The following is a 119444-nucleotide window of genomic DNA, read 5'->3' as shown; positions in this document are numbered from 1 at the left end:
CAACATGCACTCAGCACCTGTACATTGTGTCCCCCCCCCCCCCACCTACTGCATTTTGCATCCTACATTTTGTATTTAGTATAGTTATTTATAATATTTAAGTATTTAGAATAGTTAAGTTATGAATGCACAGTTTGAGACACCACCTGCCGGAAACAAATTCCTTGTCTGCTTTTTACAAACGATGGCCAATAAAGCTGATTCTGATTCTGATTCTGATTCTGATTCTGATTCTGAAATGGAGTAGGAGTTATCTTGAAGGAGGAGTTTGTTAGGAATGTCCTGGAGGTAAAAAGAGTGTAAATAGAGTGATGAGTCTGAAGCTAGAAATAGAAGGTGTGATGTCCAATGTTGTTAGTGGGTATGCTCCACAGGTAGGATGTGAGCTGGAGGAGAAGGAGTAATTCTGGTCGGACTTTGATGAAGTGATGCAGAGCATGCCTAGAAGTGAGAGAGTTGTCATTGGAGCAGACTTCAATGGACATGTTGGTGCAGGAAACAGAGGTGATGAGGAAGTGATGGGCAGGTTTGGTATCCAGGAGAGGAACGCAGAAGGACAGATGGTAGTTGACTTTGCAAAAAGGATAGAAATGGCTGTAGTGAATACTTTCTTCCAGAAGAGGCAGGAACATAGAGTGACCTATAAGAGTGGTGGTAGGAGCAAACAGGTAGACTACATCTTGTGTAGACGGTGTAACCTGAAAGAGATCAGTGACTGCAAAGTAGTGGTAGGTGAGAGTGTAGCCAAACAGTATAGGATGGTGGTGTGTAGGATGACTCTGGTGGTGAGAAAGATAAAGAGGGCAAAGGCAGAGCAGAAGACGAAATGGTGGAAGCTGAAAAAGGAAGAGTGTTGCATGACTTTTAGGAAGGAGTTAAGACAGGCTCTGGGTGGTCAGGAGGTGCTTCCAGATGACTGGACAACTACAGCTAATGTGATCAGGGAGACAGGTAGGAGAGTACTTGGTGTGTCAACTGGAACGAAAGTAGAAAAGGAGACTTGGTGGTGGAATGAGGAGGTACAGGAGTGTATACGGAGAAAGGGGTCAGCTAAGAGGAAGTGGGACACTGAGGAGAGTAGACAGGAGTACAGGGAGATGCAGCGTAAGGTGAAGGTAGAGGTAGCAAAGGCCAAACAAGGGGCTTATGATGGCTTGTATGCTAGGTTGGACAGTAAAGAGGGAGAGACTGATCTATACCGGTTGGCAAGACAGAGATAGAGATGGGAAGGACGTGCAGCAGGTTAGGGTGATTAAAGATAGGGATGGAAGTCTATTGACAGGTGCCAGTAGTGTGATGGGAAGATGGAAAGAGTACTCTGAAGAGTTGATGAACGTGGAAAATGAGAGAGAACAAAGACTAGAAGAGGTAACTGTTGTGGACCAGGAAGTAGCAAAGATTAGTCAGGATGAAGTGAGGAGGGCATTGAAGAGGATGAAGAGTGGAAAGGCAGTCGGTCCTGATGATATACCTGTAGAGGTATGGAAGTGTCTAGGAGAGGTGGCAGTAGAGTTTCTGACTGTGCTGTTCAACAGGATCTTAGATAGTGAGAAGATGCCTGAGGAATGGAGGAGAAGTGTGCTGGTGCCCATTTTTAAGAACAAGGGAGACGTGCAGAGTTGTGGCAACTACAGAGGAATAAAGCTGATGAGCCACACAATGAAGTTATGGGAAAGAGTAGTGGACGCTAGACGAAGGGCAGAAGTGAACATTTGTGAGCAGCAGTATGGTTTCATGCCAAAACAGAGTACTACAGATGCAGTATTTGCTTTGAGGATGTTGATAGAGAAGTACAGAGAAGGCCAAATGGAGCTGCATTGTGTTTTTGTAGATCTAGAGAAAGCTGATGACAGGGTGCCCAGAGAGGAACTGTGGTATTGTATGAGGAAGTCTGGAGTGGCAGAGAAGTATTTTAGAGCGGTGCAGGACATGTATGAGGACTGTAAGACAGTGGTGAGGTGTGCTGTAGGTGTATATTCCAACAGTCAGACTGACTGTTGGAGTATATAGGAAACCAACACACACAGAGTAGTAATTACATCCTGTTTCAAAGCGGTGATGTATTGTAATTGTCAGTGTTCGTCCTTTCGTCCATCTGTTCGTTAGTCCACCAAATATCTTCGCAACCGTTGCAGATAGAAAGGTGACACAAAAGCACATTACTTGGGTGGCAAAGGGGATGAAAATGAGATGATGACCTTGACCTTGAGAAAAGTAGGTCAAGGTCAAATTTCAACTTTTGTACACTCAGGAATCGGATAAGATATTAAGACGAGGGAGGGGGCCAATGTGAGTAAGACCATACATCAAAGTTAGTGCTTTGATCTATCTATGCTTTGGCTTTGATCTATGGTCAAAGCTAGTGCATAGCTGAAAGGTAAAAAGCTATGCACTTGTCAAGTACTACTTTCAGGGTACCATGATCTACCCTTCGCAGGATGTTGGAGTCTCTGACTGCCTTGGTTCCTTGGTTAAATTTTAAATTTTAAATTTAGCCAATTCATCAGAACAGGATTCATCAGTCTTCCTTTATCTTTCAAGATACCAATATTCAGATTTTAGACAGGGAGGAGAGATGGTTTGAGAGAGGAGTGAAAGAAGCCATCCATCAGAGTAGAGAAGCCATCTCTGAATAGTGGGGGGTCTGCGAGATCAGCTTTCACCTATTTACAATCAGGTCATTTCGAAACTCCCTAAAAGAACGACAAGCAGATTAACCCAGGTGAAGTGTCTCATGCTAATGACACCCATTAGTAAACAAAGGCTTGGTGAAACTCGCATTTCCACGACCCCCATTGATACCCCCTGTTACCCCCATTGACCATTGTTGAGGAGCTGCTCCTCTGCTCGACCGAGCAGAACATCCCTTGAAATACTGGGGGATACATCAAACTGTGGATCCAAACTTTTTTAAGTTGGATAAAAATGATGTTGTGACCCCAGCCTCTTCCTTTCCCTGTGAAAGGGTGTTTTTTTTAAGAATGGCAAAGCCTTTTTAGAAAAAATTTAAAAAAAAGAAATCGCCTGAGCTCTTCTTTTGTGCAAAAATTGCTGTTCCTCAATAAAACACCTGAGTTACGCAATCAGTACACTAAGAATACTGTCATGTGTTAAATACTAAGCACAATCCCAAAGAAAATATGACCAACAAACATTTTAAGCTTTATTTTCTTTTTTAAATTTTTTGCTACATAAGTGGAATTTTTACGATAGGATGAAACACAACAAACTCATAAAACACTGTTGCATCACCAAGTCATTTCACTAATTGCCACATTAGAAATTGCTATGTTAATAAGTATCATTATCAGTGGCGGGCCGTGCATTTCAACCGTAGGCCTTCGGTGACGTCATATTTGTTCCTACCCAAAATGCGCATCCTAATATCAGTATAACATCAGTATGACACCAGGGTTTGAGAATCCACACATATACAGTACATTACCTCACACTAATTTCAGGAGCATTTAAAATCAATTATTTTTAGTATTTTTGACATTTAACTTTGTTAAACATGACAAAAACCTTTGAGAATATAAATAATTTTTTTACACTCACCAACCTGGATCCACACAGTGCCTCTTTATTTAAAAGTGAAATCCATCCTTCTTCATTTCTTCAAAAAAAACTTCCATGGCTGTATCGAACAATTTGTCGTTGTGTTTCAGATTCATCAGCAAGTCTTTCTCTATGGAAATGGAGGCTAATGCTGAAAGCCGCGTCTGTCCGGTCTTATTTCTGGCATACATTTTTTGACGCTTCAGTGCCGTGAATGAACATTAAGCAGTAGTAGAGGACACAGGGATGGTTACAGTCAGAGGCCAATGCGTTAATTGCCCCATACTCTCAGTCAGATTTTTGATCCGAAGAAAATCAAGAATATCAGACAGTCAAACAGAAAATCAAACAGTATTCCATGGCTCTGCATTAAGCTGGGATAGGCTGCTTTTTTCCCTGTAAGTGTCAAAAGTGCTGGGGGTTGAGGAGGGAGAGAAACATCAACATGCTATTGTCCTGAAATCGATTTCGTATCTTGTCTAGAATGCTGTCGTAGAGTTTTTGGTAATGTTCGCGCAGATGTTCTTGCACCCCCAGCCTCTGAGCACAGCTGGAACACCTGAGACACACACCGTTTCTTCATATGTGTCATTGAATTTTCTCTTTGCTTGCTCAACTGACTGACAAAACTCATTCACCCTTGTCAAGCAGAATTGTACATCCAACACTTTTGTCTGCAGTATTGCAAAAAGCACAATCATCATGTTCAAAAGTCCCATTGAATGTGTTGAGCAAAAAACAAAACTCAAAATCCTCCAGACGTGCTTTAAATCCCTCTGCAGAAAGTACAGTGTCCTCATTAAACTCGTCGTGATGTTCTAAAATATGACCAGATCTACCTCTTTTCCTCCTTCAGCCATCGTGGGTAGAGGCGAATGTCCTGGTTCAGGTTCGCAGAATGACAACTGAAACCTAACCTAGCAGTTAGTATGTTTTAGGCCAACAGAGAAGGCTTTGCTGGCCCTGACGGCCCGCCACTGTGTGTGCCACTTGTGTATAATGATTCATTATACACAAGAGGTGCGTCACATTTGCAGGGGTTCATTTGGATGATGAATCCAACAGATGAACAATGAGTAGGTGACATCCAAGAGAAGTGAATGAAGCTTTGGGTAGTGAACCACTTTGAAAAAGGTTCAGTTCCTCAGAAAGCCTCATGTCGCCATCACTACGTGTGACAAAAGAATCTATGAGAACATACAATACACATATTTTTAACATATAAAAAAAAGAGCACAACTTACAGCAGCACATGCAACAACTCCTGAGCCAGAAAGGACGCATAGTGACAGCTTATACCAATTCCTGGCTGATTGGTGGGAAGAGCTGACTGCTACCAAACTGGGGGCTCAGGAGCGACATTCCCTACTAGTCACACCTGCAAGAATCAATAATCATAAATCAATTTCCTATAATGTATGGATACGACAGGACGAGCAAGGATTAACACGTTATATTAAGTTTTATTTAGAAAATGTGTATAATACAGGAAACCTCAAAGCGCTGCTTTCTGGAGTCATCGACCATCGTGTGGCTGCAGTACAGCCACACTGCCAGCAGAGGACGCCCACGTTCTCAATGAATGAAGCTTTGAGTAATGAACCATTTTTCAACACAATTGTCCAGAAGGGTTCAAAGCCTCATGAAGCCTCATTTGGACACCTGGTGCCACCACGCTGTTGTACTCCAAAGTCACTGCTTACCACCACATCAGTGAGCTGTAGACAGCCCATCCTAATGCTCTTCTGATCATGGCTGGGGACTTCAACCATCCAGATCCAAGACTGTGTTTCCCAAAATGCACCAACATATAGACTTTCCAACCCAGGTAAGAAACATACTGGATGTTGTTTATACTATCCAGAGAAGAGCCTTTCCCCTGAGACATCTTGGTCGCGAGACTTCGACATCACCCTGGACACGGAGCCCCCACAAAATTGCGTGCTGAGACCCCTACTCTTCACCCTGATGACCCACAACTGCATACCGGCGCACAGCTTCAATCTGTTCATAAAGTTTGTGGCCGACACCACTGTAGTGGGCTTCATCAGTGTCAAGGATGAGACACATTACAGGAGTAATGCAGGTGGTGCAGCACCAACCACCCTTCTCTGAATGTGGAGAAGACCAAAGAGCTAATTGTTGACTTCAAGAGAGAACACACCCACCATGTTCCTCACAACATTAATAAGGAGGAGGTGAGCAGCACCAAGTTCCTGGGGGTGTACAGGTCAGAGGATCTCTTCTGGACCAGAAACACATCACTGGTCATGGAGGCACAACTTCTATACAAATTCAATGTTCACTCGTGCGCTGTTTTGCCCTACAATACTCAGTTCCTATAACAATAGCCTCCTTTGTGCTCTATGTAGATTAGGGCTGCTGTTGTAAATTTGTTTTTTTTCTCTCTCAGGTTTGATTGCATGTAAATTTCTTGTTTAGTATTATTATTAATGGGTTTGAGAAAAATGCAATTTCAGTTTTGTACAGTACAAATGGAGCGGAACCGACAATAAAGTTGACTTTGAACTTCATATTCACTCCTTTTGAGCCATCCAGACTTAGACTTTAGGTTCTTACATAGCGATCGTTATTTACTGCATACCACTGCTGTGCTTTATCTCAAACTCACAGACTGAGGACCGAAACTGACATTCAGTTTTTTGTAGTATAAAGCATCCCCACACAAATCTCCCAAAGATCTGGGGAGTTTTCATGGTTTTATTATCTCCACAGTTGACTGTCAATTAGCTTCGTGTGAGTTTAGTCTTCACTTCATCCTGATGTAGTTCAAAATGCAGGGGCTTGACTTTTAATTTGAAAGAGTCTGATCGATCCAGACATATTGTAAGGTCGATCACGTCTGGGGAGGTTGACCGTTGTTTTGCATTTGTAGATGATCCTTCTGTTTTGTCACAAAGCTTTGGAAACAGCTACAACCCTCCACCGACTGATGTTTTCCTCAGCTCTTCTGAGGATTTTGTCAGTGTCTTTGAGACGCAGTCACCAACTTCAAGCTTCTGAAAATGGAGGACTTTCACACACCACATCATGAAATCAAGAACTTTTTATTTTGCATTGCCTTTTTACAAATGTATCAGTGAAGTAATTTTTTCTTTTTTTCTTTTAAGAGGCTGGTTCTCCAAAACAACTCACACAAAGTTCAAATAAAAGTTATAGGGGTGTTTCATCACAAAAACATTTTAAATGTTTTTTGGTAAATTAAAAGAAGTAGCAAAATGCTGAAACATTGAAAAAGAATTGGCTGTATGTAGTTTAGTAAGGGTTTATACCTGGCAAATACTGAGAAAACAATTTAAAAATATTCATAAATTGGGCTGAAAGGCCACTAAAACAATGACACAAAATGAGAAAGAAAAATGGGCATTTACTGTGGTATATGTGGATAAACACCACCAATTTCAGCCTTTGTCCATAAAGGCATATGTGAGTGTCTGGGTTTGTCAGTCATGGTCCATCATGTTAAAATGGTGTCATCTATCTCTTCATTGGAATCTGGCAGGCTGGTGATTTTCTTCAAGGACCGGCGGTGACATTCTGACAGCAGATCATTACTGGCAGAGTCCAGAATGGCAGTAACACTCTGAAAGGTAGGGGAAAAAAACAAAACTCAGAAAACAGTTCTTTTCCTTTTTGTCCCACACCCATTTGCAAATCATTGAACAGTTGGTGCGGTCAGACCTGCATGATTTCCTCTCCCTGGCGGAGTTTCAGCAAGTTGACAATGGTGTGTTCACTCTGAGCTCTGACACTGGTGTTCTTGTCTTTGGTGTTGTCCAGCAGACTCTTCAGCAGCGGTTTGACTAAACTGATTTCCATAGAGCGAGTTTCTCGGTCTTTGAACACCCACCAGATCACCCGCTCTGACACCAGTCTGATGTCGCTGGACTGGTTCTGAAGACACTGGAAGGACATATAGACAAATACTGAAAGCAAGCACTTCTATAAATGTACTTCTCTAAATGCCTGGCCAAAAAAAAAAGAAAAAAGTCGCTACCTCTGTCTAACCAAACAAACAGGTACGAGCCAACTGGTGCAATGAGTTGCTTCTCATTTCTTACATAACCATGTGTTAAGAAAACCACAACTATATTTCTTAAACAACCATGTTGTTTAAGAAATGTAATCAGGGTTGTGGAAAAGATGTTAGGGTCAAATTAATGGCATGCAACAAGCAGTGAAAACATTTAACTTTCAAACACATTATTAAAAACTGGAACGATAGCGTGGACTCATTGTCTTTGAGAAAGAATTGTGGCTGGAAAAAAAACCTGAATGGTCGTGATTTGCGATCATTTAGACGTTTGTTGAAATCCAATCCAAGAAAAACAACAGTAGAACTCACAGCTATGTTTAATAGTGAAAGTAAGAGCATTTCCACATCAGGGTAAGACGAGAGTCAGACATAATGAAGCACACATCATGCCTAATGCCTACTGTGCAAGCCCGTGGAGGTAGTGTTATGATCTGGGGTTGCTGATCTAGAATGAAGCTGACTGACTATCTGAATCTACTGAATGACCAGGTTATTCCATCGATGGATTTATTCCCTGATGTTATGGGCATATTCCAAGATGACAATACCAGGATTGATTGGGATGAAATTGTGAAAGAGTGGTTTGCGGAGCATGAGACATCACTTTCATACATGAATTGGCCGCCACAGAGTCCAGACCTTAACCTCATTGAGAATCTTTGGGATGTGCTGGAGATGGATTTGCCCAGCGGTCAGACTCCACCATCATCAATGCAAGATTTTTGTGAAAAATTAATGCAATACCAGATGGAAATATATCTTGTGATATTGTAGAAGTTTATCAACGAAATGCCACAGCAAATATGTGCTGTAATCAAAGCTAAAGGTGATCCAACACAATTCTAGAGTGTGTGACCTTTGGTTTGGTGGCGATTTTTTTTTGGTCAGGCAGTGTAAACGGTACTTTTATTAAACTAAATCCTAAAGTATAGCTTCTTGTTAATTGATATCTGCGAGCAAGTTAAATACTGTGTAATATTAAGTTTACACTTTTATTTGATTTAGGTTCCAAAAGCAAAAGTCAATGCCGAGGTGTTATCAGGTGTACAGGATGATTCCTGCTTTACCTTTACAAACTGTGTGACGATGCGCTGGGAAACACGGTCTCCTTCAGTTCTGAGCTGATGCCTCATCAGGTACCCCATTGCCCTGATGCCACTAGTAGCAATAGGAATCTGGAAGAACAGCACCATCACAATCTGTAGCCACACACTTGAGAGCAACAGGAACAGATGCACAATGTAAGGAAATGTGAGAGGACACAGGATGAAGGCCATGCTGATCGTGACATATTTGTTTATATAGTTATAAATCAATGAATTCCTTTTAACTAACAAAGTAAAAATGACAAAATATTTATTGCTTTCATTTTCAAGATATCAAATCAATTTATCTTCTAAATTTCAAATTGAATAGTTTTAAAATCTATAATGTCAGCTTGAAAAATATTCAAGGAAAGCCAGTGTTCATACTGCTCTTTTGGATTTAGATTTGCAGCCCATTCCTTTGAGATCCCATGAACAATGGCCAGAATATGAAGGTAGCCCCAAAAACGAAGGTAGCAGCAGCCAACCAATACCAACTGTTATGCACTTTGTTGTTTGCTTTAGAGCTGTTTGCTTGTAGCTGTAGCTAATGTTAGCCATGGAGTAAATCCCCTGGATAGGGCACGGGCCACTGGATCAGTGGGGGAGCAATAGGGTCCATAACCTCTCAGTAAACAGACCTCGACACCAGACTATGAATAGAAACACACTCTGAGACACAAAAGCCTTCTTAATGACAGGACTCAAGAAACAAACACAATTTGAGAACACGGAACATTTGTTTTCTTACATTTTGTTAATTAATTTTCTCTTTCTCATTAAAGACAAAGTTAATTTAATTTTATATACTTTAACAACCCCCAAAGGGAAATTAGAAGCTGACTCAGTTAGAATTCTCCCAATTAGAACCCTGGATGGCAGTCAGAGTATTGCCTCTAGAGGTATAGAGTGGTATTACAAGACAGGGCTTCCAACATAATGCCTGTACATACTGTATATCTCTTTAACAACAACGGTACCAGCATGCCTTGCCTCTACTTACTTTTTTTGTTTCATTCACACTACTGCTGTAGTACCCCCCTCACTGTTGGTGGTTGCTATTGCAACACCCCACAAACATACAGTAACACCATTTCCAAAAGGACACAAACAGGCCCAGTGCCTCTAAACAAAGAAGACATCCTGTATTCTAAATAACCAACAACACTGTAACATCGCATGGCAGTCAGGGAAAGTACTTCTGGATTGCCAGACTGGGGTGGCGGTACCCCTTTGGAGGGTGTGCTACAACTATGGGGGGTCACCCCCCTCAGCCTCCCGGGGAAAGTCTGTTCCAGGGTACTGCAGAGGAGGATTAGACTGATAGTCAACCCTCGGATTTGAGAACAATAATGCGGTTTTCGTCCCGGTTGCGGAACACTGGACCAGTACTACACTCTCCGTTGCGTGCTCAAGGGTTGGTTGGAGTTTGTTCAACCAGTCCAACCAAAAGCAATATTTGCTTTGTGGATCTGGAGAAGGCGTGACTTGTAGTATCTTTTGGGGGGGTTCAGGGCCTTTTTGCTAAGGTCTGTACGAATCCCGTACGACCAAAGCTAGAGCTTGGTTCGCATTGCTGGCAGTAAGTTAGACCTGTTCCAGGTGCATGTTGGACTTCGGTAGGGCTGCCCTTTCTCACCGGTTCTATTCATAATCTTTATGGACAGAATTTGTAGGTGTAGCCAGGGGCTGGACGGAGTCCGGTTTAGGGACCAGAGGATTTCATCTCTGCTTTTTGCAGATGATGCTGCCCTGGGGTCTTGGGGTCTTGTTAACGAGTTGAGGTTAACAAGTGAGATTGAGTGATGGGTCTGTGTAGATGACGCAGTCATGCAATCGTAGGATTTACTGGTCAATCTATGCTCCTACTCTCACCTATGGTCATTAGAGTTGGGCGATGACCAAAAGAACAAGATTCCGGATACGAGCAGTTGAAATGATTTTCCTCTGTAGAGTGGCTGGGCACACCCTTAGAGAGACATCTACAGCCTACATCTTCAGACTCATCACATTTGCCATAATTACCAAGTATTTCTGGTTACTTATACAACACAGTCATGTGTATCAGGTCATGGTCAAAGTTCAAACAGTGTGCCACACAAAACGTCTTCTCACCCTGTCAGCGGTGGCATTGGTCAAGATGGTCTCTGTGACTGTCTCGCAGTACTCCTTCCCACACAGCTTCTCTGGAGCAGCCTTGACAGCTATGGCCAAGGCCAAACTACGACCATGACGCACCATCCAGTCAACGCCAGACATGTCCGCTGGAAAGAGGAACAAAATAATTAGCACTTGACACAGTTGTAGGCAGAATGAAAGTTAGTAAACTATTTACTATCTAGTGACCTACATAGTACAGTTAGTCAGATCGGAATAATACGGTTACCGCAGGATGAAATAGGATTAATCAACTTTAATTAATAACATTGTGAAGATGAAAACAGTCAATCCAGCATAATACTTATGATATGATACAAACCTAAGATGTGCTGCTGCAGTATACTCCTCAGCTCCTCCTCTGACAGGAAAGCACAGAGCTCACCAACACAGCCAGCAGATGCCATACGTGTTGCATCCTATGCATGTGCATGCACACACACAGACACACACAGACACACACACAGGTTGAGTCTTACTCTCACATAGAGGCTCTAAACCACATCCTATCTTTCTGACTGCCATTTGTTGTCCTGTGATCAGACATGAGGCACACCACTGCTCTGAAGACCTTCATGTGTGTATGTGCTGTGTCTCATGTATTTTTCCACTACAGAAGGGGTACACAAAAGTAAGGACCTGGCTCTTCTCGTTGCTGGAATCTGCCCCCTGACATACCTCATCATGTCCCAGCATGCCGAGTAATGTTGTGATGATGTTCTTGCGAATGGCTGGGTCCACCTTTGACCCGGCACCCTGAATGACAAACCTTAAGGCTTGGAGCATTGTCTCTCTGTAAAAGAGGTAAAGAAATCAACACCAGCATGACAACCAGGAGGGCATACAGCAAAAATAGAATCTTGCACACAATATTTTTTAATTACTACCATACCAAGAGCCAAGCCCCGAAACCTAGTATCTGTTTTCTCTGTCTGATAAAAGTCCATACTTTTTGTCTGGCATAACTAAACTATTAAATTATATTAAACTACTATTTAACTGTCATTTCTTGCTACTGTAATTAACTTAAATCCAACTAAGATTAATCTTGGACCCAACTGGGGGTTCGGATCATAAGATCTGGAACTGCTTTGTCAGATCACTGATTGTGACATGTGGGTCAAAATGGTTCTAGGATCCAAGCAACCTGACAATCTTGTTTTATTAAATGGCAGTTTAATATAATTTAATAGTTATGCCAGTATAGAGTTTTATCTGGGGGTCTGCAATATAAGTAGTACAATAGTTTAATTAGAGCATGTGCTGACAAGGTACCCTGTTTAAAGTGTCTCCTTAATAAGGATATCAGCCTTAGTTCCTCTATGCGTGCTCACCTGACTCCAGAGTCCTCAGCATTGCGGATGGAGGAGAGCTGCTCACTAAAGAGTGGATCCACCTTGGCGTGAATGGAAACCAGCTGGCCCAGAGCCTCAGCTGCTCTCAGCCTCACTGCACGGCTGGAGTCCTGCAGGGCCTTCAGAAAGGTGGTCTGCAGCTGAGGCAGGAATGGCTTCAGGGCAATCCCCACCTGGAGTGAGGCAGCCCACAGGTTAGAGCCTCTCAACTAACAAGTATTTTAACCATTTCTATGACCTCTGTGGAGAAGCAGGTACAGACCTTTGCCAGCAGCAGGGCGAGGGTCTCCAACAGAGCGGTCTTTACTGTCCAGGCAAAACGGTCTCCTAAGATACGAATGAGCGGTCCAGTGATGTTGATCACAGAGGGCCGAAGGGCCTCGGGGGACGTCAGCTTGATGACCCCTCCTAAAGCTTTCGCCGCCTCTTCCTTCTGCTCAGGGCTGCCAGTGAGAACCCCTTCTCTCAGGACAGGCAAGATGCAGGTCACCCCCTGTGGATGAGTTCCAAAAAAAGTTTAAAGGCCCCATAGTTTGCTTTTTTAAATTCATGTCATTCAGCTGCCAGTTGTTCAACTACACTGCCCCAAACTGATCCGTGGTCCTCAATGATTGAATATTGATAGTCACTTTCGCCTCGAAACACTTAGTGTTAATGGGCATGCCTCTGAGGTCTCTCTCTCAACACCCCCCTTCCCCCTCAGGTTCACATGCATTTTGTTTACCTGCACCACGTGAACGTCACCTACCATAGTCTGGAACTTAAACTGTCAGTAGGTTTGCTACTACGTATTTTGCTCTTATTTTTCCCATGTTTCTTCAACTCGTTTCCCATGATATAACTGGTAATATTTCTTGGCTAAGTGTGGATCTGCTTTCTCAGTCAGTTAAACGACACTCGTGTAAACACGAGATGGCTGATCGAACTGAGACTGGCTGCTAAACATCGCAGAGTATTTGTGCAGTAAAACCACAGTGTTTGCAAATGGGACCGAAATCAGTGGAGACAACAGATGATTACGGACAGGAGGTAATTAAAGCTGTTCCCAACAATTGTCACAGACAATTATCACGGACTCAGCTCCCCGGTGCTGTCATGTGATAATTATTTTGTTGCTCAAATTGACTGTAAAAGAGAGAAATACCAGAACAAATCTACCTTGACCTGCCACAAAGATAATAGGAGTCTTCTTACCTTCTTGGGCAGGCAGAACCCAGGCAGGTGCTGACCCTTAACGTCTGCGGTGACTGATCTAATGTCTCGATGCAGGTCATCAATCAGAGCCAGCTGGCTGCTAGCATCCAGTTTCTACAAATGAAAATCAATCAATCCATCAAAAACTGAATCAATAATCCATGTGCTTTCACTGCATTCATTTAATGTATCCAATAAAACTACCGTTTCATTGACTCTGACACAGTTCCACACACCTTGGTAATTGAGTTGATGGTGTCCCAACTCTGAGACAAGACCTCTGTGTTGGAGTCATTGAGGAGACGGATAAGGCCTGACAGCAGAGTGCGAGTGTGTGCACTGTAGTCCAGACGGGTGCGGGCAAAATATGCGTTGAGGATGGTGGCAGCAGCCTGTCGGAGGCCGGGGTCGGCTCCTCTCGTGGCCTCCAGCAGGTCCTCGATGATGATCCTCTGACCCACTTCATCCTCCACTGAAAGAATCACCGTCTGACAGCTGCATAGCTCCTGAGGTAAAGATGACATATGAAGGTTCAGCTCAGTTCTTACGAGCATTAAAACATAAAACACTTGTAAACATCAGATCACGTGAACAATAACTACTGGTACCTGTGCTTGATCCTCTGTTCCCAGCTTTCCTTTGAGGGACGCGAGCAGGGCAGGCAGAATGACCCCTAGGTGGCGTGTCAGAGCATCCCCAGCCACTGCAGATAGGAAGGCCAGCACACGGGTGTTGACTGGAGGGGCCGTCAGCTAGTAAGATCAGAGAGGACCCAGCTTTAGTTTGACACAGTTGATTACACTTAACCAGGCCTGAAGAAAGGAAACATGACTAGGACACTTTACCTTGGGAACTAAGTAAGGCAGAACAGAGCGACTCTTCACTGCCATGACCTGCTTCAGTCCGTCTAAAGCAAAGTCAGCTGTCTCCTCATCATCCTGAGAAGAGAGTTCATTGAAAGACAGACTTTAAAATCTAAATACTGTTTGACTCCTGTTTGTGTCCAGGATGCCTTACCAGCTGTTTGAGCAAGGTGGGCAGGATGTCATCCAGTGCCTGGTGACCAATGGTCGCATGAAGCTGTTCGAAAGTTTTAGCTGCAGCCTCCCGGACCTCCTCCAGAGGGTCACATAGAGCTTTCCTCACTGTGGGGAGCAGGGACTCAGAAAAGACGAGCACCTACAATAAAAAACAGGTTATACATGACTCAAAAGGTCTTTTTTTTTTGTTTGTACATGTGTTGGACAGCAAAAGGAAAGAATGTGCGGAATACCACCACTGTGTATTTTATCAGATTTACAAATTGGCAATTCTAAATGCACAAATTTAACTAAAAGAACCAACAAGAGAGGTGTACACTTCACCCCCTTCAGAAAACTTGTAATTTACAATGCATGGGACGCTTTATGTCTAAAATAACCCCAAACATTGGGGTTTGTTTTGAATATTGAAAATCATATTTATAATTTATATTATATGATTTATGATTACAATTTTATCATTTCTAATAAACAATTTGTTATTATTATATTATATAATTAAGTATGTTCCTTTTTAAATTATATTTGCCAACACAGTGACTTTTCATCTGTCACTGGTTGCCATGATCGTTCTGTCCATGGTGTTCTGAATAAGGCCATATAGCAGACACGTGCAAAGTTTGGCTGTAATGTCATCTCCGTCAGAGGGGGTGCACTTTGCATGTTTAAAGGACAAGGCTGTTTTCAAATATTTGCATCTTAATGTCTCCAAAATTGTTTGTCTAAATTAATGGTGAAACACAACTTAAGTTTACTATAAATGCTTGTCACATACATGAACCCATAGGCTCAGCTTCTGGAAAATAAGTCTGTAAAACACAACAAGAAACTTTGTCTGAATCCTGACAGCTCTGTTTTATAATATATAATTATTAGCGTCTCTCCTGCTGTGGTCATCTACAGTCTTGATATGTCTTGGCTTCAGTCACTGCGATGCTCCGTGCCTGCTGGGGTATCTGCGTGACTCACCGCATCTTTGCTGGTGGACTTCATGATCTCGCTGAGGCCGATACAGACTCCCTGCCTTTCGTCGCTTTTGTCAGAGCGCAGACCCTCCTCCAGGATGGGAATAATCTCTGGGAGAATCTTCTCTCCCAGTTTCCTCACCAGATCACCCAGGGTCCGAGCTGCAATCTGAAACCAATCAGACACACAGCACAAATAAGCTCTGAGGGGATACTTCCATGGCAACAGAAAAATATGTACAGCTGATGGTCCTCATCCAGGGGGACTAAAAACAGAGTGGTGCTTTCAGAGCTTAAGGAGCAATACCGTTCTCTTGTCAGGGCAGGTGGAAGCCAAAAATCCCAGCAGCAGAGTAAACAGTGTTGGGAGGATCTCTCGAAGAGTTCTGGGGGTGTTGGACACCACGATTTTCCACACATGGAGAGACGCCTGTCGAACTACCAACTGAGTGTCTGAACGGCCCATGTAAAGGCCAGAAAGGACGCGGTTGCGTCGCTCAGCGCCAAGAGCACCAATGATTGCCTGGGGGGGGGGGAGAAGATCCAAATGTCAACTATCCTTTACACAGATGCAGAAGCACATATGGGAAACACCCCAAAAATGTCGGATGAGAAGTAACAATCGAAGGAAAAGAACAAATTAACATCTTTGATCAATATGTGTATTTTTAAAGACATTTTTTTCATACCTTATTCGATGCAGCTGTTCCAAAGTTATCATCCTCTGAAGCGGTCTCTGTGGTCATCTTTCCCGTCACTCCAGAGATATGGAACAGCAGATCTCCAAGGAGTTGCACAGAGCTGAACCTGAAAAACAACATGGACACTCCGCCCGTCAATATAAGGCAGACATTTATTCAGTCGTTGATTAGACCAGGTTTATATCTCAGACCGTATTCTCCACAGGTCATCAAACAAGCCCTGCTCCAGCTCAGGAAGCAGCAGTGCAATGGCGGTCTCGGCATACATGCTGATGACTCGCTGGCCGGCTCGCAGTGCAGTGTCTCTCACATACTCGTTCTCATCAGCCAGAGCCTGGAAGACAACACAGAGTAAGAGCCGAGGTGAAAAGGAACTCCGCTATTTCTTGCCAAACTCTTGTTCCCTGTCCTGCTTCTTTAACCTCAAACTTCTTGGTATCATCTACAATACATCAAACTCAATTTTGATTATATTCTGAAAAAGGTAGTTCTCCTATTTTAAAATCTTGAAGTAAGAAGCAGAGAAATATGAATGACAGCAAAAACAATAAATCATTCTGGTCCTTGACATACCTTGAGAATGCAAGGGATGATGGGCCCAACGTAGGGAGTAAACTTGTCTCCAAAGGTGAGGGGAAGGTAGATGAACATCATGATGTAACCGTCTCTGACGTGAGAAGCTATGTCAACCTTGCTCGCCGTTTGCACCACATCTGGCATCAGCTTGTCCAGCTTCTCCACTCCGAGTCCAGCCATGACCTCAGCCAGACCTGGAGGCAACAACACGCAAATTGTATTACGAGTCATTTGATGGGTGGATATGAAGAGTAAATCAAAATTGACATATGGACAAAGAGACCTTGTGCAGCTCCAGAGCGATCTACAGAGCTTTGTTCAGATGCCAGGGTCTCCATGAGCCACGGCAGCAGGTCGTCGAAGCAGGATTCACCCATCCCCTTCACCATGGCACCTAGGGCTTTGGCTGAGACTGTACGAACCTGTAGAGGAGTCGAGTTCAAGACAAGCTTCAGCACTGACTTCACACAGCCAATTTAATTTACCACTGGGTTTAGCTAACGCACCTCAGGCACTGGGTCCAACAGAGAAGCCTTCAGTCCAGGAATAACACTTGGCAAGTAGGGCGACAGGTCCTATCAGATAAAAAGAACAACATTGCATCATTAATGAACATACATGATCAACTTTAAACTTTTGTCTACATCACTGTAACATTAAGTTCATGCTGTGTACCTTCTGATCAGTGAGGGAGTACATGTTGCCGATGATCTGAGCGGCCATCTTTCGAGTATCAGTGGAGCGGTCCTGGAAAGCTCTTTGAACGATGGGCATGATGAGAGCCAGTGAAGGGGCATCGATGAAATGGACAAACTTGGTGTCCAGTAGTGTCTGCAGACACATCTGGGTTCTTCTGGATGGGTCAGTGAGAGCATCGAGCAGAATGGGGGTGATCGCTGAGAGAAACGATGACAAATTCATGTGAGACAAAAGTAAAATTTAAACTGTACTTTCTACAATATATCTTATTAGCTGTCTTTTTTAAAGGTCCCATATTATGCTTCTGTTAATTCAGCTGCCAGGTGTCCAACTACTTTTTCATAATGGGACACCTTTAATTTTTTAATCCTGTTTCTGAATGTATAATCAGCATTTCTCCTACGTTGATTGCACTGATTTGTCACGATATTTCAAAATAAAACGCATCAGTACAGTCACTTGAATTGAGTTTTTTTATTCTATTTCTTATAAAAAAGGATTTTTATTCTAAAATTAATAATTTTGTTTACAGAGATGTTAATTATTAATTTATGAAAAGGTCGTTTCTTGTCTGTTGATGTCTGCATTTGACATAAGACCACTACAGATGGTTTATTATTACACTACAGCCGTCCTGGCGTCATTAATGATTATCCAGCAAATGAAGGCCGGTAACTGAAAATATTGTTATTGGCCTGAATATGACTGACCGAAAAAATCAATAAAAAAGCCCATTGAATTAAACAAAAAAAGCCTGGTTGGGTTAATAACCATTTTGTGCAACAAACATGCAACGGTGGGTTTCCGCAATGACTGCAAGGTACTTACCCAGGATTTCAGGGTTGCGGATGACAGAGCCAATCTGTCGGAGAGCCTGCTGACCGGCCTTCTGCACCTTCACATGGGAGTCAGTCAGCACCTCCGTCAGCTTGGGGACAATGCTGGGTAGGCAGGAGGACAACTGCTTGGGTGCACAGAAAGCCATGGCGCCCAGCAACTCCACAGATCCTAGAGCAAACAAACGACTGGGTGAACTAATTTGATTGTTACAATTAGACAGTTTTTATGAAAACTATTCAGGATAATAAAATCTGACCATGTGTTAAGACAGGAAGTACCTTTAGACTACAAACTCACTTTCCTCTGCTTTATAACTTTATGCAAACACATAAATTAAAAACAAAAAAAAGCGGAATTCACCAAATCATTTTTCCTTTTCTTGAAAAATCACCTGCTTTAGTTCTCCAGGACTCCTCCTCCAGGGCCACAAGCAGGGAAGGAAGAACTAGCTTCACCCCGTGGGCACTCAGGTTCCTCATTACAGCCTTGGCACAGTCATCTGCAGCCTGGTACAAGGTGTGGTAAAAGTGGTGACTGATTGTGGACAGTAATTATCAAATTAATGGGATGGCATCCACTAGGTCTTGGGCCGGGGACCGGAGGTGGCCGGTTCAAGACCTGCCTCTGGACCAAAAATTTGGACTGTCAACCGGTAGTTGAAGAGGTGCCAGTTTGCCTCCTAAACACGTCTGAGGTTCCCTTGAGGCAGGAAGGCAGCTTCCCTAAGCAAGTTGCTCATTGGGCAGAGGAGCTGCCCACCGCTCTATCATCATCATCTGCACACCTGCAGGCTCCTTGCGCGTGTGTGTTTGTTTGTGTGTGTGTGTGTTAGGGCCTGTATTTCTATGTGTGTAAAAATATATAAAAAGAGTGGAAAAATTATTTCCCTATGGGGACTAATAAAGTATAATTCTTCTTCTAAATTAGTGCATGTTTCTTTAATGACATGCTAACACAATATAGCATTGTTTTAATGTAACTGAGAAACACTGGATGGCGCACTGAGCACTTTTGTCATTTAAATCAAAATATTTTTATTTCATTTAATGCATGCGATCAGTCTACTCACCTCCCTGACATACTGGTTTCCGTCTCCAAAGCAAAGCAGGAGGTGTGGCAGCACGTGGACCACATATGGCTCGAACAGCTTCCCCAACATGTTGCACAACATTTCAAAGGCAAAGAGTGCTCCTAGACAGAGATGAACATCAAGTCAAGGGTTCCTTATTTACCTTATTTGTAGTTTGGAGGATGACGTTGTCTGGACCAGCAGTTGTTAAACAGTAAACACAGTGCAGTGGATGGGAAAATTTTCACTGACCTTCCCTCCGCCTGAAATTCTTCTTGTCCTGGATGGCGTCGGTTAGCGTGGTCATGATGTCCTGTTGTTTGAGCGCCAGAATGCCGAGACCTTTGACCAGACCAGCCAGACCATACGCTGCTCCCTTCCTCTCTGCGTACTTGTCGCTCTCTAGCAGCAGCTGCAGGAGGTTCCTTACGATCCCTGCAGCATCCTCCTTGATGGCAGGGACCAAAGGAGGTAAGCAGCTGGCCACAGACTCCTGGACCTGAAAATGAAAGGAAAAACCATGTGAGATTACGCTGTGATCTTTCAATTCTTTCAAAGGGAAAGGCTGAATATATTAACAGGATGACTTTTTACCTGCTGTGATGGTGTAGAGAGTGCAGTGATGAGTTTGGCAACAATGGGTTTGACCTTTGGGTCACTTTTGTCCAGATGTTTGGCCAATGAGCCCATGAGGATGACCACACTCTGACGAACAGAATCATAGCTGGCGTCCTGGGGAGCGTTCTTCAGAAACTCCTCAAACACTGGCAGCAGGGAGCTCACATTGTCCTTTACAAGAAGCAGATCCACACAGTGAGAAATGCACAGTATATTCATACAGTTAATTATACAGTAGTTGGCTAAAAAGAAAAAAAAAAGTAAATCACTACCTTTCCGTGTGTGTTGAGAGCAGAGAGGGCAGCGTCGAGCATGCAACGGCGCACCTCAGCATGGCGGTCATTCAGAGCATCAGGAACAAAGAAGAGGAAGAGAGGTGTAACCTGACACTCGTCCAGATACTGAGACAGCTTGTTCATAGCCAGAGCAATGCCACATCTGATGGAAAAGTGTGAAAGAACTGAATGCAAAGGATGATTTACGAAGATGTTTCTAGTGCCGTCTGTCTGTACTGAGTGTTGGCTGCCGATTGAAAGTAGAGAAGCCCTTTCCATCCTTTTCCTGAGTTATTTTTATTGTATTATTAGCTGGACCCTCTTGGATTACTTGATCTTTTATTTTGACTTCAAAACAAAAACAACTTTAAAAATGCTGGTGTAGGCATTACCTAGCCTCCCATTGGTCCGGTGGAGCTTCAGAGATGATTCTACCCAGAGCGTCCAGCACAGGGGGCGGTCTCTTTAAAAACAAAAGAAAAAGGCAATAGCATCCTTGGAAAAATAACGGCAGTCATTTCTCTGAGAAAGGGTCATCATAAATGTTAGCATTATGAGCTCAGCTTCAACATTCAATAAGACTCTAGGAATCCTACTGTAGTACTACTACAGTCTGGAACGGGTTCAAAAAGCCATATTGGAGCAAATAAAGTAAAATCAAATCTGTCTGGAGTCGGAAAAAAAAGAAGAAAACCTTAAAGGCTGTAAGTGTATATGAGCTACAACAGCCTACTATCAAAAGCAGGCTACAAAATGAGCATTCACAATTACAGTATTTTCCGCACTATAAGGCGCACCTAAAAGCCTTTAATTTTCTTAAAAACTGACCGTGCGCCTTATAAACCAGTGTGCCTTATATATGGAAAGTTTTAAAATACACCATTCATTGAAGGTGCGCCTTATAGTCCAGAAAATACTGTAAATGATTTCCCTGTAGGGCATCCTGGAGAGAATGACACTACATGACTACTATGTTGTATGGTGTTTAGTTTAACTTTTATTACTATATTAATGTATTTCATTTTGTTGCGTTGATGAACTTGTTAAATCTGCTCCCAAATGCAGCTTGCATATCAGTGATCGCTCAGATCAGCTAAATATTTTAAGTTAAGAATGTTAAGAACTTTTTTCAGGCTTATCCTCCTACAGATACAATGTTAAAACAGAAAAGAAAAACATCCCCAGCTTTTTCCATTTCATACATTTTTGAAAAAAACCAGGGAGTCACTAGGTCGGCGCCAAAGAGCCGCACACGGGTTGCTGAGTCCTGGTCTACAACATAGGTAGTGTTCTAGACTGCAGAAGTACTCATTTCATATTTGTAGTGGCACCTTATTTTGTGTGTGCATGTGATGTATACATTAAGCGATGAGCGCGCGCACACACACACACACACACACACACACACACACACACACACACACACACACACACACACACACACACACACACACACACACACACGCAGGCATAGGTTCTTACATAGAGTTTTTGGTGGTAGATCTCGATGAGCTGGTTGAGCACTGTGGCAGACTGGTCTCTGTACTGGGATATGGCCTTGGACTGAGCCTCGGCGGCAGCAGAGCGGACGGCCTCTTCATGGTGAGTGATGTCTTCTATTAGAAGGGAGCAGAGCTCTGGGACCAACTCCAAATCCAAAGACTCCCACAGTCTGAGCGACAGAATGAATAGAATAGAATACTTTGTTATTGTCATCAAACACAGTGTACAAAGAAAAATTGAAAGACGACTCTTGTGCTGCAAAACACAAAAAACTACAAAAATCAGAACACAGGTCCAAAAAACACAAAAAAGTCAACAAATATATCAACATTGTTTTCCGCTTTGTTAAACTGCAAAGAGACCTTGAAAGAAACATCTAAAAAATCTCAATTCATTTAAGGGAAAAATGAAATCGTCTAGTCGATGTAGAGAAATATGGTGTCTCCTGTCGGAGACACTCATGTAGACACCAAAAGATTTTAATACAGAATGAGCACACAGCTAGTGAAACAAAGGAAACTCCATAAAACATACTTGTCAGCTAAAGCTCTGCCCTCCTCATCAACATCAAACCTGGCAACCCACAGCCTTTGCAGCAACCTCAGCCCACTAGCTTCTGTACTGTCTGTGGGCAGAGCAAACTCCATCTCCAGCAGGCCCTGAGCACAAACAGAGTGGGTGTTATTAGCACGTCTGATTTGATAATCATGGGCTTTATAAATTAATATGTAAAGCTGTCCCCACAAATGATAACAGCATAGTTTTTCTCTTGATCGCAGAACAGCATTCTTTCTTTGATGAACAAAATAGCTAAAAAAAAACTTTGTCTGGCCAGAAGCCCAATGACAGCCTTGTAATGTACCCATTTCCCTGTAATGAAAGCAAAATGTACGAGATCCAAAACTCACTCTGAGGGCAGCGTCCCGGACACAGAAGCATGGCGAGAGGAGGGCATCGAGCAGGACGTCTATCTCTGGCTGCTCAGCCACAGCGCAGCCGTCTTCTCCTCCTGCACTGGCACACAGCGCTGTCAGGCACTGAGACGCCAAGACCTGGAATTTCAAAGCAATCAACAAAACTGTTATATACGCGGCTGTGTCCAAAACAACACAGAGAAGAAGTGGATTTAAAAAAAAGTCAGCAAAAAAAAAAGTTTTGTGTTTGTAAAATGCCTTGTATACCTGGAGCCTTGGGGTGGCTGTAGAGATTATTCTCGTCAGCAGTAGCAACATGTTGACACGTGGAAGCAGCTCTGGACCATTCTAAACAAGAAAACATATTGATAAACTAAAACTAACAAACAGATATGTACATGACTGTGAGAGTAATGGATAACACAAGTCGGATTCTCTACCTCGTCTATGAAATCATCACTGTCAGTCACGGCCCTAAGCTGAGAATGTTGGATGACAACTTGTAAGGCTCTGTTCATCAAGGCCTCCTTCTCCTCTGTACTGTCTGAAGACTCCCTGAGTATCACGTTGAGGAGGGGGAAGCAGAAGGAGAAAGCAGGAGCCGACAGTGGTGCCACTTCTGAGGAGAAAAAACAAAAACAGAGAAGTTGTTACCTGGTACCAGCTAAAACTGGCATTTCAGGGTAAAAAAAGGAGCTTGAAAGTGTGTACTACCCTTATGCATGTGTCTACATGCTTCTGAAAATTCTGGATATGCTTTAAAAAAAATCTTTCGTCTCACATCTGGAGAATCTGATTCCATAGTTCAGATTTAATGATTTAAAAATTTTTTGCCCATTTAATCTTTGGCAAAGATTTTCACTTTAGCTATTATAATATTTACTGTATTTTAGTCGTTATTTTTATTGTGTATTCCTAATAAACTCAGTATGCAGAAAATGTCCAGACGTAATTTAATTTCCCAGTCACTTGTCTACACACCATAATGTGTGCTGGATAGCACTTTAACTTACAGTATATTAGAGAACATTTTCTAGGTGGATGCATGTTTCCATCCACTGTGCACATGGTGGTCCATATTCAAACAGAATGAATGAGTCTGAGTGAAAAACACTGAAGGCAGTGGTTTCTTGCAGCTTCCTCACCCTCGGTCTTGGTCTCTCTCTGTGGGACAGTGTGGTTGTGCAGCATCAGTATGGTACGGTGGGCCGCTGTGTCCAGGTCCTCCTGTCCCCAGGCTTTGTCTAGATCGCACTTTGGCTTCAGCAACCGCAAAGTCACGTGTCCTACAAGCACGGCTGAGAAAGGAAAAAGTGTCAGTGATTCAAAGTTCTGAGGCTGTTTGTTGGTACAATGCTGAAAGGGCTGTGTACCTAGATTGTGGAGGCCGGTGGGCATTAGGCACACCCCCATGTCCAAAAAGACCTGCTTAATGCGTGGGGCAGCCAGAGGGGACTGCAGCAGTGGAATGAGGGCATGCAGGACAGACGGGAGCTCCCTGGTGATGTGACAAGGTCTCTCTATCAAAATGGCTTCCAGCAGACCCACCACACTCTGCAACTCCACGTCCAGCTGGAGAGAACGGCACAATTCAACAAAAATGAATTAAAGTTCAAGCACTTTCTGCTTGAAAAATCATTCTGACGACTCAGGTCTATACCTCTTGAAGTCTCTTGCGGATCGCAGCCTCTTTCTCCAGCTGGATTTGTATCATTTCCTTCTGCTTGCTGGTCAGCTGCAGTTCCTCCTTGATTCCTCTTTTCCTGTTTATCTCCTGCAGCACCAAGAAATGAAAATACGTTACGGAGATCAACACTACTAAAACATCACAAACGGGGACAGATCGCTTTACCTCCTGTAATTCCATTGCAATGATTTGCTCCTTGTAGGAGTAGGCTTTATTCTCTCTCTTTATGTTTCCCTTCTTGATGCCCTCCTTCTGTGCACTGCAGCACAATAACAAACAGAAGAGAGAAAGCTGCAGAGAATGTCGCTGACACTGGAAGTCCATAGTGGTGGAACATGTCTCACCTCTGGATGATGCTGTTGTCATAGAGCTCTTCCTCAGGGGTAAGCATGATGGCATACTCCTCCTTGGTAACCTGGAGTAGTGCTGGTTTGGAAAGCACCTCAGTCATGTGACTGATAACTCTTGGCAAAAGCTTGTTTGAGGAAAGTCCAGCAAGGGCACCAACCGCATTTTTAACGGCCTGAGCAGAGAGAAAAAAAAAATCAGTAATCCGTCTGTTAGTCACTTCCATTCAGCTATCTCCAGCAACAAACTTGACAGGATTCTCCTCAATAACTGAAGATCAGTTATTCTTTTAAAGTGTGAAAAACAACCAAAAACACAGATTCTATGCAACTGGACCAGCACCCAGTCCGCAGCACCTGGGAGTGTTTAGGAGAAACCTGCAGGTTTGTGGTAAAGAAATGCCACACGATGGAAAATACATATTGGTTGAACTGTTCTCTTGCATGACGGTATGTTTAACTTGTGGTTTCTTAACAGATTCTGATGTAAATACAGAATGTGTGTTATATCCCGACCTGATTGGTGACATTGACCTCCAGGAGATTTTGCAGAATGGCCTCCAGATTCTTCTCTATAAATTCTTCTGCTTTTATGTTCATGAAGCGGAGCAGAACAGGCCAGAGGCCACGGCGAGCTGCGACTGAACGAGATGGAGAAGACAAGAAAAATCAGGATCACAGTGTTAGCTACAAAAACATGGCAAGTTTGCGCTAAAAAAGTAGGCATCGGGTTCATTTGAGGGAGCAAATCACTCTTATACCGATGGATGGCTGATGTGTGATTATGAGAACCTCCATGGCAAAATTCTCTGCATCAGCAGGATCACCCCACAGGCTGACAGCGGAGCAAATAATGCAGAGCGTTTCCAGCAAAATGCGAGGAGGAATGTAGCTGCGACCCAGTTCAGTCAGTTCTCCGGACTCGGATAGCAGGACGTCCTGAGGCAAAACCTGCAGGTTTACAGCATATAGTCAGAATCAGAAGTGGATCAGAAGAGTAACTGATCCACAATCAACAACCAGAGGCATAGGTTTGGAACTTGAAGGTCTGTGGTGAATAGAGTCACACAAAAACTGGATTCTTGAGTTAATACCACAGTAAAGATAAATACAGTAATCTAAAAGACAAGTAGCCTGATATGTTCATTCATTCATTTTCTTGAAGATGGATGGATGGACGGGTGAAGGAATGAACGTTCAAATGAATAAACGAACAAAGGAATGAATAAAAGAAGAGCTGGCTTCTCATCCACCTGATTTGGCCCTGATAGGTTCCGGCAACACCTGCAACCCATACTTCGGATAAGTGGCTTTGGATAAGAGACGATTGTAATCACCTCATTTTCAAGATGATGAATGAATAAATGAGTGTACTGTAACAGTAAATTTTGCGGTCAGTTTCATCATTATAAATCATGTTTTTTGCTGATCATATTTTAACTGATCACTCCATACTTTGTGTTTGTTGACGACCAAACAGAGTTCTTTCAGAAGACCATAGGCGAGACTGGATCCACCCAGAGAGGAGAGCAGCTTCCTGGACGTCTGCTGTGCCTTCTTCCTCACATGCCAGCTCCGAGACAGAAGGGCCGCAACAGTGGCATGATAATACATCCTACAAGTCAGAAATGAGGGAGAAAAAGAAAGTTCCTTTATTAGTCCCTCAGTGGGAAAATTATCATTTAACAAAATCCACTGGTCAGCAGCTGGACTACAGGACTCAATGATAGAAACAAGTCAAACATTTATATTGTACAGTTTTCTAAAACAAAAACCTGTGTGTGTTTGTAAGAATTACTGTGTATGCTTGCCCAGTACTGATTTTATAACACAGTACAGTAATCCCTATTATTACATCAGGCTAATTCAAAGGTTTATTATTATTATTTCAGTATCAATATATTTGGACGCAGACAGTCAGGATGTTTAGTTTTTGTTGTGTGATTGTAAATCCAAGCAACATACTCAGGATTTAGGATTAATGTTGTCTTATAATGCCACTAATATTACATCTGCTGTTAAATGCACAGTCCAACTTTTGGATGCAAGTGCTTGAAGTCATTTAAGGCCAAAACTGCTCCATCAGTGAACACACTCACTGTGATTTGCTGGCATTCAGCCTATGAGCATGGTCCAGGAAAAGCCTTTCACAGAGCTGCACCGTTGTGAGCAGAGCTAAAAAAAAAAGAGTAAAACAAAGACACTATTTAATGCCTTGATAATTCCATGTACTGACAGAACTCGATGCTGGTATGTGATGTCTTACTTTCCTCGCTGGCCTGGCTGAGGAACCTCTCTGTGGTGAAAAGAGGCTTTTTCTCATCTAAGATCAGATTCCAGAAGCTGGAGAACTTAGTCTCTGTAGAGACACATCAACCCCATGCTCAGTAATTAAACAGTCTCCATGGTTGAGAATAGTTTTTGTTGACATGCAAGCCTCACCTGACTGTGTCTCCAGCAGAGCCAGTCGGCTCAGGAGAACAGAAGCCGCCACGCCTTCCGCAAGCAGAGCATGCTGGGAGTTTTGTGCCACAGCCTTTTCCACAGTTTGGAGGAGCAAGGGCATGAAATCTAAGGCTTGGGCCAGGGTGTCACCTAACCACAGCGGGGAAGACGACAGAACAGGATTCAGTCGAAGAATATATATGTTGATTTGATGCCGAGCATTAATGTCCCCTGTGTGACTGACCTCTGAAGGCCCCTAGCATGACCTGGAGGTAGGCATGTCGCACAAGAGAAGTAGAAGTCTTGAGGGTGAAGGCATTCTTAAACCAATCCAGCAGAGAAGGGGGAACCTCTACTGTGAGGCGACTGCACCACTGAGAGAGCATAGATACCGCGTGCACCAGGGTGGCCTCATGAACTAAATAAAACAAAGAAAAGTTGCACTGAAACATTACACAGTTGACTCTCAACGGATTTCGAGGTGCAGCGATCCAAAGTGCTGTTTTTGTGACATCTGTCAGATTCCCTTCCATTAACAACACACACAGATGCTGATTGTCCCTTACCTCACAGACGACAGAGATCAATCAGGAAGTTTGATTCGTTAACTATTTAGTCTACCTCTAATATATAGAGAAACAATCTAAGCTTGAATATCAGAAGAGAAATCAGTCATTCATGTATACAATTCAGAAAAGAACGTAAAACTTGCTGCCAGAAGTTGTTTTCATCCCTCAGGGTGGACGAGCGAACAATCAATCCAACAGGGTTTAGACAATAAGTGTAAATTAATTTTGAAAACTGCCCAACATTATATTCACTACTAGTCAAAAACCTGGACAACATCTAATTTAATGGTCTTTCTTTATTTCTTCAACTTTCTCCTTAAGACATCAAAACTATGAAGCAACATATATAGAATTATGTAAAAAAGAAAAAAAAAAGAAAGAACTTAAAGGAATCTAAAATATAAAACATTTAAGTAGCCGCCCTCTTCTTCGACAACTTTGCAAACCCTAGACTCTCTCTCTCTCTCACTGAGCTTCATGTGGAAGTTTCCTGAAAAGGTTTGCACTGCACAGGTGAGTCTAGTCATGGTTCATTTGTGGATTTTCTTGCCCTCTTATTGAGGCTGGCCATCAGTTGTTGAATAGACAACAGGACTGTTACACAGTTGACGGTCGTATTTGACGATTACAATCCACATCATGGCAATAATCAATCAGCAAAGTAAAGAGAAGCAACAGTCCACCATTAGTTTTGGAACTGAATGTTATCCAGTTCAGAAAATTGCAAAAACTCTGAGTATATCCCCAAGTTCAGTCGCAGAAATCCATCCAGCACCAAGACAAAACTGGCTCACATGAGGACAGAAGACCAAGGATTACATCTGCTGCTGAGGAGAAGTTCATCACAGTCACCAGCCTCAGAAATCAAAACTTATCAACACCTGAGATTAGAACCCACATACATACTAGACAGAGTAGCAGACACATTTCTACAGTAACTGTTCAGAGGAGACTGAGCGAATCAAAAAATCTAAAACATGTTTTGAGTTATTTCACATTTTTATATTTGCTACATAATTTCATGTGTATTTATTAACTGTCTTGATGCTTTCAGTGATAATCTACAATGTAAATAGTCATGAAAATCAATAAAGCCATCAAAAGACATGATGTGTCCAAACCTTTGACTAGCAGTGCAAGAAAATATTCAAATTTCATTGTTTCCATTTATCCAATTAATTTATTATGAATGTGTTTCAGTAGATTTCCTTCTCCAGATATCCAACGGGGACTTTTAGCAACTTTGTCCAGTGTTCTGGCAGAAAGCAGAGAAGAACAGACGTACCTTCTTGTTGTAAATACGGGATGAACATCACACTGACTGCAGAGCTGAGAGTCTGACTGGAGGTTCCTGACACGGCGTTATGGCTACAGCTGGCAATACCTAAAGCAACAACACAATTCACAGGATGAAAAAATTACTACAGCCACTAATTGTAAATGTTTTCCAAGCCTCTTACCAGACAACACACTCATCTTCTGGGCAACAATTGTGAGCTTCCCCTCAGATCCTGCAACCACAACAATTATGAGCAAAAGCAAACAGGATTATGATGTTATCTCAGACTAAAACTGGAGCAATGATTTCACCTCCGAGGATCTTGAAGAGATGCGTAACAATGTCCTGCACAGCGGTGGGGTCACTACACTGCCGGGCCAGGTTCTGCATAGTCTGGACTGCCTCCTCCATCAGCTGGGCATTGTTAGCTTTCAACTGGCCTGAAACATTCATGATAGCAGTTATCATGCACATACAACTAAGAAAAAGTGAATAACCAGTCATTTATTTTGTTAGAATGGTAGCACAGCCTATGCTTTAAAATACCCCATAGAACACTAAATCGATCAAGCATCCACTGCAGCCTTACTTGCAATGGCCTTTCCAATATCCATGGCATACTGACTGAGGTCAAGAGTAACAGCAGACAACAGGCAGGAGACGGCTGGAAAGAGACCAAGCAATGTTTCAATTTATGGTCCGACAGCTGCCTTAGGACCAAGTATATATTTATTTTAACACGATCATCAGAGACCCAAAGCATCTCACTGTGAATGGCATTCTCCGGACTGCGGAGCATAGTCTTCTGCAGCGTAGGAAGGAGCAGCTCCTTGAAATCTGAGTGGGACACGTGACGCAGCAAGGAGCTACTTTTGTCCAGGATGTGTTGCTGTGGTTTTGTTTTGCTCATAAGGACCGATTTTATGTATAGATCCAACGCAGCAATCTGAAAAGAAAAGGCAGACACAGAATTGTGTGCAGGTAGTCCAAAGTGTACTGTGTACTATTCTATTCCATCAACGCCTAAGAAAGTTGCCAGTTCTATTTCTAAATATTTGTAGTCCATCTTAAAGCTCACCTTGTGCTTCTCTATTGTAGCTTTGTCTTTCTGAGTGGTGCAGAAGTCTAAACACAACCCCAACATGACCAGAGTAGTGGGGGTCTGGTCCAGGCTCAACAGCGTGCTCATGTACTGATCCACTAGTCCAGGGTTCTGTTAGCAACAACACAATTTCAAACCAATTCAGTATGCCTGTATGGATGAGGACTCATGTTTCTAAGGGTTGTTTAACTAGTCAGGTTTTGCCTGATGTCGAAAATGTCTACACGAGCACAAGGCTGGTTTTTCAGTCATAGCTGATCGGAGTTTTTGGCATGAAGATGTTGAGCTTTACTGTTCACTGTGTGAGTTTACTGATGTCAAATGTTGATCTGTGAGGTTGAACATAATCTCTTTCTACTTCCCAGATTAAATTCTTAATTATGAGAAAACAAAGAAATAAGGTAACCATGTTTATGATTATTACAAGAACAGGACTGTCACTGGGCTGGAAATGAATGATATTTCAGTCTGATAATCAGGTTACAACATCACTTCAGAACCAGTGTTAACCACTAAGTTTATGTCACTCACCTCATTCCAGAGGCGATGGAGACTCTTGAGGCTTGATTTCTGAGCACCAGTCTTGGCTCCACCAAACACCTCAGCCACAAGAAGGCTCTGAACCGCTACCTATCAGAAAGGACAACGGACAGAAGGTGATGCCAACACTTAAAACAAAACACTGACCTTGGTCAGGTAACAGGTTTGTCAGCTCCATTAGCCACTTCAGCCAGAGACCAAGAAGGAAACATTTAACCTTTTCATAAAAAATGTGATCAGCTGCAAACAATTCTAGAAATATTAAATTACAAAAATACAGATATGCTTATTGACCATTTTCTTCCAGATGACGCCTTCTTTCTTCTCTGGGGAAGCAAACACACTGGAGACAAGAAGGCAGGTCCACGACAAGCCAACAAAGGAAGCACAGCCGGAGCTCTTACTGAAAAATCAATGAAAAAATTAAAAGAAGAGCATCAATTGCAACCCAAGAAGTTCCTTGATAGACTAATACTGACACTTCTATTTTTTATATGCTACTTTAACTCACAGGCTGCCAACGACGTCAACAGATGTCAATTACGTTTTTCAACAAGAAGGGCTGGGGGACAGTCTGGCAGATCTTGTCAGTGAAAATCAGACTTCTAATCATGGAATTTAGCATAATGACGACTGATCCAGTTACGGAACAAAGGATGGCAAATCAGAGGAAGATGGAGAAGTTGGGGCAATGCAACAAAGTTTGTGTAGCCCTCCCACAATCCAACATGGTGTCTTTCTGAGCAAGACATCTTGTGTTTGGTCAAAAATAGAAAGAAAACACTTATAAATGTCTGCAGCTTCAGAGAAAGTGCCAACGGCTACAAAGTACTGGCAGCCACTGAGTTAATTACATGACTCTCTTTCTGATATGAAATTGGAGCAAACATTGTTATGCTGTATCAATGTAGTTTAATTTGTTTCTGAACTCATATCATTATAATTCTTTAAACTATGTAAATCATTCATATGCTGATAAATGTCAAGATACATGTACTCTCCTCTGATCTGTAAGACCAGGAGTTTATGCTGCGCAACCAATTACTTAATTGATAAAAATAATCTGAGGATTATGTTTGTAGCAGTACCTGGGCTGTCCATTTTGGTTAAAGATTCCACTGTTCAGCAGGCAGAGGGGTAGGTTTGTTGCCAAAATGTCAGGGTGACTCTTAGCCAGCTGGGCTATGGTAGAAAGGACTTCTCTGCGTGAGGCTGAGTCCCTGAAAAGCAAACTCATCATGTAATCACACAGGATATGTATGCTGTTGCTTTGTATTGTATATTTACTCCAGTAATGTTGTGCTACGACACAGGAATACTTCCAAGAAAAATCTGAACAACGACAACTTTCCATTGTGTAAAGTTTGCATTACTCGTGGTGAAACATATACACCTACTGATATCTGTGTAGAGTGAGGCAGAAGAGCTTGCATAGACCTTTGACGGCAGGCTCTGGTAACTCTGAAACATGTTTTGAAGAACAAGCATGAGGTTTGACTATAGCCTCTACTTTAAACAACATATAGAACAATATATGGCACAAAGTCACCCACCTTTGTCCTTTATACATTGTTTCAGCTCTCCAAATATCTCCTTACGCTCTTTGACACTGGCTGTAGTCACATTTACAGCAAATTTCTTCAGTGTATTTGAAACCTGGCAGAATCATCACAGTTAATACAAAGGTCGATCCAATATCTTATACAAGGGAAATAAAATAATAAGTGATGTCAGTCATGTCATTGTCAGTCAGATGCCACATGTCAGTTCAACCCATAGCTCAGGACAAAGACATAATCAGTACAAGAATCCTCATCCTTAAAATTCATTTACAACCTTGATTCTAAAACAAAACTGTGACACTCCATTCAACAATAACGAATACATTTGTTTATGTCCCTACAATGATAAATGTAACAGGACAAATGTTGAAGCATAAGGACTTGAGTGTCTTTGACAAGGACCAATTTCTTATGGTTAGACAACTGTACGTATTTAAGAATATTATTTTTAGACAGATGCTCAGACAACACCTCTTTCGGTGGTCCCAGTTTATTTGTCAACCTTGAGAACAGGGTGGCTTAAAGGAGCCTGATCTTTGACTGACATTGTTCCAGGTGGTAATAAAATGTATTTTATGTATGAAGGAAATATTTGATGGGCTGCAGTTAAGTATTCAACTCTTAAAGAAACTATCCTGCAAAAAATTGGCAACGCAGACTGAAGGCCTTGTTTAAAAAAAATATCACTTAATAATAATTTTTAAAAGCTACAGGTTCCCCGTCACTTTCTCCAGCAGCACATCGTTAGCTGTAGCAGCTCAGTCAGGCCAAGTCACACAGAGGCTACGTAGCACAGCGCTTGGAGCCTGACAGGTGCTGAATGCTTCCCTTGAATGCTGCTCGACACTAATAACATTAGAAAGCTGTGCTCCGTATGCCGCAAATTTCTCTTTATTTTAACACGTATATCGTTCAGTAAGCGTGGAGTCCACTAATCGGAGAGCAGCCACACAAACCTGCGTGTCCGCCGCCATCTTGCCGGTCCATACAGGAAAGACTTACCGATATCACTTCCGGGTGAAAATCGCGACTGGTTACCAAGGCAACTAACAGCCGGTCACTTTATCTGAGTGGATGGTAAGTTAAGACGAGTTATGTATACACGATATATACACGTCATTTAATGTAGTATTCATGTAATGTAGTATATTTCGTTGTTTTTAAGGTTTGTGTGAACATTTGAACCGTTGCTGTTGTCTTTTAGTTTATTTCACATTGCACTTTGCGGCCAGAGGTAAATAGCTGAGTCAACGTAGATTTTAAAAAAATAAAAATTTTAAATTAATTTTATATACTGTTGCAATCCCCGAAGGAAAATTAAAATTGCTTAAAAGAAAGAAGAAAGAAAGAAATTAAGATGCTTAAAACTTTGCAGTTAGATAAAAGTCGTATCTCGATAATTACCTTTATTCTATACAGTTGTCATAGTGGACTGAAGTAGACTAGAACAATTTTTGAAAAAGGAGAAACAAATAATAAACAATTGAGTTAGTGTTCACAGAAAAGCTGCACTATAAACTATAGTACAGTACATACTGTACTTGTGTATGTTAATGTACATCATTGCCAAATAGTATAGAAACCTTTGAGGTGGGAGCTCTGCAAGAAATGGAGGAAGACTACTGGAACACCAAGACTCTTCGTCAGGTACAGCTCTTTTGTTAATTGTTGTACTTTCTTCCATAATCGTTCCATCAATCACAAAATAATTATTCTGTATGTTTCTTTTCCGAATTCCTTTTTTAAAAATCTGGATTTCCCCTAATCTCTTCATTTCTTTGGAAGGAGTTTATCCGTCGTGTGTGTGTTCCTGGTGTAAATAAAGAGTCCTGGACAGAGAAGAATGAGAGGACATTGGACAAATTTATTATGAACACCACTATGACAACCTTGGTGATTTACCTGGATGCTGATGCCAGGCTGCGGGTGGAGAATTCCTTTCCATCATCTGTACGGAAAATATTCCTCCTTGAACCCAGTTGATTGATTTGATATGCAAGTCTTTGAATCTTTTCTCCTCCTTTACAGTATGTTTTTCAAAGTATCTCTCTCTCTCTGCATTGTTTTATCTCTTTTCCCCATCACTTCTAAAAATGTCTTCAGGAAGTAGAGCACTTGTTCTATTTCTCTCGAAAGGCTGGAGCCATTATCACAACAGAAAACTTTAATAGGTCGCTGTGGTTTGGCACAATACGTGGCGACCCCTCGAAGTGTCTTCTCCGTCACATGACCAGTGTGCATGGCCATGTTGTTGCAGCCAGCACCTTCAGGGACAGGAGCATAAAGGACAAATATAATCTGGAGATGCACTCCTTCCTTGCCCTACTCACAGGTGTGTACCTCAAAGGAAACAATAGTCTACAAACGTCTACAGCATTAGACGTTAAAAAACAAAAGAGAGTTATAAAACAAAAGAGAAATCTTACATTCTTTAAATCGACCCAGGTGTACAGGCTCAATTACAGAACCACGTGCACTCATGCTGCAGTGTATCTGATATATTTTGTTTTTAAACAGATGATGTCTATAAAAAAGAAGGAAAAACAGTTCTCTATATCCCTACGGAAGCCCTTCATTTCAGCCCAGAGGAGTCCAGCAAGGACAAGAAGCTGGTACAAAGAATGGAAAGTAAGTCTGAATAACTGTTCATGTGGATGGTTGGGGAATGTTTTTTTCTTCATATGTCTGTGGGCTCGCTCTCATAAAACCATGACACAAGGCACAATCAGAAATGATTGTGTGGCACTTGTCACTTGCATCAATTTAGCATTTTTTTCTGTGCTTTATTTATTCTCATTATCACGGGGCCGACTTTGGACTTAAGGTGTGGTTTATCCTGGACATGTCATCAGTGCATCATAGGGTCCCGCATAAAAAACAATCACAAGAACAATCACAATCACAGCCAATGCAGCTCTGTGTCTTTTTAGTAGTTGAAGGAAGCCACAGAACCACAGAAATAATATTCTTATTGTGTAGAAATAGCCAGTCAGGATAAGCCCCAGCAAACCAGTGACCCGCACAGCGGACATGCGGCTGTAGACATCTCGTTTACAAGAAAATGAATGGATGGATGAAAATGTTGTATGCATTGTTAGCTTGTGACAAGAAGACTATAATTTGTAATCCTCCTGAGGCCTAATGTATAGTTAAATGTATAAGTGAAGAATTGTTTTTAGCTTTTCAAAAATATATTCAGTGAACTGGTTTTCCTGAAGTCTATCAGTAGTGTGTTACGTAGTTTACGGTCATACATGCAGCTTTGATTTTCTTTTAGATTGTGTTTTTATGTTATTATTATAACTCACCAGATTTTACAGACAGGTCTATTTTAATGTAAACATGCAGTATATTTGATTCATACATGTTTACCACATTGCCTTCCATGTGTTCCTGGTGTGACACGAGGGCGTGGGAGATGTCAAAGAAACATACAAAACAGCATCACTTTTATTATCTAATTTTTATATATTTTTTATTTTATATACTTATTAATCCCCAAAGGGAAATTAGTAGCACACTGTAGTCAGTTAGTTAATCCATGCATATACTGTATATAGTGTGTACAGGCTCTGTAACACACCACGTACAAGTGGCCTGTAAGCATGCAATGGGGGGGAGGTAGAGTGGCGACCAGCTCCGTTGGGGTGCGCCTTAATGAATAACTTGTAACAGGAACGGCCCCTTGCTCAAGGGCGCCAAGCTTAAGGGCGCCTCGGCAGTGCTACTTTATCGCCTCATTTTGTACATCTATCTGACCACTTATCCGGAGTTGGGTCACAGGGGCAGCAGCTTCAAAAGGGAACCCCAAACTTTGCTCTCCCCGGCCACATCAACCAGCTCTGACTGGGGTATCCCAAGGTGTTTCTAGTGTTTCTAAGCCAGGGCCCTGGTGGCATCCACAACAGATGCCAAAGTATATCCCTGGGGACCCGATGGCATGGATGGATGGATGGATGGATGGATGGATGGATGGATGGATGGATGGATGGATGGATGGATGGATGGATGGATGGATGGATGGATGGATGGATGGATGGATGGATGGATGGATGGATGGATGGATGGATGGATGGATGGATGGATGGATGGATGGATTGCTCTTTTGGGTCACTGCAATCTTGTTGTTTTCTTGTACAAAAGTACTTTTTTCATATGTTCCTTTTCTTTCACTCATTCTTCCGGTGCTTAGCTGTCATGATCTACTGGATCGATCAGCTCAAGGAGCTACTGAATGACCAAGATGTCATGAAGATAAATAACAACTGTGGTCCGCTGGAAGAGATAGCCTTTTGGATGAGTCGTTCCAAAAAGCTTCTAGATGTCAGTCAGCAGCTGCAAAAACAAGCCATCATCCACATCCAGAACATCTTGAAACTCACCAAGTCTCTCTATGAACCTCGCTTCAGCAAACTGGCCAAAGAAACACAGGTACAGCAAGAAAAATAATCTCTTTAGAGAAGTATAGAATGAGCAATGACACCCTTTTGAATAAAATACACAGTACACAGTATTACTGCAAAACATTGACACAACACCATCTCTGAAGAGCTGCTGGTGCTGCTCATTGTAATTATACTGTATATGCTGCCATTAGCTCACTTTATGTACATTTAGAAAAGTTTGAAATATTGTCAGAAGGAAAGTAAGTTGGGATGTCATATTTCCTTTGTGTGTGTTTACCAGGATTGCTCGAAGCAGGCCCAGTTAAATCTGAAGTTCCTGTCAATACTGAAGAAGCCATGTGAAGAGCTGGCACAACTCACACCTTGCCAAGTTACTCCTGAAAAGCAGAAACAGCTTGTCAGTCTCATTCGCGTCATCTGGGTCAACAATGTCCACTACAGCACCACTGAAAAGATCACCGATCTATTCCGCATGGTACCTTCATTTCATTTAATTCACTACATTCTGCCGTCCACCTCTCATATTTCTGACAAGGTTATGGACAGTTAATAAATATGAAGCTTCAAGTTGCTTCACACAAGCAGCCGTCATGTATTCCACAAATCAGAGAAGTGAGCAGAAATGCAATCTCACTCATTTTAGGTTCTCAGACATTGTTATAGTGAACGCAACAAACTTTTAGCACATGACCAGCCCTGTCACCAATCCTTCCTCTTGTTTCAGACTCCCTGCTTCTCCTGTGTGTATTTAATCCCTCAGAAACTGGTGTATTTTTCCAGTTTGTGATGTTTTTCTGTTCTCTGTGTATTTTAGTGTTTAATCGTCATTGTCATTCTGATTTAGACCCTGCTTGTTTGTTGTTTGTTAAAGTTGGATTTTGGATTTCCTTTTTTGCCTGCTTTGAAGTTTCAGACTTTATGCATCTGTCTGTTTCTTTGGCTGCGTTCAGACTGGTCGCCAAAATCCGGTTTTTAGCCCATCCTGATTAATATTGGAAGTATTTTTTGCAGTCTGAACAATCACATGCCACGTGAAATCCAATTTTTGCTGGACGGATTGTGACCGCAATTGGGTAGTTTCATATCAGATGGACAGATGCGTCTCAGTCTGAACAGCTACAAACACACCGATCGGTTATCGCCGTGTAGAGTGATGTCCTTGACGTCACTCTATGCGGCACAAGAGCCAATGCGAGTTACAGAGCATGGAGGACGCCTCCGCTCCGACATTGTTGCTACAGCAACCTATCAAATCAACCAATAAATTAATGTGGCCCAGTCTGAGCAGAACAAGATCCTATTTGGACAGTGTGGACAGTCAGCTCTAAAAATCGGAACAATCAAAGAACATCAGGATTTTTATTCCCATGTGAATAATTCTATGTGAATTTTGTTTATCATAGTTGCTGTTTGATGTTTTTAAAGTCTGTTAGATGTAATGATGATGGCGTTTGATAGGGATGCCCTTTCTGCATGGTTTCTTGTTTGCCTGACGGTTCTTGTTCATTTGTTTGGTTTATTTGTGAGTTGGATTACTACTGATATTCATAAAAATCTTTGGAAGATGAGACATCGTCCATCATCCAGGTTACAGAATTTGATCTGTAAGTCAGAAATCAAACTGTTAATCTGATTAGTATTGAAGAGTTTACAACATAGTCATGTCAGTTTTGTTTAGTTTTTGTCTGTCTAAATATACCTTATCTTTTCAGTATTAGATCTGTGTCTATTTTCTGTTGTGTTGCAGGTGACCAATGAGATCATCCGCCTGTGCCTCCAAAGTATCTCTCTGGACAGGATTTTTGAGGGTTATGTCATATCCAGCAAGCAACAACTGAATGAATGTATCCAGTGCTGTCTGTCCTGGATGGAAACGTACACGCATGTCTCAAAGGTTCACCACAAGTAGGAGAAATCTGACACATGTATTGACTCAAAGTGTAATGATAGCACCTCTGCAAAAATGTGAACTCTTAAATGATCAAAACTGGACGTGTAAAGTATTGTAAAGAGATACTTTAATTTGTTTACCTTCGGGTAAAAACTAAGAAGTTGTGCAAAGGTTATGTGATTTTTGTGCAAAAATAAATAGACCCTGATAGAAAAGCCTTGATTCTAAGTTTAGGCCAGAGACGACCAATTGCTCCAGATATGAAATAAATAGAAGTTTCCTCCACCCTGGAACAATAAGATGACAGATCAGAGACAGTGTGTGTGATAATTGCTTAGCATGAATGGATGACTGTTAAAAATCAGTTTTGTTTTTGAACACTTTTAATGGATATCACTGAGCCGCTCATGTAACAAAAATCCCATGTCCCCTTACCCTTCTCTCTTTCCTGTCTTGCTCTCACTCCCTTACCTCAGGTGCTCTCCAAAAGGGTGGATCCTGGATGAAAGAAATTTTTTTGTGTTGGTTGATTCGTCTATTCAGAGGTTCAGAGAACTGCTTGAGGTGAGCAGCGAGGTGGAATACACCCTTGACAAGTTGCCAATTTATCACATGAATTGATCATCTATCATCAATTCAAATAATTTCTCATTACTATAATTAAAAACAATACTGATTTAAGCAGATATAAGTCCAATTTTTCTCCTTTGCATTTAAAACTCGTGATTTCACTAGGTATGTTTCTCATGTGTTTCTGCTCAGGTATGTGACTGCCAGTATCAATTTGCTCGCTGGAAGGACGGTCAGCAAGGGGATCTGCCATGTTTCAGTGGCTGCCAGGGTCCAGAGTTTACACACAGCCTCCTCGAGATAGAGCGATACTTTCACCATGGCCTACAGAAACTGCACTCCGTCGGCAACGGCATTCTTGATGTTGAAAATGCCACATGGAGCAATGAATTCAACAAGTAGGTCCATTACTCTTTTACACATTCAAACAAAGGCATTATTAAATAAAATGGTTATTATTGTCATGTCTTTGACATGATCAAATGAAAGTGTCTGTCATATCTGACAAAGAATGAAGTGATGTGATTGTGCTAGACATGCATGCCTTGTCTTTAGTTTCTTTATATATATGCTATACTGTATACTACATATGCTTCATATATATGTCTACATCTGGAGAAAGCTGATAACAGGGTGCCCAGAGAGGAACTGTGGTATTGTATGAGGAAGTCTGGAGTGGCAGAGAAGTATGTTAGAGCGGTGCAGGACATGTATGAGGACTGTAAGACAGTGGTGAGGTGGGCTGTAGGTGTGACAGAGGAGTTCAAGGTGGAGGTGGGACTGCATCAGGGATCAGCTCTGAGCCCCTTCTTGTTGCTATGGTGATGGACAGGCTGACAGACGAGGTTAGACAGGAATCTCCATGGACTATGATGTTTGCAGATGACATTGTGATCTGCAGTGAGAGCAGGGAACAGGTGGAGGAGAAGCTAGAGAGGTGGAGGTTTGTCCTGGAAAGGAGAGGAATGAAGGTTAGCCGCAGTAAGACAGAGTAAATGTGTGTGAATGAGAGGGACCCAAGTGGAAGAGTGAGGTTAGAGGGAGAAGAGATCAAGAAGGTGGAGGATTTTAAGTATTTAGGCTCAACAGTCCAGAGCAATGGAGAGTGTGGAAAAGAGGTGAAGAAGCGTGTCCAGGCAGGATGGAACGGGTGGAGGAAAGTGTCAGGTGTGATGTGTGATAGAAGAGTTTCAGCTAAAATGAAAGGAAAGGTGTACAAAACTGTGGTGAGACCAGCGATGTTGTTTGGTCTAGAGACAGTGTCACTGAGGAAAAGACAGGAGACAGAGCTAGAGGTAGCAGAGATGAAGATGCTGAGGTTCTCTCTGGGAGTGACCAGGATGGATAGGATCAGGAATGAGTACATCAGAGGGACAGCACATGTTAGAGGTTTTGGAGATAAAGTCAGAGAGGCCAGACTGAGATGGTTTGGACATGTCCAGAGGAGAGATAGTGAATATATTGGTAGAAGGATGCTGGGTTTTGAACTGCCAGGCAGGAGGCCTAGAGGAAGACCAAAGAGGAGGTTTATGGATGTGAGGAGGGAGGACATGAAGGTAGTTGGTGTGAGAGAAGAGGATGCAAAGGACAGGGCTAGATGGAGGCAATTGATTCGCTGTGGCGACCCCTGAAGGGAAAAGCTGAAAGGAAAAGAAGAAGATGTGCTCCACAAGATTTTCTAGCTTTAGCTAATGTCTCTCTTATTCTATAGATATTATTGCGACACATTAGTGGAGATTAGGTGGACAATGTCGGGATGAACATAATATTGATAATAAGGCTGTAAAATCAGCAGAGGATCAACTCATATGGCTCCATTTGCATCAAATGTAAATACATTTAAAAACAGCTTTAGAACATATTGTAATAAAATTGATCCCCTTGGGATGGGATATTCATTACTGTTCTCTCTCTCTCTCTCTCTCTCTCTCTCTCTCTCTCTCTCTCTCTCTCTCTCTCTCTCTCTCTCTCTCTCTCTCTCTCTCTCTCTCTCTCTCTCTCTCTCTCTCTCTCTCTGTGTGTGTGTGTGTGTGTGTGTGTGTGTGTGTGTGTGTGTGTGTGTGTGTGTGTGTGTGTGTGTGTATACAGGTTCCGTGCATTGGTAAAGGATCTAGAATTGATGATGAAGAACCTGATCAATTTGGTATTTCAGACGGTGTACAGTGTGGAGGAAGGAGTTCGAATTCTGGACATTTTCAGGCCGGTGTCCACTCGAGAGGTGTTTCTGTGATAAACACTCTCACACTCACACCTGTGTTCAGTAAAGTTCTTAGCTTTTTTACTTTTTCACATACCAAGTGATCATCTGAATTTGTTTTCTCACCTTCCATGTACTAAATGTACACTGCGATCAGCTGGATACATTCATCATTGGAAATAAAAGAGCTCACATATTAGACTTGTTGTCTAGTCCTTGTATTGAAATGTCTTTCTTTCCTGTCATCCTAAAACCTGACCCCACGCAGTTCATTTACTCATTCTCCTCTTTTTAATCCCTTCCTTCCCAGGCCATTAAGCACACCACAGACAACATGGCAGAAGGAGTGTACAACATCTTAAACAAGGAGCTCAAACAGGCCACTAAGCAAATATACCAAAACAGATCCCTTCCTGATCATATGCCCAGACTGGCAGGCCAGGCTCACTGGGTTAGGGTTATCAAACAACGCTTAATCAAGCCAATGGAGGTGAGTTCATTGGATTTCAATAGATGGTATGCAATGTCATAAGTGAGTACTCTTTCTGGAGGTCATTTAATTCAATCTGTATCTCCTTTCTTTGTCCCTAGGTGCTTCAAAAAGCCCATTTCATGCCTGAGTCAGCCGCCAGCAAGCAGGTAGTTTCAAACTATGGCCAGATTATTCAGCTATTAGATGAGATCGAGAGAAAGAACTTCAACCAATGGAATCAGAGCCTGGATGTGCAATATCTCAGGAGACTGGAACAGCCTCTCATGGTGAGGTGCAAGGACCATTCTGCCAAGCTGGACAACAATTTCGACAAGTGGGTTTTACAAATTTGACTTACAAGAGACAAGTGGCGCTCATCTTTAAACCCACATTGTCTTTGTCTGTGTTTACGGTACAAAAAAAACCCCCATACACCAAATTTAACATGTACTTTTAATCTGTTTCAAAACCCATACAAGAGATGTAGATAATCTCCAGCGGCCCTAACACTAAACTTTTACAAAGCATATTTATGTAGAAGCTTAAAAAACTGACAGAAACACAGTTCTTTTTTTTTGAGGCATAGATAAATATTTTTCTTCATTTAAATACCACTGCAATGAAAAATGGGTCGGGTGCGCTGCCATATGGGTGGCAGTGACGACAGGGGGTCACGACGGACCAGACCCGGGCGGCAGAAGTTGGCTTTGGGGACGTGGAATGTCACCTCACTGGCGGGGAAGGAGCCGGAACTTGTGTTGGAGGTGGAGCGCTACCAGTTGGATCTGGTGGGGCTTACCTCCACGCATAGCCTCGGTTCTGGATCCAAACTCCTGGATAGGGGTTGGACCTTGTTTTACTCTGGAGTTGCGTCAGGCGTGAGGCGCAGGGCGGGTGTGGGGATACTCACAAGCCCCCGGCTGAGCGCCGCTGTGTTGGAGTTTACCCCGGTGGATGAGAGGGTCGCTTCCCTACGCCTTAAGGCTGTGGGGGGGAAAACTCTGACTGTTATTTGTGCATATGCACCAAATATCAGTTCAGAGTATTCGGCCTTCTTGGGGTCCCTAAATGGGGTCCTTGAAGGGATCCCTGCAGGGGACTCCATTGTTCTCCTGGGGGACTTCAACGCACACGTCGGCAATGATGGAGACACTTGGAGGGGCGTGATTGGGAGGAATGGCCTCCCTGATCTGAACCCGAGCGGTGTTATGTTGTTGGACTTCTGTGCTAGTCACGGATTGTTCATAACTAACACCATGTTCGAACACAAGGATGCTCATAAGTGTACCTGGTACCAGAGCACCCTGGGTCGGAGGTCAATGATTGATCTTGTGATCGTATCATCTGATCTTCGACCGTGTGTTTTGGACACTCGGGTGAAGAGAGGGGCAGAGCTGTCAACTGATCACCACCTGGTGGTGAGTTGGGTCCGTTGGCTGAGGAAACCTTTGGATAGACCTGGTAAGCCCAAACGAGTAGTGCGGGTGAACTGGGAACGTCTGGAGGAGGACTCTGTCCGTGAGGCCTTCAATTCACACCTCCGAAGGAGCTTCTCGTGCATCCCTGTGGAGGCTGGGGGCATTGAACCTGAATGGTCGATGTTCAAAGCTTCCATTGCTGAAGCTGCAGCTGAGAGCTGTGGTCTCAAGGTCTTGGGTGCCTCAAGGGGCGGTAACCCTCGAACCCCGGTGGTCAGGGAAGCCGTCCGACTAAAGAAGGAGGCCTTCAGGGGCATGTTGTCCCTGGGGACTCCTGAAGCAGTTGCAGGGTACCGACAACACCGCTTCACACTCGGCTGCAAACCGGACCAGTGAGCGCTGCAGGTCACAGGCTGATGACGCAAACAGGACCACATCATCTGCAAAAAGCAGTGATGCAATCCTCAGGCCACCAAACTGTAAAGCCTCCTCACCACGACTACGCCTCGATATCCTGTCCATGAAAATCACAAACAGAATTGGTGATAAAGCGCAGCCCTGGCGAAGGCCAACAGCTACTCGGAACAAGTCCGACTTACTGCCGAGAACCCGAACGCAGCTCTCACTTTGGGCGTACAGGGATTGGATGGCCCTGAGAAGAGGCCCCCTCACCCCATACTCCCGCAGTACTTCCCACAGTATATCCCTGGGGACACGATCATATGCCTTCTCCAAGTCCACAAAACACATGTAGACTGGATGGGCATACTCCCAAGCCCCCTCTAGGATCCCTGTGAGAGTAAAAAGCTGGTCCGTTGTTCCACGACCAGGACGGAACCCACATTGTTCCTCCTCAATCTGAGGCTCGACAATCGGCCGGACCCTCCTTTCCAGCACCTTGGAGTAAACTTTCCCAGGGAGGCTGAGGAGTGTGATGCCCCTGTAATTGGCACACACCCTCTGGTCCCCCTTTTTAAAAAGAGGAACCACCACCACCACCCCCCTTTTTAAAAAGAGGAACCACCACCGGTTTCCTCAGCAGGAAACCGGTGGAATGCCTTCTCCAAGTGGGGAATGAGGTCCTTCCACAAGTGAAGGAGTTTAAGTATCTTGGGGTCCTGTTCACGAGTCAGGGAACAATGGAGCGTGAGATTGGACAGAGAATTGGGGCAGCAGGAGCGGTATTGCAGTCGCTTTACCGCACTGTTGTCACAAAGAGGGAGCAAAGCCGAGAGGCAAAGCTCTCCATCTACCGTTCAATCTTCGTTCCTACCCTCACCTATGGTCATGAGCGATGGGTCATGACCGAAAGAACGAGATCGCGGATACAAGCGTCTGAAATGGGCTTTCTCAGGCGGATAGCTGGTGTCTCCCTTAGAGATAAGGTGAGAAACACTGCTGTTCGCGAGGGGCTCAGAGTAGAGCCGCTGCTCCTTCGCGTGGAAAGGAATCAGTTGAGGTGGTTTGGGCATCTGGTGCGGATGCCTCTGGGACGCCTCCCTAGGGAGGTGTTTCTGGCACGCCCTGCTGGGAGGAGACCTCGGGGCAGACCCAGGACCAGATGGAGGGATTATATCTCAACAATGGCCTGGGAACGCCTTGGGATCCCCCAGTCGGAGCTGGTGGATGTGGCCCGGGAAAGGGAAGTTTGGGGCTCCCTGTTGAAGCTGCTGCCCCCGCGACCCGATTCCGGATAAGCGGTGGAAGATGGATGGATGGATGGATGCAATGAAAAAGAAATACTTTTCACCTCCCTTGTTTCAGAAAGAAATAGAAACTGTAGATGACTTGAAAGAGTGCAACAAAATCATGCTCACCCTGCAGCCCGATAAAACACAAATATTTTATATATATATATATATATACACACACACACACACACACACACACACACACACACACACACACACACACACACACACACACACACACACACACACATATATATATATATATATATACATAATATATATATATTTTTTTTATACATTTTCTTTTCCAGCAACCTGTTAGATCTGTTCTTGGAGACAAAGTACTGGGATAAGCTCAAGTATGACATTCCCCAGCAAGTATATGACATTTACCAGCACTGGGACGACCTCAGTGACCTGAGGGAGGGAACACTGCTGCTGATCAGGAACTATAACAGGTGAGACGAATACAAAGAAGGATCCATCCATCCATCCATCCATCCATCCATCCATCCATCCATCCATTCATCCATTCATCCATTCATTCGTTCATAGATTTCCTTGTGTTTGTGTGTTAGGGTCATTGGAATGCTGTCTCCTGGCGAGTTGGGTTTGTTTCGGGAGCGGATTTATTTCATGGATAAGAAACTTCAGCCTGGACTGACCAGGCTCCTGTGGTCATCTAAAGGTGCTTCCAGTGTCTTCATCCAGGACAGTCTTCTGCAGGTTGACAAGGTTGGAACACACAATTGACCACTTACTGATTTCAACATCCACACAAAATTATGTTGATTGTGTTGATTTTTAAGATTGTATTAGAAATTGACCTGTTAAAATAGTGACTGGAGACGTGTTTGCCAAAAGTAATTTTCTATTCACTCTATAGTATTAGTTAGTCTGGACTCAGTAACCGCTTGGGATTACAGTCCTGTGTGTCGTCCTTGGATTGAGCTCCCCTCTTCTTTCCTATTCTTGATTACACTCAGGTCCAGCTTATAGTTGATGGATATAAAGCATCCAATTTATCCATCTCCAACCTCTGTCATCTCATCAGTGAAACATTGCTGATCAGACTGGATGGACAGGTTGTGTACAGGTAATGACAAACATGTAATGTCTTTTGAAAAAACACTCAAAAATTAAATACTATCAGGAGAATGTGAAGGAAAATCAGCCTGGCCATTATGTGAAACATGTATGTGATATCTACTGAGGTTATTGGGCTGGCCATCTAGACACTGTTGTTTTGTAGTACTACTTCTTATCGGAAGACGTTGTCGTCTGGTAGTCCCCAGTAGTCCTCGCCCAAAAAATGTAATAATATACTTCATGAATACAAGTCACTGTCTTTACTGAACCAAGTAAAACTCTGTTTATATTACTTTAATTTATCAAGGAACACATTCCACTGAAACAAGAGATTAATGAAATACAAAAATCTTTCCACATTCACTTCTTGTACAGTTGCATCAGTTTCATCAATTCAATGGAGTATTTCAGATCAGGTCACCATCTTCTTAGAAACTCCTTCCTTTATATATTCTTGTACTCAGTGGAGACAAGTGATGGTGATGTCTATTTAGTCTGTCAGTTGTTTCCTCACATTTAAGACGCCAATCAACTAAATTAACAGGTAAAGGAAAACGTTTACCTAACACAGGTTATTATATTTCAATAGTAATATATCATATATATATATATATATATATATCATTGTCAGAGCTAATGAATCTTGTCTGTAAATCTGGGTGTTTCACTGTCTGTGACTGTTAGGAACCTGGAGTTTGAGGATAAGCAAAAAGCTCACCAGCAGAGACAACTCCAAATACTGCTCTCAGCACATCAGGATATTGTTAAACTCATGATCCATACTTACAAAACCTTCTCTAATGATGGACCTGAGGTGAGTGCTGTTTTTAAAAAAAATCAGCATTGATTCTGTATGTTCAATTGAAATGTGTCTGCACCTTTAGACAGTCGTTTTTTGACATGTGTTGTAGCATATGCAGTTTAGCATAAGTCAGAACTTAAAAGAATTAAAACCTGTATGGTTTTAATGGTAATTTTTAATTTTTAATTGTTTTATGACAAATTATGTGTAAAGCAGTGAATCAGACAAGTTATTTTGCCAATAGTTTAACTGGTGAAATACAAACATCTATAATAATTTTAGTAGAACTGAAGTTGAGAAAGTATATATACTTTTGAGAAAGTATATAAACAGTACTGTATATACTTTCTTAACTCAGCCGCACTCTTTGTAACATATAAGATCTCTTCCTTTTTAAATTGAGAGTCAGATTTATTCAGCCATACACACCTTTTATTTAACAATTACAAATCTAATTTGCGATGCTGCAAGTTCTATAATTTTTTAACGTGGTATTTCAGGTCCGGGATCATTGGGAGACTTACACAGAAAAGGTAGATGGTATGGTTGAGAAGTCTCTGAGACTCAACATCCAGCGCTGCATGAAAAAGCTATCCAAGGCCATCATTGGAGATGACAAGACATCACAATACCCCTTGTTCAGAGTCCTAGTAACACTGAACGAGGCAACTCCCAATACCAAACCAAAGGTACTGGTAATCCAATTAGGTCATGTTATACTTAGGTCAAGTTATAGTGATTTGTTTACTCCAGTACTGTATATCCTCATGTGTAGGATATTTTACTCATCTAAGTTAGGGCAGCTGTAGCTCAGTCCACTAAGTCTTGGGCTTGGGACCGGTAGTTGCTGGTTCAATACTGAAGTGGGAGAGTCTGAGTCCTGCCCAAAGTTTCTTCCTCAATGATAGAGTTTTTCCCCACCACTGTCGCTTATGCTTTCTCTGGAGGGTTCTGTTTGGTTTCTCTGCCTGTAAAAGTGCTTTGAAATGTCTGTTGATTTAATTAAGTGCTTTACAACTTAAAACTGATGGATTGATTGAAGCCAGTGCCTGTATGTGTCTTTGTTTTGATAGGTTGAGTTCTCCCCTACACTCAGAAAGCTTTCTCAGATGGTGGACATGATGCCTCAGCTCATCAACACCATCTCCGTGTTTAAGCACTTGCCTGAAATTCTCTCCTGCAAGAGGTCACAGAAGAATCCCATGCATATCAGAATAGGTTGGCATTTATAGAATTTTGGTACAGTGTGGAAATACAGATAATGTGTACTTAGTGGTTTTATACGTGACCATGTCTAAACTTTTCTATTAGTCTTGCCTTTCTTTACATTCTGGTCCTATTTGACCTTTCAGAGCAAGATGAGGAGATAAGGAAGATTCAAGCTTCAGTTGCGGCAGGGATGACAGCCAATGCTAACCAACTGCAAGCCTATCTGAAGACTTGGGACAAATACAGGGATATCTGGGAGATCAACAAGGATTCCTTCATACAGCGCTACCAGAGGCTGAATCCATCAGTCTCTTCTTTCGCCGCAGACATTGACAGGCACGGTGCAATAAGATGTCTGCTGAAAATCATTCTAACTCAATTCTAACTAGTTCTATTCTTTTTGATACATTTCCATGAATCTTTTGACACTTTTTTCTCCATGACAGTGGAAGTGCCTTCTAAGTGGCAGAAAGTAAAGCTTACCTCAGCTTTTTTTTTAGTCCTGTCTTAAGACATTCATCAAAATGAGTTGCTGTGCATAATCAAGAATTTAGACACATTAATGTCCTTCCTCTGCATATTTTTGTCATTTATCTTCGTTGTTTACTCTTTAGGTACACAGAAAAAGCAAAAAACATAGAACAGGAAGAAGCAGTAGTGAAGATCTGGTTTGTCGTGCTGGACTGTTCACCGCTCAAGTCCTCTGTGGTGGAACACTGCCGTGAATGGCAGACCAAGTTGACTCAGCTGCTCAGTCATATGGCCAGCACCCGCTTGAAAGACCTTCACTGCTCACTGCATGATAATGCCAACAGGTGGGGAGTCACCTAAAAGAACCTGATTAACATGATTATAAGTGCTTTTACCACCAACATGTCCTTCAGTGTTGTAGACAACAAGCCCAGTTGTGTGGGCATTCGCTTTCTAGGTCAAACATACAAATTTGCTGTACTTCTCCTCTACACAACATGAACAAATAAACAAGAAAGCTAGCAAGAGAAAATCAAAGTGTTTCTAATTGTCTCCTGTCCCCAGTCATTAAGGGATGATAATAAAGAAGAGAAAAAGCAGGTTTTCATCCTGAGACATACCGTATGTTCTGCTAATGATGGTGTGTCTCATTTCTGTGCTTGTTTGTATAACTGTTTAGGTTGAAACAAGAACCCCAGACACTTGTGGAGCTTAAGGAGAGTTTTGAACTTTTGAAGTCTCTTCAGGGTGAAATGGCCAAGACAGAAGCTCAGTTTCCTTTGATCCATGAGCAGTTTGCCATCCTGGATAAATACCAGTTCCCAGTGGAACAGGCTGTAAGAACGTCAGTCATTAATAACATAAATACTCATACAGGACTATTTAACACACTGGAAACATTCTCTTACTGTATACTGTATATGTGCTTGTGATAAACATTGTATTATAGTTCATAATTACAGGTATCTGTTCTGAATAAGTGTAATAAAACTGACAGATCTTCTTGTAAATGAGCATGCACAACTTTCCTCCTCACCATCGTTTGATGTATCCACAGGTGCAGGATATGCTAGAGGGGCTGAATGGGGAGTGGGTGTGGTTCCAGCAGGTGTTGATTGACTGCGACACAATGCTGCAGGAGCATAAGGAGAAGTTTAAAAAGAGCTTCATTATATCCTCTGAAGAGTTCAAGACAAAAATCCAGTCCAGTTTGCAGGAGTTCAGTCAAAAAGGTGAAACATGCCAGTTGGCCATACAGAGTTTGGATAATAATTTTACAATTCATGCAAACCTGTGTGTATTATTACCCACTACTACAGAATTATCTAGTGTGTGTTCCTATTTTTACAGTTTGAGGAGACATGATATGAGATGTAAGAATTTGTATGTTTGTGTGTTTTGTATGCTATTTTCACCCGTTTGTCCAGTTATATTTTGTCACGTGCATCTACAGGTCCATTTCACGGTACGCTGGATACTGAATCTGCATTAAACCAAATAGCAGAGCAGCGCATCCAACTGGAGGCTTTGAAGCAGGAAGAAAACTCCATTCTTCAGGGGCTTGGCTTCTTCAAAATAGAACAACCAACTTCCAGAAGCATATGGATGCTGGAGAAGGTCAGACACAGTGCTTGGCGGACAGTCGTAACATTCTGTTATTCTTCCATTACCAAATATAGCCTTAGCATCACGAGACATTAAACCACAGGAGCTTACTGTTGTAATTTTGATTTAGGAAAGGAGAATATAAATATTTTTGGATATGTGTGATATTTTTGATTGAGATTGAGAGGTCATGACAGACTGAATTCAATATATCACAATGGATTTTATTTTTGATGTAAATGCAGCAATACCAGCCTCATTTATAAAGAGCGTTGAGCACTTTTTTGTGCACATTTGTTTGACCTGCATACATTTTTACAGGACATGGACAACCTGCAGCAGGCCTGGGAGCTCTCTCAGAACTGGAATACCAACTGGAACATCTGGAAGGTTGGTCAATTTGCTGAGCTGCAGACGGAGAGCATGGAGAGCGCTGTAAAGGACATGTCCAAAAAACTCCACAGCGAGCTCAAGGTCAGTTCTGCCTCACAGTATTCTTAGTTGCTTTGTTCTACTGTCCAACACAAATAGATAACGATAATATATCTCCAATGTCAGCTTAAGTCTGTTTTTTAAAAGACTTTCAATCTGTACTGTATGATCCAGAGGCTGTACTAAAAGCACACTACGGTAATTTCTATTTATCATTAATGCATATTTTACAAACATATGCATTTAACATTTACTGGTAGACCTATAGCTTTCCCTTAGGATGCATCACAGCTTCCATGAAATACACCCCTCAGCAAGTCTCACATGAAGAGTTTATCTGTGTTTGACTGCAGGACAAGCAGTGGCACGTAGTTGAACTGTCCAAGAAGAAGATTGACCAGTTCAAGCGGATCCTCCCTGTCATTGCTGACCTGAAGAACCCAGCCATGAGAGACAGGTACCGAAGTCAAATTGTGTACATGTCTCGCCAGTTACAAAATCACTTATAATACTCTCTAGTATTAGTCTCACTCCAATGACATAACAGGAGATTGGCTAAGGAATAACTGTAACGTAATGTGTGTAGCTGTTGTTAGGTTAAAATCTTAAAATAGTTAGAAAATCATGGGGCCGTATGGCCCCACCCGGACGTCGCTGCTATTGATGCCCCTGGTGTGGGCCTGGAGGCTTTTCATGTGTTGGACTTGTTTCCTGTGGGTCTGGTGGCAGCCAGAGGTGGGGACTGTGCTGGCTTTCCAGATGCAGCAGGGAGTCCAGGTGGGGTGTTCATCAGCTGGCCATTTCTGAATGGTGTGGTGTTTTTAGGCAGCTGGTTGGTATCAGTGCTCTTGGGCAGGCAACTGGGCCTGGTCAGGCGGGCTGTGCATTGCCTTCCTTTGCCTGCTGTGGTGCCTTGGTGGTGCATTTCTGGGTTGCTGTTGTTGAGGGGTGAGTTGATGGCTGGGATACGTTGTCGGTAATCTTGATCGGTGGTTGTCGGTGGCTTTGATGGTCGCTGGTCGTCCATGGCTGGGTTGGGGCCCTGGTGGTAGTGTACTCGGGCCATTTGGCTGGCTGTGGTGCCGGTCCCCGTACGGCCCTGTCCCACACCAGATTGCCTCTTAATGTTCATCTCACATATCTCACACTTCACTGTACGTAGTTACTTGAAGGCACATATAGGGACACTACATTTAGAGCCTTGGGAACAGGTGAGGGTGAGAACAGTTGGCTATGTTGTGGGGCTAATCAGAGAGCCCTAGGGCGCTGCATCTTCCCCATCTGTGACCTACTTGCCCCCACTGCTCTCCAATTTTAATGAAACACACACACACACCTTGGAGTGGGGCCTGTGGTGGCTGAAGGAGTCTGGGCCACAGTGGGCTTCCTTCCAGACTTTAAATGGGCAACATTCCACACAGAGAAGCACTTAAACAAAGGGTAGGGAGAATGTTTGTTCGTCTGGGAACGCGGAAGCATATTAACAAGGAGGGTAGCGGTGACTAAACATGAGATGGCACTTCTTAAGGCCTGAGCTTGTGGTTGGGGACTGGCTTAAGTGACTGTTTGCTTGTTCGTGTCTAGGTCCGGGTGGGTTCAGTGGGGTATTGGGCAGGCGTTTAGTGATTGTTGACGGTTAATGGCGGTTTGCTGGTCAGGGATAACTGATTGTCAGTTATGGCCCTAGATTTACTATCTGGTGGTGTTAGCCTGGGCTGCGGCGCTACTGTGGAGTGGGGGCGGTGTGTGGATTGTTTGACTTGGCCCTGGTGGTTGGGCTTCTGGGGGCTGGCTCGAGGGTGTGAGAAAGGTTTGGTGGTGCGGAGTCATCGCTGCATGGGGGGGGTTAGGGCTGTTGGTGGGGGGTTCTTGTGGTTGGCTGCGGCGGGCCTTTGCTGAAGCTTAATTTGATTCGAGTGGCCGGCTAGCCTCTGTGGGGGGGCATAATGTGTTTTGCATTTTGAAAAGATAACACCAAAAAATGAGGTGCCAGAAATTGTTTATTTGTACAAACCTGATGTACAGAGTACAAAGCAAATTTTTTTGAGTTCTGTATAAAATTTATAAGACTTGTTCATACTGACCTGAAAGTGTTAGCCTTCACCCTCTCCTCATGTCTTCAGTTCACTGACCGGATTATTTCAGACTAGACAGACTATGTTTCTATGCTGCCCCAACTTCAGGCACTGGACACAAATCTGTGAAGAGATTCAGACCTCTTTTGACCAAACTGGCACTGAATTCACCCTGGAGAAGATCATGGAACTGGGCCTTGACAAGTATGCTGACAAGATCTGTGAAATCTCTGAATCCGCTAGCAAGGAAGTTTCCATAGAACAGGTGCAGTTTCCTCCTCTGATCCAGACGGATAATCAGTGGGCATTTTTATTGCTTCTGTTTCTTCTTAAAGAAAATGAACTAGAGTGGAAAACTAATTTCCCCATATGGGGGACGAATAAAGGATTTCATTATTATCATTATTATTAACTGTGAAGTAACTGATGCGTCCTGCCTTTTAATCTGATGCTCTTGAGCACAGATTAAAAGGCAGGAAATGTGACACAAAGAATGGAATTAATATTATCCTCTAAAAATACAAATGTCTGTGTTGGATGATGAAAGAAAAATGTAATTTAATTATTCTTTCTCACAGGTTTTCCATCACTGGTCTTTACAAGCAGTGGAAATAAAAACTATAATTGATTTTCCATCATTGATGATCTAGCCATAATAATGTATGATTTCAAAATTAAGAAAAAGAGAAAGCACTGAAGAGGTTGTCCCTATCAGCCAATGTTGTTTGTTAACATGACTGTTTTTTGCACTGAAGGGTCTGGGGGCCATAATAAAGACATTGAAGGAAACTGTCCTGGACATAGCACCTTACAAAGATGAAGGCCACTACTCACTGAGGTGAGTTTGTGTTTGGTGGAGGGTTATTATGTCTCATTTACTCAATTCATTAGATCTTAAATCATGGTCCACCTTAGTTCTGCCATATAATCATATTCAATTTTGCTTTCTTTGTGTATAGATGTGTGTACGGATTTATTGCATGGCGGTGTAGTAAACAGGGAACAAGGCTCTAATGCAAAATTGATCCAGCCTACTTAATGAAAATGGTTGTGAATGTGTTTTCTGCTGGGAAAGCATGTCACCTTTTGAATTCAATGTTTGCACATCATCAGAAGCTATACTTAAATTTCCCCCGTTCGCTTTCAGAGGAACAGAAGAGGTTTTCCAGACACTGGAGGACAATCAGGTTATTCTTTCCAAGATGAAAGCTTCTCGCTTTGTCAGAGCCTTTGAGCAGGAGGTGGACTGTTGGGAGCGGCGGCTGTCCCAGGTGCTGGAAGTCATAGAGATGATCCTCACTGTGCAGCATCAGTGGGTTTATCTGGAGGTACCTACAGCACACTATCATTATAGTGCACTGTACAATGATATTCATTGCTTAATGCATTACCTGTTAATAATACTTATGATAGAGGAGACATTTATTTCCTTCATTATGTTTCCAGGTTGCAAGCACGATTTGGGCATATATATAAAGGTGTAGATTCAGGAACCGTTTCTCACATTCTTTAAGATTTCTTGTGTTTTTCAATATTTTCCCTAATTTTGTAAAAAAACTGAACAGATTTCTACAAAGATAGAGATGAGTCAAACTACTCATTCATTCATTCATTCATTCATTCATTCATTCTGGATGTGCTGCCAGTGTATTGCGGATGTTCGATTACTATTTAATGTATGTTAATTGTTATTCCAGAATATTTTTCGAGGAAAGGACATCCGAGAGCAGCTGCCTCGTGAGTGCAAAGAGTTTGAAGATGCTAGTAGCAGTTGGAAGACCATCATGGGCCAACTCCACAAAAATAATAATGCCTTGCAGGGAACCCACCACCCTGGTATGCCATTGTGCTTTGTTTGTTTAAAGAGCATGCTTTTTTCAAAATCTTACATATAATTGTTACATTAGCTGTTCCTGTGTGTTCTCAGGGCATAGATATTAAAAAGTTACATCAATTAAATAGAAAAGTGTACACTGCATGTAAAAAAAGATTTGTGTCGTATTAAGATGATGAATGACTGTTTCTTGCTACAGTTATGAGTCTACAAGTGTTTCGATGTGTACCTGTTCAACCTATGTTCATGCAAATAATGGCTGAAATTTTGAAAAATTGAAAAGAAAAATTGAAAAGAAAAAAATTCTGCTAAACAAAGATTTGAATGATTTTCTTCCGTTAAAAATAATGTTAATTTGATAGTGTAATTATATACAGACAAATATATCAAGAAGAATTTAGTCCCGTCTCCATATGGTTTTTCTCCTCTTGTTTTTTCAGGCTTGCTTGATAAGCTATCTGAGTTGAACTCCAAGCTGGAGAACATCCAGAAGGCCCTGGAGATTTACCTGGAGACCAAAAGACAGATCTTCCCGAGATTCTATTTCCTTTCCAATGATGATGTGCTGGAGATCCTAGGGCAGTCACAGAACCAAGAAGCCATTCAACCTCACCTGAAGAAGTGTTTCAGCAACATCAAGAGCCTGCGCATTGAACAGGAATGGAACTTGATGTCCCAGGTAGACAAAACAGATGCACACAAGCAGAATGAGTAATTTAACACCAATAGGTCAGTAAGTTTAGTTTAAACTTTTTAATAATTGTGGATGTAGAATTTATCTGTAAAAGGAACTATGAGATATGATACAATAGTGTATAAAATTATTGCCTTAGTTTGATAACTTACTTTATTTTTAGTCCCTTTTAAAACCTTGAATGTAAAGCACCTTTAAATTGTACAAATTACAATGGGCCAGTACATGCTTTACTGGTCCAACCCACTGACTCTGTGTGTCTTCTGTAGGTGGGCAGTAAGCCAGCTGCCTCTGGGATGCTCTCTGCCGATGGAGAGTTGGTTACATTCATCAGTAGAGTGGAACTGGACAGACCTGTGGAGGTACAGCAGTGATGATTAAGATAATGGTCATGATGATAACATTGCTATGCTCATCTTCATAGTCCTGACTAGAGAGATGCAGTATATGATGGAGAGTATCAGAATCATTGTGTTTTGTGTGTGTAGGTTTGGCTGTGTGATGTTGAGAGGACCATGAGAGCAACATTAAAGGATTGTCTGGTTGACTGCCTCAGTGCTTTGAAGAAGACTGAGCAGAGAAACAAATGGGTCAAAGAATGGCCTGGCCAGGTAGGTTTGTGTTCAAGTTCCATGTAACTGTCCATCGTGCTTTTATTCTCAGAGGTTGTCATGAAGTTGTCAATGTTAGGCAATGACTTGAGAAAGATTTGATAAACAAATCAAATGGCTTTATTTACAAAGATTCCTTCTCAGTTCAGGCTTATATATAGTGTACTGTTTGGAGAGTTCAAAATGAACTCGGAGACAGAAGAAGTTTCAAATGAAGTTTGTTTTATGTTTTCTTTTCTTTTTTAGATGCTGATCACAGCCAGTCAGATCCAGTGGACCAATAATGTCACAAAAGTGCTCAATAGATGCAAGGAGAGAGCAGACATGTCTGCCTTGAAGTCTATGAAGAAGAAACAGGTTTGTAACATATGTAAGAAAACAACTCAGTTAAATATGTTTCATATATTTATAATTGAAATCATTTAATGGCTATTATTAAGATCCAAAATATTTAGATCTATCCATCCTCAAGGCTTTCCAGCTCTGTTTTGATATTTAAATTGTGCATAATTTGGTAGAAAAGTGAAGTGTACAATGCAAAAGAGTGGTATTTATTCATTGGTTTGTTTTTCGGGTTCATCAAACCAGAGAGCCATCTCCCATCACCTTTAGAAATACATGGTTCCCATCCAAAACATTTCATCTGAGGATGGTGACGAATGGAACAGTGAATTCATGTTATTGATATTCATGTGTTTTCAGGTTTTTGTGGCAAATCTACATAATTTGAATAAGACTATCTACTGTATATAACATACACAGCAAACATAGTGTATAATGTATGAACAACATGATGTCCATGTGTGTAATAGTTCTAGGATGCACCCTGATAGACAGTCAATCCATTAGTGAGGAAAATAATATAATGATATTAACAGGCTTCTGATAAACTTTTCAATTCATGTGCAAAAATGTCTTTGCGTCTCAGGTGTCCATCCTTCAGGGGTATTCAGAGATGATTCGTGGCAACCTGACCAAAATCCTTCGTCTGAAGATTGTAGCACTGGCCACAGTGGAAGTTCACGCGCGGGACATCATTGATAAGCTAGTCAAGGCAGGCTGCAGTGACATCAATGCCTTTGAGTGGCTTTGCCAGCTGCGGCTCTATTGGGACAAGGTATGCCCTGGGAGAGGACTGTCAGGAGGAACAGGAGACGATTAGTGTTGGGGAGTGGCGAACAGCATGTAATTAAACTAGTGCCTGCAAGTAGTTCCGCTACATTCATAATTGCATGGTGATTCAAGTAGTTTGATAACTGTTTTGCCATTTCTTTTCTGCAATTATCTACTGAAAAAGATAAAAATTGTTCACCGCAAAAGAAAGATTGTCTTTTTTAATTAGCTTGTCACATAAAGACTCAGATATTGTGCAGAAAAGGAAAATTTACTTAAGATTTACTCAGTCATCAAGTCAAAGTCCAGTGATATAAAAAAGAGCGCGATCATCATATTTTGTAGTCAGTCAGGATCCATATGTTTCTATACCATATAACACCGTGACTCCAGCCTTTTTGTTCCTGAAGGGCATCAACTTGTCGTCAGTCTCATTGAGCTGTACTGAAATGGAATCAGATCTGCATCAGACATTTTTATTTTCTTGCTTATTTGTTTTCAAAAACTTTGCCTTCTTATAGGAAGAATGTGATTGCATAATTCGACAGACCAACACGTGTTTCAGATACGGCTATGAGTACCTGGGAAACTCCGGACGTCTTGTCGTCACTCCACTTACCGACAGGTCAGAATTAGAAATCAGTGCACCTATCAACTCAATATCAATCTGTCGCATGCCATTTAGTTTAACACTGAGTTTTTTGGGTTTTTTTGAATGAATGAATACTTAATACATTCAAAATAATATTCTGTATTCAATATTGATACTTTTATTTAAATAATTAATCTAATTTAATATTGGTTGATTTAGGATAACTTTGTTTGCATGAAATCATCATTTTTTTTCCTTAATTTTGTATGTTGGATTGTACTCAGGTGTTACATGACCCTGACTACCGCACTCCATCTCCATCGGGGGGGCTCCCCCAAAGGCCCAGCTGGCACTGGGAAGACTGAGACAGTGAAGGATTTAGGCAAAGCTCTAGGCATGCATGTCATTGTAGTCAACTGCTCTGAAGGACTGGACTACAAAGCCATGGGACGCATGTTTTCTGGTCTGGCACAGGTAGGAGAGAAGAGGGATGATGATCATGATCTTATGATCATGATCATCATCCCTCTTCTACTACCTCATGATGTTGATGATGATGATGTTGATGATGGTAGTAAATCATGACAAGGATGTCAACTATATGCCTATTTAATTACATTTCTGCTTTTGTGTATTGCATTGTCTGTGTGTGCTGAACAGACAGGTGCATGGGGCTGCTTTGATGAGTTCAACCGCATAAACATTGAAGTGTTGTCAGTCGTGGCCCAGCAGATCCTCTCCATTCTGTCGGCCCTTTCAGCCGGACAATCTATGTTGAATTTTGAAGGACAGGACATAAGGCTGGTCAAGTCATGTGGCATCTTCATCACTATGAATCCTGGTGAGACAGCTGAAATGTGCAAATGCATACAGTTCAATTTGTGTTGCCATGTACCGATTGAAATCCTAACTGAATCTGAATCCTGATGGGAATTTTTCTTTCATGTTTGGATACTTTAAAATGTGGCCCTTCATTGTCTTCAATCATCATCCTTTCTCTCTATTCGTCTTTTTCTTAGGTTATGCTGGTCGCACTCAGCTTCCAGACAACCTCAAGTCCATGTTCAGACCTATTTCCATGGTGGTTCCAGACTCTACACAAATTGCTGAGATCATTCTGTTTGCAGAGGGATTCAACAACTGCAAGGTGCTACTCTTGCTCATGCACATATGTAATTTAAACTTGACATATCTAGTTAACCATCACCACGTGTGAATGGAGAGTGACTGAAAAATGAATCCACTGTAAAGCGTCTTTGAGGGTGTATGTAAATCTAAACCATTATTATTATTAAAAAAGTGGATTTTTTTTTAATTGGTTATATTACATGACCTTTCAAAGACTGCAAACCTTTTCCCCAAAAGACCCTTTCCCCTTATGCAGCGCTTGTTTGTCACTCATTTCATGAAAAGATGCACCTAAAATTTAAATGGGTGTGAGCAAGAATCTCTGATAAGTTTTATCAACTCTGACTTTGTCCTCCTAGGTTCTGGCTAAGAAGGTGTTCACCCTGTACTCGCTGGCAGTGCAGCAGCTTTCTAAGCAGGACCACTATGACTTTGGCCTACGTGCTCTTACATCCTTGCTTCGGTATGCCGGAAAGAAACGCCGGGCTTGCCCTAACGGCCTCGATGAGGAAGTAAGTATTTCCTTTTTGTGCACGACAACAGCACTTATTACACTGTTGGTCGGAAAAGAAAAGCTCGAATTCTGTGCAAAAATTTGATGAAGTTCCATAATTTCAGACTGAAAAATAGCAGTGGTCACTACATGACCTACAATGTTAGCTGAGCCATGCTGTCACTTCTAATTGAATTACCATCTGTCCATCCATTTCAAGGTGACCAAAGCTCTCAATTATTGTGAATGAACCTGTCTTTGCATTTTTGTCCTCAGATCCTGCTCATGGCTATGAAGGACATGAACAATGCTAAGTTAACGACTACTGACCTACCCCTGTTCACTGGGATCATCCATGATTTATTCCCTTCTGTGCAACCACCTGTTGCAGACTATGGCAAAGTAAGTCAGTTTTTATGTCAATAGTTTTTTTTCTTAATTTATTCTGAACATTTGAATTTCTTTTTGCTGCAGTTGAAGGAGGCCATTGAGGTGGAGCTTCGTCAAAGTGGTTTGCAGGTGACTCCTTTCACCGTGACCAAAGTCATCCAACTTTATGAGACTAAAAATTCTCGACACTCCTCCATGTTGGTGGGCAAGACAGGCAGCGGTAAGAGCGTTACCTGGAAGACCCTTCAGAGGACCCTCACTACCTTACACCACAGGAAAGAGCCTGGCTTTGAGCAAGTACAGGTGGGTGTGGATGGAATACAACTGTACCTTTTATATGTTTGATCTTTACATCCAGCACAGAAATGTTGCCTTCCTTCTGTTCTCTCATTTAAGCAGCATGTCACCACAAGATTCAAACACACCCTAAAGGCATAAAGTACTTCTTGACATAAGTCTTCAATCATCATGACTTCATCATAATGTGTTTTTTGTTATTTTTCAATTTCTGTTACCCCTGGAACTTCAGGTTTATCCTCTGAACCCTAAGGCAGTAAGTCTGGGAGAGCTGTATGGAGAAAATGACCTCTCCACCAATGAATGGAGTGATGGAGTGCTGTCTTCTGTCATGAGATCAACATGTGCAGGTAGTGAAAACACAAACACTGTGAGGCTGAAGACCATTTCTTTAACAATGCTGTCAAAGTAGTAAATGAACAGTTAACAGGTGAAATGGTGGCACATTCGGTATTACCGTTCCCTGTTTGGCTATTTACATTCAAACCTGGAATTAAACTGGTAAACATTGGACAGAAAAGGTATTTCTACTGTCACACACTGTCTGCCCTCTGTTCTTAGATGAGAAACCAGATGAGAAGTGGATCGTGTTTGATGGGCCTGTTGACACACTGTGGATAGAGAGCATGAACTCTGTCATGGATGACAACAAGGTGCTCACGCTTATCAACGGAGAGAGAATATCCATGCCTGAACAGGTGAAAACTAAAACCAGACGTTTCACAATAGAGTTTGGCATTATTTGTGGGCATTTTTCAGCTTCAAACATACAGATAGATGAGGAAGGGACAGGAGTAAGATGGGAAAATGAAGGGAAGGCATGTGGTGGAGTCCTGGGCGTGGGAGCTTCTTATATTCAGAACATTATTCTTATGGAAATTTCGGAAATCATTTACTAAAAAAAACCCTCAGATGTCTTCCAGCTCAAATTCTTTTGCCGTAGGTGTCTCTGCTGTTTGAAGTGGAGAACCTGGCAATGGCCTCTCCTGCTACAGTGTCCCGCTGTGGGATGGTCTACAATGATTACTCAGATCTGGGATGGAAGCCTTTTGTTCAGTCGTGGCTGGACAAGCGGCCTAAGGTACAGTTGCTGGCTCATAATGCTTTAATAATAGCTTTGTTTTTATAACGACATTTGGGCAGAAGAAAATAAAAACCTTCCTAATTAACTGTTTCTCTATTCCATTACTCTTTCGGACCCTCTGACCTATTGGTCCCTCCATTTGTTCTCAGGCTGAAGCAGACCATTTAAAGTGTCTGTTTGAAAAATATATAGAAATCACACTGAACTTTAAAAAGAACAACTGTAAGGAGCTGATCCCTATCACCGAGCTGAACGGAGTAACTTCTCTCTGCCACCTCTATGAATCCCTCGCCACATCCGGCAGTGAGGTATGACAAATAAGCAACATTCTGTAACCTCAGTCGACTTAACTGGAAACAGTAAGACTGTAAAACTACGATAGAAATGATCCATCCCTGTTCATTAGCAGATAAATCCCATACCTCTCATACCTTCAACAGCACACTAAACAGTGTAATCCTCTCTTTCTCAAGGAGAATGCTTCAGACACAAAAAGCATGAGCAGGTTGATCGAGCTCAAGTTCATTTTCAGTCTGATCTGGTCCATCTGTGCTTCAGTTGATGAGAATGGGCGCAGGAAAGTAGACCACTTCCTACGAAAGATGGAGCCCTTCCCCATCAAGGTCATTTGACTGTTATACACTTGTATTGTCTACACTGTTATACAATGGAAACTCTCTCTTCACCAGGCTGCCTATTGGACATGGGTTCCCACGACTCTACCTCCCCCCGATTGCATCCTTACAGACCCCTTGTGTGTGTGTGGTACGGGCCTGTACACACTATGTATGCTTGAAAGATTGACTAACAATGTGTGCTAGAGTGGTTTAATAATTTCCATACGAGGATTACTATAGTAAAATAAAAAAAGATTCACATACAGCATGAACAGAATAAATCTGTCCTGTCAATCTCTCTTTCAGGACACGATTTACGAGTACTGTGTTGACACCAAGAACAGAAGCTGGGCTTCTGTTGAAGACCAGCTGCCAAAAAGTTGGCAATATAATGCCAAGTAAGCAGCAAAGTGGTTCAGTGTTATGGTATTGTGCTGCTGTGTGGGCTTGTGTGTGATAGTGTGCGTCTCATCTGATTCTCTCTCTGCCAGTTCAGTTACATAACAGCTGATGATACAAACATCTGTAATAGACCAATATCTTCCCCTGGTTTCACCTGCAGGGCACCATTCTATAAAATAATGGTTCCTACAGTGGACACTGTTCGTTACAACTTCCTGGTTAATGCTCTGATGGTGGGTAAACATCCAGTGCTGCTTACCGGACCGGTGGGCACCGGTAAAACCTCTGTAGCTGAGAGCGTCCTGCAGGGATTGGAAGAGAAGTGGACTGGTCTCACCATCAACATGTCTGCACAGGTTGGTACTTTTGCATGACCTATGTTTTTCTGTTTTTGGCAGGTCTGTTCATGTTGTTCTGTCCTAACAAAGAAACCAAGAAATTCATTCATAATGATAAATGGTTTGATTTGATTGTTGATATTCCATTTCTCTCTCATTTGTCATTCTTGTTTCTTTCATGGTGTTTTTGTAAATCAAACATAGAATATTTTTTCATTTCATTGTCTCATAAAGCAGACAAAAAAACAAATTAAGTACCGCTAATAGATGTTAACTCAACAAATCACATGGCCTTTACGGTTCCTTTATGACATTTGTTTTAGAAATGTGTTTAGTCAGTTTTATTGTTCCTATCCATGAATGGTCATGGTGAATACCGATCAACTGCAATATTCAGAAGCTTAAATAAAAATTGTTTAACCTATGTGTGTAGATTCGCAACTGCCGGTGAAGCTGATTAACCTAAAGAAAGGAATCCCATCTTTGAAAAGCAAAGTGTTAGTTCCAGCTGTAGTTGTGACACCAAGATGTTGTGACGCCAAGAAATATGAAACTCATGAAAATTTTAAACCATGTTTCAGCAACAGTGATGAGAAGATGGGATAGTTTTTCTTGGCTGAAATCAACAGTAATGTCAGTTTTCAAGGCGCTGAATGAGAATGAGGTTGTTAACCCTACTCCATTACTCCCTTGTTTGTTTGTCTTTCTCTCTGTGTCTCTCTTCCTGTCCAGACTACCTCTGATAACATCCAGGCCACAGTGGAGAGCCGCTTAGAGAAGAGAACCAAAGGAGAGTTTGTACCCGTAGGTGGGAAATGCCTGCTGCTCTTCCTGGATGACCTCAGTATGCCCTCGCCTGACCTCTTCGGTTCTCAGGCACCGCTGGAACTGCTGCGCCACTGGATTGACTATGGTTTTTGGTATGACCGCCAGAAACAGACGCCTAAGTCTGTCAAGGTGAGAGAGGGTGTTTTGATTAGGGTATTGAGTATCTTTTCAGGGGTGTTTTTGTCATGTAGTCCATATCTACCAATTAAATACTATTCTTTCCCCATTAACCCAAGAGATACATATCAATCAATCAATCAATCAATCAACCTTTATTTAAATAGAGCTTAGTTACGTTAGCAGACATTTCAAAGTGCTTTAACAGACAGAAAAACCCAACAAAACCCACATATGTGATGAAATATATGTATATGCTTTTTTTAGAACATGTTCTTGTTGGCGTCCATGGGGCCCCCTGGTGGAGGGAGGACTCACATGTCTGAGAGATTACAGAGTCGATTCAACCTCATCAACATGACCTTCCCTCATGTATGTCCTGCTGACTCATTTTACCCATATTTTTTAATTATCATTAAGACAAAATGTGTCAAAAATAATAACAATATATTATTTTTACTCAAACCATTACCATATAATAAATGTGAAATTCTGTTTACTCTTTCCACTTCTTTCCATTTTCTGTCATCTATTTGCATAATTTTTTCAGTGTTTGTTGGTGTTCAACCTGTCAGACAATTCATAACCTGATTGTGGCCATAATAGTGATAACAACCAATGCTCTCTCTTCCTACCTTTAACAGATCCCGCTAATTGATCTCTTCTCTTTCCTTCATGTTTCTTTTTTAGAACACACCTCACTCATTATTCACTTGTTAGCATGTCTTGTCTTTCTTCAGTATTTTTCTGACTCTGTTGTTCTACTCTTTTTAACCTTTCAGTCTTTTCTGTTCACTTGTTTTTGTCGCCCTTTTCTTGACTCCCCTCTTCGCCTTGTTTTTTTTGTATTGTAAAACAACGAAATACATTTGTTTTACAAATGTTTAAGGCCTCATTGATTTAATTTTATAGATATAACAAAACTATGAATTTATTTGCTTTCAGGACTCGCAGATCAGAAGGATCTACAGTACCATGATCAACCAAAAGCTTGAGAGTTTTAAGGAGGAGTTGAAACCCATTGGAGAAATTCTGACTACAGCTACTTTAGAACTTTATGAAGCTGTTTCAGCTCATTTTCTTCCCACTCCAGCCAAGATTCACTACCTCTTCAACCTTAGGGATATGTCCAAGGTAAATAGTAATAATAATTAGTTTTACAATTTATGTCTTTTTTACAATTTATGTCTCCTTTCTGCCAGGTGTTTCAAGGTTTGCTGAGAGCTCACCCAGACTTCCATGACACCAAAATCAACATCACAAGACTCTGGATCAATGAGTGTTCCAGGTAGCTGTTCACCTTTAATCATGTAGCATATTTACATGCATAGTTCCAGGCTCATTGTGACCATTATAATGGCATTATTAATGCTGAGCTGGTACAGATGATGTATTCTGATGTGAGGAGTTTTGTGCTTTATTTCAGATGAGACATTCATGTAATAGTGCTGTGTGTACGTATATTATGTATTTGTTGTTTACGTGTTTCCAGGGTTTTCTCAGACCGGCTTGTGGATCAGGCTGACAGGGAAGCCTTCCTTGCCATGCTGGAGCAGAAACTAGCCTCACTCTTCGACCTCAATTTCCACAACATCTGTCCAAATAAACAGCCACCAGTATTTGGTACTTTCAGTATTGTGCAAACAGAGTACATACCGGTACATGTTCAGTGTAACACCATTGAATGACATAATTCTGTCACTAAAAGAACAGTAACACTAACAGAATGTTTGTTTATTTGTGATTTATTTATGATGAGTTAGCCCCGCCATGAGCTGGCTTTTCATTAGGGGTGTACCCCACCTTTTGCCCGTGGCCAGGTGGGATACGTTTCAGCAGACCTGTAATCTAAAAGGAGGATAAGTGGTTGTAGACAAGAAGATTGTGATTGTCTCCTGTACTAGAAGATGAATGGATGAATTATGATAAGTTATTAATACTGAGTTGTTTTGTTTGTTGTGTGTGTCAGGTGATTTCCTGAGTGAATCTTGTGTGTATGAAGACCTACAGGATATGAAGGTTCTAAAGGTCTTCATGGAAAGCCAGCTGGAGGACTATAACCAGACACCCGGTGTAGTACCCATGAACCTGGTGCTCTTCCAAGATGCCATCGAACACAGTGTGTCTGAAAACACAACAACCATGCATACACATTTTTAGTGATTTCCACTTTCCCCATTCTGTCCAGTCAGGATTTGGTTAACATTTTTTTCATTTCCGCCACAGTTATTCGTGCAGTACGTGTGATCAGTCAGCTTAGGGGCAACATGCTGCTAGTTGGCATTGGTGGCTCTGGCAGACAGAGCCTATCAAAAATGGCAGCCTACATCTGTGGGTACCAGGTGTTCCAGGTGGAAGTCACCAAGCAGTACAGCAAACAGGATTTCAGAGAAGGTGAGACCAGATTTACTGTTTTTATGTCTACAGATGCTTGAGACAGGAAGTCTGTGTATTTTGAACGGTAAACATGAAGGTCTCAAGCTTTGATGAATTATCTTTTAGAACAGTCAGTTCCTGGCATCTGTGTTATAATATATGTTTTTCCTGTCCCATTTTTCAGACATCAAGATACTGTACCATTTGACTGGCGTTGACAACAAGCCAACAGTCTTCTTGTTCAATGACACCCAGATTGTGGACGAGTCCTTCCTAGAGGACATCAACAACATTCTGAGCTCTGGAGAGGTGTCTAACCTGTATAAGCAGGATGAGTTTGTGGAGGTGTGTATTATCTTAAAATCATTTTTTTACCCTTCTACTGTCTGCCTGTTTAATTTTCATTTGTTTACGTATTTGTATATTTGATTGAAAGGGGTCCTATTATAAAAAATACATTTTTCAGGTCTCTGCATATTCATAGTGGTCCTCCCTAATCCTACCAAAGTTTAAAAAAGTTTAAAACCACTGGACTACCACTAAGTGCGAGTGGACAGTGGCGCAGACATGCACATGGGGCATGTAAACCACAGCTAGAAGGTGTTTGGCAGGTGTTGACAGGGGAAGCCTTTAACATACAATGGCCAGCCTCTTCAAATAAGGTCTCCTGATCAAAGTAGATTAGAAGTATCTTCAACCAAATATAGTGACTATATTGGATCAGTTTGGCGCAAGACATTTCAAAAACAGTAGACCAGTAGTTGGACATCTGGCAGCTGAATGACATTAATTAAATTAAGCATAATATGGGATCTTAAAGTTCCCATGTAACACACGGATTGTCTAAATGGAGGTAATACTCTCCCCTGAGGCTGCATCCCTTAACTACAAAAGTTTTGATGTAAACTGCTTGACTAATGAAAGCATGATTGACAAAAAGAAAAGTTAAAGGAGTATTAACATATTTCTGATTGCCCCAGTCTCTGTTACTGGTATGTAAATATTTAAACCCTAAGATAAATGTAAAGTTCATTCTGATTTGATGATAGTGAGTGAGCTTTTGCTGGTAAACATCCATATATCAAATATTTACAAGAATTTTAATCTTAATGCAATTTTTGCTCTTCACAAAATATCATAGTTATTAAAGGTAATAGATGTTGTCAGATAATATCTGTTTCATATAGGACTGTTCTGATCTGCAGGATCATTTATAATCACCAATTTAAAAATGTTATAACATGTTTCTGTCCTATTTTGAGGTATGCAATGCTCTATCAGAGTCTGCCAAGAGGGATGGTGTGGTTCAGACCCCCGACTCCCTGTTCAGCTACTTGATCGAGCGAGTCAGGAACAACCTACATATAGTTCTGTGTCTGAGCCCAGTCGGAGAGGCCTTCAGGTAGGTTTTGATAGGCTTTCCAGAAACACAATAAATATTAGAATAAATCCCATTGTGTTCCTCTCTTCTCCTTTGTTTCTATTTTACCTCTTCTCCACTCAACACTTCAATCTTGTTTGCTCTTGTTTTTTATATTTAATATTTTACAATGAACCTATTCCCTTAGAAATGCATGTAACTGATTGCAACATTCTATAATTTAAAAAAAAAAAAGTTTTTTGTAATTACTAATCCACTTTGCATGCAGGAACACACCTTTATTATTATTATTCTTTTAGCCTAGTTTTACCTCCCTGCACTAGTTCACAGAACCTCGTGTATACATTGCTGTAGTTTATAGCGACATATTAAAATTTGTAATTGTTTATTACAAACAGGAAACGAATCCTCCAGTACCCAGCGCTAGTCAACTGCACCTCCATTGACTGGTTCTGTGAGTGGCCCAAAGATGCTCTGCTGGAGGTTGCTGAGAGGTACCTGGAAGGAATGGAGAAAGGATCCTTGGAAGGGGTGAGGAAAGCAAGCTGACACACATGATCGCATAATTCACATGTACTTGAATTTATACTGTTAAACACTTTGATGCATCATCACGCCTGTGAGAACGATTCAACCTTATGTGACCATAACAAAAATAGGAAATACAGAAAGGAGAGGATGTTTGCTTGGAAGGAAGGCAGACGGAGGAGAGGCATAATGAGCTGATATTTTGTGTCTATTCAATGTTGTCTTCATGTTGTACCTGCAGCACACATTTTGAAACCAATTTCACAATTTAATAATTTAATGCTGTTAAAGAGCAATATGTTCACAAAAAGATTCATTCTACATATATATACACCTAAGAAAAGACCAAACATATATAACTTTAGCTGTAATCTACACTCAACCCTGCTGTGACAGTCCTATCAGTTCCCATATATTTCAACAAAGAGTAAACAAACGCCTGAACATTCATCCTCATTGCTTGAATATCAGAACAATGCTTTTACATATGTGTGTCATGTTGCAGATCCAGACAAAGGTTGCCAGTATCTGTGTGACCATTCATCAATCCGTAGTTCAGGTGTCTCAAAGGATGAAATTGGAGCTCCGGAGACATAACTATGTGACACCCACCAACTACCTGGAGCTGGTGGCTGGATACAAGAAGTAGGCACCTAAAGATTCATGTGTTCTTGATTCTCTTTTCTGTCTTCACATAGAAACTTAACACAAACCTGGTTGAGACCTCATATTAAAACTCTTCCTTTTTGAGCAAAAATAGCTACATGTAATACCAGATGACTGATCACTCAACCCACTTTGAGAGGAAGTCTTGGCATGCATGACCTCACCCTTTCACTAGTGTGGACACACACAGGACTCAACTTTCCTCCTCTGTGCAAATCTAATAGGAACTGCATGTGCAATTAGAAAACACCCTCAATCAATGGTCACACCTCACAGGGTTAATAAACTAAGACAAGACCACCCACCACTAGAACTGAAGAAGCGTCTTGGATGAGAGGTAAAACAACTGCAGTATTCTCTAATTCTCCATGAAAGGGACACAATTGTGACATTAATGGTCATAAAAAGCTTAACAAACTTAATAAAACAACTACTCAAACTATTTCTCTTAAAATATTGATTAAACACATAAAGTTGTTTTTTTAAAATAGTTTTCCCCCCCTGCCCATATCATTACAGCACACTTTACCACCTTCATCTCATTTGCATCATCAACAACATCAACTGGTATCGCTCCATCTTCAAGTCCCATCTCCTTCAGTTTTTAACTTATTTTATTGGATTTTTATTTGATATTTTATCTAATTGTATTATGTTCATTATTTTATGGTGTATCTGTTGTATTTTTTATTTATTGACTGTGCAGCACTTCAGAAACCTTGTGTTTACTTAAATTGTGCTATAGAAATAAAATGGATTGGATTGGAGTGCCTTAGCTACATTTGGTGTTTTATTTTTCAGGACAAACCATAAACAGTAGAAACCTTGCATTAACCTGGTTGATGCTGCTGTTGTTATAAAATGATATATGCTCATTGGTGTCATCTATCTTCTTCCATTACAAATGTCTCTGTCTGTCTAATTAATTTTACTAAATGCTTAACACTCACAATTGTGTCATCCACCATTGGATTCTGTTTTACGTGTGTATCCATCTAGGTTGTTGGCAGAGAAGCACAGTGAATTCGGTGAACAGCTGGACAAATTTCGTAATGGCCTTTTCAAAATCAGTGACACACGTGAGAAGGTGGAGGCCATGTCCACGGAACTGGAGGATTCCAAAAAGCAGGTGGCCGAGTTCCAGATCCAGTGTGAGAAGTATCTGTCTGTCATCGCACAGCAGAAGATGGAGGCTGACAAGCAGCAGAGAGTAAGCACCATAAAATGATTAATGGCACACAAATAACTTTACTCTATAGAGCTAATCAATAATCTGTCAATGGGTTTATATCCTGATTGACCCAATCAGTATAGTAGCTTCGAACCGCTTTAGACTAGTGATTTATGTTTGGATGGTTGTTTGACAGTGAGCTTATAGGAAGATCATATTGGGTTAAGTGTGTTTTTATCTTTTTTGTGAAGGTGGTGAGTGAAAATAGTGAAAAAATTGGAGCAGAGAAGTTGGAGTGTAAAGCCATGGCTGACAATGCAAAGAAAGACCTGGACGAGGCCATGCCTGCCTTAGAAAAAGCAATGGAGGTACATCTATCCTGCTATTGTTTTAATTCCGCCTCCGTGTCTTTCCTTCTGTCTTCTTTTGAATGATATTTGTTACGATATCCGACTTCAACTGCGTGGTGAACAATTAGCGGAACGGAGTACATTTTTCTTCTTTTTATTGAACAGGAGCACGCTACACTCAACGGAACACTGTCTCACATTCACATCAAACCACAACAGGAAACGTCAAAATAAGATCGCCACTAAATCATACTTAACAATAATCGTCCTGCTGACTCACATCCACACATTCTTTCCCTCCCTATGTTGTTGCACACAGGCGCTGCAGACTTTGGATAAGAAGGACATGAGAGAGATCAAGTCATACGGTCATCCTCCAGCCTTGGTGGAGACGGTGCTACAGGCTGTCATGACCTTACTGGGCAAAGAACCGACCTGGGCAGAGGCCAAGAGACAGCTAGGTGAGATACATCAACACCACAGAGATCAGATGGAGAGAGAGATTACTGTACTGTACTTTTGACACTCAATAAATGACAATACTGAAAGAAAGGGTGTCAGAATGAAACTGGAAAGAAGGGATGTGGGCAAAATGACAACTAAATTGTAGTAATCTACAAACATTGTAGTAATATATAAGATGTAAAATTCATAACAGATTATTTCTCCAAGGAGTGTCAATGAAACAGGTGCAGGACTGCTTTTATTTGCCTTTGAATCAATGGATTAAGAGATAACTGTGAGTCTGCAATTTAAAGAAAATGTGACGTGATCTTTAAATATTTTCTGGAAGGGGAGTCCACCTTCATAAAAACATTAATCAACTTTGACAAGGACAACATATCGGACCGCGTGCTGAAGAATATCGGCCAGTACTGCAAGAACGAAAACTTCATGCCTAACATCATCGGCAAGGTTTCGCTGGCTGCTAAGTCCCTCTGCATGTGGGTCAGAGCAATTGAGGTAAGAGAGGATTGAATGGATACGAACCTGTGGACACACACTAGTAGATGTTTACCAGAATGTGTTTATTGCATGCAGCAAAGGAGGAATTACAAAACACTGAGAGTCCCCTTTGTCAAATAACTATCTGAGCAAAAATAACTGGATGCATCTTTATGCAGGTTTACGGACGGCACTATAGGGTGGTGCAGCCCAAGCGGATCCAACTGGACACTGCATTGTCCCAGCTAGCAGAGAAGCAGTCAGCACTGGCTGAAGCACAGAAAAAACTTCAAGAGGTGTGGAATTTAGCCACAGTTCCAACCAAGGCAAAGGAATTCAACAGTATTGCAGGGAGTCTTGAGATGTTCATGTTGACAAATTTGCAAACAGGTGGGTGAGAGGCTAGAGGAGCTGGAGAAGCAGTACAATGAGAAGCTGGCCATGAAGGAGAGTTTGAGGCAGAAAGCCAGAGAGATGGAGGTGAAACTGGACCGGGCTGATAAACTGGTGACTGGGCTCGCAGGGGAGAGAGTCCGCTGGGAGGAGAGAGTAACTGTAAGCCACAACTGTAACCACACACCAAAATAATAGCCCTAGTCCTGTTCAGGACTTCTTCCTGAGTCATGCACTTGTCCGCTTAATTTGGATGTATGTGCTTCAGGATCTTGAGACAAACATAGGATTCCTGGTAGGAGACTGTTTGCTAGCGGCATCTTTCCTCTCCTACATGGGGCCCTTCCCTTCCAGCTATAGAGATGACCTGCTTGCCATCTGGATGAAGGAGGTGACACACACAACTCCTGTGTGTGTGTGTCCGTGTGTGTGTGTGTGTGTGTGTGTGTTCGCGCTTGTGTGTATACATATACAGTGTATATAGACAGCTGGCTATGCCAACAACCTCACTTTATTTGGTTGCCTGTTTTGTCTGTCTTTAGGTTCAGGACTCAACAATCCCGTGTTCACCAGGATTCAGTTTTGCAGCTTTTCTGTCCAAGTCCACCACAGTGAGGGACTGGCAGATTCAGGGCCTCCCCTCCGATCCCTTCTCTACTGAGAATGGAGTCATCGTTACCCGTGGAAAGCGGTCTGTACCATAGATACCCTGTTTAGGTTAGCTGCTGGTTACTTCAGCAAAGTTATGTAATTGTCTGTTCTAATTGGATTTAGATTTGGTTATGTTGGCTTGTTTTATTGATTATTAATTTTTTTCAGATGGCCGCTGATAATAGACCCTCAAGGCCAAGCTCTGAAGTGGATCAGGAATATGGAGATGAAGGGAGTAAGTCTCATCTCAGCCAGTCTGAAATGCTGATTCATTTATTATTAGTTATTTCTGTTGAGATTTACATTTCTGTAACAGTTATGGATATTTATGTATTTTTTGGACCAGAGAAACCTTTATGGGTCGAAGAACGCTCCGTTTTAATAGCACCTGCACCACTAAAAATACATATTTTTTATATCCTACTTAAGAGCAGGTACTCTGCTCTATTACTCTATTATTTTTAAATGTAGGTATGGTGAGTAGTGAATAAAGTAGAATACACTGTATCCAATCAGTTGCTACATCAATTCAAAATATAGGTAATAGAATAAACCAACTACAGAGTGACTATAAATATGATAAATAATAAAAATTCTAATAAAAATTGACTTAAAGAAACACTAAAAAATACCCTTAGGCTGAATTTAACGTGACACATTTTTAGAGATGTTATTGTTATTGTTTGAATGTGTGTGTGTGTGTGTGTGTGTGTGTGTGTGTGTGTGTGTGTGTGTGTGTGTGTGTGTGTGTGTGTGTGTGTGTGTGTGTGTGTGTGTGTGTGTGTGTGTGTGTAATAGACTGTGTTATATTGTGTGTGCTCAGTTCTCTCTTGATCTTTCTTTCATCCTGTACGTTTGTGTGTCTACATCTGCAGGGTCTGAAAGTAATAGATTTTCAAATGCCAGACTACCTTCAGGTGTTGGAGAAAGCCATCCAGTTTGGGAATCCTGTTCTGCTGCAGAATGTCCAGGGGAAGTTGGAGCCCTCCCTAAATCCAATTCTCAACAAGTCCCTGACGAAGATAGGTCAGACACTGTTCACAAACAGAATTTTTTAAAACTTAAATATGAGAGACTCCTGAATCTGTTGTGTACCTCAGGTGGCAGGCTGCTGCTGAAACTGGGTGATAAGGAGGTAGAGTACAGTCCAGAGTTTCGTTTGTACATCACCACCAAGCTGTCCAACCCCCACTATACACCAGAGATTTGTACGAAGACCACCATAGTCAACTTCACTGTCAAGGAGCAGGTGTGTATGTGTGAGTGTGTGTGTGAGGGAATGACGGAGCTAAACATTCGCCATGAGTGCATAAGAAGTGGAATATCTGGAATACTCCTCTCAAGTGTGTGTGTGTGTGTGTGTGTGTGTGTGTGTGTGTGTGTGTGTGTGTGTGTGTGTGTGTGTGTGTGTGTGTGTGTGTGTGTGTGTGTGTGTGTGTGTCTAGAGTTTGGAAGCCCAGCTACTGGGAATTGTGGTACGTAAGGAGCGCCCAGAGCTGGAGGAACAGAAGGATGCTTTGGTGATCAGCATCGCCTCTAGGAAGAAAAGCCTGCAGGAGTTGGAGGACAAGATCCTCAGGTTCATCTCATTGTTCTGAAACTGTGACCTTTCACCCTATCCATAATAATATTATTACAGTCATAGCAGAATTAATGAAATACATCAAATCTGGAATACTAATAACAGTTACATCTGTTGTTATTCTGGTTGTGGTAAACACATCCTGAGGACCAGTACTGATAGCTGCACCTCCAGTCCCAATTTTTGCCTTTTTGTTGAAGGTTTTTGAAAATTTTGTCTCAAATCAGCTGTTAAAATAAATAAACTTCTCAAGGAGTTATATGAGTTATTCTTACAGTGTGTCATTTTCAAGTTTCCATTTGTGCTTACAAATGTGTTTCTTCGTCTGTTAGCGTGGCAGGGTTTCACTTGGTTTAATTCTACAGTTGTTTTCATGACCTGCATTTGCTCTGCCAGGCTGCTGAATGAGGCAACGGGATCTCTGCTGGATGATGAACAGCTGGTGAACACCCTACAGACCAGCAAAGTCACAGCTAATGAGGTTTCAGAGCAGCTGAAGAGCAGCGAGCAGACCGAGATCCAGATCGACTCTGCCAGAGAGGTTTGGTGTATGAACGATGTCATGGGATTAAGATTTGATAAATGATATACTGAATAATTGTAGTTTTTTCCCGTAGGTAAGACAAAATAAAGAATTATAAGCAACACTTGGATGTCTGGAAAATTGAGATGGGACTTTTACCCTCCGACCCTGAGAGGATGGGAGATTCATATGAAGGAAATTTAAATAACCTTTCTTTTTCTTATCAGGCCTACCGCCCATGTGCTCAGCGAGCCTCCATTCTCTTCTCGATCCTAAACCACATGGGTCACATCGACCCCATGTACCAGTTTTCACTGGATGCCTACATTAACCTGTTTAACCTCAGCATAGATAAGAGTAAGCACAGCCACAAGCTGGAGGAAAGGATCATCAACCTGAACGACTACCATACATATTCAGTATACAGGTGGGTGATGAAAAAAATGGTGAGAAAAAAGGCCCAGGGCCCTTTACTACACACTGTATCTATCTGGAGGCATTCTGTCCCATCACAGTATTTATCACATTATATAAATGAATGGATTTGTGTCATAACTTGTCAGTTCATGTTTCAAATTACTATCCTCTTCAGATACACCTGTCGTGGTTTATTTGAGGTCCACAAGCTGCTCTTCAGCTTCCAGATGTGTATTAAAATCTTGGAGGCAGCAAGAAATCTCAACATGGACGAGTATAACTTCTTCCTCCGAGGAGGACTCGTAAGGAATCACAAACATTTGTTTTTGCTTTATTTGATTTGAGATACTCGAACAACCAAAATACCTTCATTTTCAAATGGTGTGAACACATTCTGATGTGAGCTTGTTCAAATACTTAAACATTAAAAAAAAGAAACCCAAGGCTTCCCCTCAGATTCTGTTTTGATGTAATTTCCCATCATCAGATTTTTCTGCATTTCTTTCTTCTTTTTGTCCATGATTGATGTGATACATGGTATTTGACTGAAGGGACATTCATATAATTGACGTCTGTGTTTCAAGGTACTTGACAAGGAGGAACAGATGGACAACCCCTGCAACAGCTGGCTGGCAGACTCCAGCTGGGACAACATCACAGAACTAGATAAGTTATCCAATTTCCACGGCATCATGGCGTCCTTTGAGCAGAACTCTCGAGATTGGAAGCTTTGGTTCACCAGCACTGAGCCAGAGAACGCCACACTACCAGGTGTGTGTGTGTTTCGTCCGGAGTTTGATACTGTGTGTGGTACTGTGAATACAGAAGGTGTCATACCTTGAAAGGCTTTCTGGTTTTGCTTTGTGTGTAATGTGTAATATGTTTACAGGGTGAAAAAGTTTTTGTCCCCTTAGAAATTAAATCCAACAAACTGCCAAACTGCATCAATAAAGAGGTTGCAGATGGACTAGACACCACCAGTCCGGTTCACTGCCTTCTACCTGTTTGAATTCTGCATCCAGGTGAATGGAATGACTGTAATGACCTCCAGAGGATGCTGATAGTGCGCTCCCTGCGTCAAGACCGCGTCTCTTTGTGCGTCTCCTCCTTCATCGTTAATAAGATGGGCCCTCGCTACGTGGAGCCGCCCGCTCTGGACGTGAAGTCTGTGAGTGTTGGCTGTTGTCCTGTTTCTTCTGTCTGGAGGATTAGTGTAGAAAAAAATCATATGAAGGAAGCAAAACGTTCTCTGTGTCACAGTGTCTTTTCAGCTTCAGATGTGCTGACTCTTCCAGTCTTTCTGCCCAGGTTGTGGAGGAGTCCACATGCAACACTCCCCTCATCTTTGTCCTGTCCCCTGGGGTGGACCCCACAGGAGCCCTGCTGCAGCTGGCCGAGAGCTCCGGCATGAACAAGCGCTTCCATGCTCTCTCTCTGGGCCAGGGGCAGGCCCCTGTCGCTAGGAGAATGATAGAGGAGGGCGTCAAAAACGGTGGGACATCACCCGTGTTCTGTATCTCTTTGCTGTTTTAGGCCTGGCTTTAACTTTTGTCCTCAGTGAACCGATCACAAGTATGAATTCATCTACATTGAGGACGTAGTTCAGAGTTTTGGCCCCGTTTTGCCACATTCTGTCAACTGTGAAGAGATGTACAGTATGTTGATGCAGGTCTGAACCAGGTCTCAGTCTCACTCTGTCAACTGGGATGTGTTAAAGTGTTTCATAAAGTGCTTACATGATGCATTTCCACTCTTCCTATGGTCACTGTGAATGCAGAAAAAAACAAGTAGATATTTCTTTCACCAGGCCACTGGGTGTTCCTCGCCAACTGCCACCTCTCCCTCTCATGGATGCCTGAACTGGACAAGCTGGTGGAGCAGCTGCAGGTGGAGAAACCCCACCCAAACTTCAGACTGTGGCTCAGCTCTTCACCTCACCCTGAGTTTCCCATTACGATCCTGCAGGCCGGCATCAAAATGACCACTGAACCACCAAAGGTGCTTCCGTCTGCAAATATCTACCGTACAGGCAAACTTAGATGATGAGGGTAGCATATGTACACAGAAGGTGTTTGCATGTTGACTTTTATTTTCTCACACATACAATGAGATGCGTATATTCTTTATGTTAACTCTGTTTCCTGCTGTCCTCAGGGTGTGAAAGCCAACATGAGGCGATTGTACCAACTAGTGACGGAGGATCAGCTCAATCGCTGCTCAAAGCCCGTCCTCTACAGGAAGCTGCTCTTCTCCCTCAGCTTCTTTCACAGCATCCTGCTGGAAAGGAAGAAGTTTCTCCAGCTGGGCTGGAACATCGTCTATGGCTTCAACGATTCAGACTTTGAGGTCAGAGCCTCAAACAGTGACAGCTGTTTGAACAAACACATCAAAGACGGGAGGAGCAGGATAATCTGGATGGAAACAGTTGGTTATGGTTGATGTCTTGATGCCCCCAGGTGAGTGAGAGTCTGCTGAGGCTGTACCTGGATGGTTATGAGGAGATTCCCTGGGATGCACTGAAGTACCTCATCGCTGGGGTCAACTATGGAGGCCACGTCACAGATGAGTGGGACAGACGTCTTCTAACCACATACATCAATGAATATTTCTGTGACGCTGCCATCAACCAGCCATTCTTCAAGTGAGACACCGTAACACATATACACTGCTGCATGAAGGTACCTCCTACTCAACATCAGCATTCTGTCACCTTTTTCTGTCAGGTTGTCCTCCTTGACCTCTTATTACATCCCTCGCGACGGCCCCCTGTCCTCATACAAGGAGTACATCAACATGCTTCCGTCCACAGAGCACCCCGAGGTGTTCGGCCAGCACTCTAACGCCGACATTACGAGCCAGATCGGAGAGACAAGGTCGCTGTTCGACATCCTACTCTCCCTGCAGCCTCAGGTCGCAAGTTCCACAGCTGCAGGGGCCAAGACCAGCCGAGAAGATAAGGTGGGGCGGGGGGCATTAAATAGATTTAATTTACTTTCTCTCTCACATCATCCCTAAATTAATAAGTGAATACAAATTTGGGTTTTGACTACTTATAAACTAGAGATTGATTAATGAGGCTTATAACTATACTCACTCATACTCACCAACAATCGAATCCATTGGGGTGCTCCAGTTTCATGTAGTTGTGTTCTCTCTGGCGCTTCCAGGTGTTAGAGCTGCTGCCAGAGGTTCAGGCAATGATCCCAGAAGTGATCGACTACGAAGCCACCAGGCTGCTGCTCCAGGAGAGCCCCTTACCACTGAATGTGGTCCTGCTGCAGGAGATCCAGAGATACAACGCTCTGCTGGACACCATTAAGTATGAACGCTCTCTGCGTGTGCGTGCTGAAATGAGTGGGACAGGAGTGTGTGTCGTATACTTTCTCAAACCGTTCCAATGTCATGACTAAACTGCTGCATCAACGATGGCACGTCTGTTGCTGTATTTCAGTTCCTCCCTGGCCGAGCTGGAGAAGGGCATCAGAGGTTTAGTGGTGATGACATCCAGCCTGGAGGAGATGTTCCAGTGCATCCATGACGGTCGTGTGCCCCCACTGTGGGGGAAGGTAAAAACACAGCTAGACATAAAGAATAAATCCAACTCCTGGCAGAAACGATGGGATGATGTTCATTCTGTTGTTTGATTTTGTAGAAAAAAAGCAGATCACAGTCACGACACAAAACTTCAGTAATTTTAAATGACCATTTTCTTGTTTTATGGAAACACTAAAAGAAACCAGACAAACCTTTGTGGTAGTCGGTAACAGTTACTTTTTTAGACCACGCAGAGGAAAAAATTTATTCTGAGGAAAAAAACTGATGGAATCACATGCTATGTAAATACATTTTCATTCCCCAAATTGACACCTGCATCAGTTTAGATCTGTTTGTTAGTCTGCTGTTAAAAAGGAGGGATCACACCATGGAGAGCTGTTGCTCAAAGTGGAGTGACAAGAATCATGGCTCCAGTGAGACAGATGTCAACTGAAACAAAGGAGAGGGATTACTAAACTTCTTACTGAGGGTAAATCATCACGCAGTGTTACAAAGATGTTAGTTGTTCAGTCAGCTGCATCTAAAATCTGGCCAAAGTACAAACAACATGGGAAGGTTGTTAAAGCAAGCATTGTGGTAGAAATAGTGTTGGAACAAGGGAAACATCAAAGCATCAAGACAGAAATCTTAAAGAAATACGTCTTGAAAACAGAAAATACAAAGCAAAACAAATGATTAACAAATGGGAGTCAACGTCTGTGTAAGACTGTAAGACACCACCTAAAGGAAATGGGATTTACATTTAAAAAAAAAGATGAAAAAAAGCCATCATTAACGCTTAACAGAAAATTAACAGAAAAAAAAAGAGGTTCCAACGGGATAAGGAGAAGCAATCGTGGACTGTGGATGAATAGACAGAAGTCATATTCAGGGATGAATTGCATATCAGCATTGGGCAAGATAATGATGCTGCAGTTCCAATGAGATTTATGAAAACGACTGCTTGAAGAGAATGTGCAAATTTTCACAAAGGATGTTTGGGGAGGATGAAATCATTCTTCAAGATGTTAATGCGTCTTACCATAGAGCAACAACCGTGAAAACATTTTTATAAATAGTCTGGATTTCAGTTCGATTGAAAATCTGTGGTGGAAGTTGAAGAAAATCGTCCATAACAAGGCTTCAACCTGCAAAGCTGATCTGGGAACAGCAATCAGATTAAAGTTGGAGCCAAACCAGATTGATGGCACATTTTTCAGATAATTACACTGAGTAAATCTGTGTCCTCTGCTCTGTCCCCAGACTTACCCCTCACTGAAGCCTCTGGCAGCGTGGACCAGGGATCTTCGCCAGAGGGTCAACCAGTTTGCTGACTGGGCGGAGACGCTCCAGCAGCCACAGCTGTTCTGGCTTTCTGGCTTCACGTTTCCCAACGGTTTCCTTACTGCTGTGCTGCAGTCCTATGCTAGACGGCACAATGTGAGAGTCACTCCACCCACAGAAACACAGACACCCCAATGTTGGAAAACCTAGAGCAATGAATGACCTGAGGTGACCTGGTCTAACTGTTGTTTCAGGTGTCGGTGGACACGCTATCTTGGGAGTTTCTAGTGTCCACTGTGGATGACAGCAATCTCCTTTACACTGCAAAGGTGACTGTCTGTACACACATTTCTGTTTCCACTAATATTTAAAAAAAAAAAAAAACTGCTCATTTTTCTGAGGGTTCGCTCTCAGCCATCATCGTCATCACTCCTCTCATCCCTCTCCCTCAAATATGAGTTTGTAAGCGCTTTTAAAATTTTGTCAGACTGTTTGACTTTCAGAATGTTTTTCATTTGTTTTATTTGTCGGTCGCTGCATTTGATTTTACTCTGTCTGCCTGCTGACCTCTCCTCATAAGGATGGGGTGTATGTCAGAGGTTTGTTCCTAGAGGGGGCTAGTTGGGACAAGAAGAACTCCAGTCTGGTGGAGGCACAACCCATGCAGTTGGTCTGTTCCATGCCCACCATCCAGTTCAAACCAGTAGAAAACCGGAAGAAGACAGCCAAGAGTAAGTCATTCATAGAACTTCTTTCATCCAATTCATTTTATTACATTTTTTGATGTTCAATTTATTGTTTGCATGTCGTTTGTGCTGTCATGTCATCGTTACTCCTGCTCATATGCTTGCAGACACATATCTGTGTCCATGTTACTACTACCCCATACGTTCGGGCGGGGTAGGCCCAGTGTCTTTTGTGATCAGCGTGGAGCTCAGATCAGGAGATGTGAGTCCGGATCACTGGGTCAAGAGAGGGACGGCTCTTCTCATGAGTCTAGACCACTGAAGGCCTGAACTGAGCAGTTTTCAACATGCACCTTGTTGAGTGAAGTGATGTAATATTTAAACTGTAATAATAAAATAACACACCTCGTCTATCAACCACCACTTCCTGTTCTGTGTTGGTGAAGCATACACTCATCAACCCTGTCACCTAACAACTATGACAAAACATTGTTGTCATGGTTGTGACAACCTCGATTAATCTGCTTCTAGGTGGTTTTTCAGGTTGAGGTTTTCTGTTTTTTGTCTCCACAGAATAAAACATCCTGAAAGCAAATCATAAATATCCTATGTGATCCTTCTCTGACTCATCAGTGGCCTGCAGTGTGTTCAGATCACCTTTTAGTTCCTGCTCAGCCTGTATGAAACTGTGAGAGAGATTGCACCAAAGACGTAGGTACCAGGAACTTTGACTTAATGGAAAATCAAAAGAAAAGAGTTGAATTGCTTTTAGCAGCAGAGCCCAGAATAAAACATTTTTTATTCTGGGCCACACTTCATTTAGGAAAACATTTTAAACAATCTTAGGATGTAAAACAGGTATATTGTTGTCTGTGCAATTGGCCAACTGACTGGCTATCGCATCTGTCTGTTAACTATATGTTCCCGTTCCCTCACAGTGCAGGGAGGCCTGCCAGGTTGCACCTGGCAACACAAGCTCACTGAATTCTGATTGGATAAAACCTCTCTAACCTAAAAATAGAACACTGACCCATTAAAAATATAATTAACTTTTATCATAAATATTATCATGATGTTGGGCCAACAGAGAAGGCCTCGCTGACACTGACTGCTCACCACTAAGAAATACAGTCGGCTTTATCCGATTATTTTCCCCTGAATGACAATGGGGCTGTCTCTCTTTCAACATTATGGAATGCGGGAAGGCCACAATAAGGGGGAACATCATCTCCATAGGATCCAGACTTAAGACACAGTCTAACAATAGAGCTAGAATTAGAAAAAGAAATAAACTAGAAAAAGAACACAAACAAAACAAACAATGGGAGGTCCTTAAATAGTTAAAAGAAGTTAGATTAAAATTGGATGAGCTCAGGTTCATAAACATAAACAATTATGATATGGGAAATAAAGCTCGTAAACTTTTAGATGCGCAAAGCCCAATCTACTCGTAAAATCTCAAGAATTAGACACCCAGAGACGAATCAGATTGAGACAAACCTGACAGAAATATCACATGCGTTTGCAAAATATTACAAAGAACTAAAGAACAAGAAGTGGAATCGAAAAAAGAAATTTTTTTGAAAACCTCTTAATATGGTTAAATCAACGGTTGAGGAGATAAATAAATTAACAGAACCAATTAGAGAATAGAAAATTAATGTCATGTGAAGAATAAACACCCTGCATTAACTTTTAATGATTGTCTTACTTAGAATAAAATCAAAGAGACATTCCAAACACAGTGATAAAATAAGAGCCACAGATTTCTCAATCACAACTGGAGCATTTTACTTCCACCACGCATTTCACACAAGGCATATTCCATCCCATATGGACTCAAGTCTTTAATAATAAATAACGCTCATTTAATTGTTGTTAAAACTTAAGCCAGCAGAGGTCGCTGTTGGCCATCATAATAAAACTGCAGGACAGTTCCAGACTCAAACGTTCTCCACTACTTAGTAACAGGTTTGATTTGAGACCTGTTATTTGAAGAACTTGACAAAAATGTAGACAATATCATTGGTTAATTGATCTGTTTAATATGAACAACTAAGGCTGAGAAACAGATCAATAATAGTCATGTCTAAAGTGAACACACATTTTAATCATCCATCCAAAAGGAACATCCATTTCTGAGCGACACAATTTGTAATTTGGCATTTATTCTGTTTTCTGCTCTTTCTGCACCAGTTGACTCAAAAAAAACAACCCCAAAAAACAAAACAAAAAACTCCACAACCAACCCACAGAAAATTAGAGAACAGAATTCTAATTTCTGTTTTTCTTCTGTCCAAAATTTAAAAGGAACTCTTAGAAAAGCAGCAGCGTGATGATGCATTGTTTGAGAATACAAAGTACTTTTTATTTACATCTATCTTTGGTGAAGGTTTCTGTCCTTGAAAGAGAGACCTTTGTAACATTACCGCTATATTAAAGAGCAGCAGAGTAATCAGTGGTACCATAACAACTGAAGACTTTTACTAATTAAGCCAGGGGCCAAAAGCTCCATAAATATATCTATAAACACAGGAAAGTCACAGTCTATCCTTGTCAGGCAAGATGCAAGAGGCCAACCGTTCCCCCTCCTGTCCTCAGGGACACTTCACCTTTACGCACATCACTATCTCCATTTCGTCAGCAAAGGAGGTGCCGTCTTCCTCTGCTATCCAACAATGGCAAAGATGATGAGTCCAATGATGATGAGTCCAGCCACCACTCCCACACCGATGAAGATATACTTCATCTTCTTGCTCTCCCATCTTTTCTTCTGCTTTACCTGGCTGGTGGTCTTCTCAAAATTTTTACTCTGCAGGACGAAAAGACAAAAAAAAAAAAAAAAGAATACGTTACTCTGTTGTTGTGTAATTACAAAGCCTTCAAACATATTGAACACAGAAAAAATACAAATGCATAACAAAAACCATCAATCTTCATATATAGACTTACAGGTCTATTTTCAGTCTACAAAGTAACTGTCAAAGGCATAAATCTATTTCCTGTTTGCGTGTGCGATAAAGATTTCCACACTTATTGTCTCTAGAGTTTATATTCGATCTGTGAATGACAAAAATCCATTAGGGTGTCAACTAGTAGTCCCTCTGTTACAAGTTATATCACAAAGCACTTGACATGACATAGACAAACACCTCTTAAATTCAGGTTCAAGCAGGACCGACAGCAGCACTCAAGGGAACCTCACAAACTGGATCCCATAATAAAACACAGAGCTGCACAAATAAAAATCTGCATTTAAATAATTACAAGACATTACACAGCAGTCGTATTCTCACTTGATGAGAATTGTTGTCATATTAGGAGCTTAATCACAGATCATGTAAACATTCATCCGGTTCAATGCCAACCTTCAAATCCTGCCAACATGGTTTGATCAACATTAATTATCAAGCTAACATCATTTTTTGAAAATGGTTAAAGAAGACTGTACAAAATTCTTGTGTGCTCAACATCCAATGTGCTGTAAGGTGTCAGATCTGACATATTTTTTTACTTTTCTTTCAAGAATTCTGAATTTGTACGTTTAAGATAACAGTATTTATTTAATGTTCTGACCATGATCAGTTTTCTTTGAAAGAATAAACTGTTCAGAATGTGTAAAGTTGTACACAAGAGTATTTATCAAGACGAGCAAAGAATGAATCGGAATAAAGTTGACTTGACTTGCTTCACCCCGAACGAGACACCAGCTCATCGTGGGGTCACATGCAGAGTAGATCCAGAAGATTTAAAAGTACTGTTCCTAAACTTTGTTTAGAGTCATCAGTCAGCCTTTTCATTCATGAGAGCTTTGAAAAGTGACACACAGACCACTGGGGAAATGTGGGAATGAGGTGACCTCCTTGTTGACCCCAGGATGGACGTTTGCCTGGTGGCATGTCCTGGTCCCACTCCTCTTCAGCAGGGAGACCAGTTTGTTTCATTCATCTTAAAAAACAATAGGAAATACCTTTCTATGTATAGCACCATAAAACACAATCAGGATGTAAATGTACATTTGTTTTCCTCCCTAGCTCCACCTAAGGCGTATTTATAGCCTTCAATATGACATTTCCTAGTTTTAACCGCCTGTTGAATGGGAGTTTATGCACCATCTGCTCTCGTCCTTCACCTTATCAAAACAACCCAGATGCTTCTACTGAGAGTTCTAAAATAAAACCAGGCTACCTTTGCCAGCAGCTCCTCGGCTCTACCCTCCAAGTCGTCCAGTTTTCCAGATCGCTCATTGGCCTTGTTCAGGTTGTCCTGCATGATGACCGTCACCTCCTCCACATCCTCCTGGGCCTGCTGCAGGCGGCTCTTCCCATTCTCCTGTCCAGTCGACACACAGGAGGGCTCAGGAGTCAAACATAATCAGTCATTCTGGACTTTTTTTGGGGGGAAGTTACATGCTCACATTGTTTGAACTTTCCTGTCATGAAAGAAAGATGGTAATGAGTAATAGTCCTGTCTCAACGTAAACACCCAGCATCAGCTTTTTGTTTCTTGGGAAAAACCTGCAGGCAGGAAGCTAGTTAGCATGACGAGTCACTGAATTCATATTGTAACGCACCCAGAAATAACAAGGAACTTAATTTAGCATGTAGAGCTAGATTATGGTAACTAGTTCACCTCCTGACTACTGCCGAGGCGCCCTTGAGCAAGGCACCGCCCCCTACATGCTGCTCATAGGGCGCACCACAGAGGAGTTAACATTGTCAGTCGACAATGTTGGACAGAGGGTGTCTGGAGCTCAATCCAGGCGGCTTGTGGTCCAGCAGGTTTCCAGGAGGACTAACCTAACCTAACCTACGCTTCTGATGGAGATCAGTGAAGCTCACTGTCTTCTAAACACAGCAACATCCCTGCTTTCAGAACATCATCCGAACGTGAGACCAGCGTACTTTCATTCTTCTTTAGCAATGCAACAAGTTGATGAGTAATGAAAGGAATAAAGCTAAGTAGAAAAGGTTTTGTCAGATCGTGAAGGATGGGTTCTGGTGTTCTCTACATCTTTAAGAGCAGTTGGAGTTGGAAAGGAAATCTGTGGCAGGATATTCAGAGCAGTTTAAGTATCCGCCTTCACCTTTGCACTGTGAGCCACGACGGGAGAACAGGAAACCAACGGACAGAACGAATCAAATTGTCTCTGAGCATCTTGATTTCAAACACTACCATCTGTCTGCAGACCTGCGGCACCCTCCAGGTTTGCAGAAGAGCCCCCGTAATGTCAGTGAGTGTTGGAAACCGACTGAAAGCCTTGCTGCCACGTCTGGTCCAACAGTTCCAAGTTGAACAATAGTGTTTTTTAAATTAAGCTGGCGGCATCTTGACACAGGAACTGCTGCCCATTCCAATTCCCCTCCTTGCTTCCTTCCTTCCTTTCCTCCCTCTCTCCTGCCTACAATAACATACCTGAAGTATCCAAGGACACCACATCCACATCATGTAATACCATGTTTACTGTTGGGCAGTGTTGCAACCATCCCATTCGAAGAGTGGAGACTGTATGTGGACTTCATGTAACACATGTAACGGGCCTTCATTCGTGTTTAAGAAGAACATCTGTGAAGGTTACTTAGACATAAGTTCAAAGGTCATTACATCCTGCTTCAATGGGTGATGTATTGTAATTGTCAGCGTTCGTGTGTTCGTCCGTTAGTCCACCAAATATCTTCGCAACTGTTGCAGATAGAAAATGAAACAAAAAGCGCATCGCTCGGGCAGCAAAGGGGATGAACGTGAGATGATGACCTTTAGAAAACTAGGTCAAGGTCAACTTTTGTACACTCAGGAACTGGATAAAATAGAAAGATCTACTGCTACTGCTTTGATATGAACGTATGTCAAAGCACCAGCTTTGATCTTTGACCTATGCAAGTACGTCAGGGTAAAATTTTGGAAATAAGGGGTGTTGAGGGATGTTGCAGTCTGTATTGGTTCTACTTCAAAGAGATTATGATCTCACTTGTTTGCCAGTAAGAGTATATGGATTACACTGAGGGGATTTCCACGACACTTAGTAGGAAGGTGGTTCTCTTTCTTGGATTTTTTGGGAAAAGCATGAATCATGATAAAAAAAATTGGTGCGCAAAGTTTCGTGATGTCCTAACTATGAAATAAAAAATCCAATCACTATCCTGTCACCATCCTTGAATGATAGTGACAGATGGATGGGGCTGGATCTCGTTCTACTGGATGTTGTTCTACTGGGGGTCATCCTAGTGGATGACTTTATTTCTAGTAGAGTAAAAGGATCTCTAATGGGAGACAGATGACATTACAACTCTTTTATTAAACCTGATCTGTTGGATTCTATTGACACATTAAAAACATGAACTAAAACAGATCCACTTCTAACCTTGTAACTATACATTTATAACTATAGAAAAAACAGATTGTGATTCCTGCACTTGTTTAGCGTGCTGTCACCCTGCCACCTTGCCCCAGTTCCAGTGCCCATATGGGGGTGGACTCTCCAAAGCGCCGGGTTAAAGCAGCAGCGTCTACCGGGTCTTCTGTTATTCTATATCATCCTGATAACACACGGATTTCGTCCGGGGGGGGTTAAAGTTCACTCACCATGTGTTAATGTGTTAAAGTTGACTCACCATGTGTTAAAGTTGACTCACCATGTGTAGCCGTGCGTCTTGTCGGGTTTACGTCGGTCCAGAGCACCAAGCGAACAGCTCCAGTCAACTTTAGAAACAGGATTAAAAAAAAACAGCACTGGGGTTTAAAATCTGCCTCTTCGTTGAACGTGGAGACGGGTTCCTGTAGTGTTCCGATGATCGGTTCGGGTTCGGGTGCGCCCCCGGTGCTCCCAGTCCTCCGAGCGGCGGTCGGACCTCAGGCGGCTGGACTTCGCACGGTGTCGATGTGGTGCGTTCAGGGCCGTCAGGACTTCTCAAGTACAAAGTGGGAGGAACGTGACATCGACGAGTCCGGTCTTGTTTCCGGCTTCAACAAGTCGAGCGCGTATTTCTCCGTTTCCCGTAACGAGCAACCTTCGGGCCTACGTGTTATCTACTTTTAAGAATTAATTTACGACACGACACAGTGATTATTATACTGTATACGCTGTACCCATGCACGTCAAGTACAACCGTGAATGCAAGATTTTGTATTAGTATTTTATTTAAATTCCTCCTTCACTGCTTATGTAACAAGCCGGAACAAATCTAGTGTTGACATCCAGTGTTGTAATCTTGTATTTATATGATGTAACTGCAGAAGAGTGCACAATATGCCCTTCTCTGATATCTTGCACAATATACCCTTTTTCTGATTTCAATTAATGTTGGTTAAAAAAAAAATCGATATCTTTATTGGAATAACGAATGTTATCAGTGCATACTTTATGAATGCGGCAGATACTAAGGTTCTGATTGTGGAGTGAGAATTCTTCAATAATGATCATTTTAAAAATATTTAAAAGTATTTATGAAGCACTTGACACAGTGACACAGTTTGACTGTATCACAACATTCAGGGGTCGCAACATTCAGCGAAAGTTTCACTGAAAGTGAAACATCCTCGCATACAATTTATGTTCCCTTAAAATTCCTTTTCAAATTACGAGGGTGCTTGAACGCATCAGTACGCAGGCTCTTCGGTGACATTTCATTATCTCTATTATCCAGAAGGGAACCCGCAACACACCACAGACGGCCGCACTGGAAACACACCCTCCATCCTGTCAAGATGTCTGCTGAGGTCTGCTAGTGTTCTTCAGGACATTTTGTGCAGTTTGGTCACTGGGTGTTGTCTAAGAAAGTGAAAGCTGGTCCACCTTGTGAGAAATATGTGTAATACTCACATGATACTCCCTCAGGGATTCACAAAAGTGGCTCTAGTACTAAGTAAATTTGTATTGAGATCATTACACTAGATTGTACTCTGTTACCACAGTATTCTGTTACATCTCTTTGGAAGAAGCAGAAGTGTTATTAAAAATAGAACAGAATAGAATAGCCTTTACTGTCATTGTATCAAATACTACACATTAAATACAACAAGATTAGAGTGCTGCTCCTTAGGCATCTTTACAATAATGAAATAATTAAAATAAAAGACAGAAATATACACAAAATCGATCCCGCAGAAATGACAACAACTAAGCAAAAGAAGTTTCTTTTTTTTCCTCGCCACATGTCACATTTATAGTGGCGGTATTTCACATGAAGTACGGCAGACAGAAATATTTTGCTGTTGCACATGATTGAGGGAGGTGATAGTGATGATTGCACACTTGGGAAGTTTTATTTGTTTTTTGTTTTTTTTTACTGTTTATTGTGCTGATAACTTTGGGGAAGAAGTTACCCTGAATCTGCTGGTTCCGGCTTTTGTGTGACCTGTAGCGCTGGCCAGAGTGCAAAAGGTCAAAGAGGTGGTGACCAGGATGACTGGACCCATCATGGTCTCTGATTACAGAGACAATCTAGATACAAATAAGAGACCGAGATACACAAACATACAGCATATGATGCCAGATTAACTCACAACTGGGCAGCAAAAAATGATGTGCGTAGAAAGAGGAGGAAGTAGGATAACTCAAATAATTTTTTTCTAAACCTTTAGGGCATAAACTGATGTCTTCACATGAATTCTCAAAACCCCCTAATGGTTCAGGTTGTTGATGGAATGAATAACCCGCGCTTCTTGTCAAAAACCTTGAATGTAGGCATGAAAGAATGGATGTAAAAGCATTAAATGCTCTTAATGCCATAATCGTGTCCTATATTAGCTGTTGTGCTTTCATATACAGTATTTTGACATTATTATATCAAATATTATTTAAAGGTTTATGACGTAATACTCCTGTTGGGACTTGAACTGCACATGAGAGAAGCCCTACAGGATATGAAACTAGATCTGGAAGCAATACGGATGCATGGATGGGGAAAATGGATGTCTTTATTTAGCTGAATTGGTTTTGTTTAAGATAAAGAGATATGAGAATTAAGAAATGTTAAAATATTAGTTTTATTTGCCAGCCATGATACTCACTGAAGAATTGAGTCCTTATATATTTGCCTTATAGGTGATGTTGTCTGTTGTACCTATAACAGAAAAGGGGGATGGTCCTTAAAGCAGAATCTGTAACGTAGACCTGATGAATCATGACTATTGTACATGAATGAAAAGCTTTGATTCAGAAAACACCATTCAAATCATTGGCTTGGAGTGATGTGACTCATGTAATACACACAGCGCTATTACACTATTGAATGGGGAAACTTTCACTTTCACTTAGTCCACCACAACAGATGTTATTTTACGCTGAAATTACAAGAGTTCAAGGCTATAGTCTAGTATTATGTCGTACGATATTCAAACTTATGATAATAATAATAATGTGCATTTTGTTCAGTGTTACATCTGTAGTGTAGGGTTTTCGTATACTGATATACTGTGATTCACACTATTTAACTGCACTAAAAATACTACACCTATTGTGAGTACTCTACTGTGTGCTAGTATTCATTACATTTGTATTTAGCACTGTAATATTGGCATGAATAATACTGGCATGAATATACAGCAACTATAATATATACAACCACACTATACTGCACCACACTGCACTATTTTATTCTATTCTGTTCGATTGTATTCTATTCTATCGTATTCTATTCTGTTTTTTTCTATTCTGTTCTGTTCTATTCTATTCTCTTCTATACTATATACTGCACTATACTATACTGTGTCATAATACAATAATAAATAAAAATACTATGCATACTGGACAATACAAAGGAATGTAGAGGTTACTGCAGTGTAGTTTTAGTACAGAAGCATACATTATGATGTAATGTTGACTTTCATCAGATGCTGATGTACTTCACATTTACAAATCTTACTATTCATCACCACGGAGACTGGAGAATGGAATCTTTTAGCATTTTTCTGACGGAGGCAGCACACGGGACTTTGTTAGGTCCGAACCCAACAAAAGGCTTCTTCTGGGAAATGCTGCACAAAAACAAAGGGTATATTCAGTATGTTGATACTCTCCTTCACATCACTGTCTAACACTGGTCAATGGGTGTCAGACTCACAACCATATGACTGCAGCAGCGCGAGGCCGCGCCCGTTTCCCGTCAGTGAAACAGACAAATTGTCAGTAATTGTTTGCCTCTCTAAGAGGCTGTTGTTCCTAAAAAACAACCAGTCACCAAAACTGCTCATTCACTCTGATTGGTTGCAGAGGTTCATTGTTGTTGAGACAACAGGCACGGTGAGCCTGCTATGACCTGTTCTACAGGTGCTATGACCTGTTCTACAGGTCATAGCAAATCCTTAAACCAAACCTTTTACTGTAGTTCTTCTGCTTCTCTGAAATGACATGAATGCATCATGAGTATTTACTGGATATACTGTATTTATATGTCACTGTTGTCCAGAAAAAACAAAGGTAGGCCTTCATCATTTGAAGTATTTGTCTTGTTAATGTGACAGGTGGAATAAAGGATATCATCATATATAACTGATAAAAGCCCAACAAGAAAGTTTCAAGTTAAAAATTGATTTTATATCAGATTTAATTGCCGGACATTAAAGTTTCATCTTTGTCTCACACATGCATAAGCAGGGAAGGCATTCTTGGCCTGATTTATGGACACCCTGTTTATCTGTTACAGAATCAGAATCTTTAATTCAACGAATTCTTCACAGCATTCAAACTAATATAACTCACTTTTGGGTTCAAGTTTGCACAATTACAAGTCCGGTACAGCAATTACGGTTTTAGACACACAAAAAAATAAAGTTCATATTTTCACTACTATGTCATCAGTCTGCTTACTACATTCTGAAAGAGCTGGCATTAATTATTTGGATAAGACAAATGTTGGGGCATTTTTCAACTGATAGAAATCTATCCTGGTGATACTAGTAATGCAATGTATGTAATTATTCAAACTGAGATTTAATTTAGACTCGCTGACTTAACACCTACATTTTTGCTATTATGTTTATTATATTGAAAATGTGATTAAACTGCACAGAAACTAGAAGTGTGAGAAACTGCATCTTAGTGACTTCCCCAATTTGACCAAAAGCTGATTGGAACCTCATGTGATGCAGAAGGGGAATCCCTCAGTCCTCTTTCCTCTGAACTCAGATCATTTCAACTCTCTGTCTCCATCTGCTGTGGGTGACACAAATAGCATCAACAAAGAACGTAAATAATACACCACGTTACATATCAGAGCAATGAAAAACATTTATTAATGTGACAAACCGTGGGGAATAAATATTCAATGCAGCGAGACGGTGTGAAAGGTCTCTAAAGACAAAAATTAAACCCTAAGTGACAAGACAGTAGAAGAATATTTCTTTCTGTATAACTTTTAATCGACTTTTCACCTCAAACCTCACCTGGTCTTAATATCTTTATTCACCTAAAGCACGGGTCGGCAACCCAAAATGTTCAAAGAGCCATATTGGACCAAAAAAAGTCAAATTTAATTTGTCTAGAGCCACAAAAAAATTAAAGCCTTATATTTAATTTTTATACAAGCCTTATATGAAGGTGACAGGCTGTAAATGTATATTAGCTATATCAGCCTACTATGTATGTACGTTTATTTATTTGACAGGGGCATAACAATCACATTGCTCATTGCCCAGTTGCAAAACTCGTAGATGCGTCATTTACAGTGTGTTAGCACGAGTGCTGATTTTCACCACTTGTCCATGGGAGACTTTTCTATCAAAAGGACTAAGCAGGCTACAAATACATAAGGTTTACAATTCACATGTTTTTGGTCCACGGGAACATGGAGAGGCTGGAAGTGATCTCCTTCAGCTGGGCGAAGGAACACGCCTCCCCCAGGACCAGAGTGTGGGAACAGCCCATCAACAGGTGACCCTGGAGGTTTGTTTGTTGACTCAGTGTAAGAGAGTGTGGAGGTCTTGTGTCTTCAAATGCTGAACTTGTTTTGTGTCATAACAGCTCAGCAGCAGGAATGCAGAGCGTGGCTGAGCTGAGATGAACATTATCGCTGGTGTATATTTAACCATGACGGAGACAGCGGTGTTCTTATCTCCAGTAACCTTTCCCTTCAGGGGGAGGTTTGAAACTCAACAGATCAGGACATTTCACATGTTGAAAGTGAGTTGAGATTAAAGGATTTCAATCATTTCTTTGACTTTGACTATCGATTATGATCAAAAACCCCATTCACACACAAAAAACCCCCCAATACTTTGAATTGATAAAAAGTGAAGTCCTCAGCATCATCTTAATCACCAACAAAATCAAAAAGATTTTCAGTATTGTTCTCATCTTCTGTAGAAAATCTCTATAATGTCCTCATTTGTGTATTTTTCCTCTGCTTTGTGCAATAAAATCTACACACCAGATATTACTTCTCCAATGCTCCAGAATTGTTTCTAATTTCTCCTTTCCCACTTTTTTTTAAACATAGGTTATAAAATTAACATTTTTCTGTGTTTATTTGTTGATTTATATACTAAAAACCTTTATTTCCAACTACAATTAATGTCATGCTTCCTCCTCCATTCCCGCTGTGTCTATATATGCGTATCGTAGTGTATCCATTAATAATATTACACAGTGTGGGTTTGAGCCATGACTCTTGAATGCAAATGATACCTGGTTCCATGTCTAAATTGTCTAAATTGCATTCATATGATGAGAACTTGGACATTTCTGTGTGAGAATGACCTACTGGTTGATGTCTGCTCTGAACTACTCTGAATTTTCTACACAATGATTTGTAGTAGTAGTAGTAGTAGTATATATATATATATATATATATATATATATATATATATATATATATATATATATATATATATACACACATACACACAATATACAATATATGCTGTATATTGGATCAGCTTATGATTAAGCACATATTATCAACAACAACAATTGGCTGTTATGAATCAAATTGATCCATTAATGATTAAGCTAAGAAATATCCAATATGACTTAACACTGCTCAATGAACCTCTGCCTAATTGATGTACCCCCCCATGTGTCTAAGAGTATTGCAAATATATAGTCCTGAGGAAAAGCCCCCCTATTTTGTTCTGAGCACTGTAAAACCAATGCATTTCACCAGAGGACACAAGATAACCTGGTATCAAATTCAACTTGACAAACAATGTGATTGCTCTATATTAAGCCAGACTTCTACTCCACGCCTCTGTCCTCTCAGTTTTGCTCTTGTTGGTTGGTAAACAGAGGCCTCAGCTATTCTTCTTGTCTTCCCTCCTTATGGTCTGTTATTAGTTAACACTGTAAACGTTAATGCTACACCAGAGTACTGCTCACAGCATGAGTCTTTCCTGGATGTGCATAAGTGAAGTGAAGATCAGGTATGTTCTTTGATATTAATGATGTTTTGATAAGACTGATAATTCTATTTCATTTTTATTATTGACAATCTTATTGTGATTAAATCTTAAACACATGCATAAACAATTACAAAAACACATTCCATTATAAAAATTTACTGTGGCACATTGTATGAACTATTGCTGGCATGAAAGTAGATATTAGTCACCTTGCAATTGATATGAATGATCTGAGATCGTATGTTTAAACTACCGGTACACAAAGTGAATATGAATGTGGAAAGCAGTTGTATGCTGCAAAAACTGAAACCTAAAAGGAAACATGTTGAGAAAACATTTTGTTCTATTTGTTTTTCTTCCACATTAGAAGAAATTTCTTCTCACAAAGCATTTATTTGTTTTTGTCTTCAACAGCAGGTTGAAACCAGAATTATCCAAATATTTTAGTAAATTAGTCATTGACATTAGCTTCTTTGATTATTTCAAAATTTCTATTTATCATAAATAATACATTTAATTTATTCATTTATGAAGATCAGATCACAGTTTATTAATTGATCCCAGAACAGATCCTTTTAGAAAGTAATAAATGTTGTTTGTTCGTCTGACTGACCTTTTAAAACCTTTAAAGAAGACCTGACCGCTAACTTTAAACTTGTTCACCTTAGAAAGTGTCAGAGAAAAGGGTTTATCACTTAATTCAAGGTGGAAGGATTCTTGGCCTCATGACTCAATGTTGTCACACCAAACAGTGACGTTCTATAAACATTCACATAGCAGTAGCTTCATTTGTTTTGTATCTACATGACTAAAGGATAATTGTACAACTGTCACTTGAACCAATTCAGTATGTAACTATGGCAATGAATGTGTCTGCTCTAAAAGGTATTGCAAAAATAATTTCAAAGGATGAATCGTTCCTGTGTAAGCTGCTTGAAAAGTATGGTGACAGCTCTCATCTTTCTGTGCTGGGTAAGTTTTTCCACATCTACATACGCTGTATGATGTCACGTTTAACCACTGGTGTGTCCTGAACGGCCTGTTGGCCACTACAGTAAATGTCTTCTGGTCACGATTAGACTTAGTATAGATGATGCCATCCATCCATCTTCAACTGCCTATCCGGGGCCGGGTCGTGGGGGTAACAGTCTCAGCAGGGATGCCCATACTTTCCTTTCCCCAGACACTTCTTTCAGCTCTTTCGGGGGTCTCTCGAGGTGTTCCCAGGACAGCAGAGAGAGAGAGCATAGTCCCTCCAATGTGTCCTCGGTCTTCTTTGAGATCTCCTCCTGGTAGGACATGCCCAGAACACCTCCCCAGGGAGGTTTCCAGGAGGCATCTGGAACAGACGCCCAAGTCACCTCAGCTGGATCCACTTGATATGGAGGAGAAGCGGCTCTACTCCGAGCTCCTCCTTGGTCACTGAGCTACTCACCGTATCTCTAAGGGTGCACCCAGCCACTCTACAAAAGAAACTTATGTATTGTAATTGTCAGTGTTTGAGTGGCTGCCCCTCCATCCATCCGTCAGCTCGTCCATCTTCACAACCGTTGCGGATAGAAAGATGAAAGAAAAAGCACATTACTCGGGCGGCAAAGGGGATGAAAACTAGCTGATGACCTTGAGAAAACGAGGTCCTGGACCTGGAGAGGGCAGACGACCTTTTTGCTGCTCATAACCATTGCTGGATTTGAAATGCAAGCTTTCTTCATACAGGGATTGGACTGCCCTCAGAAAAGGGCCCCGAACCCCATACTCTTGAAGCACTCCCCACAAGATACCACGAGACACATGATTGAATACCTTTTCCAGATCCACAAAGAACAAATGGACTGGTTGGGCAAAACCTCAGAACCCTCGAGCACTTGATGGAGAACGTAGAGCTGGTCCAGTACTCCATGATTGGGATGAAAACTGCATTGTTCCTCCTGAATTCTCCTCTGGATTAGACTTTCCTCAGGAGTCTGAGGAGTGTGATCCCCCTATAGTTGGAACACACTCTATGGTCTCCCTTTTTACCTGTCAGCTGCCTCCGGAATCCCACAATGCAACCAGATTTGCAGCAGCCGCTTCAACAATGGAGGTGGAGAAAACGGTCCGCTCTGACTCAAGTCCCCAGCCGCCTGCGGGATCTGGGAGAAGCTCTCCCTGAGGTGGGAGTTGAAGACCTCGCTGACCTAGGGTAGCACTAACATTCCTCAAAACACAATTGGGCCTCCCGAGTCTGTCCGGCCTCCTGCCTTACCAGTGGATCCAGCTCACCACCAGGTGGTCATCAGTTGACAACCCTGCCCCCCTGTTCACCCGAGTGTCCAAGACACACGGTTGAAGGTCCGATGATTCAACAACAAAGTCGATCATCAACCCCCGGCCTAGGGTGTCCTGGTGCCATGTGCACTTATGGACATGCCTGTGCTTGAACAAGGTGTGTTCAAGTGCCCCTGAAACAGACACAACAGTAGTAGGTCGTCTGAGTGCTCCTTTGAATGATCCATTGTGCAAAAGATACTTTTTTATGCTTTTCCAACAAAAAACCTGTCCTGTCTACTAATGCCCCAGGCATGAGGAATAAACTGCAGTCCAACTATGTCATCACATTACCACACACAAACACATGAACACATACAAATTGCCAAATAAGTGGCAAATTCATTTTAGTTTCCTGGTATTGAGTAGAGAGATAAGTGAATTGTGGCTTTTAAATAAGATTATTGTAGTGCAGTAAGATTTAAGTCCCATATCCAGGCTAATGGCATGTCTCCTGTCTCCTATGTCTTGGAGTTGTGTGGTGCATTTGTTATAGCACTTGGGGAGTTCCAGATGATACACTCCAGGTTTGCATCCCTCATCATTTCATTCTGGCCCATCTACCCTGCCAACACTCTGGTGGTCACAGGTACTATTGTCACCTGTGTGTGTTTTTTGGGAGTGTTAGGTGGCATGAAGGAGAACCGCTGCATGCTGATCACTGTGAGTATGAAGCATATTATTTATTATAACATGATTTACTTTTTTTTCTGTTGAATAGATAATTAGAAGTGCATCAGAAAATACACCCAACATGGCAAACACCCAATCTGATTAACAACAGTGTTGTTTAAATTTCCAATAATTGATTCACTAAAAATTCTGCAGTCTCTGGGCAGTTTGTTAAATGGGAGACAGCGCAGGTATAAAAAAAAAATGTGTTTACAAATTTTGCAAAATACATGTGAGAATAATTAAAATATATACTGAATTTATCAAAGAATTATACATTTATAGAAGGCTTATATTGTCTGGCTTATCTTCCAACTTTTTAAACTTGATTTTCTGATTATAGTTTTTCATCCTGTTGCTCATTCTAATGTTGGTGGAGCTGGCCATGGCCTGTGTGTTCCTAGTTTACAGCAGAGAGGTAAGCTGCTTTACATGTAGTCTGTACAACAGTACAGTGTGTGTGTGTATATATATATGTATATATATATACACACACACACACACACACACACACACACTGAATTCTTTACTGAGAGTTGTGCTTCTATCAATTAATGACTGATGTAATGAACCTCTTCACATTTCCACAGGACTTTATTTAAACTACTTGGTCAGTATGTAGAACTGTGTTTAAAACCTGTCTGTTATGCAGATTGACACATACTTTGAGGGAGACCTTATGCGTAGCCTGGAGACATACAGACAGTCCAGTGAAGAAGAAAACAGGACCCTTAAAGATGACTTTGATGCTGTCCAACATTTGGTAAAACATGATTAAACTGCACTCGAACTACTTCGTCTTTGCTTGGTGTTCTCTCTCTCTTACTTATATACTGTATATATGTGTTCTTCTTATGTCTGCATGGGTTCTCTGGGTTTTCCAGCTTCCTCCAACCTCCACAAACATGCACTTCAGACATATTGGCCAGTCTCAAATTGCCTCTAGGTATGAGTCAGTGTGTTAGGCGCGTAGCTGGTATTGAAAATGAATGAATGAATTATATATAGTATTGCATTTTAATCTGGATGGAAACAGATGCTTCTAGGGCAAGATTACATAGATGCACACTTTTAAGGAGATTCTTTAATTTTGTTTCACAACATGAAATTAAAAAAAGCTTAATTTGCTTGATATATTTTTATGCAGTTTAGGTGCTGTGGAGTTCATGGCATGGAAGACTGGAAAGATAACATTCCAATCTCATGTTGTTCCGTGGACCCCTGTGACATCTCCATACATGACCACTGGCAAGAGGTTACTCCTCTCGATTCATCATTGCAAAAACTCAGAGTTTTATACACACACACATATGTATAAACATGTATGTATACATATATGCATTTTGTATTTCAGGGTTGCGCTGTGAAACTCCGGAACTGGTTCGCCAGAAATTATGTTAGCACAGGCGCAGGCGTTGTCACAATGTTTATCATACAGGTAAAGTATATTCAGGTTTCAAGCATATTTCAACCCTTTGAACAAAGTTTCAAATATATTACACTAAGTGATGTACAGGACTAGCAGGAGATTAATAAAACAGAAGAGACACTGCTGCAGGTTGGCACTGTCAACAACTTGAACATAGGCTCATTGCATTATTGCAGCACAGGAACAAACGCGAGAAGTAAAAGCAGGTGAGAACTTGATGTAGCTGTAGGCATCTCTGTGGGGATGTGAGAAAGAATCTGTGTTCAGGACCTGAGGCGCTGCGTTGAGGGCGTCTGGCACTTCACATAGTGTCAAGAGTCATGATGCACTTGTCATCTCCACATATCATTGTGAAAATGGTCAGGTTAGTTATTTTTAAAAAACATGACTGCCAGGTTTCAGGGTCAGAATGTAATCTCCATTGAAGGCTGGTTGCTATGAGACAGGATGGCAGGTTGGATGCTAAGTGGCAGGGGTCAAGGATTCAAGCTAGTTTAATTTAGTCTAGTTTTAAGATATTACTTGTGCACAGCGATTAGTGTTCTAAAAACTGCAGATAAAATTTTGCCTAGCTGTACTTTAAAGCCGGAACAGTCTACCATCTATATTTCAATTTATCTTCCTATATTTTACAATATTATCTTCTTTTATGTATTGGGAAAAATGAGATAGTAGTTAACCTTTTTTTTTTCTTCTTGTCTCCTCTGTTACAGTTAATTTGTCTTTGTATAACCATCCCTCTTACTTGCCACATTCATCGGCGTGGACTGGGTTACCAATGAAGGACAACCACTTTATTCTGCAATTCCCAGTAACATTCAGCACTCTGAAAGGCTCTACTCCTGCAGGAAGCTGACTATTGATTGTTCAGAATCTAAATTATCACTATGGATGATGCCATGTGATAGAAATACACACTTGGTTGTTAAATAAGTGATAACATCAATACGTACTAACCCTAGGAAAAAACACACGACTACTCCCTTCTACCTAATAATCTGTGATAAATCAATGTTAGAGAGCTGCTGCCTATCATCACAGTTAAAACCTTATCTATTTATTTTTGTGCTATATCATTTTCATCCTTTGCTCTAATTATCGTTTCATCATGTGATCATATGACTTAATTTTAACGTTACTTTTTTTTTTTTTTAGCAAAAAGCAAGATGATTGTTAAGCTATTAGTACTATTTTACTATGGTCAATAAATTCAGTCATATTTGACTCCAATGATTTGTTTTTGTTCAATTCATGGTTTCTCTTAGACACTTTCATTTCCAAGCTTGAAGTCATTGTAACATAAAACATTCTCCTTAACTTAAAATACATCAAAAACATCTTCTACTTGTGGTGTCCACATTTCTTTTCTGACCATGTTTATGATAGTTACCAGTCAAATTTCACTTTTCTTAAAACTAATCTTAAAACTAATCATATGTGTAGGGCTGCTTCATTAGTAAATCCAATGAATTTAGTCATAATTCAGCATTAATCTGCCCACAGCTGCCGTTGCTGTGCTGTAGATTTTATTGGAAACAACAGACTTTGTAAGAACTTTAGTGTTTCTCTGTTTACAATCCATATTCAATAATGTACAATTGTACAGAAGGTAGCAAAACAAGAAAAAATGAAATTAAATATATCAATAAATATAAACAATATAAACATAAATTAGACGATCATCAAAAAGATCAGAAAACGAAGAATGTGAAGACACAGAACTCCCCCCAGCCATTGTTTTCCTATTCTTACATAAACATTATGATAAAAGTATATTTTCTTATCATCTGAAATATGAAACACTTTTCCTAAAATATGTCTTTAATTTTTCTTATTTTGTGAGCAATAATAATTTCACTTCACTCATGTTTTTTGGTGGTTTTGCTCGCTTCCTCCCTCTTTTCCTGTTATTTACATCATGTTTATGTTTCCCTCCCCACTGTCTCAGGATGCAGGATGGGGGCCTTGGACAACGTCAAAGTACTTATTTTTATTATAGGGGTTGCACAACTGCTCTTAGCCTGGCCCATAACCCAGAACTGTGTCCGTGAACCTTATCACGTCATTGGTTGGAGACCTGTCAATTACTGAATTGTGATGCAAAATAATATAGAAAACAATATCATTGGTCTAATTAATTAGATTAGATAAGGTCTAATATTAGATTTATTTAATGTTTATATCAAATTTTATTTTATGCGCTGCATAGATTTTCTTGTGCACTGAGAACGTGCAAGCGGTGCACAATTGCACAGCTTAGAGGGAACGTTGCTTGTGAGTCTGTACATGAAATACAGAACAAAACCGTTTTTAAATAAAGATGTACAGGAATTGTGTCAGGGTTATGATGGAACAAAACTTAATTTAAACTTCAACGCTTTACCTCCTGAACAGACCATCCAACATGGGTGTGATTTGATAACTCGAAACTCATTTGACTGTTTTCAAAAAACACACTGACTGGTTTTACTTCGAACTTAGCCTACTGACTTCAAAATACTTGATATCGGACTCGAGGTCAACAAGAAAATTTTCAATTATTTAAAATTTAAATTTAACTCTGTTTCTTGAAGAAATTATGTCAACATCATGGGTCAAAAACAACAACAACAACCTGATAAACCTTCCAAGTGACTTAAATTAATGCTAGGTTGAAATTTTGTATCAAAATTCTGTAATCAAAAAAATACTAATACTATATTGCCTTTTTCTATGGCTTCTGCATGTGCTTACAGCTTTTGTCTGTCTTTTGTTGCAGAGGGTTAGGGTGGATATACAGACATATCAACTCAATTCTTCTCTCTTCATTGCCATTTAATTAATTCATTTAGTGAGCTTAAAAAAACCTTGACAAGAACTTGCCTGTTTTTAGAAACTAAAGCTACCGGTACTTAGAAGATTTTTTTTTTAATGACCATCAGCACAAATCAGTCTGATTTGTGCTGGTGGTTTTTTGCGGCCTGTGGTATTTCTTATAATGTGGCCAAGTCATGTGGTCTAAAAATAGAAAATGCTGATGTAATGGTTATGTAAGCTCAGGTCACAATTGTTGTCACTGGCCATATGCACACCAAGGTTCAATTGTTAGTGATGGTCAATGAAAAAAAATCAGCCAGGCTTTCAAATAACCTCTTTTGTCCAGCTAGATTCTTGTGTATGCTGGGTCATGGTAATGATATATGCGCATGTGTACTAACTAGAGTGTGCAACTAATTTCCCTGCTGGGATTAATTCAGTATATAAAAAAAAATCAAATTAAATGACTCATTTCAGGGGATTTGTGATACCTAAAATCATTTATTCACCATTTCCCAGTTGCTTTTTCCATTGATGTTTATGTGATGATCCCAGAAATTACAACATCCCATACCACATTTGAATCCCTTCAGTCTTCTTGGCCATCCATGTTCTGTCAATATAACCACCGACACCTTATAAACTGAACAGTTCACATACTGTATGCTTGAAGTGCTGTAATATCAAAGGAGTCCCTCAACTCTGCAGCGTCTTCATAATAAGGCTGCTGGGTGGGGCGTTGGTGAATATTGTTCCCACAAAAATATGTGTCCCCCACAAAGCATGTCGGATTACTCTGCAACAACCAAGGTCCTCGATCTGAAAGCCCAGGTGACGATATCTCTCATCCGTCTCAAACAGGGTGTTGTTTGTATACGAGCCAAAGAACTGGGGAAAAGAACCAACATGCATCAAAGAGTAATTTGATTATTATTGGTTTACCCAGCAAACAGATTATCAGTGTCTCAGTGCAATGCATGCATGAAACCTCAATTTTAAAGTAATACTGGGGAATCTTTAGACTCAGTATGTTGCTGACACCGTCACTAACATGATCGTTCTTGAGCACCTGGGTTAGGGAGTAGAATGGGATTAAACAACACTACAACAGAAAAGGAATGGTTTTTAACTGACATTTAACAAATGATAAACAGGACATGAGATTTATAGCAGAATATGGTTGCTCTAGCTTTCCTTTAATAAAGATGTGTCACTCTTTTAAATACATTACCTAATGGGTAAAAACTCATTATTTTAATCTAGTCATACAAGTGTTCCTTTGACATCACTAACTGTGGAATCTTACCGCTAAGCCTGATGTGGGATCGATAAAGTCAGCCCAGTATCCTTCTTTGTGCAGGATGGAGCAGATCTCCTTTGCTCCTTCAAAAAACTGCAGAGGAAAAGATTCAGACCACTAAGTGACTTCATTTTGACTTCACCTATCTTCTGCTATCCATGTATGATACATGCATAAAACTCTAGTGATCAAACTACTCTTCAGACTTAAAAGCTCCATGATTGTCTTTTTTGATTTTGGCCTATTAGCATGTTTAAGGTGCAGATTGCCGTACCTGAAACCCAGACCTGGATAAGTGGTTTAAAAAAAAGGTATGAGCGAACAAACAAACTTTAAGAAAGGAGAACTGACAGAAAGAATAAAATAAACAAAATAAAAAGCATTATAAATACTCCATATATTCTCACACAACAATGCACCTTTTCAAGCAACTGCTCTCTCTCCTCTTCGACATCAGTGCACCACGATGTCATATCATTCTGGGTCTTTTGGGTCACCGTCACCACCATCATATCACACAATGGAGCCTCAGGAAACATGGACTGGAAATCTATCATCACATTATCAGGAGTCATGTAACTTTTATTTGAACATGTTTTCTGCTCTGTCAGCTTGGTTTTAAAATAACTATTTGATTGTACAATTTCCAGGAAAGCCACAGTAATAACACAAAACATTCAGAAAATGTTGACTTATGGATTTTACTAAAACATTTTAATTTGAAAGTGATCAGTTTATATATATATATATATATATATATATATATATATATATATATATATATATATATATAAACACACACACTATGTCATTCTGCATAGAAATACAGTGTTAAATGCCACACCTTTCTTCAGAAGTTCAGGGCAGGACTGAATGGCACATTCCACAGTGGAGGTGTCGAAATACTGTTGCGCTCCATTGACATTTGGAGATGGAACTGTGTCATCTTGCTCCTGGAACACACAAAAATAACTGTCAGAACAGGTAGACAAAATGTAAGGAAGAAAGCCAGCAATTCAGAAAATGGCTCTTGTTCTCCACAGTTTTAGACACTCATTAGTCCTATTAGTACATGGGTTTTGGTCTTTGTCGCACACGGATACAATTATTCTTACTCACATTATTAAGTTATTATTAAGTTAAGTTATTATTAAGTTTTATTCAACTTGACATGACTTGACTCACATGTCATATGTTGGATGAAGTGACGCTATTTATAACACCACTGTCCTAAATCTGGTGTATGCCCAGAACACATATTCATGTGGTAATGCAGCCTGCTGGCAACAAGATATCTGTATCTGTAACAAGATATGTGTATCTTGAATGAAAAATCGTATATCACGTGCACGAAAATGTGATTGTGATCTCTTAATTACTTGAACATATATTGAGGAAAAAAACCATCAATGAACAGACTGACTGTGACAACGAAGTTTTGATCATATTTTGTATTTAAATGTATAGCGGGGGTAGGTCCGGTCAAGTATTACAAGGGCATTCTTACACACTCAATCCACATACTCCGATCACATGTTTAGGACAACTCTCATTGTTTACTGGTTTTCCTAAACTTTTGAGTGTTTCTTGCCTCACAATGTTTTTTTATTGTCTTTATTGTCGAGCAAGGATTTTTAGTTCAGTACCTACGGCTACTTTGACACGGTGTGATGTCAATATGGTCAATGAGCTATTGTAGTACAGAGACAAGTAAACATGAATTATGTGGAGCGGGTGGCATTGTCATCAATAAATCAATAAGATGTTTAACATGATAATGCCTTCAGGGTGAGCCATTATCTAATACAGCATATTAAGATTGGAAAAAGAACAGTTAAAATAACAATTCCATGTTTGATGGGGAAAAAAAGAAAGCTGTCTACTGTGTCTGCTTTATTATGTTTTCATCTAGTTCTTCATTCTTAAATTCTCCTTTATCTGTGCATGCGTGTGTGTGTGTGTGTGTGTGTGTGTGTGTGTGTGTGTGTGTGTGTGTGTGTGTGTGTGTGTGTGTCTCACAAGGCTGGGAATGAGTGATGAATTCACTTCTTGATTTCTGCCTGGATTATTTCACATGCAAGGTTTAGTCTTCACTGAGAAAGTAGCTCCACAATTAACGCAGTAAATAAACCGTTGACTGTTTATTACTATTTATTATTATATTATTACATAATAAAAAATCAGAGTGAGGAACAAGAGAAAAATGAGAGAGAAATACGTATTAAAGAAGTTACTAAAAGTTTAAAAGCACTAAAGCTAGCCCATAAGTTTCTTTCCACGTGACCCATGTGCACCACATCAACAGGGTGTGTAGCTGGTGTTGACAGCGGGAGCTCATTAACATTTAATGGCAAACCCATTCAAACATATCATTTTGAAACGGTGCTCATTTCATCAATTTTCAAAAGAATATACCAAGGACCACGGATCAATTTGAGGCAAGACATCTCAAATACAGTGTAGTTGGACATCTGGCAGCTGTGTGAAATTCATTATAGAGAGTATGGTAAGGGACATTTGAGAATAGGAAATTCAAAAATATCAATAAAAATGGAACAGAGTTTGTGATGACCTGGGGATAAAACGTGTTGACATAAATGATCTCAAATACAATTTTTTGTGGCTACTGTATATAATACTGGAGCTGTGCTCCACCGTAACCTGTATGTCCTTTTTAAGTAGTAGTAGTAGCAGTAGTAGTAGCAGACGATAACACTTACACAGAATTTGTCCATAATCTGGGTTAGCATGAATTTCTGTCTCTCTGTGCCAGACAGAGAGTGAGGCGTGTTCTTTTCATACAGTCCTTTCAGGTGTGAGTCAAATCCAACATTACCAGGCAGCTGGAAGTGTTGGTCAAGCGTTTCCACCGGCCCCTTGCTCTCATCAGACAAAACTGTCCGGAGTCCTGCGCCAGAAGCAAATCAGTATCAGTACACAACGTTTGATGAAGAAGGTTTTTCAGAAAATACTTAATACCTAAAATATTTAATGTAAAGTACCTGACACACCCAATTCGGAGGGGGTAATGTTGAGCTTATCAGAACCAGAGGATCTACCAGCATAAGACACTGTGGCTCCAGTCACACGATTCACCAACACGTGAAGCCCTGGGAGGTAAGTGACCAGCCTGCCTCTCCCGCAAAACACCTGAATACGTGTACAGACACACAGGCCAAAAGACAAGATGCAAAGCATGTAGAAATTAGAGAAATATGACTAATGTCACATATTTGATTGTACAGTTTAGGGATAAGACTGAAATGAAATATTAAGAATTTACTGTTTTCACCTGAGCCACAACTTGTAATCCTGTAATAAAAGCTGATTTCATTTTATTCATTTCCAAAATAAGCAATCGACAGGCCTTTTTTTGGTTGACGACAAGCCATGAGCTTAGAATCGGAACAGCTGAACATTCAAATTTAAACATGAAATCTAAACATTGAACTTTCTGTGATGTTTTCCAGGATAAGAAACACATTTCTTCACTGGACGTGTCAGCATCATAAAGTAAATCCACCGGAGACAGAACACAGGCCAGAAGCCTCTTACCGTAGCGTTGGCCATCTCCTGTACCTGTTGCTTTGCAGTACTTAGCTGAGATTCTGTGTAAGTACATGAAAATACAATCAGAAACTACTCAACACTTATATTGTCACATAATGTTAAATGATTTAGTGTCCATTAGTTAACCTTAACTGATATATGGTATTCTTGTGTAATTAATGCATGATTGTATTTGAGTGGAGGGTAGATTATTAAAATATATCTATTTATCTATCTATCCTAACACCACAAACAACACAGCTGTTACTATTTACAGTTGTAATACAGTACTTTGTCACAAGGTTTATTTTTAAATAGTGTTAGCGACCTGTAAACAGTCTAAATGACTGCTGTCCCCCCCCCCCCGACGCTCAACAGTGATAACAAGTCATCTTCAGACCCTCGACACAATCTTCTTCTTTCATATTCATCTCTCAGGAATCGCTGCTACTAAACCTGGTTCCCTTCATATTGAATAGTTCTACCCCGTTTAACATTAGACAGACAACCACAAGTCCACCTTATAGCTGTGTTGTTACTCGCTCAATTACTCGAATTGTTTGAAAAGTATTGACAGGAGAACACCTACTTCCAGTATCCACCATGAAAGCATAACCTTGAATGTGTTGCTGTTTACTTCTTGTGTCTTTTAGCGGTCGTCAATTAGCTTCTATGGCCTTTACTGCCACCTACTGGACCGGAGTGTCAAAGCTGTATCCCGATGACTGCAGCTTTATTTTTAAATAATTTATTTTAATTTTACAAAGTAGAACAGCAGGAACAAGACCATAATAATAATAATAATAATAATAATAATAAAATAATAATAATAATAATAATAATAATAATAATAATAATAATAATAATAATAATAATAAAAAATAATAATAATATTAATAATAATAATAATAATAATTATTATTATTATTTCGTAACAAAAACAGAGAGGGAGGGTAAAAATTTTGAGGTACAGGGACTTTGAAAGTTCTCTCAGGAAATTTACTCTCTCTGAAGGTGGTAAATTTATGTTATATTTTAATGACCCGGAGTCCATTTAACGAGGCAGCGTTAATAAACCCTGAGTAAAACCTGTGGCTCTTGGTTGACTTACCCTGAGGCTGTAAACCCAGGGTTTGTGGTTTCACAAAAGTTGCTCAGGAATAGTTTTATCAACCCAGGATAAGTTCACCCAGAGATTAGCAGGTGCAACACAACTCTAATTAACATTTATGGCAAACCCATTCAAACATATAATTTTGAAACGGTGCTAATTTCATCAATTTTCAAAAGAATATACCAAGGACTACGGATCAATTTGAGGCAAGACATTTCAAATACAGTGTATCAATGGAGCTAATGATGTCCGCTTTGACATGTCACTCCGAAGCCTGCTTCAAACATGGAATAACCACATGACTGATGACGTTTGAACCACTCAAGTGGTTCATTCACCAAGTGAACCAGTGTAGTGCTTCGGATCAATGGGTGGGAATTTGACAAAACTGGCTGGCCAAAGATGTGTTAAAATGGATGAAACAGCGCAGTGCTCTACCTATCGTGTCAACAACTTCTGGATTGATTAGATTAGCTTTCGGATTGCTGACGCCTGACGGTTTGCTTTCTAATCAATGGAATACACCAGAAAGAGATCTCAAGTCTGGAAACACTTTGAAGTGGTGCCGCCGAACAAAATAGATTTTAATTTCTAAGAAACTTATTTTCAAGCTCTGTCACTCACACAGTAGAAAAGAATAAACCACATACATGTCATTTCTAATTTGCAGGTGAAGTGTTTGCTTTGTTCCCAGCACCTGGCATTCAGTGACAACACCTCTTCTATGATGAGGCATTACCGAGCCAGACATAAGTATATATATATATATATATTTATTTATATTGCATATGCATGCATGAACATGTAATCTACAGTATATTGCTTATTGTTTTATTGAACCCTGCAAGGATCAGTGATCATAAATCAATTTCATATAATATATGGCTACGATATAACAGATATAGCAACACATTTAATCGAATTATATTCGGTTTTATTCAGAAAATGTATACAAAACAAGAAATGTCAAAGCACTGCTTTCTGAGGTCATTTGACTGTTGTGTGGCTGCAGTACACCCACTTTGCCAGCAGAGGACGCGCACGTTCTCAATGAATGAAGCTTCGAGTAATGATCCAGTTTTCAACACAATTCCGAAAGAGTTTGAAGCCCCACGAGGCCCTAAATGGGGTCACTAAAAAGAGCCCCAATTCGATAGGTGACGACAGACAAGAAACATGTTTTCTTGTAATAGCATTCAAATATTCTCTACATTTATATAGATATTAACTTACCTTCTAATTGGCCAAACCAAAACCATCCATGAAAGTGGCATACTGCAGTGTCATTTCATCACAGACAAAGATAATTTCAGACCAGTTCTAGCTCTCATCTTGTTGGCTGCGGACTGATGGTCTGTGCCTCACCTGAGCTAGTATTGACAGAGGTTACCTCTATACCCCTTCCAGAAATGATGGGCTCCAAAATGATACAAATGCACACTAATTCCTTTTCGACAAGGAGAAACTCTGAAGGGTTGATATTGCATAAAGTTTTGCTTGGTCAAAGGTGCACTTACTTTACACTCCTTATGAGGCCAGAAATCGTTAATACATTTCTCACATCATCTTAAAACCAACACACTCATTTATGTACAGATGAAAATGAATACATTTTCAACTGAAAAAGCACAGGTGCTTAAAACTTTCAATTGAATTGATTTTGTTTTCTAACCTTTTCACATTTAATGAATATAAGTGTATTTGAAGATAGTTTCAGATTTTATATATATGTACACATAAACATTTAGTTTATCATTATTTAAATCAAAGAAGGTGAGGCTGAACATGTTTCTTCTATTAGAGATTGTTTTAGTAGAAATCTTTAGCTCAGAAAAGCTTTATGTTGAATAATCATGAAAGAGTGTGTTTTAATCTAAAATGCATTTTCTTTTTAGGATATACTTACTAAATGCAAAAAAATATTCTTTTAAGAAATCACTGTTAAGAGGGAGTAGGTTAGTATGATAAAAGAGAGTATGCCCTTCTGGTGAGAAGCAGTTAATTAGCTTGTCATTATTAGTGGAAGTGGTCAGTGTGTGACAGTTGTGAAGGAATTGACTACATCCAGCGATTTAGTTGACAATCCTTGGAGGTTAATCATTGACAGGATCAAGGGTCAGCCTTACCATGGCACAAGGCATATGGACTTGATCAATAACTCTTTATCAGGAACTTCCTGAGAATTTGTCTCGAGAGCTGCCTCTTCTAAAATCGCCAATAGCTCCTCAATCTCTGTGGAGAACAGAAATACAGCTGGTCTTGGTACATGAGCTGGTTATATATTTTCATGTATAGTCAACATTTTGTTGTGTTAAGTAAAGCAAACCATTCTTATGTATCCTAAATGCTGATTTAAAATAAGTATCCAAACCAAATACATCGTGTCACTTTCAGTTTAACACCAATTTTCAAAGGACTTGTGTGACATAAATTAAATGAAGCGCTGGTGAGTTCACTAATGACTCTGGACTACTTCATAGTTTATTTTTTAAATTTATAGTATTCCTTTGGGATTAATGCTCACTGATATCAATGATATTTGTCAGACTTCTCCTTGCTATCTTTAAATTCAAAATGATGCACTCAAATGCAGACGAAGAACAGAAAACATAACAGTACAGGGAACGAATAGGCAGACAAGTTCATGCATATCTAGATCCAAATATCCCAAGTCTTAAAAGAGCAATTTGTAGACACCGAGGGTTTGAAAATGTGATGCACAAGGTTAATACCTAAAATCAGGGTGTGATCTGTCCAAAGAAGGGAATGAGGGGGGGTTATTTAAAAAAAATGCAATCAACATGCCTACTTCTTTTTTAGGTAAATGGTACCTAATGATGAGTGGTTGAATTAATTGAGGAACTTAGTGGAAGTATTTAAGTATAATGTGGCATTTTGGAGTTTTGATTATAAGGAAGTGCATCGGTTTGTCATTCACCTACTGTAAGTGCAATGGAATACTTCAGTGGCTTAAAGCTTTGCTTAGTCTCTACACCGCCTAAGGTCCCCCCCCCCCCAAACAAATCACATACGGTTGTCAAAGGTTTTACTGAAAACCAGTGAGTCATCCAGATCAGGGACACAGATATCATCCCAGATCCCTTTAAAACATTCCTCTATGCAACATTGAAATGCCACAAGGGTATTTCAAAGGTGATACAAATCCACTCAAAAAGTCCCAACGGTGTAAAGACGGTGTTAGTGGTCTGCTTTCCTCTGACATGAATCCCAGGACTTACCACCCAAACTATCCAAAAGGTTTTGGACCTGCGGGATAGGCTGACGGACCGGATGAGTGTTTCTGTTCAAGTTTCTGTAATCAATACATGAAGGGTGCCACCTTATTTCGAACACACACAACAGTCGAGGAATAAGTTTGAGTTCCTAACCCATCCCTGTGCAATCAGCTCATACAACTCTGTGCCGCCCTGTGCAACTTTTCATTTCCTGTTACAGTGAACTTGGTACTAAAATGTATGTGTGTTTGACTGGTTCACTGTCTTTTACACAGGGACTGGCATTTGACTGGTGAGTGCATTTTCCTCTTATGTTTAGCCCACTTCTGTTTAAGAGCAATGAAGTGTCTCTTTGCAGGATGAGCATTGTTTAAACTTTTCAGTTGAATCAGCACTGCCACAGTTCACACATTTCTCTCTTGACCAGTTACAGCGAACACCTGTCCTGTGGTGGTAACCGTTCCTCGTTTAAAGGAACTTCTCTATACTTCTAATTCCTCTGATTTTACATCCAGCTTGAAAATGTGCTCACTTCCACATCAGTAGCAGTGCATGCAGGGTTCATTTGTTCCTGTCTGCTGGCAGAAAAAACATGGATAGAGCAGTTGGAGTGCTGATCAGGTCCATACTGAAGCTGTACTGGAGCAGGTATTTAGTTAGATGGATGGATGGATGGATGGATGGATGGATGGATGGATGGATGGGTAGGTAGGTAGGTAGGTAGGTGGATAGATGGATAGATGGATAGATAGATAGATAGATATATAGATAGATAGATAGATAGATAGATAGATAGATAGATAGATAGATAGGTAGATAGATAGATAGATAGATAGATAGATAGATAGATAGATAGATAGATAGATAGATAGATAGATAGATAGATAGATAGATAGATAGATAGATAGATAGATAGATAGATAGATAGATAGATAGATAGATAGATAGATAGATAGATAGATAGATAGATAGATAGATAGTCACTCACACAATGACTATCACAGTGACTGTGAAGATGAAGAATACTTTAACAACCCAGAGGGAAAAGTATTACCTCTTCTCAATACAATACAATTATACAACATATATTACACATGAATACAGTTATCAGAAAACACAACATGTAGGGATATACAGGTGGGGTGTAAGGACAAGAGACATAAACATGACTGTATAGGCAAACTTATACAAAGCCAACATAAAAAAGAAGAGTGCGGAAATTACACAACAGATCCCAGATCTCACTGGATCCCAAGCTAGACGGCCACACGGTGGGCAGACAAGTCCACAATAATGTTAACATGGTACAAGACACATCAACATCAACCACATGACACCCCGGTACCACCCCAGCGAATCTCCACTCCATCATCTCCCCCACACTCAACCACAGATCAATGACCTTCCTGACCTTGACGTGCAATGATACTCTCAATGTACCCTCTGACAGCACGGGTCACAAAGGAGGTCTTCAATCTATCTATGGGGGAGCTCGGTGACAGCAGTCTATCACTGAAGAAGCTCCTCTGCTGGGAGAAGGTGATGTGTAGGGGGTTGCAGGTGTTTCTCAGGATTACTCTGAACTTGGACATGGTCCTCCTCTCCAGAACTGTCTCCACAGAATCCAGGTTCTGACCAACCACAGAACCAGCCCTGTGGATGAGTCTGTTCAGGTGTTCCATGTCCCTCTTCCTTGCACCACCACCCCCCCAACACACAATAGCATAAGACAGCACACTGGACACAACAGACTGGTAACACATCTGAAGGAGCTCGGAGCAGATGTTGAAGGAGGCCAGCCTCCTCAGGACGTACATCCCACTGTGCCCCTTCTTGTACACACAGTACAAGTTGGTAGATCAGTCCAGTCTGATCAGTCCAGCTGCAGTCCCAGTTACTCGTAGGTCTCTACCACGTCCACCTCTTTTCCCTCAAATCACCAGCTGTGCCGAGATAGGTGCCCACCAAAAATTCAGGACCATGTCCTTCCCCTTGGGCATGTTTCAGCTGGAGCTTGTTCCGCTGACACCACTCCACAAAATCCGTCAGTACTCTCCTGTACTCCCCCCTCCTCACTCCCTGATACATGCCACATTTGCGATGTCATCCGAGGATTTCTGCATGTGGCATGTATCCGAGTTACACTGGAAGTCCGTGGTGTGGAAGGTGAAGAGAAGGGGAGAGAGCACAGTTCCTTGAGGAGCCCCGGTGCTGCTGGTCACCACTGATGACAAACAGTCCCCCTTACAAACATACTGGGGCCTGTCTGTTAGGTAGTCATTGATCCAGCTCACGTGGTTGGGGTCTTCAGCCATAGAGGCTAGTTTGTCCAGCAGGAGCTGGGGCTTGATGGGGTTTTTTTTTAGTTCAATTTTACTTTTATATATTCATGTTAGCAACCTATATTTGTTTTTTCAAGTTCCAAAACAGTTCAGTGAGCATGTTTGAGTCCAGGTGAAGAAATGAATGCACATCTTATCTGTTATTACTGTATTCACACAGCCTACAGTCTGCACATAAGCAGATAAAATTTTTGGAAACTTAAACACATAATGGGAATAAAAATAAAAGATACAATTTTTTTACGGCAGCTGCATTCCAGTGAAACAAATTAATTAATTTTACGGATTAGAAATATACGTTGATGTTTTAATGAACATACTGTACTATCAAACGGTGGGCTGTCTCCTGTCAGTGTTCATCTACGATTCAGCATAGACCTGTTCTCAGGATAAAAGCCGATCTCTGCCTCCAGGGGTCATCATCAGTACAGTTGCGACTTGTTGCCAAAGGCAGGTCGGGGTTCCACAGCTGAAAAGTGTTCAATCTGAGCCACCAAGACCCACGACTTTGAAAAGGTGATTGTCAAACATCAACGGGACTGCAAGAACACTTATCCCTGTATACGCATCTGATAAACGGGAGAATAATTCATAGCCAACGATGGTAAGGAACAAATTTTTTAGAGGTAATTTTTAAGTTAGTTTGGCTTAGAAATTAAATGCTTGTACAGTTTTACAATATTGTTGGAACTTGTTGGAAGATCCTCGTGTGCACTTTTGAATAAACGTTAAATATTCTATGTAAACTTAAATAGTCACATAAAAACTGTCAGTGCATGCAAAGTCGTCAGTTTAATAATTATGATTTTAATTATGATGTACCGGTGGTAATCGGGATCCGACCATCCTCTCGTCTTGTAGCAAGGCTCTTTCTCGTCCGCCGGCATTCACCCGTACCAGACTCCCCAGACCTCCTCCCACACCGCGCCCCCGGGAGTCCCGGCCCACCACCCGGTGATCGGCGGCACGAAGCTGGAGGCGGTGATGGAGAACCTGCAACGGCAGCAGGCAGCGCGACTGGCAATAGAAGAGAAACTCCGGCAGTCGGAAACAGCGAAAGATCTCCGCTCCGCGGTGGAGTCCCAGATCTATCCCCACGCCCCGGCTTTCCGCCACTACCGGGCGGCGATGCGAGGCGCCGGAGTTGCCAACTCGTCCGTCCGAGTGACGACGCTCCCGCACATGGATGTTCCCAGAGACAGCGACGATGGCAACTCAACCAGAGTTGACAGCGATGATAAGGAATGTGTTGAAGAGGACCATGACATGGAAGAGCGTAACATTATGAACGAAGACGACGAGGGGAAAGACTGTGTCACGCTGAACCACTTCCCACATCAACAATCTCCGCTTCGCGTAACCTCCCTGGCTCCTCAGAGCGCCGCGATGTACCTCATGGCCCGGGTGCCATCGGCCTTCGCCCCGGCGCGACGAGCGGAGTCTCCATCGGCGCAAACCCAGTCCCAGCATCACGACTGGACCTACGAGGAGCAATTCAAACAGGTAAGATAACTGTCACTGGAAGTTAGATATTTTGATTTTAGTGTATTATTTTACAGTAACCCATATAGTCTGACAGCATCAGCTGTTTAAGCTGCAGTCAACATTCTAGTGTGAAAATAAAATGACATAGACGACTGTTCTGTGCACAAACTCTACTCTTCTTTTGCTCACATCTAAAGGGTTTTCGGTAAGGCAGTAAGGTATATATCTCACTCAAATGGTAGTTATTTTGTCAAGATTGATGAAGATTTTTTTGGACACCTGTTTGCTCATAGCACTGTTACAGATGCTGAACATCCACAAATTCCAAGGGAAAGATTTTCAACCTGAGGCTGCTTGGATAATAAAAATATTACAAATGTGTTAGGATGTGTTCTCCTTCGTAAATTTAATTTTGTCCTTGTAATTGTTGTTTTATTAAATATATGAATTTTTTTTATCTTTTCGTGCCTTTAGTCTTTGTCCCCTTATTGCCTTAATGCTGTCAGTATGTGATATTACTGTTTATCTAGAATAGTGACAATGTTAGTCAAAAAGGAGCCAAATGTTTTATTTTTCATAGATTATAACTTAAAGTTCAAAAGTAGTTATTTTTTAAAGCATTAAACAGCCATAATTAAACCACAATGAAGGATTTTCTATTTGTGATACCTTTTGTATGTTCGTGTTGCTACTTACTGTTAGTATTCTGTTGATGACAATTACTTATTTGACTGATTTATGGTTTACTTTTTATATTCAGCAAAATGAAAACAGATCAGCACTCATATAATTGTGGTAGTGTAATGTCATCTTTCATTTAGGGTCAATCATTAAAAGATTTCTTGAATATTTGTACATTAGTGACAGTGTTAGTGTCGTACATTAAAGGAAATGCAGGTCATGTAGATGCTTTGTAAATAATGGCTGATATGAATAGCCTCAATAAAGTGATGCATGTGTTGAAGATGGTGAATTGACCTGTGAAAAAAATGCCAGCCAGCATTCTTTAAACACCTATGCTATATTAATGGCAAATTAAGTATTTTTCTTGGCATGATTTATTAGATGCCTCATGGGTATTTGAGAGGATATTTTTTGACAATAATTCACGCCTAACACTTAAGAAAACAACCTAAAAAATAGCAGCATTAGCATTTCACAAAACTCTGTGTAGTTATTATTGTCAAACCTTTTAATTTTGGGTAAACTTTCAGTTTTTACATGAAAATTTTCATCTGACCAGACATGCATTCTCCACATAAGATATTATGTGTTAAAGATTCATCATGTGCAGATACTGAATTGGATTATTTGTATTTGGGCATTCGGTGTAATGTCAGGAAGATAAAATGATTTCTTATGGCTGTAAGGCAGACGGAGTGGAGCCAGCTCACCAGGAATGCTCAAATCTGCTAAACAAAACCACATTTAATGGGAGTGAATACATCTTTGTAGATTGAAGCCAGATGTGATTGAAATATCAAAAGGTCCCACTGCAACAGAGTTGTACTGTTTTTATTTTAATTCAATAATCTGAAGAACAAAACAATGTGGCACTATGTATGATTTATATTATTACACAGAAATGTCCATGTTGCCATGTCTCTTTACACTACAAAAATACACGGCGTAATTTTAAAGAAGCCAATATTCCTCAAGCAAAAAAAGAGTAACATTTACCACATTATTTGATGTTTTACAAAAACATAGAACCATTCCTAGAATTATGAAGTAACGTGGCAAAAGCATTTACCTTCCCTCTTACTTGTCAGTTGATCATGTCCTCTTTTCCTCTTCGTGACCTGTTGTCTCTCCAGTTGAGAGACATTTTAATTTGATTTTGCTTTGTGAGTTAGCTGCTTTGTGAAGTTTTGAGTTGTTGTCAGTATGTTGTCAAAGCATTACAACTCACAATCAGTCTCTCTGCTTTACATTTAGGAAAAGCTCTGGTTCAGTGATGGAATAAAGACAGACAATTCTGTGTAAACTCATAATCTGCTTGTCTGAGGACCATGCTATGTGGAGCCAGGGAGGCATAAGTTAAGCTTCCTGTGATGAAAGCTTCAAATACAGTACATACATTTCACCTCATACATTTCACATGACTGAAGCAATCAGTTTTGTTCATATTATTTGAACAAATGATCAAAAGATATAGTACTTAATAGGCTTTTTTCTGTTATAACACAAGGTAATAGCCACAAGGAAATCTTAATAGAATATTAGAAAGACCTAAAAGAGAACTAATTTAAGATAATTACACAAACTTCTCTCTTTTTAAATATATTTACTAAGATTTTCTTTAAAAAAGAAGAACAATTTGAACACCAAAAAAAGACAACAAAATAGAAAAAAAGTGGACTCTCAACCTATTTTCCTTGCCCTGTCCCTATTCCCATCTTATTTCTTTTCCCTCTAGAGTCTGGGTCCTGCCCTGAGTTTCTTCCTCAATGAGGGAGTTTTCCTCGCCGCTGTTGCTTATGCCTGCTCTGAAGGGTTCTATTAGGTTTTTTTGTTCTGTAAAAGCACTTTGAAAGGTCTGTTGATGTGATTAAGCACTATATGAACAAAAGCTGTTATGTTTGAATGGATTAAGTCCAAAAACAGCCCCCATATTATATCAACACATCAATCTTTGAGTCTGAGACACATGTCACAAAGTCCAAAGGTAGATATTCCATTACTGTCCTGTGCCATCCCACAACAGAGGCGGCCTTATCCAAAATCCAGTGGAGGAGGATATTTTTCCTGGCCCAAATTGTTAGAATATTCTACTGTTTTTTCTGATATACGTCAGTCACATGGCTACTGGGAAGACCCAGGAGGAGACAGACTGGATCAAGATCAAGCTCCATCTTCAAAACTTTCTGAATTTCAAATAAAATATCAGTCCAAAATTTCTCTATTTTTGCACAAGACCAGAGACAGTGGGTAAGACCACCAATCCCTATTTTACATTTGAGGCAGAATGGAGAGAAATTCTTTGTATATCTTGAGAGGCGGTTTGGAACAGCATGCGTTCTGTGCAGTAGTTTGAGCTGTTGTGCTTTTATCCGGTTACAGACTGCGATTTGCTTTGCATTATCTCAGATTCCCTCCCACATCTCCTCCGTTGTCACTAAACTCAGCTCCCTCTCCCAGATCAACCCCCAGCACCATAACTCTAATATCTGAGCAGTCTCTCAAACTGTTATAGTAGGCACTGGTAGAGGCTTGCCCATCAGAAAGGAACACTTTTTCTCGATTGTTGAAACCTCGATGTCAGTAAGCAGCGACGTGTCTTTCATAACAAAGTCTCTAATCTGAAAATAACGAAAAGTATCCCGGTAAATCAGATTTTTCTGTAACCTGGTTGAAAGACAGGAGAACAGTACCATCAAAAAGATCAGCCAAAGACGAGATACCCTTAGTCGTCCATCTTATTTAAGATTCCTGGGAGAAAATCAGGGTTGTCAGTGATTGGTGTCAAAACAGATGTAAGTGTTGATCTTCCTAACATACAGTATACTGTGCAGTCCTCCATGCTCTAAGAGTGTTAAGTGTAACTGGATTACTGTACTACTCTGATAGATTTCATTTTATGAATAGAGATAGTTTTTAAGAAGGCAGCTAGAAAGGAACTTCTCAGTATCAAGCAAAATTGATGATACATCATTTTTAACCCAGTCAGCTATATACCTTAATTGGGCACTCAGTTGGTATCTTTGAATATCTGGGAAGTGTAGTCCACCCGTAGTACTTGGAAATTGCAGACATCCTGCTGCAGATTTTTCATTTCCTCCATATAAAGGAGCTAAAGCAATCATTCATTTTTAAAATTATGTTATGAGTGAATAAAATGGGGATGGACATTCATTTTTATAAGTGAAATTCGGCCCAGTCATGGTATGGGAAGGTTGGCCAACTTCTCATCTAACAAATAAATCAAGCTCAAATCACACGTATTGACAGGCACTGTAGCGCTCCGTTTTTACATTTTCAGTCTGGACACTACATGGAGAGAAGATCTCTTAATGCACACCCGTTTTTACTTGTTATATTCAAGTAGATTTCATTAAGGTGTGATGTCATAATATTGAGTTTCCCATCTTTTTCGCACAAGCTGAGACTTTTGTCTGGCCTCCTGATTCTTCTGCTTTGCCAATAAGATTTTAAGTTCATTTTAAACAGTTTGTAGTAATTAGATTGTCTTTTGAAACTTTTCAAATGAGTTCTTTTGTTGTACCATTGCTCGTTGTTATTAATATTTGCCAGCTAACCATATTAGTTTAAACAATGTGTAAGAAAAATACATATTATGTATTTAAAACTAATGAAGTCAAAAAAGAACAATATTGTGTACAATAGTACCTTGAGATACAAGTTTAATTGTCCTGTGACTAAGCTTGTAAGTCAAACAATTTGTAAATCAAATGAATTTTCCCTGCTTAAAATAACTAAAATCATGTTTATCCAAAAAAAGCCATGTAAATTATGAAAAAAAAAATTTATCAACCGATAGACATACATTCTTTTTTGGAATATAATTAATTATATTAATTATAATTAATAAATATATATAATTATTAATTATATATATGGGAACGAATGAGATTTGGTCTCAGCTGATATCGTACCTGTCCGCCAACTAGTGGTGGGGTAATGATTCGTAACTTTGATTTCCACTTGTATATCAAACAAAAATATGGATGGAGCGATGGCTCATATCTCAAAAAAACTTGCGTATTGAGTCACTCATAGTTCAATGTACCCACTGTACTTGATATTATATCTTGTCTCTCTTTGCTGAGTTCCTTTTTGTATTAGTGAAGCTAGGGTTTTATAATTTTGTTTTTTGTTTCTGGCCACAATAGCCATGATATCCCGTAACAGCTACATTTATTACGTGTTCGGAGCATCTCCCCACCTCATGCCTGTAAGTCTGCTGGGACAGGGTGGAATAGGAAGCTCTCCAGAAAATGTACACCTTGACCAACATTTTTTTTAACTGGGTCAGTGACAGAAGGCTGTCAGGGCCCTCTTAACCTCCTCAAGAAGACCTTGGTGGAGTCATGAAATAACTGAAGATCTAGAAAATGTTCCATCACCTTCATCTTACCCAGTATTTATTCATTTATTCATTATGTAATGCCTGAGCAGTGGATATTAAAGTATCTATCTATCTATCTATCTATCTATCTATCTATCTATCTATCTATCTATCTATCTATCTATCTATCTATCTATCTATCTATCTATCTATCTATCTATCTATCTATCTATCTATCTATCTATCTTACACTTTATCATTGCCACTTTTAAATAATCCTCCTCCATCACACCATCTTGTTCCATCACAATGTCTTGTACCATCACACTGCCCTCTACACATCCAGCCCTGACTTAGCCACCCCGATGGCAATGTGTTCAGCCGATGTCAGCTCTGACATCGGACGGTTTCACAGACAGACATACAGATAAAAGCATGCAGCAGTTGTCTTTATGTCTGTATGTTACTGCCCTGTATGTCAGGGCATTAACGGATCAGATGATCCTCTGTGTCAGTGGTAACACGTAAGGTATAGTCACAGCTGACTGCGGAAATGGAGAGCTATATTTCACACATCCTTGTTTTCATTGAAGACCATGGTATCCATGGTATCGTATCTACTGAACAATATGACACAATTGAGCAGCAGAGACTTACAGCCGAGAGGAATCAGCTTCATAGAGGACACGATCTGACCGTGTCAAGCTCATTCTTAAGAAAGGTGGTAGAAAAAATGACTTTTTTTACTGGACCAACAGTGGGAAACAGTGGCATTAACATCTCCTGAATCACCACCCCACTTTACAAGTTCACTGGCTTTTTCGGTACTGTCCAGAAAAATTACCACTGCACTGTTCATCCTTGAAGCTGATTTAATGCTTCCACAAACCACAACTTCACCCACAGCCAGACCACAGTCCTCCACCAACACACCAAAAGGAGGGTGAGATTGATGGCATTGTCTGCGGGTGAGTCTCTCCAAATCGGAGATACCACGTGCAGAATGGTGGCAGTTGCCTCCAAACAAAGCATGAAATCACACTAAAACCAAAAATTAAACATTTGCTCACAGAATTTTTTCAAAAATACATTTACCAACACCCAGTGCAAGGAAAAAAGCCAAAGAAAGGTTTGAAACACTTACACTCTCTCCAACACACTCACCCTGTCACTCCCGACAAACCCAGAGCGAGAGAGAAAGAGAGGGAGCGCGGCATATGCTTCTCTGTGAGTACAACATCTTCATCAATAATCACCTGTGTCTTTCCTTCCTTGTAGATGGTGTGAGTGAATGTCTCTGGACAAGTCATTTACCTGAAGTTGATACGTTTTGATACGATTGTGATATTCAGAAATTTAT

At 40.9% G+C, this 119444-nt stretch overlaps 6 protein-coding genes across 10 annotated transcripts in view; 3 read left to right on the top strand and 3 right to left on the bottom strand.

Moving 5' to 3' along the window:
- Positions 1–6610: 6610 nt before the first annotated feature.
- Positions 6611–33116, bottom strand: gcn1 (GCN1 activator of EIF2AK4). Its single transcript, XM_068310474.1, has 57 exons — positions 33094–33116; positions 32129–32231; positions 31973–32036; positions 31664–31795; positions 30870–30978; positions 30567–30665; positions 30012–30146; positions 29702–29879; positions 29523–29597; positions 29245–29373; positions 29115–29165; positions 28940–29038; positions 27330–27503; positions 27083–27235; positions 26907–26999; positions 26740–26815; positions 26096–26255; positions 25402–25591; positions 25157–25281; positions 24638–24816; positions 24459–24552; positions 24267–24380; positions 23980–24178; positions 23752–23904; positions 23047–23225; positions 22874–22954; positions 22601–22744; positions 22227–22351; positions 21672–21861; positions 20582–20652; positions 20187–20352; positions 19891–20085; positions 19549–19795; positions 19297–19418; positions 18619–18733; positions 18216–18395; positions 17364–17584; positions 17195–17263; positions 16972–17110; positions 16686–16882; positions 16304–16446; positions 16101–16218; positions 15719–15934; positions 15416–15580; positions 14424–14585; positions 14252–14344; positions 14015–14158; positions 13643–13912; positions 13407–13520; positions 12475–12705; positions 12192–12385; positions 11536–11650; positions 11180–11276; positions 10816–10964; positions 8683–8790; positions 7261–7482; positions 6611–7162 (listed from the first exon to the last, which is right to left on the bottom strand). Exons 1-57 carry the CDS (start codon positions 33109–33111, stop codon positions 7037–7039), a joined length of 8010 nt encoding a protein of 2669 aa, XP_068166575.1. The 5' UTR covers positions 33112–33116; the 3' UTR covers positions 6611–7036.
- A 629-nt stretch (positions 33117–33745) lies between these two features.
- dnah2 (dynein, axonemal, heavy chain 2) lies at positions 33746–79827 on the top strand. The gene is made up of 87 exons (XM_068310065.1): positions 33746–33784; positions 33923–34087; positions 34241–34469; positions 34655–34765; positions 36330–36568; positions 36824–37018; positions 38291–38448; positions 38911–38998; positions 39197–39402; positions 41093–41222; positions 41512–41691; positions 41793–42007; positions 45094–45240; positions 45361–45517; positions 45769–45878; positions 46556–46685; positions 47174–47362; positions 47747–47891; positions 48026–48218; positions 48497–48697; positions 49033–49189; positions 49411–49585; positions 49807–49970; positions 50280–50432; positions 50744–50847; positions 52574–52730; positions 53221–53303; positions 53613–53793; positions 54163–54301; positions 54740–54978; positions 55263–55355; positions 55482–55604; positions 55851–55961; positions 56533–56721; positions 57239–57342; positions 57594–57783; positions 57970–58150; positions 58329–58456; positions 58797–58949; positions 59207–59332; positions 59405–59623; positions 59850–59967; positions 60179–60315; positions 60561–60698; positions 60851–61009; positions 61175–61324; positions 61625–61716; positions 61881–62076; positions 62791–63015; positions 63271–63375; positions 63949–64137; positions 64206–64291; positions 64496–64626; positions 64973–65122; positions 65230–65397; positions 65564–65724; positions 66642–66781; positions 67159–67291; positions 67794–67933; positions 68954–69164; positions 69377–69493; positions 69795–69936; positions 70269–70438; positions 70600–70716; positions 70811–70975; positions 71082–71204; positions 71356–71504; positions 71633–71699; positions 72340–72490; positions 72565–72713; positions 72910–73043; positions 73443–73587; positions 73797–73996; positions 74162–74288; positions 74571–74757; positions 75009–75154; positions 75295–75478; positions 75794–75984; positions 76141–76332; positions 76443–76627; positions 76710–76944; positions 77154–77305; positions 77438–77552; positions 78784–78960; positions 79059–79133; positions 79385–79535; positions 79658–79827. Exons 1-87 carry the CDS (start codon positions 33746–33748, stop codon positions 79810–79812), a joined length of 13326 nt encoding a protein of 4441 aa, XP_068166166.1. The 3' UTR covers positions 79813–79827.
- A 1433-nt stretch (positions 79828–81260) lies between these two features.
- Positions 81261–86390, bottom strand: vamp5 (vesicle-associated membrane protein 5). 2 transcript variants are annotated; one of them, XM_068310010.1, is made up of 3 exons: positions 86102–86390; positions 83679–83822; positions 81261–82302 (listed from the first exon to the last, which is right to left on the bottom strand). In XM_068310010.1, the coding sequence occupies exons 1-3, from the start codon at positions 86102–86104 to the stop codon at positions 82159–82161; spliced, it is 291 nt and encodes a 96-aa protein (XP_068166111.1). In that variant the 5' UTR covers positions 86105–86390; the 3' UTR covers positions 81261–82158. The 2 variants fall into 2 exon arrangements, with proteins under 2 accessions (XP_068166111.1, XP_068166110.1); XM_068310009.1 differs by having other exon boundaries at positions 81274–82302; positions 86123–86386.
- Positions 86391–92702: 6312 nt separating this feature from the next.
- On the top strand, positions 92703–98527 carry LOC137592720 (leukocyte surface antigen CD53-like). Of its 3 annotated transcripts, XR_011035037.1 has the most exons (9): positions 92703–92846; positions 93711–93797; positions 95607–95795; positions 96148–96222; positions 96457–96567; positions 96689–96750; positions 96952–97059; positions 97159–97242; positions 97947–98527. XR_011035037.1 is itself a non-coding variant. In XM_068311071.1 (8 exons), the coding sequence occupies exons 2-8, from the start codon at positions 93735–93737 to the stop codon at positions 98013–98015; spliced, it is 699 nt and encodes a 232-aa protein (XP_068167172.1). In that variant the 5' UTR covers positions 92703–92846; positions 93711–93734; the 3' UTR covers positions 98016–98507. The 3 variants fall into 3 exon arrangements, 2 of the variants coding, with proteins under 2 accessions (XP_068167172.1, XP_068167173.1); XM_068311071.1 differs by lacking the exon at positions 96689–96750 and having other exon boundaries at positions 97947–98507; XM_068311072.1 differs by lacking the exon at positions 96689–96750 and having other exon boundaries at positions 92704–92846; positions 95629–95795; positions 97947–98511.
- Positions 98528–98766: 239 nt separating this feature from the next.
- On the bottom strand, positions 98767–105523 carry mmadhcb (metabolism of cobalamin associated Db). 2 transcript variants are annotated; one of them, XM_068311869.1, is made up of 8 exons: positions 105468–105523; positions 104885–104937; positions 104341–104479; positions 104050–104237; positions 102174–102282; positions 101749–101879; positions 101336–101422; positions 98767–100917 (listed from the first exon to the last, which is right to left on the bottom strand). In XM_068311869.1, the coding sequence occupies exons 1-8, from the start codon at positions 105481–105483 to the stop codon at positions 100726–100728; spliced, it is 915 nt and encodes a 304-aa protein (XP_068167970.1). In that variant the 5' UTR covers positions 105484–105523; the 3' UTR covers positions 98767–100725. The 2 variants fall into 2 exon arrangements, with proteins under 2 accessions (XP_068167970.1, XP_068167969.1); XM_068311868.1 differs by having other exon boundaries at positions 98775–100917; positions 104332–104479.
- A 5685-nt stretch (positions 105524–111208) lies between these two features.
- The window catches only part of arid3c (AT rich interactive domain 3C (BRIGHT-like)), a 31672-nt gene continuing 23436 nt past the window's right edge, over positions 111209–119444 (top strand). Inside the window, exons 1-2 of the mRNA XM_068310064.1 lie at positions 111209–111394; positions 112432–113073. Coding sequence (XP_068166165.1) covers positions 111209–111394; positions 112432–113073 — 828 coding nt within the window. The remainder of the gene's footprint in view (positions 111395–112431; positions 113074–119444) is intronic.

The sequence above is a fragment of the Antennarius striatus genome, chromosome 3 (genome assembly GCF_040054535.1).
Source record: "Antennarius striatus isolate MH-2024 chromosome 3, ASM4005453v1, whole genome shotgun sequence".
Taxonomy (NCBI): domain Eukaryota; kingdom Metazoa; phylum Chordata; class Actinopteri; order Lophiiformes; family Antennariidae; genus Antennarius; species Antennarius striatus.
The sequence above is the reverse complement of the archived record's forward strand: the minus strand, read 5'-3'. Positions and strand labels throughout refer to the sequence as shown.

Coding starts and splice junctions, on each gene's coding strand:
- LOC137592720 (XM_068311071.1), top strand. CDS start 93,735: ATGAATCGTTCCTGTGTAAGCTGCTTGAAAAGTATGGTGACAGCTCTC. Junction 95,796..96,147: donor ACCGCTGCATGCTGATCACT/GTGAGTATGAAG, acceptor TTCTGATTATAG/TTTTTCATCCTGTTGCTCAT. Junction 96,568..96,951: donor TTGATGCTGTCCAACATTTG/GTAAAACATGAT, acceptor ATTTTTATGCAG/TTTAGGTGCTGTGGAGTTCA.
- vamp5 (XM_068310010.1), bottom strand. Junction 82,303..83,678: donor CCGAGGAGCTGCTGGCAAAG/GTAGCCTGGTTT, acceptor TTCGTCCTGCAG/AGTAAAAATTTTGAGAAGAC.
- dnah2 (XM_068310065.1), top strand. CDS start 33,746: ATGGAGGAAGACTACTGGAACACCAAGACTCTTCGTCAG. Junction 67,934..68,953: donor CTGGTGGCTGGATACAAGAA/GTAGGCACCTAA, acceptor GTATCCATCTAG/GTTGTTGGCAGAGAAGCACA. Junction 77,306..77,437: donor GCTCTGCTGGACACCATTAA/GTATGAACGCTC, acceptor GCTGTATTTCAG/TTCCTCCCTGGCCGAGCTGG.
- mmadhcb (XM_068311868.1), bottom strand. Junction 104,480..104,884: donor AGGAGATGGCCAACGCTACG/GTAAGAGGCTTC, acceptor ACACGTATTCAG/GTGTTTTGCGGGAGAGGCAG. Junction 104,238..104,331: donor CTCCGAATTGGGTGTGTCAG/GTACTTTACATT, acceptor CTTCTGGCGCAG/GACTCCGGACAGTTTTGTCT.
- gcn1 (XM_068310474.1), bottom strand. Junction 29,880..30,011: donor CTACAATAGAGAAGCACAAG/GTGAGCTTTAAG, acceptor TTTTCTTTTCAG/ATTGCTGCGTTGGATCTATA. Junction 8,791..10,815: donor CCAATGCCACCGCTGACAGG/GTGAGAAGACGT, acceptor CTGTTCTTCCAG/ATTCCTATTGCTACTAGTGG.